The sequence below is a fragment of the Microtus oregoni genome, unplaced genomic scaffold (assembly GCF_018167655.1).
Source record: "Microtus oregoni isolate MIOR12 unplaced genomic scaffold, Mior012 000003F_ref0000135, whole genome shotgun sequence".
Taxonomy (NCBI): domain Eukaryota; kingdom Metazoa; phylum Chordata; class Mammalia; order Rodentia; family Cricetidae; genus Microtus; species Microtus oregoni.
The window spans coordinates 31,086,035-31,220,000 of NW_024543062.1; the positions used below are offsets into that span (position 1 = coordinate 31,086,035).

The 133,966-nt window shown below is 45.9% G+C and overlaps 4 protein-coding genes across 23 annotated transcripts in view; 2 read left to right on the forward strand and 2 right to left on the reverse strand.

Annotated features, from left to right (window-relative positions):
* The first annotated feature begins 27,180 nt into the window (after positions 1-27,180).
* Positions 27,181-31,804, forward strand: CUNH12orf76 (chromosome unknown C12orf76 homolog). The gene is made up of 2 exons (XM_041648619.1): positions 27,181-27,362; positions 30,584-31,804. The coding sequence occupies exons 1-2, from the start codon at positions 27,230-27,232 to the stop codon at positions 30,667-30,669; spliced, it is 219 nt and encodes a 72-aa protein (XP_041504553.1). The 5' UTR covers positions 27,181-27,229; the 3' UTR covers positions 30,670-31,804.
* Positions 31,805-33,955: 2,151 nt separating this feature from the next.
* Positions 33,956-66,789, reverse strand: Ankrd13a (ankyrin repeat domain 13A). Of its 3 annotated transcripts, XM_041648356.1 has the most exons (16): positions 66,382-66,455; positions 55,116-55,212; positions 52,856-52,988; positions 52,083-52,207; positions 49,280-49,325; positions 47,677-47,820; positions 46,705-46,894; positions 43,433-43,499; positions 42,250-42,331; positions 41,143-41,204; positions 40,187-40,320; positions 39,618-39,775; positions 39,012-39,119; positions 38,082-38,242; positions 36,431-36,498; positions 33,956-35,874 (listed from the first exon to the last, which is right to left on the reverse strand). In XM_041648356.1, the coding sequence occupies exons 2-16, from the start codon at positions 55,167-55,169 to the stop codon at positions 35,679-35,681; spliced, it is 1,728 nt and encodes a 575-aa protein (XP_041504290.1). In that variant the 5' UTR covers positions 55,170-55,212; positions 66,382-66,455; the 3' UTR covers positions 33,956-35,678. The 3 variants fall into 3 exon arrangements, with proteins under 3 accessions (XP_041504290.1, XP_041504288.1, XP_041504289.1); XM_041648354.1 differs by lacking the exon at positions 55,116-55,212 and having other exon boundaries at positions 66,382-66,789; XM_041648355.1 differs by lacking the exon at positions 55,116-55,212 and having other exon boundaries at positions 40,187-40,317; positions 66,382-66,787.
* Positions 66,790-68,301: 1,512 nt separating this feature from the next.
* Positions 68,302-119,518, forward strand: Git2 (GIT ArfGAP 2). Of its 12 annotated transcripts, XR_005973900.1 has the most exons (22): positions 68,302-68,467; positions 71,789-71,922; positions 74,311-74,423; positions 74,936-75,041; positions 76,720-76,806; positions 76,916-77,046; positions 79,941-80,035; positions 92,016-92,061; positions 92,182-92,187; positions 93,085-93,136; positions 96,007-96,079; positions 96,321-96,418; positions 97,344-97,455; positions 101,944-102,086; positions 103,697-103,846; positions 107,821-108,069; positions 109,984-110,073; positions 113,486-113,568; positions 114,055-114,243; positions 116,157-116,220; positions 116,761-117,861; positions 117,950-119,518. XR_005973900.1 is itself a non-coding variant. In XM_041647201.1 (21 exons), the coding sequence occupies exons 1-21, from the start codon at positions 68,416-68,418 to the stop codon at positions 116,971-116,973; spliced, it is 2,286 nt and encodes a 761-aa protein (XP_041503135.1). In that variant the 5' UTR covers positions 68,302-68,415; the 3' UTR covers positions 116,974-119,518. The 12 variants fall into 12 exon arrangements, 11 of the variants coding, with proteins under 11 accessions (XP_041503135.1, XP_041503143.1, XP_041503165.1 ...); XM_041647201.1 differs by having other exon boundaries at positions 116,761-119,518; XM_041647209.1 differs by having other exon boundaries at positions 93,088-93,136; positions 116,761-119,518.
* A 5,096-nt stretch (positions 119,519-124,614) lies between these two features.
* LOC121446627 (trichoplein keratin filament binding) overlaps positions 124,615-133,966 on the reverse strand; it is a 17,474-nt gene continuing 8,122 nt past the window's right edge. For all 7 annotated transcript variants that reach the window (XM_041649374.1, XM_041649371.1, XM_041649372.1 and 4 more), the window contains 8 exons: positions 132,698-132,871; positions 131,941-132,053; positions 131,739-131,805; positions 130,643-130,815; positions 129,397-129,478; positions 127,865-128,050; positions 127,101-127,244; positions 124,615-126,281 (listed from right to left, as the gene is read on the reverse strand). In XM_041649374.1, coding sequence (XP_041505308.1) covers positions 126,249-126,281; positions 127,101-127,244; positions 127,865-128,050; positions 129,397-129,478; positions 130,643-130,815; positions 131,739-131,805; positions 131,941-132,053; positions 132,698-132,871 — 972 coding nt within the window. In that variant the 3' untranslated portion in view covers positions 124,615-126,248. The remainder of the gene's footprint in view (positions 126,282-127,100; positions 127,245-127,864; positions 128,051-129,396; positions 129,479-130,642; positions 130,816-131,738; positions 131,806-131,940; positions 132,054-132,697; positions 132,872-133,966) is intronic.

Below are 133,966 nucleotides of genomic sequence, written 5' to 3' on the forward strand. Positions count from 1 at the left end.
AGCAGGGACCGGCACGCAACACAGAGAGCAGATCGCTCCACTACAATTAAATCAAAGAGGTAGGCCTTTGGTTGGTGAGGTCCCTGGCAAAGGAGGAGCTGGGTCCTATTCCTGAAGACCCTTCTGAGGGGTGAGAGGGATCTTGGTCCCTGGCAGGAGACAGGAAACAGAGTGAGGGCATTTTGTAAGAGGAGCCCCTGGCCAGCAGGGAAACCTGATCCGGTTTTAAAAGACCCATTAGATAGAATCGATAGGAGGAGATGGGCAGGCGCCAAGGCAAGAATTCACCCAATAATCTGAAAAACAGTATGAAAACACCAGAACCCAATGATCTTACAACAGAAGGACTTCAACACCCTAACACAGTAGAAGTGGAAAAAATTGATTTTATGAAAGCAATAGAGTCCCTTAAACAACATGTGAAAAATGCCCTTATAGAAATGGATGAGAAGTATAACCAAAAGTTTGAAGAAATGAGTAAATACGTACATGATACCCTGGGAAACCAAGAAAGAACGATCAAACAGGTAATGGAAACAGTTCAAGAATTGAAAACTGAAATGGAAACAAGGAAGAAAACACAAACTGAGGACCAACTGGATATGGAAAATCTAGATCAACAAGCAGAGCCTACAGAAACAAGCATAATCAATAGAATACAAGAAATAGAAGAAAAAATATCAGATTCTGAGGACACCATTGAGAAAATAAATGCACTGATCAAAGAAAACTGCAAAGCCAACAAATTCTCATCACAAAACATTCAGGAAATATGGGACACAATAAAAAGACCAAACCTAAGAATAATAGGAATAGAAGAAGGAGAAGAGTCGCAGCTCAAAGGCCCAGAAAATATTTTTAACAAAATTAAGGAAGAAAACTTTCCCAACATAAAGAAAGATATTCCTTTGAATATTCAAGAAGCATACAGAACACCAAACAGACTGGATCAAAGGAAAACATCCCCTCGCCATATAATAATCAAAACACAAAATATACAAGTTAAAGAAAGAATATTAAGAGCTGCAAAGGAAAAAGGCCAAGTAACTTATAAAGGTAAACCGATCAGACTTACACCTGACTTCTCTATGGAAACCATGAAATCCAGAAGGTCCTGGATATATGTACTGCAGAAGCTAAGAGACCATGGATGCAAACCCAAACTACTATACCCAGCCAAGCTAATGTTCACTATCAATGGAGAAAACAAGACATTCCAGGATAAGAACAAATTTAACCAATACGTAGCCACAAATCCAGCCCTACAGAAAGTAATAGAAGGAAAATCGCAACCCAAGGAATCCAACATTGCCAACACTGCCTACAATAACTCAGGCATCTAGCAACCCTTCACCAGCACATCTCAAAGAAGGGAGACACACAATCTCTACTACCAAAGACAATAAGAATAATCAGAGTAAACAACCACTGGTCATTAATATCGCTTAATATTAATGGTCTCAATTCACCTATAAAAAGGCACAGGCTAAGAGATTGGATACGAAAACAGGATCCAACATTCTGCTGTTTGCAAGAAACACATCTCAACCACAAAGACAGGCATCTACTCAGAGTAAAGGGTTGGGAAAAGGTCTTTCAAGCAAATGGTCCTAAGAAAAAAGCAGGTGTGGCCATAATAATTTCTAACAAAACTGGCTTCAAACTAAAATCAATCAGAAGAGACTGAGACGAACACTTTATACTCATGACAGGAACAATTCATCAGGATGACGTCTCAATCCTGAATATCTACGCCCCTAATATAAAAGCACCCACTTACGTAAGAGAAATATAACTAAAACTCAAGGCAGACATCAAACCACACACACTAGTAGTAGGAGACTTCAACACACCTCTCTCAGCAATGGACAGGTCAATCAGACATAAACCTAATAGAGAATTAAGAGAACTATTGGAGGTAATGAAGCAAATGGACTTAACAGACATCTATAGAACATTCCACCCAAATAGGAAAGAATATACCTTCTTCTCTGCAGCTCATGGAACCTTCTCGAAAATTGACCACATACTCGGAAACAAAGGAAACCTCCACAGATACAAAAAAATATCAGTGTCCACCTGTGTCTTATCAGATCACCACAGATTAAAGTTAGAAGGCAACAACAATGCTAACCCCAGAAAGCTGACAAACTCATGGAAACTGAACAGTAAACTACTGAACCACACCTGGGTTAAGGAAGAAATCAAGAAAGAAATTAAAGTCTTCCTTGAATTTAATGAAAATAAAGAGACAACATACTCAAACCTATGGGATACTAGGAAAGCAGTGCTAAGAGGAAAGTTCATAGCACTAAGTGCCCACTTAAAGAAAACGGAGAAAGCATACATCGGGGACTTAACAGCACACCTGAAAGCTTTAGAAAAAAAGAAGAAGCAGACGCGCCCAGGAAAAGTAGAACACTGGAAATAATCAAACTGAGGGCTGAAATCAACAAAATAGAAACAGAGAAAACAGTCCAAAGAATCAATGAAACAAAGAGTTGGTTCTTGGAGAAAATCAACAAGATTGACAAACCCCTATCCAAACTAATTAAACGACAGAGAGAGAACACGCAAATAAATAAGATCAGAAATGAAAAGGGGGACATAACCACAGACACAGAGGAAATTCAGAGACTCATTAGATCTTACTACAAAAGCCTGTATGCCACAAAACTAGAAAATACAAAAGAAATGGACATTTTTTTAGATAAGTACCATATACCAAAGCTAAACCAAGACCAGGTGAATGATCTAAATAGACCTGTTAGTTGCGAAGAACTAGAAACTGTTATCAAAGATCTCCCTTCCAAAAAAAGCCCAGGACCAGATGGTTTTAATGCAGAATTCTACCAGAACTTCCAAGAAGAGCTAATACCTATACTCCTTAATGTATTTCACAATATAGAAACAGAAGAGTCATTGCCAAATTCCTTTTATGAAGCTACAGTTACCTTGATACCAAAACCACACAAAGACCCAACCAAGAAAGAGAATTACAGGCCTATCTCACTCATGAATATCGACGCAAAAATTCTCCATAAAATACTGGCAAACCGAATCCAAGAACACATTAGAAAAATTATCCATCATGATCAAGTAGGCTTCATCTCAGAGATGCAGGGCTGGTTCAACATACGCAAATCTATCAATGTAATCCACCATATAAATAAACTGAAAGAAAAAAAACATATGATCATTTCATTAGATGCTAAAAAAGCATTAGACAAAATTCAACACCCCTTTATGATAAAAGTCTTGGAGAGAATAGGGATACAAGGGTCATACCTAAATATAATAAAAGCTATTTACAGCAAGCCGACAGCTAACATCAAATTAAACGGAGAAAAACTCAAAGCCATCCCACTTAAATCAGGAACACGACAAGGATGTCCACTCTTTCCATACTTCTTCAATATAGTGCTTGAAGTTCTAGCAATAGCAATAAGACAACATAAGGAGATCAAGGGGATTCGTATTGGAAAGGAAGAAGTTAAGCTTTCGTTATTTGCAGATGATATGATAGTATACATAAGTGACCCCAAAAACTCTACCAAAGAACTCCTACAGCTGATAAACACCTTTAGTAATGTGGCAGGATACAAGATCAACTCCAAAAAATCAGTGGCCTTCCTATACACTAAGGATAAGGAAACAGAGAGGGAAATTAGAGAAGCATCACCTTTCACGATAACCACAAATAGCATAAAATATCTTGGGGTAACTCTGACCAAGGAAGTGAAAGATCTATTTGACAAGAACTTTAAGGCTTTGAAGAAAGAAAATGAAGAGGACACCAGAAAATGGAAGGATCTCCCTTGCTCCTGGATTGGGAGGATCAACATAGTAAAAATGGCAATTCTACCAAAAGCAATCTATAGATTCAATGCAATCCCCATCAAAATCCCATCAAAATTCTTCACAGATCTGGAGAAGACAATAATCAACTTTATATGGAAAAACAAAAAACCCAGGATAGCCAAAACAATCTTATACAATAAAGGATCTTCTGGAGGCATTACCATCCCTGACTTCAAACTCTACTACAGAGCTACAGTATTGAAAACAGCTTGCTATTGGCATAAAAACAGAGAAGTTGACCAATGGAATCGAATAGAAGACCCTGACATTAACCCACAAACCTATGAACACCTGATTTTCGATAAAGGAGCTAAAAGTATACAATGGAAAAAAGAGAGCATCTTCAACAAATTGTGCTGGCAAAACTGGATGTCAATCTGTAGAAGAATGAAAATAGATTCATATCTATCACCATGCACAAAACTCAAGTCCAAATGGATTAAAGACCATAATATCAGTCGAACACACTGAACCTGATAGAAGAGAAAGTGGGAAGTACTCTACAACATATGGGCACAGGAGACCACTTCCTACGTATAACCCCAGCAGCACAGACATTAAGGACCTCATTGAATAAATGGGACCTCCTGAGACTGAGAAGCTTCTGTAAAGCAAAGGACACTGTGGCTAAGACACAAAGGCAACCCAGTGACTGGGAGAAGATCTTCACCAACCCTGCAACTGACAAAGTTCTGATCTCCAAAATATATAAAGAACTCAAGAAACTAGACCGTAAAAGGCTAATCAACCCAATTATAAAATGGGGCACTGAACTGAACAGAGAATTCTCAACAGAAGAAGTTCAAATGGCCAAGAGACACTTAAGGTCATGTTCAACTTCCTTAGCGATCAGGGAAATGCAAATCAAGACAACTTTAAGATACCATCTTGCACCTGTCAGAATGGCTAAAATAAAAAACACCAATGATAGCCTTTGCTGGAGAGGTTGTGGAGAAAGGGGTACACTCATCCATTGCTGGTGGGAATGCAAACTTGTGCAACCACTTTGGAAAGCAGTGTGGCGGTTTCTCAGGAAATTCGGGATCAACCTACCCCTGGACCCAGCAATACCACTCTTGGGAATATACCCAAGAGAGGCCTTATCATACAACAAAAGTATATGCTCTACTATGTTCATAGCAGCATTGTTTATAATAGCCAGAACCTGGAAACAACCTAGATGCCCTTCAATGGAAGAATGGATGAAGAAAGTATGGAATATATACATATTAGAGTACTACTCAGCAGTAAAAAACAAGGACTTCTTGAATTTTGCATGCAAATGGATGGAAATAGAAAACACTATCCTGAGTGAGGTAAGCCAGACCCAAAAAGAGGAGTAGGGGATGTACTCACTCATATTTGGTTTCTAGCCATAAATAAAGGACATTGAGCCTATAATTCGTGATCCTAGAGAAGCTAAATAAGGAGAACCCAAAGCATATAGGCATCCTCCTGATTATTAACCTTCATCAGGCGATGAAAGGAGACAGAGACCCACATTGGAGCACAGGACAGAAATCTCAAGGTCCAAATCAGGAGCAGAAGGAGAGAGAGCACGAGCAAGGAACTCGGGACCGCAAGTGGTGCACCCACACACTGAGACAATGGGGCTGATCTATTGGGAACTCACCAAGGCCAGCTGGCCTAGGTCTGAAAAAGCCTGGGATAAAACCGGACTCGCCGAACATAGCGGATAATGAGGACTACTGAGAACTCAAGAACAATGGCAATGGGTTTCTGATCCTACTGCATGTACTGGCTTTGTGGGAGCCTAGGCAGTTTGGATGATCACCTTACTAGACCTGGATGGAGGTGGGGGTTCCTTGGACTTCCCACAGGGCAGGGAACCCTGATTGCTCTTTGGACTGACGAGGGATGGGGACTTGATTGGGGGAGGGGGAGGGAATTGGGTGGTGGGGAAGAGACAGAAATCTTTAATAAATAAATAAATTTATAAAAAAAAGTCACTAAAGGGTTCTCTCTGACTCTGTTTAGCCCTAAGATATGTTCCATTCTCTGTCCTGATTCCTGAACCCTGTCCCAAGCCTTTAAAGCTGCTGAGGTACATATGGACAGGGTGTGGTCATCATAAAGAGCTTAGTCCTGAGGACCAGAGTAAAGTCTGTCACCTAGAATTTGATCTAGGGAAATCTCAGTTCCTTTCGCTCTTTCCTTCTGCTCTAAATTTCTTGTTTCCTCTTTAAGAAGGTATCTCCAGTGCAATTGTGGCCCACTTTCTAGGACAGCTGAGATTAACTGAGCCCAATTGTGAGGTGTGGCTTTGTTACTGAAAGCCCAGGCTTTGACCATCTCTCTAACAAAGAATGAATGTAGCCCGTAAGTCACAATTGCTTGTATAATTTCTTTTAAATCACTCATACGTACGGGCTCCCATGTATATTCCTTGATAACCTTAGGGTATTTGGAGCCAGCTACTTTTTCTGATGTTATTACTGGAAAAGCAGGTAGAACTCTGGGGAAGCCATCCCAGAGAGTTTTACGCACAGATGAAGTTAAAGTTTGCCTTCTTACCTTTTGCTCCTGGTAATCAAAGTCGATAACTTCCTCAATCTTTTCAAATCTGTTTACCATTGCCTTCTACAAGGTCTGGATCTCCTGTCCAGTATTCTGCTCTAATGCCCTCACTCAGGATTCTAAGGTATGAAGTCTGTCCATTAGAGATAATGTCTCATCCTTGGACATAATCCTCATGGCATGCATATTACCTTCTTGGAGGGACATTCTATCAGTCAATTTGTCATACCCCTTTGACAGAGTCCAGTTAATGCATTCGATGGTTCAGATCCTCTCAAATAATGTTTCAGCACACACTGTCATGGATTGGATTTTATGTGCCAAATCAGCCATTTTCTTCTCCAGAGCACTGAATCTCTCCTTAAATGAATTACTATTAGATTGTACCTTTTCCAAAATTAGCTCAGTTGGCCGAGTCGTATTAAACAAAGTCCTAGTATCCCCCTTCAGATCTGCAATCTCTTTCTTGAGGAGTTTGTTATCAGTCTGTATTGTGTGTAAAAGTACCTCAGCCGACTGAAAATTGTTAGTTAAGATGGTCATGTCTTTCCTTAGATTTCCAACTTCTTTTCTAAGAAGCCTGGATTCAGTCTGTAAAGACTGCATCATTTTCCTATTGTCAAACCATATTTTTACAAAAAAAGAAAAAGACAGAGTACAAGAGAAAAATGAATTCTAGAAATAGCAATGTAGGAGGGACATCATATGCGTCTTGTAAGACCTTCACACATGGTGTAAGTGAAAAGGCTATGGAAACCTTGGACGGTTAGATTGTCTAACATATTGCCCTTTTTAAATTCAAGATAATGAATTTTACCTGTGGTTCAATCAGGTGGAGTAGGTGCAATAACCATCGTCTGCCAGTAGGTGTCGGGGTGCACCTGAATCCACATGCTTGGTTTTAGATGGCTGAATTTAAAGGGAATACTGAAAAATACTCAAATCAAGAAGTTATTTATTTATTTTTGTATAAATCACAGACTGTGTGCTCTGTGAATGTCTTTGGCTGTTCAATAGTTTTCCACCCTGGCAGCGCAGCAGCTGTGGCTGGACCCAAAGCCTGCAGCGCAGCATGGGTTGGGGGGTAGTGCACGGTAGTGGGGCGCCAAGCACGGGGCACGGGGCACAGAGCGAGGGAAGCCTGGGGGGGGGGGGGTCTATGTCCGCAGCAGCAGGGCGCATGAGACTGTAATGTCCCCACGTTCAGGCGCCAGGTGTAGAGAATTAGGTCGGTATGATAAGTAACCAGGCCAGCTCAAGAATAACAGTTATATTTTAATGGTTAAAAGGGCAAACTCACGCTACAAGAGTGGGCTGTCTGACTTCCTATCTGTCCGGCTGTCCATCAGGCACTGCGCAGAGAGAGAGCGCGCATCTGGGTTCGCCCAGTTTTTCTCCCTGGGGTCCAGGTCGCCATGCCTTAATTAGATGTGATTGGTTGACAGAGTTTCCCCATCAACATAAGTACATGCACCAGTGAGTGTCCCTAACTCTCCTGTACATTATTAGTGTTATGACCTGCTGCTGACTTGTCCTGTCCCTTTAAGAGACAAGCCCCACCTACTGCTCTCTTCCCTTCCAGCCTGTCTGGTTTCTTCTCTTTTCTGGAAGAGGTAGCTGCTGCCTCTTCTTCTCCCCTACCCCTCATCCCCCTCTCCTCCCCCTCTTTCTCCCTCCCTCCCTCTCCTCTCCCCCCATTTCTCTTTCTCCCTCTCCCTCTCCCCTTTCCCTTCCATAACCGACTAAATAAATTATACCCAAACTCTCAAAAACAAACAAAAAACCTACATGGCAGTACTTTTTCTGACACTCTAGGCATTTGTAGATTAAAATTTTAAATTTTCAATCACCATAGAAGGACAAAACAAGATATTCCATGACAAAACTAGATTTCACCAATACCTAGCCACAAACCCAGCCCTATACAAAATACTAGAAGGAAAACTCCAACCCAAGGAACTTGGCTACACCAACAAAAACACAGAGAATTGATGGTCTCATAGCAGCAAATCCCAAACAAGGGGAAAATGCAGAAATTAACAATGAAAAATTGTTCATTTAAAACCAACAATGAAAATTAAATTAACAGGAGATAGCAACCACTGGTCATTAATATCCCTTAATGTAAATGGACTCAACTCACCTATAAAAAGGCACAGGCTAACCAGATTGGATACAAAAACAGAATCCATCCTTCTTCTGCATACAAGAAGCACATCTCAACCTCAAAGACAGACATCATCTCAGAGGAAAGGGTTGGGAAAAAATATACCAATCAAATGGACCTAAGAAACAAGCAGGTGTAGCTATCCTAATATCTAACAAAATAGACTTCAAGCTAAAATCAATCAAAAGAGACAAAGAAGATCATTTCATAATAGTTACATGAAAAATCCATCAAGAGGAAATCTCAATACTAAACATCTATGCCCCAAATACAAGGGTACCCTCATATGTAAAAGAAACACTGCTGGGCTGGAGAGATGGCTCAGAAGTTAAGAGCATTGCTTGCTCTTCCAAAGGTCCTGAGTTCAATTCCCAGCAACCACATGGTGGCTCACAACCATCTGTAATGGGTTCTGGTGTCCTCTTCTGGCCTGCAAGCATACACACAGACAGAATGTTGTATAATAAATAAATAAATATTTAAAAAATAAAAATAAAAAATAAACTTCTAAAGCTTAAATCATACATTAAACCCCACGCACTAATAGTGGGAGACTTCAACACTCCCCTCTCACCACTGGACAGGTCAGTCAGACAAAAAATAAACAGAGAAATAACAGATGTTATGACTCAAATGGACTTAACAGATATCTATAGAATATTCCATCCAAACAGAAAAGAATATACCTTCTTCTCAGAACCTCATGGAACCTTCTCAAAAAATTGACCACATACTAGGTAACAAAACAAATCTCAGCAAATACAAAAAACTGGAATAACCCTATGTATCTTATCAGATCACCATGCTTTAAAACTAGAAGTCAACAGCAACACTAATTCCAGAAAACCCACAAACACATGGAAATTAAACAATGCTTACCTGAATCATCAATAGGTTAAGGAAGAAATAAAGGGATAAATTAAAAACTTCCTAAAATTCAATGAAAATAACCACACAAGATACCCAAATTTATGGGACACATGAAAGCAGTGTTAAGAGGAAAGTTCATAGCAATAATTGCCTACATAAAGAACTTGAAAAAGTCCTACACTAATGAATTAACAGAACATTTGAAAACTTTAGAACAAAAAGAAGCAAACTCACCTAAGAGAACTAGACAGCAGGAAATAATCAAATTGAGGGCTGAAATCAACAAAATAGAAACAAAGAGACAAATGCAAAGAAACAATGAGACAAAGAGTTGGTTCTTTGGGAAAATCAACAAAATAGACAAACCCTTATTCAAACTAACCAAAAGGCAGAGAGAGAATATCCAAATTAACAAAATCAGAAATGAAAAGAGGGACATAACAACAGACATGGAGGAAATACAGAGCATCATCAGGTCATATTTCAAAAACTTGTACTCCATAAAATTGTAAAACTTAAAGGAAATGGACAACTTTCTGAATAAATATCACTTACCAAAATTAAATCAAGACCAGATAAGCAAAATAAACAGACCTATAACTGCTGAAGAAATAGAAACAGTCATCAGAAGTCTCACAACCAAAAAAGAAATAAATAAATAAAAGCCCAGGACCAGATGGTTTCAGGTCAGAATTCTACAAGATTTTCAAAGAAGAAACAACACCAATACTCCTCAAATTATTCAGAAACAGAAGGAACATTGCCAAACTCTTTTTATGAGGCTACAATTACCCTGACACCCAAACCACAGAAAGACATTACTAAGAAGGAGAATTACAGGCCAATCTCACTCTTGAACACTGCTGCAAAAATCCTAAATAAAATACTGACAAACCAAATCCAAGAACACATCAGAACCATCATCCACTGTGATCAAGTCGGCTTCATCCCAGAGATGCAGGGATGGTCTAACATACAAAAATCTGTCAACGTCATCCACCATGTAAACAAACTGAAAAATAAAAACCATATGATCATCTCATTAGATGCCGAAAAAGCTTTCAACAAAATACAACATCACTTCATGATAAAAGTCTTGGAGAGAACATGGATATAAGAAATATACCTAAACATAATAAAGACAATATACAACAAGCGTACAGCCAACATCAAACTAAATGGAGAGAAACTCCCAGCAATCCCACTAAAATCTACTCTCTCCATATCTATTCAATACAGTTCTTGAGGTCCAAGTTAGAGCAATAAGACATAAAAGGAGATCAAGAGGATACAAACTGGAAAAAAAGTCAAAACTCTCACTGTGATATGATAGTTTACATAAGTGATCCAATAATTCTATCAAGGAACTTCTACAACTCATCAACACTTTCAGTAATGTAGCATGATACAAAAGTAACTCAAAAAAAATCAGCAGTCCTCCTGTACACAGATGATAAAAGGGCTGGGGAAGAAATCAGAGAAATAATACCCTTCACAATAGGCACAAATAGCATAGAATATCTTGGAGTAACTCTAACCAAACAAGTGGAACACTTGCATGACAAGAATTTTAAATCTTTGAAGAAAGCAATTGAAGAAGATACCAGAAAGTGGAAAGATCTCCCATGAGCTTGGGTAGGCAGAATTAACAAAGTAAAAATGGCAATCTTAACAAAAGCAATCTACAGATTAAACGCAATGCCCATCAAAATCCCAGCAAAATTCTTCACAGACCTCAAAAGAATGGTACTCAACTTCATATGGAAAAGCAAAAAACCCAGGATAGCCAAAACAATCCTGTACAATAAAAGAACTTCTGGAGACATCACAATCCCTGACTTCAAACTCCACTACAGAACACTACAGAAGTCAGGGACTGTGATGTTTCCAGAAGTTTTTTTTTTTTTTTTTGAAAAAAGATGCAAAATTAAAAAGAAAAACTGTTTAATATCCAGGACGTTGAAAGAGGAGAAGCAAGATTATATTCAAATTGTTTGAAAGTGTTGAGACTGAAAGGATTCAAGAGAAGAAAACACCAGCTACCCTGTTCTCCAGCCTGGGCCCTTCCTAATACCACCCTGTGGGCTAGAGAGACAGTGTCTCAGTCACTGTCCTACTGCTGTGAAGAGATGCCATGACCAAGGTGACTTTAAGGAGACCCACACAGAAGACTGGATGGTGTGCCCCAGGAGAAACATGGCCTGCCTGGGCCTAGCGGCACTGGGCGGATGGACAATATTATGGTGAGCAAATGTATAATGTGGTATGGGAGACAGACAGACAGAACGACAGACAGGTGGACGGGATGGTTCATATCCTTTGAAGAGGTGAAAGGGGTGGCCCAAGGCGGGTGACCTGATTGCCACCCAGGGCCGTGTTGATGTCTGGGCCTGGGCTGCTGCGGGGGCCCCTTTCTGGGTTCGTGACTCTGATGCAGTGTGGTCTCTGTTGATGTCCTGATGCCCCTTAAGGCTGAGAGGAAAGGGCTGTACAGAGTTGTCCCCACCCTCCACAGATTGGGAGAACTGGTCCTGCCCCTCACCAGAGGAAGCACTCAGGAGAGAGGGCCCTGCACCCCACTGGGCTGCACAGTAGAGCTGACCCTGCTTGCTGGGGCTTTGGGTGAGCTGGCGCTGAGTGCGTGACAATGGGAAAGCAGGGCATGCCTCTCTTGTCTCCACGTGATGGCATGGGTGAGGGAAAGATGTTCTCCTCCCGTCGCCGCTCCTCACCCAATCACTTACCTGCTGTAACACTCAGGAGAACAGCCCTATGCCTCATCTGGACAACCTTATAGAGTTGACCTGTAGACGGGCATAACTGGTACAGCCTCCCTCACCTGTGATGTGGTGGCAGGGGTGAGGGAAAGATGCCCTCCCCCCACTGCCTCCAGCTGGTGAGGGTGCTGACCCTTCCCCTTTACCAGCTGCAGCACTTGGGAGGAGGTGCCCTGCGCCTCACTCGGAAAGCATACCCAGAGCTGACCTGTTGACAGGCCCCAAGAACATGAGCATGGGAGACCTAACCCTACCCTTAATCTGCCATGTGGTGGTGTGGGCGGGGAAAAGATGCCCCCCAACTCTATGCCTGAGGTGGGTGGGAGAGCTGTTCCTGGCCTTCTCCAGCTGCAGCGCTCAGGAGAGCAGGCCCCTCACCTCACCAGGACAGCACAGAAGAGCTGACTCTATTGACGGGAGTGCAGGTGACAGAGCTGAGAATGCCTGCATGGGAAATCTGGTCCCTCCCCTCATCTGCCACGTGGTGGTGTGGGTAGGGAAGAGACTCCCTTTCCCAACTCTTGCCTCTTCCCCAGTGGCAGGCATGGGAGAGCTGACCCTAAGGGCTTGAAAGCAGAACTGGCCCTGCCCCTTGCTCATCACTAGGAGGGGTGAAGTAGCCAGGGCAGTGCTGGAGAGCTCACCCTGGTGGTGAGGACTGGGGAGAGCAGGTGGGCTGACCAACCCTGCAACTACCCTGACCCAGAACCAGGGTTATGAGTTGGTCCACCCCAACATCCACCCCATTTGTGATCTGCTGGAAGACCTGAAGGAGCCAGTCCTGCAGACCCAAAGTTGCAGGATCTCCACAACACAGGGCAACAACAGGGTATCTAAGAGGAGTCCCAGTGAGGGCCCAGCACCAATAGTGTAGCAGAAACCAGACCAATGACTCTGTGCAATGAACACTTGTGTGGACGAAAGGGTTTACTGTGTGACTCTGCATCGCACTACACTGGGCAGAGGGCTGCGACCACTGCCCAGCCTCCACGACTAACTAGTAGTTTAGCTCTGCACTCTGATCTTCAAGCAAGCTTTATTTGTTTATTTGTTAGATTACAAACAAAATATCACTACATTTCCCCTTTTTGTCTAAAACAAAAAGGTCTATAACTAATATAAGAACAACTATATACTATAAGTACAATACAGGCAATAAATACATCAACAATATCTAGTCCATTTGAAAAATTCAGGAAAAAAATATTCCATTATCTATCCTATCTTGGTGAATTCAAAGTCTTGTACCTAATTTATTTTACTTTCTATCATAACTTGCATTACCATGCAAAACAATTTTTTGATGTCTCTCAACCTTATACACTTTACACCTCTTTAGTGAGTTTCTTTTCTGCATTTGGTGATAAATATAACTATCAAGTTTTCAACTCCTTTAGAGACCAGAGAAGGAAATAATATTAACTGAGTAAGCAGGAGGTGAGAGCAAGTGACTCCTAAAAAATGTGAGAAATGACAGAAACAGCTGGCTGCCTGGACAGTCACCCAGTGTTCCTCTTCAGTGTTGGGGCATCCATCTTCAGCCTACAGGCCTTCAATATTCAACAGACTTTTCTATGAAGCAGGATTTTAATTTTTATTTTATTTTGGTTTTTTGAGACAGGGTTTCTCTGTAGCTGTGAAGTCTGTCCTGGAACTTGCTCTGTAGACCAGGCTGGCCTTGAACTCTAAGAGATCAGCCTGCCTCTGCCTCCAGAGTACTGGCATTAAGAACATACAGCACCACTGCTTGGCTGATGCAGGACTTTTGAAGGACTGTCCTGTGTTGTCTTGGCAAGGTGTGGTGGTCATTTTCTATTGTGTCGTGCTTGTCCAATTTGGATAACATACCATCAGAAATCAAGGTAAGAGCACTTTCTTTCCCGGTGGCTTACTTTTGCCACAAAGAAAGTGAACTTCGTACAGAATTTCCTTGATGTTCAGCACCTTCTCCAAAGTAAATTGATGCTCCAGGAACAAACATATCTCATTGTCATAAAAAAAAGAACCTATACCCAAAAAGAGGAACATGGGATGTACTCACTCATATTTGGTTTCTAGCCATAAATAAAGGACATTGAGCTTATAATTCATGTTCCTAGAGAAGCTAAATAAGAAGGTGAATCCAAAGACAAACACATAGGCATCCTCAGGAATATTAACCTTCATCAGGCGATGAAAGGAGACAGAGACAGAGACCCACACGGGAGCACCGGACAGAAATCTCAAGGTCCAAATCAGGAGCAGAAGGAGACGGAGCACGAGCAAGGAACTCAGGACCACGAGGGGTGCACCCACACGCTAAGACAATGGGGATGTTCTATTGGGATCTCACCAAGGCCAGCTGGCCTAGGTCTGAAAAAGCATGGGATAAATCCGGACTAGCTGAACATAGCAGACAATGAGGAATACTGAGAATTCAAGAACAATTGCAGTGGGTTTTTGACCCTACTGCACGTACTGGCTTTGTGGGAGCCTAGGCAGTTTGAATGCACACCTTACGAGACCTGGATAGAGGTGGGCAGTCCTTGGGCTTCCCACAGGTCAGGGAACCCTGATTGCTCTTCGAGCAGATGAGGGAGGGGGACTTGATCGGGGGAGGGGGAGGGAAATGGGAAGCGGTTGTGGGGACGAGGCAGAAATCCTTAATAAATAAATAAATTTAAAAAAAATTGAAAAAAAAAGAACCTATGTTATTAAAACATCTTAAATGCCATATTCTATAGATCTCTGAAGTGTGTGAATATGACCTGTCTACCTAAAATATATCTTTGATTGACCTTAAAAACATACCCCATGTAGCTAAAAGATTTATTGTAATAGGTGATTAACTACTAAACAGAACTTTTATTATCCTACATAGTTGGTAATAATAACTTCCAAGGACTAGAAATTTGCATTACTTTTTGAAATGAGCTGTATAGGTACAATACCTTGCAAGAGTAGAAATGTATGTACAGAATGTTCTAACAAAATTAATCTCAAATTTGTATCAATATACAAAATTTGTATACAATATACAAAAGTCGAATCCGATGTAAAACATTTAAAACTAGTAGCTGTTGCAGGAGCTCCTTCCACTCCTTCAGCCAATAGCCACTGAGATACCAGCCCATTGAGGTGTGGTCTCTCTCCCTTTAAAAAAGCTGAGACTTCCCTCTCCTCTCTCTCTTACTTCCTGCTCCGCTTCTGGTGACTAGACTCCCTTCCTGATTGTGGAGAAGGCTGTTGTGTGGGACTGTGATCTGTAAGTTTTTTCCCCTTTAAATAAATAACCATTCTATTAATCATAATTCCAAACTGGTGTGGGATTGTTTGTGACTTACGCCTTCAAGTAGCTTCTTTTTAAAAGTAGATTCAGTAATCTACCTTTTAATCTTACCATATCTCTATCCTCCCTCTTTCTTTTCAGAGTAGAGGCAATTATCTACCCTATCATATATGTATCCCCCCCGCTTTTTTTCAAAACAAGAATCTTAAATCTAATCTCTGTTGTTTAGCTTTTTTCCATGACCATTACCAATAACAACTTGTAACCAATCCCCCTAAACAATGACAAATACACCTAACCCAATGAATGACCAAAAACTACCCACCCTACCTCTTGGGAATGTGGGCGTCATGTTCTTAAATTTGTTTCCTGTTGTCTGGGGGTGATAGCATCTTTAGGGGATCCTTAAAAAGAAAAAATAGGTTAATTGTTAAGTCCTGGGAGAGGTAGTCGTATCATTTGTTATCCAGTCTCTGTGTAATGGGAAAGTGCATAACTTGTCTCAAGTCCTGGCTAGCATTGTCTGGGAGGCTGCATCATCTCAGGTAGCAACCTCAAACTTGTTCTGAGCAGTTTGTAGTCTAAAGATGATGTTCAGGTGATGTTTCTCAGCTTAGTGATGTTATCATAGCCCTGATATAATCATCATTGTGGGATCCAATCTTTTTTTTTCTCGAGACTTCAGAGACTTCATTAGGTCAGATTATTATTTCCTTGGTAATTTTTTTCCAGATAGTTATCCTTTCTACCTTGGATTTTTTATTTTTCCAAAGGTCTTTAAATTCCTCAAAATGGTTTTTATTTTCCTGGAAAGACAAAAACAAAACCTGCCCCAACCCTACCTAACCTTGGAGAACTTCCCTTTTGGCAAATTATATCTAAATCAGATGAAAAGTATTTGTTAGTCATATAACTTAGTTTAGCTTGAATGATCACACTGGTTGACTCTTCTAATTAAGAGTCTCTCTTGTTCTGGTTTCTCCTGAAAATTTTCTTTTATTTTCTAAAGCTGTTCTATCATCCAGAGCAGTATGGTTTTTTACAATAGGTGCTGGGTTCTTTAATTGCTCTGGGAGGAGTTTCCTCCACAATGGTAGGAAATGACTGAAGCAGATTTGGCATGGGGGCCTGTGAGAGGCCCCTCACAGAGTTTCCCAAGGGATACCTTGAATGTCCCTCTTTGCCATACCTTCTGCATAATCTAGAAGGGAGGGGTGTTCTTTTTGGATTATTCTTAGAAAAATATTGTTTCTGGGAATGCCATGAACATGTGACCTTGTTTGCCACAATTGAAACACTTGACATTTGGGGTTTTCTTCAAACCTCTGGAAATCACCTTTCCTATCCAAGTATCATTATGGTCATGAGATTCAATATTAATTATATCTCGGATCCATTCATCCAAAGGTGCTGACCGTGCCTTTAAAGGCCTAATCATCCTTTTGTATTGAGAATTAGTATTTTCAAAAGCCAGAGATTCAATTATTATTTGTCTAGCTTCTGAACTTGGTATCGTTCTATTTACTACTGATGTCAATCTTTGTAAAAAAAAAAATCATGAAAGTTTCCTTCATGCCCTGTGTGACTTTAGTAAATGACTCAATCTTCTTTCCTACTTCTTCAGTTTTGTCCCAAGAATTCAAAGCTGCTGCACAGCATAAAGCCAGGTGAGGCATGAATAATAACAGCCCAGAAACAGATATAGGGGCGAAATCTGAAGATCAGAGAAGCAGAGCAGTAAGCCACTAGAGAGACCTTTTATCTCTACCAATGCTCAGGCTGAAGGGACGATCCTCAGACTTCCTAGACTGCCCTGTGTCTATACCAAACTTCAGACTCTACACTCCAGTGAGCTTCTGTCCCTTCCCCTTTTATAATCCCCTCTCTTCCCAGCCATATTGCCCCTATCTCCACCTCCCTAGTGACTCCAAAACACCACCTGAATCTGTTTCTGGATCTATTTTGTGTAGCCAAGGGTAGCCTTGAACTCACAGAGATCCATCTGCCTCTGTCTCTAGAGTCCTAGGATTAAAGGTGTGTGCCACCCCTAGCCTCTAGTGACTTAGCTTTGCACTCTGATCTTCAGGCAAGCTTTATTTATTAAAATAAAAATAAAATATCAATACATTTCCCCTTTTTTTCGAAATTTAAAAAGAAGGCTATAAATATAATATAAGAAAATTTATATCTAATAAGTACATTAGCTATATACGATATATATAGGCAATAAGTACATCAACAATGTCTAGTCCATTTGCATTTGACAAATTCAGAGAAAACACTCCATTATTTATCCTATCTTGGGTGAATCCAAATCTTGTACCTAATTCACTTTCTATCGTAATTTGCATTACCATCCAGAACTATCTTCTGATATCTCTCAATTTTTTTACCCCTCTTTAGTGAGTTTCTTATCTGTGTCTGGTAAACAAGGGAAGCTATAACCATCTAGTCTTCAACTCCCTCAGAGACCCAGGAAGGAAATAATATTAACTGAGTAAACAGAAAGTGCAAACTAACAACTTCCAAAAAATGTGAGCAATGACAGAAACCTCTGGCTGCCTGGGCAGTCACCCAAAGTTCTTCTGCAGTGTTGGGGCATCCATCTTTGGTCTATGGGCCTAGAATATTTGACAGACTTTTCTGTGAAGCAGGATATTCTGAAAGTATGTCTTTTTTGTCTTGACAATGCTTGGTGGTCACTTTGTTTTGTCAGAATACTATCAGAAGTTAAGGCAAGGGCACTTTCTTACCCAGTGTCTTACTTTTGCCACAAAAAAGGTAAACTCCATGTGGAGTTTCTTCTATGCCCATCATCTTCTCTGAAGTATATCTGTGCTGCTAGGAGCAGACATGTCTCATTGTCATAAAAAAGCCTATGTTATTTAAACATCTTAAATTCCATATTTTCCAGATCTCTGAAGTATTTGAAAATGACCTACCTATCTAAAATATATTTGTTTGACCTTGAAAATATACCTAATGTGACTAAACGTTCAATTGTAGTAGGTGATTGACTACTAACTTGCATTTTCTTATTATCCTAAACAATAGCAATGATAATTTTCAAGGGCTAGAAATTTACAGTACATTGTTAAGTGAAGTGTATAGATACAATACCTTAAACAAGAGTAGAAATGCATTTACAGTATGTTCTAACACAATTAATCTCAAAATTGTATAAATATACAGAATTTGTATACAATATACAAAAGTCCAATCCAATGTAAAACATTTAAAACTAGTAGTTGCTTTTTAAAAGTAAATTCAATAATCTATCTTTTATCTTATCATATGTATATCCTCCCTTCTTTCTTTCTTTCTTTCTTTTTTTTTTTTTTTTTTTTTTTTGGTTTATTGAGACAGGGTTTCTCTGTGGCTTTGGAGCCTGTCCTGGAACTAGCTCTTGTAGCCCAGGCTGGTCTTGAACTCACAGAGATCCGCCCACCTCTGCCTCCCAAGTGCTAGGATTAAAGGCATACATTACCACTGCCCAGCGGCTCGTTAATTCTTTAATATGCTAAGAATCTAGTTGCTCCTGTACCAGCTTTTCTAAAGTATGTAGTTTCTCTGTTGATAAAGGCCATTGCTTCACCCATGAAGGTTGGTCTGTGGACCATTTTAAAGGTAGGGATGTTGGTACCTTTGAAAGATAATCAGCTGTTGTGCCCTGTTCTTGTATAACCTGAATGGTCAATGACTGTTCTTTGTAAAACCTTCTAATAACCAAGTATCATCATGGTCATGAGATTCAATATTGACTGTGTCTTGGGTTCATTCCTCCAAAGGTGCTGATCTTGCCTATAAATGTGTAACTATCCTTTTACATTGAGAATTAGCATTTTCAAAAGCCAGATATTCAATTATTATTTGTCTAGCTTCTGAATTTGGTATCATCCCATTTACTACTGATGTCAATCTTTGTATGAAATTTATGAAAGTTTTTGGGGGCTCTGTATGACTTAGTAAATGACTCAATCTTCTTTCCTACTTCTTCAGTTCTGTCCCAAGTTTTCAAAGCTGCTACATGGCATAAAGTCAGGGTGTGGTCATCATATAAGGATTGCCTTTCTATATTAGCATAATCTCCTTCTCCAAGAAGTGAATCTTGGGAGATTTCCAAACCTCTAACCCTTCTTCATTGTTCAATGATCTTAGCCTCTTCTTTCCACCAGGTCCTCCATTTTAATTGTGGACCAGGCTCCAATAATGTATAACCAAGTCTCTCCAATCTTTAGGGATATTTCTATTACAAGTTGACCACGAGTTTAACATCTGCTTCACAACAGGTGAATCGTGCCATAGAAACTATCACTTCCTTGAATCTCCTTAAATCTAACATTGCCACAAAAATCCAGTCAGCTTTTACAGAGCCCTGAGGATATCTATCATTTGGCAATTCCTGGAACTGAATATATTAAGGTTGGTTGTTTGAAAACCTAAGGCTGTTTCTCACTAACCTGACAAATCAATGCTGAAATTGATTCTCCTTTAAATTCTTCTGTCTGGATTTGAATATCCCTATGATCTGTTTTATTAAGTTTTTACAAGGCCTGTATCTTGGCACTCATATCAAACAACTTTTTAGAGATAAACCAAGAATTATCAAAGATGATAACATTATATCATGCCCAGTTAAGTTGATATATCTTCATTTAACTGTTCCATTTTTAAATCATGTATTGTGTAATCATAAAGAGACCTAAGTCCCTTTAATGTAATTGTGTTTCCCATTTTTTATGTCTATTTATTTTCTTTTTTTATTATTTATTTATTTATTAAAGATTTCTGCCTCCTCCCCGCCACCGCCTCCCATTTCCCTCCTCCTTCCCCCCATCAACTCCCCCTCTCTTGTTAACCCTAACCCGAAGAGCAGTCAGGGTTCCCTGCCCTGTGGGGAGTCCAAGGACCTCCCACTTCCTTATAGGTCTAATAAGGCGAACATCCAAACAGCCTAGGCTCCCACAAAGCCAGTACTGTGCAGTAGGATCAAAACCCAGTGCCATTGTTCTTGACTTCTTAGCAGTCCTCATTGTCCGCTATGTTCAGCCAGTCTGGTTTTATCCCATGCTTTTTCAGACCCAGGCCAGCTGGCCTTGGTGAGTTCCCGATAGAACATCCCCATTGTCTCAGTGTGTGGGTGCACCCCTCGCGGTCCTGAGTTCCTTGCTCGTGCTCTCTCTCCATCTGCTCCTGATTTGGACCTTGGGGTTTCAGTCCGGTGCTCCAATGTGGGACTCTGTCTCTGTCTCCTTTCATTGCCTGATGAAGGTTAATATCCAGGAGGATGACTATGTGTTTTTCTTTGGGTTCACCTTCTTATTTAGCTTCTCTAGGATCACGAATTATAGACTCAATGTCCTTTATTTATGGCTGGAAACCAATTATGAGTTGTGTTTCCCATTTTTTAATGTGGGAAAAAAATCTTTTTTAAATAATTCCTCCCTTTAAGAACTCCCAGTTTTCTCACCAAATCTGCCTATGATGACCATGAAAGTGTGAGACAGACTGCTGCTGCATAGGACAGTAGAAGCCTTATCAGACTTCAAGGCAGCTGCCTGGTTTGACAGCAGCCCGAGAATGAGGTCCAGAGAAAGCCCACCAGGAGAGAAGAAAGAAAAACCTAGACTGGGGGCAGTGAATCTGGCTGTGTGTAGCTCCGGACTATGCCAGTGTCTGCAAAACCACAGGCAAACGGCTTTTTTGTAAATTTGTACTTCAAAAGTTGGCCGCCAGGTGTAGCATGAATTCTAATTGACCTTAATAATATAAACCCAGTCAGATATTAGGATTAATGCTGAAGGTCATAAAAACAGAGCCGGCCACTAGAGAGTTCTTTTACCTCTACCTAATCTGTCTGCATCCTCAGACTGCATGTGGCTCCACCAAACATCAGACTGCAGCTGAGCTCTTGTCTCCTCGGGCCTTATATTCCTCTCTCTGCCCAGGCGCATCCTTTCTTGTCTCCACCTCCTGAGTGCTGGGATTAAAGGTGTGAGCTACCACTATCTGGCCTTTGTGGCTAACTATTGGCTTAGCTCTGCACTCTGCGTTCAGGCAAGCTTTATTTGTTAGATTCCAAACAAATATCACCACATGACTTGGTGAAGGATGCATGACAAAACTTGATGGTTCAAGGAGGATAAAACCTCCCTAAGCCGCAGCATAAGGCTTAGTTATTAATGGCTTAAAAACACCTGCAGTTTGTGGCCTTTTCTCCACAAACTGGAGTAGTCAGGCCATGGGGGAACCTGGTGAGCCTGACACATTGCCGTGCCTGCTGTTGCAGCATCTGAAAACCAATCTGACTGCATCCCTTGGAGAATTTGGCTATCCTTTTCAAGACGCAGCAGAGACACATCTACCATTCTCACGAATGGGTTTATCCCCAAGGTTACTCCGGGATAACGAGATGGTACTGCTCTCTTGCTGAGGAGTCATGTATCTCGGCATCTGTGCTGAAGTAGATGGAGCATCTGCTTCTCCACCTCAGCTCACGTCCGACGACTGTGACTTCAAACCAGTGCAGTGTCTTTTTATCGGAGAGTTTCTCAGGTTTTTTGACTCCTCAAGAAATCTGCCCTGCTTGCACATCAACCGTAACTGTTCTTTGCTACTTTTTAAATGCTCTGGCTTTATTTAATGCTGCTCTAGCCTCTATTATCCCTTCATCTCTGCTAACTGTGGCTTTGGTGTCTTCCTTTACCCCTGGTACCTTGAGGTGTATTCCAACGCCTATTTAAGGTCTGTTCTCCTTCCTAATGAATTTATTGCTGCACGTTTCCTTTTTCAAACGGCCTTTGCTGCATTCTAGAAGCTCGATGGATGAAATTCCTGTTGTTTTTTGTTGTTTGTTTTGTTTTTCAAGACAGGGTTTCTCCTTGTCACAACCCTGGCTGTCCTAGAACTCACTCTGTAGACAGTCTGGCCTCAAATTCGTAGAGATCTACTTGCCTCTGCCTCCTGAATACTGGGAATTAAAGGTGTGTGCCATCACCACCCAGAGATATTCCTGCTTTCATTTATCTCAAGCTGTTACCTTTTCCTTTTGATTTCTCCTTTGTTCCAGCCCAGCCTATGGAGATAAAGAGGCCAGAGGATTGATGGGGTTTGATATAAAGGGAACAGGGCTTCATACATTTTGGAATATTTTAAGTTTCTATATAGGAAACGAGTGGGATTCTGGGAAACTCGGAATGAGATTTCAAGCCATCTCAGATATTCTGGGCGTTCAGATGCAAGTTCTAAACTAGAGCCACGAAGCTGCTTTGTGGGCATAGAGCTCAGATCAGTCACTGTCAGAGATGGCGGCTCAGGAGCGCCCCTCACTCTGTTGCACCGCCCATCACGGCCAGAAGGGGCGTTAGAGAACAGAATTTAGAAAATGCAAACTCTGACTCGCACAGGTGGGCGTGGCCTCCCGCCCTTCTGGACCTGGTTGGCCAGACAGGGCACGGGGGCGGGGCTGAGCACTTAACCTCACTCTCGGTGCTCTCTTCCGAGCTGACTTGTCATGGACTTTGGCGAAGTGAGTCTCAGCCTTAACCTGGTGAACACCAAGCAGTGTCTGTGCGGACATGGTTCCCCTCACTCTAAGGTCCTTGGTGCCAGAGTGGCTGCCTGGAAAATGTCCTGTCCTGTGTGGGGGTGGGGAGGCGGGGCGGGGTGTGGAGTTGGGGTGCACTTGGCACTCCTGGCCCAGCCCCAGAGGAATCGCTAGGACCTCTCAGGGATTTCACAGCCTCCTGCAGCCCCCAGAATTCCCCAGATGAGGAATCATTTGCTTTGGGAGTTTGTAAGAAAATTATGTTCACGTTGGGCAAATAGTGTGTGCGACCTTTCACCCGGTAAATGGGCTGATCATTTATGCAATACTGAGATCTTGGAAGGTGCAGGCATTGCTTTGTGTTTTATTGATCAATGTCAAGACAAGTGGCCACGGAAAGCAAATGTTTTGTAACTAGATTCGTTTGTGTGCGTTCTGTTAGTTTTAAAAAATCTCTACAAGCCACCAAAATAGTTGTTTAAGGGTAACAAGCAAGCAAATGTACACTCCACTTATTTGGTAGTGATCTATTTATTTGGGATAGATCGCTACGTAGGGGCTAGAAGTAAGACGGGTCATAGGGGATGGGGGGACAGTTGCATTACTTTCTAAAGGACGTGGAGTTTCTGTTTGAGATGATGAAATAGTTCTGAAAAATGAGCCACATGTGTGGATGCACCTAATACCTCTGTATTATATTTAAAAGTAGCTAAAATGATTCATTTTACAGTATTGATTGTCACCATAATAACAAAAGTGAGATTAGCAGCTGAAGTGATTTTAAGATTGTGTAAAAAGTGCTGAGAGATGGCTTGGTAGTTAAGAGCACTGGCTGCTCTTGCAGAGGACCTGGGTTCAGTTCCCAGCACCCACATGGCGGCTCACAGCTGCCTGCAACTCCCGTTCCAGAGGAACAGACACCTTCTAGCGTTCGTCAGCACCAGACACCCATGCAGTGCACACACATACATGGAAGCAAAACACACATGTACATAAAATAAAATAAACCTTGAAGATGATTGTAGAGGCACACACTTTTGATCCCAGCACTCAGGAGACAGAGGCAAGTGGGTCGCTATGAATTTTAGGCCAGCCTGGTCTAGAGTTCTGGGACAGGTCTATTTAGAGCTACCCTCATTTCAACAATAACAGCAACAAACAAGTATTCATCAAGAGCTGGGATGGCTGGAAGGAGACCTAACTCAGGTCACGCACTAAATCCTAAACTTGTCTTTGCAGCCGGAGAGAGGGAAGGTGCCTATTGACGACTGGATAGTGTGTGTGCTCCTGGAACGAGGACTCCAGAACCCCACGGGTAGGCAGAGAGAAGTGCTTCCATCTGTTCACCAACGATAACCCAAAAAGGAACAAATCCCGGACAGCCAAAACCAGCCCATGTCCACCGTCATCGTACATCTGAATTTCAAAATAGATAACAAGTGTGATAGTCCATAAGATATTTGTGATGTACTTTAACACTTTTTTTTAGTATAAAGCACAATGGTTTCGGGGCTAAAGACCTCAAGGTCTCAGCAGATCTGTCACAAGACCTGGGCACTCCAAGGGCTGCAGTATGTACAGCACCTTCTAGTGGCCGCCACAGACACTGCAGGTATATAGCATGCATTCATACATACACATACATGCGCACATATACATGCACACACACATATTTATGAATAAAATTAAGGATGCTGTATAGATGACTCGGTGGCTAAAAGCACTGGCTACTCTTAGAGGACCCAGGTTCACTTCCATCATTCAATTGGTGGCTAACAATCATCTATAGCTCCAATTCCAGAGTATCCAGCATCCCTGTGAGCACTGCAGGTAGGTGGCATTCAGAGATACATGCATGCAAAATTTCCATATACTTTAAATGAAAATAATCCAGGTATTGGTGTTGCACACACCTTTAATCCCAACTCCCGGGGGCATAGGCAGGCAGATCAGTGAGTTCAGGGTCAGCCTGGTCTACCAAGTGAGTTCTAGGACAGTCAGGGCTACACAGAGAAACCCTATTTCGAACACAAACAAATAAACAAAATATTTTTAAAAAAGTAAATCTCAAAATTTTCTTCTTAAAAACACTTTTTATTATGATACTTTACACATATATCACATACATCGTACATATTTAGTTCTCTCCACTATTAAGAATATACGTAACCAAATACTATTTCGTATCTGAAATTAAATTTTAGCTGAGTGTCCTGCAACCCCAATAGAATTTTCAGTCCAGTTACACAGACAAGATGCTCTCAGATATGCAATCTGGTGATCCACTGTCATCATTCCTGTGATCTGGCGATCCACTGTCATCATTCCTGTGATCTGGTGATCCACTGGCATCGTTCCCGTGATCTGGTGATCCACTGGCATCATTCCTGTGACCTGGTGATCCACTGGCATCGTCCCTGTGGTCTGGTGATCCACTGGCATCGTCCCTGTGGTCTGGTGATCCACTGGCATCGTTCCTATGATCCGATGATCCACTGGCATAGCTCCTGTGATCTGGTGATCCACTGGCATTGTTCCTGTGGTCTGGTGATCCATTCACATCATTTTAACTTTTTAAGAATGTGATCTAAAGTTCTGAAGAAAAGTTGTCTAATAAAGGCTGTGTGGAGGGTTCCTGTTTCATGTCAGCATGGTGACTGAGGAGTGCTACAGTGAGGTAAGACTGCAGAAGGGAGGACCTGAGAATTCAGATGTTTCCTTTCTACTTCAACTGAATGGAAAGTGTACTCAGAGGCTGCTTGTTCATTCCTAGCTGCCCAGACCCGAAATCACGCAGAAACCATATTAACTACAAGGCTGCTTGGCCAATGACTCTAGCGTATTCCTCTTATATCTTAAATTAATCCATTTCTATTCTGTGTATCGCCACAAGGTTGTGGCTTACCAGGTAAAGTTCCAGCATCTGTCTTCTTCAGCAGCTACATGGCATCTCTCATCTTTCTCCCAGCATTCAGTTTAGTTTTCCCGCCTCGCTCTGTTCTGCCCTACCACAGGCCAAAGAAGCTTCTTTACTAACCAATGACAATAAAACATGTTCACAGTATACAGAAAGGAATCCCATATCAGGAAAGGACAATGGATGCAGTCCTTCAAAAAACATCAAATGATCTAGAGCCACGAATATTTGGTGGTTATTATATTCAGTTCTGAATCCACTATATTGGAAATTTACGAATTTCTTAGTCAGGGTTGCTACAGCTGTGATGAAACATCATGATTCAAACAACTTGAGGACAGGGTTTCTTTGGCTTACACTTCCACATCGCTGTTCATCCCTAAAGGAAGTCAGGACAGGAACTCACGCAGGACAGGAGCCTGGAGGCAGGAGCTGATGCCAGAGGCCATGGAGGGTGCTGCTTACTGGCTTGCTCCTCCTGGCTTGCTCCTTGGGGGAGGGCGTGAGAAGGTGCAGCATCAATGACTCGGACACTGAAAGTCAGGTAGAAGGCATACTGAAGACTCGTTTATTTAACAACAGGAATAAACTCATATACCCTCCCAGCACCCAGGCATTCTGATGCATTGACATTGTGTGGTTACCACTCACTGACTAGGCACAATCAGAATTTCTGACAGCCCCAGGCAGACTCCAGGTTGGCTCCTCTCCGCCTTGCAGGCCTTACCTTCTTACACTCAGCCTGCCTTTTTAGAGAACCCAGTCTAGGGTTGGTACCACCCAACGTGACTGCCCCCCCCCCCCCAAAGCACTGATTAGATTAGAAATGGCAATGAAGTTAAGCAGGACGCTAGGTGGAGTGGAAATATTTGAGTGAGGGGGAGGCTGCAGTTTTAGAAAAAGGTGTTCAGAATATGGGTTCCTTGAGAGAGAATGTATGTAAAATGGGAATGCGTAGTCTGTTTCTCCAGACTATGGTGACGACTGAATACGAAAATGCACGGGTTTGTAAAGCAAAGCCTTTCAATGTTGTGAGCAGGGAACATTCTGGGCGGAACGTTAATTTTCGCGGAAATTGGCCTGGGTGCGGTATTAAGACCGGACCACATTGGCGGAACCTTGTCCCGTCTCCACCAGTCCTCTCCCAATAACCCACCCCCGCCCCCGTCTAGTTTCCACGGCAACCACGCGAGCCGACTACGCTGGCCGCGGAAAGGGCGCGTCTAGAGGCGGGGCTTGAAGCGGAAGCCGCGTCCGCACGCGCGGTGCGGAGCAGGCTGCAGAGATGTTGCTTGCGGGGTGGTTGTGGCTGTGTGCTGCGCTCTGCAGCCTCCTCCTGGGGCAGGCCGAGGCCCCGAACCCCGGGGTGCCGCCGGAGCGGAGCCGGCCCTACGCGGTGCTGCGTGGGCAGAACCTGGGTGAGCGGAGCGGGGCGGGGCGGGGCGGAGCGGGATGCGCGTTTGCTGCCAGAGCAAACAGCACCCGGGCTTGGGAGCGGGCGGCGCGCGGCGCGGGAGCTGTCCCTGACGTCTGGTGCTCACAGAGCCAGTTTTCCTGCTGTCAGCCCAAGCTTGGGAGCCAGCTCTCTTGCCCTATGTGCTGGCGGCACCTGCTGAAATTAGAAGCTGGAGACCTGGGTTTGTGCCTTCATGTCCGACTCTATGGATTCAAGCTGGGCAGTAGGGCTAAATCTGCATCCATCCCTCTTCCTGCCAGATAGGCCCTTTCTCAGCGATGGCGTTTGTAATGGACGTTTTAGCATTCCCTACACACCAGGTGCTGTGCTCAGGACTTGCATGTATTTGGGGAGCTTCATTGTAAGCCAATGAAAAAGTAGGGCTTTTCAATCCTGTTTAACAGAAAAGGAAAATGAAGCCGAAAGGTAAAGTTATGTTACTCAGGGATACCCAGGTTTGGCGTGGTGAATGCCAATACTTGAATCTGGGATTTGTGGGAGCTTGAAGCAACTTTGGGGAGTATTCATCACATAAGGCATGGCCTTGAAAGGAGCTCTGGTTCTTGACACTGGGCAAACCAGATGTGTCCGTCTCACCTCCACCCTCCCTCCCCACCTGATACCGTTCTGGGCTGTCTTTCTATGGCTTGTTTTTTCCCACGTTTTGACCACTTACTTTGTACCTATCTAGCAGTCCGCTAAGTAGTTTTCAGAAATTTTCAGCCTAATCCTTTAGACTTGGGTTTGTCAGCCTGGATACAACTGACACCTTAGATCACATGATTCCTTTTTAGCTGCGGGGCGGGGGAGAGGCTGTCCTGAGCATAGGATGTTCATGAGCCCCCATCCTTTACCCTCTGGATGCAGTCACACCCGCCACTTGCAGTCTACACAATCACAACGTTTCCAGTCCTAACCCTTTGGGTTAAGACCCCTACTGAAGAACAGCAAGCTGAGGATGCTCCCAAACTGTCTTAGCTGTAGTAGTCGTAGTAATCATCATCATCATCATCAACTACAGAAAGCGTGTTAGGAAAGTTTACACTGTGGTATTGCAACATCAAGCAGGTAATGTGTCTGCACTGGATGCCTTGAGGCAGTCTGCTTAGTAATCTTGCATATATCTAGAGTCTGGAACAAAGTAGAAAGAATTGTCCTTTACCACCTGGAGTTCATGAAATGCGGCCCTAGGCAGTTGAGGGCAGTGGGAATTTTATCGCTGATTTCATGAACAAGGACACGGAAGTTGGGGGCCTTTAGTAAGATGCATAGCCTAGGAAGCACATGGGAACCCAGGCAGTCTGACCTCAAACCCCGAACTCTTCACTGCCATGAGTGCTGCCTGTCTTGGCCATAAGGGAAGTGTTCAACTATATGCACTTACTATAGCCCAGTACTTTATTGAGCACTGCTTGAAGGTAATCCATAGTTAAGCTTAAAGAAATCCTTTTAATTGGGTTTTCATTTGTCCCACTTTATTGATGCAGAACATGATTCTCAGTGATGGGAAGTGACCATGGGATGGAGTTGTCTTTTACAGTCAGGTGGTGGTGGCGTACACCTATAGTCCCAGCACTTGGGAGGCAGAGGCAGGGGGATAACTGTGAGCCCAAGGCCAGCCTGGTCTACAGAGTGAGATCCAGGACAGCCAGGTCCATACAGAGAGACCCTATCTTGAAGAACAACAGCAACAACAAAAAGTCTTTTAAGGTTGTTTTTGAAACCTGTCTGGTTACTGATGTGCCCTGCAAGAGAGGTGGGTACAAGGATGAAGAATAGAGGGGCTTATCAAGTTCCAAATGGATATTAATTCAAATAATATTGATACCTAGCATATGGTTTTAATTAAGCTTTTTCCTTTGTTTGGATTTTTTTTTTTCGAGACAGGGTTTCTCCGTAGCTTTTTTGGTTCCTGTCCTGGAACTCTTCTAGACCAGGCTGGCCTCGAACTCACAGAGATCCGCCTGCCTCTGCCTCCCGAGTGCTGGGATTAAAGGCGTGCGCCACCACTTTGTTTGGATTTTAAGTCTGGTGTGGTGTGTGTTCATTTGTGTATCCAGTGAGGCCAGAAGTGGATATCAGATCCCTGGAGCTAGAGCTATGGGTATGTGCTGGGTCCAGTAACACAATCTTGGTCTTAAACAAGCTGAATGCCATGTCTCCAGATAGCCCAGGTCAACTAAATACCTGGCCAAATTGTCAAAAGTCTTTAATTTCCAGTTTCCTAAAGTTATGAGTACAGCTGGAATTTTTTCTCTTGCTCCATTCAAACCATTTCCGTACATTCTAGAACGGTCTTTAAAATTAAAGGGAAAGAAATCTGCTTCTTAAAATAGAAGCAAAAGAGAGATAGATGCTCGGCAGTAATTCCTGGCTGCACCGCAGGGGGCCTGAGCTTGGCTATCCAGCACCAATAAAGATCTCAGAACCACACCTGGCCTTCTAGAGTAGTGACACGCTCTCAAAACCACATCTGGACTTTTGCAGTTGTGAAATGCTCTCTTTGTCATTTTTCCTATCCTTTCTCCCCCTTACCCACCAAGAGGCTGAGAGGATGTGATGGGATAGAGGTGGGACAGGCACAGATGTTCTGAAATGACCGTCTTGAAAGTAGGCAGGTCTAGGCTTCTCAGAGGAACTGGACTGGCACCTGGCGTGGGCCCACAAACTTGGAACTAAGCATTTATAAATGTGCCTTTGCTTATCAAAGGTCACAGCGCTTTGAATGCCGCAGAAGACCGCTGCGGCTGAGCAAAGTGAGTGGCTTATATTCGTAGCTTAAAGCCCCGGGCTGCCAGGCCAAGTCCCCTTGTAGGCCCCACTCCTTCCCTGAGCACCCTGAATGTTTTAGACATGAACTGTACTCTCAAAAACAGCTGGGGGCTGGAGAGAGAGCGCAGCAGTTAAGAGCACCAGCTGCTCTTGCAGAGGTCCTGGGTTTGACTCCCAGCATCCACATGCCACTTCAAACTTCTATAACTCTAATCCCAGGGAATGTGACCCCCCGGGGGGCCCTCTCTCACTGTCCTGTACCTGTGGGGTGACTTGAAGAAGTGCCTGGCTAGTTCTGCCACCCGGCGCAGTAAGTACTCTTGGGTCAAGTAGCAATTGAAAAAGCACTGTCTTCCTAATGAAATCATGGAGCCTGGAGCTCCCACAAGGTAACCTGTTTTCCCTTTGCAGTGCTGATGGGAACCATTTTTAGCATCCTGCTGGTGACCATCATCCTTATGGCATTTTGTGTCTACAAGCCCATTCGTCGTCGGTGACAGCCACAGAAGATCACCCGGCTTCAAGTCTGGGACAGCATGAGTTGCACTGCACGTGAGCCCCTGGAGATGATGGAATCAGAACTTGTAGGAAGTGCCCACCGATCTGGGGGGCTTAGAAAAGCAACTAGCAGTAATTGTTTCCTAGCCTCAGTATTGGCTGCTGAGTCGGCATCTTGGTGCTTTTGTTTGGCTGTGCTGGCTAAAAGTAAAGGCTGAAGCTCCAAGGCTCCTCTAAAGACATGTCCTTTGCCAAGTGTCCAGAAGAGCTGCGCTGGAGAGCACTAATCACTAATGCTTGAAATAAGGAAGAGGAAGACTCAACATGTAGACATCCCCCGCTTTCAACTATTCTGTCTTGGTGTGTTACATGGGGGCCAGTAAGATAGCTCAGAAGGTAGAGGGGCTTGCAGCCAAGCCTGATAACCTGAGTTTGATTCTTGGAACTCATCTGGTGGAAGGAGAGAACTGACTCCCATGGCTTGTTCTTTGACCTCCACACACGAATAAGTAAATATAAAAACAAAGACGACGTTTCCTTTCTACGGAGGTGCCCTAGGATACCCTGGTTGAAAAGCCAGTGTTCATTGTGGAGAACTTAGGCCATCATTCCTTGCCTTCATTGGCGCTGGACTTGAATGGCCACAATTGGGCCGGAATTGTATCCTAGGTCTGTAGTCACATGCCCCCCTGGCCTGTCGGAAGAATAACTCCACCTGACTCAGACAGATTGATGTCCCTCACCCGTGGCCTAAAGCTTTTGTAACTTTCCAGATGGGATCATGAGAGACTTAGCTCTCCCTCTTCTCCTGGGTATAGAGGAGTCAGCTATATGTCCACTGTGCAGGCTGCTGTTTGCAGGACTCTCGGCGTTTCTAGTGCTGCTACTGAACTTGAGTTCTCCTACTGATACTTCTCATAGTCATAGAGGGTCGTTAGTATTTATTCTGCTAGATTTAATTTTGTCAGAATTGTTGCAATGCTTAGTCTTGTGTTCCCACAAGCACAGCACTGGTCTTTGTTTTATTGTCTAACAACCTGTGCTCAATGTGAATTCACTGAGGAGGAGCACTGTAACTGTTGGGGTCTTGTCTGTAAACTTGTAACACTGAGCCATTAAAATATCAACATTAAAGAGGAATCTTGTCCGCTGTTTTATTCATCATGTTTTCAAGTGTTTAAAATGCTGGGTGGGGCTATGTTGATGGCTCAGTGGTGAGGAGCACTTGTTGCTTCTGTAGAGAATTAGGTTTGGTTCCCTGTACACAGATGGTGGCTCACAGCTACCTGTAACTCCAGTTCCAGGGACTCTGCTGACCACAGGTAGACACGGAGCATGTGTTCCGTGAACAGACATCACAAGGCAACCTGCTCATATAATCTTTTTGAAAACTTCAGTGTAGGTGTGTGTGGTGTGCGTTTGAATCTTGGCCTCATTTATTTAAGGTAGACCTGTGTAGTGGAATTTAAACTAGCATGTGAAATAAATAGTAAGGCTGAGCCAGACTCACATTGGGCTGGGACAGCGTCCCACACTTTTGTTCAAGGCTGACTATAAGGAGCTACCCTTCTCCAGAGCCTGTTTCTTTACCAGCAGTAACACCGGCACCCTGAAGCCGGGGTGATGGAAAACACTAAAATGTAGGAGACATGGCCACACACAGTCAGGCTGCTCTCCCCAGGAGTTCCAGGTATTGCCCTGACAGATGAGAAATATGTGGGCACTGAGATTGTGTCCCAAGAGGGCATGTCCAACCCCACTTCATGAACAACCTGTTTTGATATACCACTGTAATTTTTGTTGTCATTTTAAAAGGAAAGAGTAAAATCTTACCAGACCCATAGTCCTTGCTATTGTTTTTTGTTTGGTAATAATCACGTGGACATGGATGAGTCCAGGACAAAGAACAGAGACACTTGGTTGGAAACAGAAATTGTGGGGATGGAGAGATGGTTTAGCAATTAAGAGCATGGGTTTCTTTTCCAGTGGACCCGAATTGACTCCCTGCATCTACATGAGGCAGCTCACAACCACCCCTACTGCAGTTCCAGGGAGCCCCTGGCTTCTGAGGGCGCTAGCTCTCAGAAGGCAGCAGTAGATGGGTCTCTCGCCAACCAGGGCTCCACAGATGGATCCTATCTCAGATAAACAGCTTATGAAAGGGAACACAAGGCTGCAAGGTGTGACGGGCCTCTGAACACATGAGCACTCCAAAGCACACAGGCTCATCTCCCGGTGCTGCTGGAGGTCTGGGGGCTCTGGAGCACTAGTCGCATAGCTTCTAGTTGGACTCAGTCTTTAAACCACACCTACTTCTAGACTTGGGGCTAGGCAGCACTTTGACCTCCATTACTTACTGTCCCATGGTCACTTAAAATCTCTAGTCCAGTCCATCTCCCTTGATGTCGCCATGGTCAGGAGGCGCCCAAGGCCAAGCTGCTACCTATGTGTTCCCGTCGCTATTCAACACTTCACTGTGTTGTGTAACAAGACTGGAACAGACCCTCAGAAACCTGTACTCATGGGCTGGAGAGATGGCTCAGTGGTTAAGAGCTTTGCCTGCTCTTACAAAGGTCCTGAGTTCAATTCCTGGCAACCACATGGAGGCTCACAACCATCTGTAATGAGGTGTAGTGCCCTCTTCTGGCCTGCAGACATACAGACAGAATATTGTATACATAATAACTAAAAAGAAAAAGAAAAAAGAAACCTGTACTCAGTGGGGCGGCTTCTTCCAGGAAGAAGTGACTGGAGCATGGGCCTTGGTGAGCTACTCGGTGTTAAGTCATCCATAGACTGCCTGTGGCCTGCAAAGGGGGTGTGGCTCACGTACTGCTTACTCCCCAAAGCACAGCTGCTCCTCCCATCTTCCTAGGACAACTAAATCCCCCCCAGAACCCTAAAATACTGTTATCCAGCAGTGCCCTTTGTTTTTAAGGCCCGGATTTTACTCGAATGCCTTAGAAATATCCCCCCATCACTCTGGCTTCGAGGAATGAGTCTCTTCGATCAGCGGTGTTGATGCTGGCCCATTTTCCCCTCTCCCAGGAGAAGAAGGCACCACACTCCCAGGAGGTGCATGAAGAGGACCTGAACGGCCCAACACTGGATCCTTTTCATTTATTTACACCTGGTACAAGTTGTGAGGCAATGCTGATTGCGCCCTGGGCAGGAGGCTGGTCTTTGCAAAGAGCAGGTACTGCCAACAGGAGTGTGTGTTCCTGCAGTGGTGAGAGGACGTACCGCAGAAGAGACAGAACAGACTGGCAGGGCCTGTGGGCGCCCTCTGTGGAAGCTTATTTATTTGCATTTTAAGACAGAACACATGGGGAAAGCTGCAACATGGTAATGCAGTGCTCAGTCCCTTTTTAAGTGACTTCCTAGGGGCACAAGCACAGACTTCAGAAAGCAGAGCAATGGAATGCAAACCTAGGATTCACCTTAGTGAGTAAACATGGCCCCAGTGCAGCCATTCCCACAGTGTCTACTGGCAAATGCCAAGTAAACAGCTGCCAAGCTGAGCAGAAAGCAAATGTGATGTCCACCCTCATCTTCTGTACAGGGCAGGAATTTGGTTAGACCATCACAAAAGGTAGGTGCCATGAGAAATTAAAAATCACAACTCTTTTTGACTAAGAACATTTTACTGGCAACATTGACTGTATCAAACAGACATTCTTGAGAATGGTGGACTCTCTCTTCCTATCCCAACAGAAGCATAACAGGGAACAGGCTCAGAACAGAGGAAGGTACTGTTAGCATATGATTAGCGCAGTCTGTGGGGTTAATGCCTGCACCAGGTGAGGGGTGCAAGGTGCCCTTGGCTGCATTCCCCAGGGGTCGGTCTGTTATGCAATAGGTATTTACAGGAGGGTTAGACAAAATAGTTAACTACTAAAGGTATCCAAAAAAGGCCTGAGAAAATCTGGTTAAAATGCATAACCTTGTATTGCTACTGATGGGAGTAGTCATTTTTTATATCTCTTAAAAATAATAAAAACATTCTGTTAAAAAATATATTTATCCAGAAAGATGTTGATTTGAACTCTAAAAAGCAATATGGAGTTGTCACTTTTCCCTTTTGGATGAAGAGCCTCTACTCCAGGTTAGCTCTCTCCCGGCTTCAGTGCCACCCTGCCTTCTCTAATGAAGCTAGCTCATGCAGTTGGCTCTCCCCAGGCTGGAAAACCTTCACTGGAGCAGGCACGGAATGCACAGTAGCTAGATTCTCTGCTGTTCCCATGGTTTGGTCAGCTTGCGTGCTTTGAGAGCCAGCCATGGATTCCTCTAGCTGCTCCTCCAAGGACAGGATTAGCTGCCTTCGGTTTAGCCTGGAGGATGCTGCTCCCAAAGGAACTGCCCTTATGGATTCCAATCAGGTCCTCAGTGTGTGGAGTGAGGTGGGTTAAACTATTAGTAATTTTTAAGGCTAAGGCAATATCCGTGGTCATTTGTATATCTTAATTTGATGCAAATAGTTAGCCATAATCTAAAATAGATCCTGTACATATCCTCCTAGCGGGGGGAGGTAAAGGGCATAGACAAGGTAGAGATGGGGAGGTGTAATGGCAATGTCTAGGGACCCTATAGGAAGGGAATAAAGAGGTCAGCAGAACCCGTTTCTTTGGTGAACACTCTACAAAGGCTGCTGCTCTCCTGTAGAAAAGCACCCTGACTCTGCAGTGATGTGTGTTATCACTTCTGATGAAGATGTATCTACTTAACCTGCAGGGCTTGGTGTCGCCGTCTAAAGCTGGTAGTAAAAATGTGACCTGCAGGCCAGGACAGCTAATGGAAGGTGATGATACTCTCCTCCCTCAGCCTGGAGATGGGGCCTACCAGTGCTGCCCTCCTCCACTCTGGGGAGTCCCTGGTCCTGCACCTTTGCATAAAGGAAGGGCAGCTGCTGCCTGCAGGAAGTGTAGGCCTCTGCTGTAGGGTCGCAGCTGACGAAGCACCCCCATGCAGCCCAGAGCCTCTACTCTGTGCAGCCCCTGGACAGAAATGTCTACTTCTCAGTGAGTGACAGCCGTAAGACTTGCTGGAGTTCGGCCTCTTCCTCCTGGAGCCTTAGTTCCTGTTCCGCCAGCTCTTTGGCAGATAGTTCCATGGCCAGCTGCAGGTCACTATCAAAACGGCTCGACTCACTGAGGGCACCTGGGCACGAGCCTTCCATGGTGGTTAGAAGGCTCTCCTGGATGGCCCTAGGGTAGAAAATGGAACAGAGTTATTCCCATCCTGGAGGTGGTGGCAGCAACTACGTTCTTACTGATTACTAAGAGCACACTGTACCAAGCACTCCTGATGCATGATGACGTCCACTCTGCTGAGGTGGAGGTGCGGGGCCTGTGTGAGCCAGCATGCCCCAGTTCTAAGCTATGAATGAAGTCCGGTCTGTTAGAAAGCAGTGCTCACACATGCTGCCCATAGGAAGGAGGAGGCACTACTGCAGGTTCCACCATTTCCGTAGCTCGACCCCAACTGTCTTTAGCCCTGCCTATCCTCACCCAGCTAGACCTGCAATCGCACATTCACAGAAGACCAAGCCAAAAAGAAAACATTTACCTAGGGCTTTGCTGCAAGCAGCCCTAGCCTGTGAGCCAGTCAGCACTCAGGTCAGAGCTGGTTTAATGGATAACCACAATAAAAGAAGCACAAAAGCTGACGCCTCAACTCCCTGCTGAGCACGAGCCACACAGATGCCCATGTATCAAGTGCCGTGCCAACAAAAGCCACATCATGAAAAGTCCCTTCAGTTACCTTTCATACTGGGCTTCATAGCTGTGGGTGGGGCTGATCCCTCCATTTGAAGCTGGTCCTGAAAGTTCCTGGCAAAAACAAACGACGGGTATAAATACCTCGTAGAAGTATTCCAAAATGACAAGGAAATGAACACAGTGAGAACAAAATGTACAGCATTCATAAGTTGTTGCTGACTGTGCTGTGTGGACACCAGCACTACACTTCCCCACTGTATGGTACAGAGCATCAGGCATTACCCTGGATCCAGGGCCACCACCTTCTCAGACTTGACAGAGCTCCATCTAGAACCACTGCCCTAGGATGACAGCCACATAGCCAAAGCAGGGCATGCTTTAGAGACAAGCTGAGAAGACACAGTTGGGTACTGGTGGCCCTGGTCTCCAGTTATTGTCCTCAATGGCTACCATCAGGAGAGCAAGCCAAGCTCATTTGCACAGGGAGAGCAAGAGTTGATGTTTTGTCTCAAGGCTGAATCTTCTCCAAGGAGCTTCCCAAAAGTAGATAGCCCAGCTGTCAAAAAAGTAAATAAAAATCAACCCCACCCCATCTACTCCCCACAAAAAATAGATGGCTCAGTGTTTAAGAGCACTGGCTGCTTTTCTAGAACCCAGTTTTGGTTCCCAGCACCCATGTGGCAGCTCATAACCATCTATAACTTTAGCTCCAAGAAATCTAACAGTCTTCTGGCCACCTCATGCACCAAACACAGACATATATATACATTTTAAAAAATTAATGAAAAAGAAAAAAGTACAACAAATGAATCTGGAATGGGTCTATGATGGCAGAGGGGAGTCAAGGAGGGGGTGGGACTAGGTTACTCGAGCCCTGGAAGCTTTGGTAAACACTGACAGGCTCATGGACACCATGCTCACAGTTCATAGCTCCCAAGAATTCCTAGCATGCTCTGCAAATTCCTGAGGAATGGACAGTGGAAGGAAAGAAGAAACCAATAACCAACAACTGGACAGCAAAATCCTGGGACATAAGGCCACTACAGAGCATATGAGACCTATCTTAGAGAAAAAGGCAGGAAAAGGACAAAGACAGTGCTGGCACTCCCTTGTCCTCAGCAGGTTGTCTATGGCCAAAGCTGACCTCTGCCCAAGCTAGGAGCAGTGGACAGCAGAAGGTGGAAGGGCAAGCCTCCTGGGACAGCAGCACCAGAAGCCACAGAAGCGGGGGACAAGGCATTAACCCTCCCACCTACCACCCACCCCTGCTGCAATGTGCTCTTTTCTTAGTTCTGAGATGCAGAAGGAGTTTAAAAAGACTCCTCAAAATGGAAAAACTGTCAAGAGTGAGATTCCATTTTATCACACCCTGTCTAAGAAACTGTTACACAGTGAAGTCCACATCACTGCCTTAACTAAGACTACTTCAGTTCTAGAAGATTATATAGCACACCTTGAAAACTACACAAGAGCTCTACAGGTGAGCTTGAGTTACATACAGTAAGTCTGCCTTTAATTACCAACAATGCAGCCATGGTGATGTCGGTAGGTCTCCTGAATAGCAAGCTATGGTGAAATGACCTGCACAAACATTGTGAACACACCAAACTTTTTCTTAGAGCAAGTCTGAGCTATAAAATTCAGTGAACAGGGGGTGCACGCATGGGGGGGGGGGCGGGGTTCTGACAGCGCACCTGGCTCCTGCTGGACTCCAACAGGCTCTGCTGGATGGCAAACTGCATTATCTCATAGTCCTCATCTTGGAGATGCACGTTCCTGCCGTTGTCTTGAACATGATAGGATTCAGGGATTTCAAACACAGACTGATCAACCTCGAAGTTTGTGACCTCGGAAGCTGAAACACAAAGGCAGCTGTCCAGTGTCTGCACCCACTCATTACAGATAGCTCAGACAACTTTTTTCTTCATGTTTTTGTTTTTATGAGAAAGGGTCTACCTGGCCTCAAACTCAAAACATAGCCCAGGCTGGCTCCAGACTCATAATCCTCCTGCCTCAGACTATGGTGTGTTTTCAAGTGTCTGGGGGAGGGGAGGAGTTGTTTCCTTGACTGTTCTTTCCTGATATGGGGATCTTATTGTAGTGCTCATGCTGGACGCAGATCCTCCTGCTTCTCTAAGTGCTGGGATTACAGGCGTGAGTCATTGCACTCAGCTTAAAAACATTTCAAATTAAAAAGAAACCAGTAGCAACTCAGGGGCCAGGGCGTAGCTGAGTGGTACAGAGTTTGCCCAGCACGTGAAACTCTTAGTTCAGCAATTCAGTGCTGCCAGTACTAAAATGTAAAAGATGAAAGTGTAAATCCACCCCAGAAGACAGTTTTTCCTTGTTCTTTGATTGTTCTTGGTGGAAACTAACACATAATCATAACGAAGGAGACTCGGTGGACTGTAAAGTACAAAGAGTCTCCTCCTGAATGGAGCCAACTGAGCAACCTGAAACGGTGGCCGAGATGTACCCTTCTTCCTCCAGGTTTTCCAAGTTCTTCTCGCAGTGACCAACCGACACGGCACCCATAGTTGTTTCTCTTCTGCACCACAGACTTACTTCAAAGTGTTCGGTTAATGACACAGGACTAGGATGCAGACGCGGCCCTGTAGCTGTACCTGTGCCGGCCTGGATCCCCTCCACATTGTGACTCTCTTCAGCAGTGCTACAGCCATTAACATTTCCAAATGTAATCCGTGCGTTCAAAACGTGAAACAAGGGGATTTCTGACAAAGTAAAGGCTTCTATCAGTAGACTTCACTGAAAACAATAACCACTGGCTAACATTATGATAAAGCACACTTTACAGCAGGCTTTCTTCAGTCCTCACAGCAGCGCACCCCTCCCCCCCCCACCAGCACACACACACACCCAGTCCACAGATGAGAAAACTGAGACTGAGTAAAACCCAGGTGAAGAACTTTCTCCTAGATCACAGCAGCAAGTGATCAAGACAGGAATCAAGTGTCATGAATACTCCACCATTCAAAACCCAAAATCGCCTTGTCCACACTAGTCCAAAAGCTAACCCTCAATTTAACCATACCTAGTTTTTTTTTTTTTTTTTTTTTTTTTTGAGACAGGGTTTCTCCGTAGTTTTTGGAGCCTGTCCTGGAACTAGCTCTTGTAGACCAGGCTGGCCTCGAACTCACAGAGATCCTCCTGCCTCTGCCTCCCGAGTGCTGGGATTAAAGGCGTGCACCACCACCGTCCGGCAACCATACCTATTTTGACAGGGAATCCAGGAGGAAAGTCCAATTTGATAAAATCTCTCAGTCTTGCAAAATGAGCACTGGTTCGAGCCATGAGGTCAATGATAGGAATGACCTGCTCCACAAGGGAGAGAGGGAACTCTTCGCACATCCACAGTGTAGCTTTAAACCTGCAGGGTTTGACAGTGAGTGTTGGGGGGGGGGGGCAGGTCACTGCTACTCAGCACTAGACAGAGCACCCTTCAGAAGCCCCCTCCCCCTCCCCCATTATTCCTGAACCAGGACTTGTGACGGAATGGAACCCGAGGAACTCTGAAACCTGACAGTGAAGGGAAAGGGCTTAACAGCACTTCATTTATCAACTGAGATTTACTAGCAGTGAATAAAATAGATCAATACAGAACAAAGGTGCTCCCCTGTGACAAAGGCTAAGCAGAGAGCCGGTTACTGTTGGATTTGTCAGATTAAGTAGCTTCAACATTACTTTTAAAGGAAGGGGGAAGGAATGATCAAACCCAACTCTGAAGAGCACAGTTTCAGATGGTCCCATGAGTGAACAAGGGGCCACATCTTCCACTTACTTTTGTGTTCTAATCGTCAGCTCTTTTGGCCTTCCAATGTCCCTGTCTTTCAGATCAAAGTCTTCATCAAAGTACTCATCGGGTGTGATGGCCGTGGGGTTATTTACGGTGGCACACTCTGTGGTGAGGTCCTGCTGTGCCAGAAATTATGGGTCAGAATTGCCTGACTCTAAAGTACAGCCCCACAACCGGCTGCATGTGTTCACCACACGAACAAGCAAGTCTAACAGCCTTCCCAGTTCCATCCACACCCTCTTTCCATCTTTATGTCCTAGGTATGGAAGACACAGCCATGTGAGGAGGCGTGGGTGTGGAAGCTCGTACCCAATGTACCAAATGCACAGTTAGTTGGGGATCAAAAAAACGGTTGCTGAGCAGTGTAAAGCCCTGAGCCGGTCTCAAGTGCCATGCTCAGAGAAGGTCCTTGTTTATCCCAGAGAAGAGAGCCCGATTCTAGGACCAACCCTTACTCCAAAATCTAGATTTTTTTCAAAGTCTCCTTCATCTAATTTCTCCCCAAAGAGTATGCTATGGGATAACCCTTCTGTGTGCTGTGAATATGCATCACTCTCATTAGTAGACAGGAAAGCAGGTGGGAAAGACAAACTGAAAATAGGGAAGAGTGTGGACTCGGAGAGAGACCCCAGGGAGCTGCCCAGGGAGCGAGATGCTAGAGGATGGGTAAAGCTGTGAGCCACGTGGCAAAGCACAGATTAGATAGAAATAGGTTCATCTAAATGTAAGAACCAGTTAGTAGTGAGTCTGAGCTTTTGGCCGAGCGTTCCGTAATTAATACAAGCTTTTGTGTGTTTGTTTGGGACCAGACGACAGGTACCAAAGGAAAATCCTGCCTCTATTTACAAGAGTATCCATAGTGCACCTTGGGAGCTGATGTTCCTTTCCAAGTCAAGTGACCTACTCAGGACCCAGTGGCCATCACAAACAGAAGAACTCACCCCTTGAGCACCAAACTGATGTTCCACAGTTCCCAGCAGAGACTCCAGTGGATTCCGGTCCTCTAGAAAGGAGGGAAGATCAACAGAATCAAGCCCTCCTGATCCCAGTAACAATTCCACTTATAGGCAGGGAGATAAAAGACACCCATGAGGTGAGCTTATCCCAGAATATCCTCTCATTAGGAACTTTAGCCTAGAGGAACCACTATAGGAATCCAAGCAGTATTACCATGGAAACCATTGTTATATGTGATTAACATACATCATTAGGAAAATGAAAAAAAAAAACAAGAATTCAAGTAGAGCAGTTTTAGCACTGGCTTAGGAGACAGCTAGATGGATCCCTCACCCTAGCCACTCAGTGTTGTGCTCTGGCACTAGCCTGTACACCCGGAGCACAGCTGGTGGCCAAGCTGCTACCTGCACTTTCTAGATGATCGCATATGCCACATGCCAACTCACTGAATCCTCTCAGTGACTTTAAGAGTGGCCTAGTACCACCTCCATTCTACTACAGAGGAACACGAGGCCTACAGCACAGACAACTTCACAAGGCCACGGAGCTGGCAAAGCCAGGATATAGTGACCGGAGGCCAAGGTTCATGAAAATCTCATCACTGCGGTGAGGTAAAGTCACTCATCCCAGTGATAATATCCCCCAATATCTTCTCATGCTCCATTTCTGTTGTTGCTGCTGCTAAATCCAAGTTATTTGCAATAACACACATAAACAAGCCCTTGTGAATGAATGGCTTTAATTACGACGGAAATCAACTGTGAAAAACTCCAAGAATGAGTCAGACTAAGGAAATGTTTAGGAAGAGAAGTTAGGATTTGCATATCCAAACACATTTACTCATGGGTCACAACCCCTGGAGGGGTGTCAAACGACTCTTTCACAGGGGTCACCTAAGAACACCAGAAAACACAGATATTTACATTATGATTCATAACAGTGGCAAAATTACAGTTATGAAGTAGCAATGAAAATAATGTTATGGTGGGGTCAGCACAATGTGAGAGAAGAGTCGCAGCATTGGGAAGGCCGAGAACCCCCGCTCTACGTGGTCACACGATCATCCAGAAGGAGTCAGGGGTGCTCATTACCTTTATATCTCTTCTTTTCCTCCTCCGTCAGGTGTTCTGTCCGTATTTTGGTTATCACACTCACATTGTTTACTGTGTAAACCTTGAGAGAAGTGTGCAAAAGACAACAATGACACAGGGAATCCAAGGCAACTCAAGCATAGCAAGACTAAGAATGCTGCAGCAAAGCCAAGCAAACCCAGCAAAATTAAAGTTGGGACCCAGTCAGCAACCCCAGTCTCCTCCAGATGGAAAGACGGCTCCCGCCTGGGGACCTGCACTTCCTGCTGCGGGAGCCTGGGGACCTGCACTTCCTGCTGCGGGAGCCTGGGGACCTGCACTTCCTGCTGCGAAAGGGGCTCGGCAAACAGTTCCACTGGGTTCCTCTTGCTCCTAAACCTGCCTCCTGTGATCCATGGTGCTCTTCTAACTACTGACTTAGCTGAACCCAGGTTCTCTAGACCTGGGAGATCAGAGAGCACCAGCATCCTTTCTACTGACAAAAGAAAAAAGTCTTCTTCTAACTGGCAGCCTGAGCTGTGCCCTCAGCCTGTCTGAGGGTCTGGGTTTGCTGTGTGCTGACAGCTGCAGACAACAGTGACCACAGCAGCCATCTCTAATGCAGCTTGCTGGACATGATGGAGCTTTTTTTTTTTCTCACCCAGAGGCCAGCAAAGGACCCTACAACACTTGATTTCCTCCATCCCTGCTGTACACTAAAGAAAGTCCAACAAACAGCTTGTCAGTTGATAAAATGTCAGATGATATGACAGGTATCCCTATGATTACAGTGGTATCTCAGCTTAGTGGTGCCACGTAAGTGGGCTGGGCTAGTCTTTAAAAACTGAGCCAGCATCAGCTCTAGAAATCAATTAGAATTTAAGTAATAAAGATTCACAGAAATTACTTACTACGTGGTAACTTCTTTAAAAAGATAAACTGATAAAATTTAATGTAAAAAATAAAATCAAAGGAATGACTGGCTCATTTCTCAGCAATCATTTCTCTTTAGGAAAGCCACAGACCTGCTCAGGGCATGCTATCCATTTTCTGGAAACCACTAGATAAACCTCAGCAAGAGACACATTAGGGCTGTTCCCCAGGGTCCCCTGCAGATGCATGGAAACAATCAGAACAGGCTCCTCATTTGCACAGAAGCTAAAAAGCTATAATAATCTTATTTTTTTTAAGAGTTTCCTTTTACCTTTGCTTCGTAACCATTAACAACTTCTGCTTTATCTGTCCTCCAGCCCCAGAATCCGGATTTAGTTCTGATAAAAAGTGAACACCACAAATTTCTACATGTATAATATGCCATTCAGATTTCACCCCTACAGCCTTTACAGTCCCCAGCTTAAGTTAGTCAAAGATACTTGGAAATCATGGTCCCCTTGTCCAAAAAAGGATGCTACCAATGACAGATGCCTTAAACATCTCCCACCCACCGCCCACAGTTACCAATCAGTTTGCCTCACTCCAGACAAAGACAGCTTTCACTTTTGGCTTTTAAACAGGAACTGCCAGCACAGGGGACAAAGGTGACATTTTTTGGACAGCGATCCTAAAGAAGTGAGGATGACCAGTGTTTCAAGGTCTTGCTTACTACAAGGAGGTATCTGGGTCAGAACTTTTATCTGGGTCATCTACTGCTGGCAGGGGCATAAAAGCCTCCACCTCCATCCAGGAATTCTCAGAAGTTAGGCACGGAGCTCTTCACCTATCGGAGAAGGGCAGATGGAACAGGAAAGGCAATCAACGCTTCCACAGTGACTGAGTCCTGTGTCCCTCAGCTCAGGTAGAGAGGAGGGAAGGATGTGGGAAGGGCCTTTTCAGCCCAGACACCGATTCCAATCTATAGACGACTTTTGAGGGAGCCCAGGGAGCTGTAGAAACCCAGTTCTAGGGCTGCACACTTCTGGGGGGAAATGTATTCAGGATCCAAGAACAGCTCCTAGGTTCTGATTTTTCTTTTGTGTGCTGTGCTTTAAAGACAGGATGTTGCAGCCAGCAGTGGTACACTGCCTTTAATCCCAGCACTGGGGAGGCAGAGGCAGGTGGATCTCTGTGAGTTTGAGGCCAGCCTGATCTACAGAGTGAGTTCCAGGACAGGTTCCAAAGCTACAGAGAAACCCTGTCTCAAAAACAAAAACAAACAAACAACAAGGCAGGATGCTGCTAAGTGGGCCAGGCTGGTCCCAAACCAGTGAGCCTCTTGCCTCCACCTGCAGAGTGCTGGGATTACAGACAAGCACTTCCCGCCACTCCTGGGTGTGAACTGTTTTCAGCACATCTTGCTCTGGAGGTGTTTCCCCTCAGGAGCAGTCCAGTCCTCCCTTTATCTAGAACATCACATCCTGACTTTGCCTGGCACTATGTAAAGTTGCCAAAAGTCTTCCCTTTGTGCTGTCTGACAGAGTGAAGTGGACACAGGAAGCTCAGAGAACAGGGGCAGGTTAGACAAATCACAAAAGCAGAATGCAGCTTTTACATTTTATGTTTCCAGTTTCCCATATCAAATTGGGACATAATGGGTTTATATGTCTGTTTTAACCCATCATAAAAGGAAGACCCATGGATGTTAATTTTCCTCTTGGGAGTTTACAGTTAGTACAATAAGAGCCACGTGGCAAGAGATGAAGTCCTAAAGGAATTATAGCAAATGCTGGCTGCTCTAGCTTCCATTGCACAAACAAGAACAGGGGTTTGGGACCATGCCCAATAACTATCAAGTCATAGCTCTTGCTGTCACCAATAACAAAAATCGAGATATTCTGTTTGGTTAAATCATCCCAAAGTTCCTTATTTTTGCGACATCAATGGTGTGTAAGCTGGGAAACTGCCATTTCCGACACGCAGCCTCAGGGGTGCCAATGCTTACTCCAGTCCATGCCGCGTCAGTGCTCGCTGGGCCTCCATGCTCTTCACTGCGCCCCCCCCCCCCCTCGCAGCTCCACTCTGACAGCGGCTGAGTTAGAATGCCCAGTGTCAGTGTCTACTATTTTAAACCTGGCTGCTCTGACTCCTCGTGCCTTCACTAGCTCTACATACACAGGCATCTGAAAAGAACCCAGCTTCCTCCTTCCTGTCTGTCCCACCTGAGACCAACACAGCCAAGGTCACTTAGCAGACACTGTGATTTAGTGACTATTATACAATTTAAAGGCAGCTCTGAAGTGGTAGGGATTTTTTTCCTAATATGGCACAGCATAGTCTTTTTGGGAAAAGAGTAAAATCCCGGTGCAACAAGTGCAAACCATGGGTCAAAGCTCATCAGGAAGGGTAGTGTTTGTGTCAAATTCCTAGTACAGACCAGGAAAAGGACTAAAGCACCCATTGTAACATGGCAAAGAACCACGAGAACCATACATGACTGTTCACACATCTGAGTCCCCAAACCTCACACTCAGGAATGGCTCAAAGCTCTACGTATGTCTCAGGGCACTGATCACATACGAGCACCATTAAAACAGAAGAGAGCAAACAGCTGTCTCCAGCACTCTCCCTTCAGCCCACTGGCAGCATCAGGAAAGCCAGCTCGAGCCCTCTGAAAACCCTGTAACCATGGGAAGACACAATGTACCTGCGTCCTCAGTACAAAGGAAGGCACTCTTGTTTCCCATCTGCACTCAGTTAACTAAAGCCAGTCCACACACCCTGGATAAGCAACACTTACTTCATCATAAACAATGGCTCTAACAATCCCAGTAAGCAACAGGGAATCTACGACCTTAGGGTTCCAGGTTTTCAGGAGCTTGTTTTCCTTCCAGCTAAGGAAACTGGAGAGCTGGGCCACTTGCCTAGAGCCACTGCCGTCAGTCACCCTGCTCTCTTCTCTACTGACAGGCTGTGGCAGTGACAACAGCCTCCTCCAGTCTGGAGCTTCACACAGAAGGACCTCACAGCCTGGAGAGGTGCATAATGAAAACCAGACCTCTAGCGAGATCTTTGTGGATGGTCCCAGTTGGTCCCTAACCCTCGATATCCCTAGCCAGGAGCCTGGCAAGAACACTTCCTTCTTCAAGAATCCAGTTCCTAATTCCAAAGCAGAAGCGACCCCCAGACACAACACCAGCTCCATGTCCTCTCTGTTGCAGACACCATGCTTTCATGGTTTTACTTAAACAAAAAGAAAAAGGCAATTATGTTTTAGATTTGCCTAAAGAGACCTCTCTGTTTTCTTCACCAACTGTGCAGTGGAAAGGAGAAAACAATCTGGAAGAGCGTAGTTAGCACATCCATGGAGAGAAAGGACGCTGGATCCAGAGCAGCGTCAGATTAGCTCAAGTCACACTGAGTCACCAGCAGCCGGACGGCTCTTACTTGGATGGCACTGGAGATCCCTTTTAAAATCCTCTAGCATCAACCATATTAGAAAAGAAAAGGTCCTAATCCTGTCACAATTTCCAATTACTGCAAATATGCCATTAATGAAGGCAGTCCCCAAACTAGATGGTAAACTGGGCTCTAAATCCGCACCTTTCAAAGGCGATATTTTTAGTGTCAAGGCTGGTGTTGATGACTGGGCTTGTGAGCCGCCGTTCAACCTCCCTGCTTTTTGGCTTCATGAGGTCCAGGGTGAGGCGCTCCATTTCTTGGGAAAGATCAAAGTGTTCAGTGGTGACCACTCTGTCATCGTGGTTGACTTCCATCAGCTCTGCCCAGTTGTCTGTTAACAAGAACATTAGTGTGAGGAAGACAGAGCCAGCGATGCCACCTTCACCCGTCAGCCCTCACATGCACTGCTGGCACCTACAGCACACTTGTTTGGCTTTTTCTTTTTTCTTTCTGTCCTACTCCCCACCCCCAGAAACTGGAGGCTGAATCAGCCAGCGCTCAGGGTGACAGGGAACACACCCCCACTGAGTCCTGATTACTGACTCTCCTTGCACGGTGTTTGTCTGGCCAGCGATCTACAACTCATAGGAGACCCCAGAGCATCGTGCCCAAAATGGAGATTTTAAAACTAATTTTCCTTTTCTATTAGCAGCACATTTCCCCTACAACCTTCAGAGACCACCGCTGAAGTTAGTGCTCTGCTCAGACTCTAGAGAGCAATGCTGCTCTCCACCCTAAACTAGGAACCGTGCCCGGTCAGGAAGGGACACAGAATGACACAGAAGGTGTTTACTCCAAGGCTCAGCAAAGTGACAGGTGACAGACAACCGGGGTGAAGTAATGAATGAAATGAGCAGGGAACTGGCCAGTCTCCAAAAGGAGAGGGGTGCAGTGCCAAAGAACTAATTACAACAGCCACAAAGACGAAGCTTCCAATAGATAAAGAATAAAATACAAATACATTTTGAAGGCTCAAAATTACTGGGCTGCTGGACATGGTGGTGCACACCTTTACCATCAGCATCAGGAGGCAGAGACCAGCCTGGTCTACAAGGAGAGCTCCAGCCAGCCAGGGCAACACAGTGAGCAGGGATCACTACAATGCAGACTCACCTCCTCCCTTAAATATGAAACTTCGTCTCCCTCTTATCCAGCTCATGTTTTCAAACCCCAGCAGAGTGATGTCCACGCGCAGCTTCGCACCACTCTTCCAGATGCGACAGACATCATTGGGGCATATTCTAGAAACCAAGGGCACTGGAGGAAAAAGGCATATTATTGAGAAAAACACAGGGCTACGCAGAATGTGTGAGCCAGGAACTCAGGGCAGAGTGGTTGGGTCATGACTGGCCAAACATAGTGGGACTTCTTCCTTCACGCTTGTAAAGGATTTCATCCTAAAAACCAGAAATGGAAGCTGGGCAAGGTGGGGCATGCCACTCATAGCACTCAGGAGGCTGAGGCAGGAGTCCCATTTTAAGGTTAACCTGGGCTACATAGCAAGTTTGAGGCTATCTAGACAACCTAGTAAGGCCATTTTAAACTAAAATAATTTTAAATGGCTGGAGTTATATCCCCATGATAGCTCACTTGCATACACTTAGTTCAATCCCAGCAACACAGGCAGGCAGGCAGGCAGGCAGGCAGACAGACAGACAGACAGACTGACAGACATAACCAGGAAGGCTAGTGGTGTGGTTAGTGGTTCAGGGCATGCTTAGCATGCACCAGGCCCTGGGGCTCAATTCCCAGCATTAAATAAATTAACAGGAAATAAAGAAAAATGAGTCTTTTATTCTAACTCATCAGAGAAAACAGTCAACAAATTTGGCAGCAGTCTTCTTTGCCTGGACTGAACCTCCAGGGCTGAGGAGTGGGCCCACCTGGACTTCTCACTCACACGTCCACTGCTACACGGCCACGCTGTAGCCTCCATTCACAATCTATCAAGGATCGAAACTCTGCTGTGTTTTTATCAAAGCTAGAAATACTACTGAGATGAAAAGCTATCAAAATCAAGTGTTAGTTCACTGACCCACAAGAAGGAAAAGCAGATACCTACGTAAATATATCATCTTTACAGAGCAGTCTGAGGAAATACATGCATTTTGTAGAAAATTAAAAAGAAAGAAAGAAAACTATTTCAATATTTGCCTCATTTTCCCCAGAATAACAAGTTTGGAAGAATCAAGCTAAGCAACATAAGAAAAGTAACAAATTGTAGTAAGTCATGAAAATGTTAGCATTACAAAAGGCATTTCAAACAGACGGCCAGGCGGCCAGAGGACACAAGCCTAGTCCCAGCTGAGCTCAGGGGTCCAGGGCCACAAAAAGACCCTGCTTCCTAAAGAAGCTGCAAGCTTCGGCACACACTTGTCATCCCAACACAGGAGGCCAAGGGGCAGGAGGACCGACAAGAATCTGTGGCCAGCATGGGCTACAGAGAGCAGAAAGCCAGGTAAGGCTGTAGTGACCCAACCCTACTCACCCTAAGAAGACTAAAGTGGGTGTCAGGGATACAGAATGCAAGGAGGAAACAGAGTGCCTGTATGCTATATTTATCCATGTTCAGGCTAGAGGAAACTACATGGAATGCAGGTCAGCTACCAGATTTGAATTTAACACACACCCACACAGCTTTTGTAAAGGAACATAAACCTATCAACAGGCTATGTAAATTTGAAAACAAGTAAGTCCCAAACCCATAGCCACTCACCCCAGCTGGTGAACTCCCATTTCATCTGCACATAGAAATCCGGGGCCTGAAGAGCAGACAAAGGTTTACAATAGGTGACCCTGACACAAACAACCAAACCCACACAGCAGGGTTATGTGGCTCTTCTTCTTGTTCCTTCCTTCTTTCCTTCCTTTCTTCCTTCCTTCCTTTTCTTTTTTTTCCGAGACAGGGTTTCTTTGTAGCTTTGGAGCCTGTCCTAGAACTCCTCTGTTGACCAGGATGTCCTCGAACTCACAGAGATCCTGGGATTAAAGGCCTGCGCTGCCACCACCGCAGGGTCTAATGTGGCTTCTTAAACAATTAAGGGAGGAGAGAGAGAAAGCAACTATGCACACCCTAAAACAAATAACTTCTATCTGATCTGTCACTTTGTCCAGATGAAAACACTTGCACACAGCTAAGAAAGCTAAGAGGTGCCTATGGCTCAGCGGGCAAAGGTGCCCCGCAGCCGAGACTGATGGCCCAAGTTCCTTCTCTGGGATCCACATGGTAGAAGGAGAGAACCAACTCCCCCAGACGTCCTGTGAAGCTCACAACATATATGCTGTGGTACACATGCACCCCCTCACTCCAAATAAGTAAATGCCACTTAAAAAAAAAGTTAACAGAACAGTGACTGGGTTGGGGTGTAAACTTTACCCAAGCCCATCAGGCTCCCAGCATTAGAGAATTAAGAACGGGTCAGGCAATTCACAGTTCCGGCTCTTCTCTGGGCTCTTCTTGGCTGTAAAGGCTGGATGTGCTGGGAAGTGCTTCCTATTTACTGGCCAAGAGTACACAAATGAAAATGGGAGGCTAGACATCACCTCTTCAGGAAGGGGGTTTCCCTTTGCTTAACCAATGCCCCAGTTTTCTCTTAAACTTTTAGAATCTGGCTTTCTGAAGTTATGCCACCACAACATCCTTGTCTCAGGATTGTGTGTGTGTGTGCACAGCTCTCATTAATTTCTTATAGAAGGCTCTTGAAGGGCTACTTAAGAAAGCCAACTGACTGTCCAAAAAGAGAGGTGTGCCCAGCATAGTGCTGCATGTGTTTAATCCCAGCACTTGAGAGACAGAGGTCTCTAAGTTTGAGGCCACCCTGGTCTACACACTGAGTTCCAGGATAACTGGGGCTACATAGTAGGACCCTATCTTAGGGACAGAATAGGTCAAACTATTTCCTTATTCTTCCATTACTCTTCCACCTCCAAGGCTCTGCACAGGGCTACGAAGTGAGACTGTCTTGAGGGGCAGGTTATAGACTGAATTTTCCTTATTCTCCCACCAAGGCTTTGCAATGGTTTTTGTCCCTGCATAGAGCAGAAGGCAAGGAAATCTACCCTGAGTAAAACCAAGATTTTAATATTGGGCAAAGACCACGTCCAACGACAGCTCGTAAGAAAGGAATGCTCACATATGTTCTAAGAGACATGGCTGAGACATACAATCATTAACAATAGCTTGTGGTGCCACTAGAAATTATTTAAGGACTGAAGCATGAAACACAGCAATGTAACCCACTTCTAAGGGTTAATACAGGTCTTTAAAAAAAATCCTCTACATTGAATCCTAATTCTCTCTTGTCAAACAGACAACTGGAAGACTGGTAACGTAGCCCAGTGTATACAGTACTTGCCCGCCAGGCCAGAAGCCCTGAATTCCATCCCAGCACTACATGAACTAAGCATGGTGCACGCCTGTGATCCCAGCCTTAGGAGGTGGAGGCGGGAGGATCAGAAGCTCCGTCATCCTGGATTGACCAGTCTGAGCTATACGAGCACTGCTTTGGGGAAAAATGACTTGGCTCCACTTACAGTAACTCAGATGAGAAAATGGCAGAACCACGTGACCTCTACACACCGCTAAACAGACATCGATTTTTAAAACAACATATGTAACTACTTTACACTTCATGGGAAGTTTCATCGTGGGTACATGAGAAATGAGTATCTTCACAAGATTTCTCTTAAGCTTCAGACAGCTGCTCTAAAGAGTGCTCAGACAATGGTTTATAGCCAGCTTTCCCTCTCTCCATACAGCCATGTTTCTTAAGAACGGGCCTTAACTAAGGCTGTGAAGCTGACTTAACTGGTTAATAGCTAAGTAGCTGTTCCAGGAAAGTTACTTCTTGCTTAAGCTGAGACTCCAGAACAATGAAGGGGGAGCGTCCACTGCCTTTGTCTACTGCTGCCCTGGGCAGATCACAGGTGTTTGGGAGTCGGTCCCTTCACTAGCAGAGATCACCTAATGAACAGCAGCCATCATCCCAAACTACCTGGTTGTAAAGAAAGATCTCAGAACCATAGCACTCTCTCTCACACTGAGATTCACAAGACAGATAATGTTCCCAAAGCCAGTAACTGCAAGTAAATTAAGGAAACGGATTCAAAGCTATGCTAGTGGCTACAGGTGACAAGAGTGGTGAGGTGTCGTCCCAGACCCTGGCAATGCCTACACGGCCACTGTGCCCATCACTATTCCCGTGAGATGGCCTCAGCACAGGGCTCTGCTGTTAGGAACACAGGGCACTGGGCAAATTGTGTTTGGCATCCATTATCCTTAGGCTTGAGTGTTAAAGTGGCATTGAAAAAGATAAGCATTGTACCCCAGAAACAACACTTGTAAGAAACAGACCTTGCACTGCAACAAGACAAGATAGGCAGAGATCAGCACTATCTGGCAACAAAACACCATATTCACTGTTCTTAAGACTTAGGGAAGATCACAAGGCTGTGGAGCTGTCTCCAGCCATCATGGCAGTGTTTGGCTCAGAGTGTGGTGTGGCCAGTCTTATGGCTACCTCAAGAATTTTGTGTAGCAGCTCAGGTACACCTTCGAGGGCCATGGATGTGTTGTGGTAGTCTCGGTGCTGCAGGACTGTGTACACCATCTCGGGGTCACCCGTGCTCACTGCTTCATGTAAAACTAGAAAACAAAAGGGCAAAGCTCAATCACTGAGTATCTGCATGTTCTCTGACAAATCCCAGTGCCAACATGAAAAGCCAAGTGCGCAGCTCAGCATGTGCTTCAGAGAGCGGAGGACTGAAACTGGGGTTGATGAGGAACAGCCATGGCTTCCGATCGCTAACTCATCATTTCATCAAGGAAAGCGTAGTATATTTACTGGCCTCCTCGGGTACTCACACTGCCATGACTACACGTAGCTCTGGCAGGGGGGACTTACTTCCACATACAGGTGTTCTTGCGTGGTCCCCACAAAACTATTGTTACTAACAGTAAGAGGGTATCCAAACAGCGAACACCAAGATTTCACGGCAAGAGGCTACTTCTGGCACTCATGTCTTTGATTTCACCTACACTGCTGGCCTCGATGGAGTTCCAACCACACCAGGGTAAAACTGACCTTGCTGACAGATGCTGGAATGGCCATTTCTGGAAGACAAGTCACCCTCCACCGAGGGGTCAGGAGTGTGAGGCCAGTATTCTGGCTTCATCTTGTCAGCCCTGCTATTGCCCTGAGATGGACAGAGCTGACTAAGAGAAAAATTACCACTGAGACTCATCATTTCCCAGAAACATGGAGATGAATGCATGGCTAATATGGATACTTGCCTGTCCATCCCTGGCCATTTTCTTTGGTCACATCTGCTTTATGTCGCAGCAAGACTCGAGCAGATTCCAAATGTCCCAAAGAAACCGCAAGATGCAATAACGTCCGACCCCGTGGGTCCAGGGCCTCTGCATTCTGTGAAGCAAATACTGAGGTTCATATACTGGATATAAAGAGCAGGAAAATGTACTTTTGAACTTTATGAAGTGCAGAAACACAAAACACACTATGGACACACTTTAGCAACTGTGAGCACTGCAAACATGAATATGCGTGTGAGCACTGTCAAACATGAATATGCGTGTGAGCACTGGTCAAACATGAATGTGGGATTAGAAACAAAGATTTCAGATGGCCACCAGTTAATTGGGTTTCGTTATTGTTTGAGACAGGTTTTCACAAAACCAAGACTGGCCTTGAGCTCCTCCTTATCTCCCTGCCTCTGCTCCCACACGCTAGGATTTTAGGAGTCTGCCACCACAGTGCCCAAGGTCTTTTTGCTGTAGCTAATTTTTTAAAGAATGAGTTCCCTTTTTCTATAAAGTTATGGGCCTAATAAAGAAACACTATTCAGACAGGCACTGGTGTCACACTCCCTTAATCCCAGCACTCGGGAGGCAGAGGCAGGTGGATCTCTGTGAATTCGAGGCCAGCCTGGTCTAGAGAGCGAGTTCCAGGACAGGCTCCAAAGCTACACAGAGAAACACTGTCTTGAAAAACAAACAAACAAGAAAACAAGACTCTAGGCCTCCAACATAAAGCACAAGCCTTCACCACCATTCAGGTGAAGTCTACAAGCCAGGGGCTTTCCTGGAAAACAACTGCCCTATAGAACAGATGGCGGCGACTTCTCAAGCACGCGCCAGCATTTGTGTTCAGAACAGAAAGTGCAGCCGGGAGGTGGTGGCGCACGCCTTTAATCCCAGCACTTGGGAGGCAGAGGCAGGAGGATCTCTGTGAGTTCAAGACCAGCCTGGTCTACAAGAGCTAGTTCCAGGACAGGCTCCAAAACCACAGAGAAACTCTGTCTCGAAAAAAAAAAAAAAAAAAAAGCAGAACAGGAAGTGCAAGCCCGTAACCAATACTGAAAGCACAGAGATAATTTGGGTCGGATTGAGATTACATTCCCCAGCTGGACTTGCTACAAAGTCCTTCTCTCGTGTGCTGAGCTCCAAATGCCCAGAAGGAGCACACAGCAGCAGCTGCGGGTCTCACTGACAGGAGTGGGAGCTGTCAGGACATCTGTGGACTGACATGTGGAGAAGTGGGAGAAGACACACACCACACACGGGGCCTGCAGTCTTCATTCCCATTTTGCTATCAGAGCCCTGCTTTGGAGTTCCAGAGCCAAGTGGCAGAGTCTGATGTGAGCACCAAAGCCCCAGCACTGCCTGCAAGGCACAACTCTCCCTTCCAAGCACACATTGAACTGCTGTGAACTCGTGGAGCAAGGGTCTGACTAAAAGCTGAAGGTTCCTTGGCAAAGGTGCTTTGTCTTGAGACGGTTTAGGTAAATTTTCATCCAAACGAACACATTACCGGCTGCTAAGAAAAGGAAGTAAAGCGGGACCAGGGTTAACGGCCACGTTCTGACAGTTATGCACCCCATTCTGTACAATTGTATCTCAGCTATTGCGCAATGAGGATGAGAATTGTCACTGAGGAGAAGAAGTGGGAAGCAGTGTGCTTGCTGAACGTGAGATCCCTGGGCTGATCCCAGGTGCTAAAATAGGATATCCCCCCTTTTTTCATGGGGGATAGAAACCTTGTGAGAGCCTGAAGTTAAGTAGCGTATGAACCCCATAAATACACTATGCTTTTCCTACATCATAAAATGAGGTGAAGAATTTTCACCCAGCAGGGTGGCCCATGCCTTTAACCACAGCACCCTGGAGACAGAGGCATGTGAATCTCTCTGTGTTCAAGACCAGCCTGGTCTACATGGCAATTTCCAGGCCAGCAGCGCTGCATAGTGAGACCCTGTCTAAAAACTGAATTAAGCCTTTTCATCGTTGCACTGAAAGGAGTAACTTTAGCTTCCCCTTTGACACAGCCCAGTTTCCAACATCATCTTGTACTTTGGGGTCGCTCAGTAAAAGCAGAGGTGTTTGAGCACAGAGATGGTGATGTCTCCCTGCAGAACTGATGCATGCGCACAGGGGCTGCTCAGTGGCTGCCGGACAGCAGCACGGTGTGGGCTCCATCTCACCACAGGACTGAGTGGCCACTGACATTTCATCACCCACTCAGAGCAACACGCACCGGCAAGGACGAGTTCTCTGGAATTTCCCACTTAGCTTCAGACCGGCTGGTCATGGGTGATACTCTAGTTTCACTTCTCTTGCTGTGATAAAATACCCTGACAAGAAAGCAAGTAGGAGGGGTAGGGTTATTTGACTCCCAACTCCAGGTCACCATTCAAGCTACAGGAGCTTTGACAACTGGTCACATCATACACGCAGTCAGGAGCAGGAAAAAACACATACATGCATGCTCACATGCAGTTCTCAGCTTCATTTCTTCCTTTAAAAAGATTTATTTTATTTTAATGAGTGTTTCATCTGCATGTACACCTTTATCCCAGAAGAGGACATCAGATCCCATACAGATGGCTGTGAGCCACCATGTGGTGCTGGGAATTGACCTCGGGACCTCTGGAAGCGCAGGCTGTGCTCCTAAGCACTGAGTCATCTCTCCAGCCCTCCATCATACACACACTCTGTAGTACACTTCTAAGTGAGGCAGCTCAGCACACTACCACATAGGAGGGCCTTCATGACATTATCTGCAAAGGAAGGGAACTACTTACTCCTCCACACCCAGAAACAAAGAAGCACCAACTGAGGGGCAGACAGCACTCAGCCTCCTGGGCAATTAATCTCAGACATGACATAGAAACAAAATCCGGTTCACTATGTTGAACATCCTGAGAGCCATCCCCAGCACCCAGGTCAAGGGAGATGGGCTGGAGAGATGGCTGTTGCTGCAGAGGGCTCACACAGAGGGCAGCTCACAACCACCGATAGCACAGGTTCCAGGGGATCTGATGCCCTTTTCTGGCCTTTCTGAGCACCTGCACTCACTGGCATACACTCATACTGAAAAACACAAACATATAAATAAAATGTAAAGAAATAAAAGCATCTCTACTGACATTACAGGACCATGGACACAGAAAATCCTAAGGACTACACTATTAGTGTGAGGACTACACTCACACTAAATGAATTTCACATTCATGCACTCATCAGTGTTGCAAGATAAAAGATCAAGGTATAGCCACAGTGGTGGTGCACACCTTTAACCCCAGCACTTAGGAGGTAAAGGCAGGCAAATATCTGAGTTTGAGAGTCAGTTCCAGGACACAAAGAAACCTTGTCTCAAAAATCCCAAACCAAACAAAATGAAACAAGGAGATCAAACACAGCTAATTGCATTTCTATACATTTTCAAGCAAGTAAGCAAACAAACAAAAAAAATCCTTGGGAAAAAACAATGCCCCTTATAACAGCATCAAAAACAATAAAAACATTTGAGGAAAAAATATCAAAGCTCACACTCTAAAGAGTATAAAAAACTGCTGAAAGAATTTTTAAAAGAATTAGCATGGATGATGTTCATGGTTCAGAAGACTAGCTAGAGATAACATTTGACAAACTATGGTAGACTCAATGCAATTCCCAACCAAATCCCAACAGGCTTTTGAAGAAACAGACAAATTGATTCTAAATTATATGGAAATGCACAGAACCAGAGTCATCATTACAAAAGAAAAGTCACGGGCTGCAGAGAAGGCTCAGCAGTTAGGAGCAATAGCTGCTCTTCCAGGTCACCTGGGTGTAATTCCCTGCACCCACATCAAAACTACTCATAACTCCAGTTCCAGGGGGATCCAACACTCTCTCCTGATTTCTGAGGGTGGAAGGCACACACATGGTGCACAGACACACATGGCACAGACACACATGAACAAATGGCAATCAGACACACATGCAACCAAAACACCCATACACTAAACTAATTTTTTAAAAGAGAAAAGGCAAGTTCAAACACATACTTTTTACAATTTTGAAATGTACTACACAAAAAAACAGCTATCAGGACAATGTGGTACCACCATAAAGACAAATATCTCATCACTGGGGTAAAATTTAGAACCCTGAAATAAACACTTTAAAAAAAATTTGTGTTGTTGTTTGTGACAATGTCTCCCCTGGTCTCAACCTGGTATGTAGTTAAAGATGACCTGCCTCCACGTCCTATGTCTGGACTATGGCAGGCACTATCAAACTCAGTAAAAGTTCAACAAAGGCTTCAAAACAACTCACTGAGAAAGGAATACTCCCTTTATTTTTATTTTATTTTATTTTATTTTTTTTCGAGACAGGGTTTCTCTGTGGTTTTGGAGTCTGTCCTGGAACCTAGCTCTTGTAGACCAGGCTGGTCTCGAACTCACAGAGATCCGCCTGCCTCTGCCTCCCGAGTGCTGGGATTAAAGGCGTGCGCCACCACCGCCCGGCTCGGAATACTCCCTTTAGATGAGCATGCTCTTCATATCCCAGTCCCAGCACTGAGGGCAGAGGCAGGAGGCTCTGAATTTCAAGACTACCAAAGGCTACACAGCAGGTTTCAGATGAGCCCAAACTCCACAGAGACTGTCTCAAAAAAAAGGGGGGGGGGGAGTTGGACAGTGGTAGTGCATGCCTTTCTTTGTGAGGCCAGCCTGGTCCACAGAGCAAGTTCCAGGACAGCCAGGACTATGGCACAGAGAAACCCTGTCTCAAAAAAACAAAACAAAACAAAACAAAAAAAAGTGCAATCTCAATGAAAATCAGAAATTCCTCAGAAAGTTAAACAGAGTAATCATATCATAAATGAACACGATACAGTCTATCCATGCTGAAGAATTGCATTTAGTCATAAAAATGGAGAACTGATGCATGCTGTTACAAACATCAATCTGCAAAACATCATGTTGGACACAAGAGGCCACATATCACACAAGTCTACTTATGTGCAATATCTGGACAACAGATCTACGAAGACAGAAAATATATTTGCTACCTGGGACTCAAGGGATTAGGGAGGAGTGAAAAGTAGATGCTAAGAATATATGGTTCATTTGTTATTTCTTTATTATTTTTAAAAGTAATTTAAATGATTTTTTTAAGAATTTCAAGTGTTAACAGGTTAAAAACAAAACTCAAGTTTGGATTTTGCCAGAAATAGCACATTGAAGGAGCTGGGTTGAGGCAAACAGACCAGGCCACTACTTGATGACAGACAGTGGCACAGGTGACATGTGGCATTTGGCAAGTGGGAGTGGACATACTAAAACCCATGAGCCAGGACACTTTGGATAGTGTATTAGCTGCTTTTCTGTTGCCATGAAAGAACTACCACGACCATGGCAACTGAAATGAAAGGGTTTCTTTGGCTCACAGTTCCAGAGGGTTAAGAGTCCACTATAGCAGGTAGCCATGGTGTCGTGGTGGCTGGAGCAGAAAGCTGTAACGCACATCCCAATCATAAGCACAAAGCAGAGAGTGAGCAGATGTGTGTTTGTGTACTTCCTCCAGAAAGCTGCACCACCGAAACCCCCAAACACACCACTAGCTTGGAACCAAGTGCAAAAATACAATTTGTTCAAACTACCAGAAAGATTCATAAGTATGTCAAGAAAGATGTCAGAAAAATCATGTGTGTCCATATGTGGCACACAAGACTAATCTACCATCTATAAGCTGTTTTACTGCCGGGCACGTTGCTCCCTCGTAAAGGAGAACTGTAAAGGCACCCACCTCACAGTCCTCACGGGCAAGGCCTGAGCTGACACGGTGCCTGACAACAGTGAGCACGCAGAGCCGGCTGCTCGGTGCAGCGCCCACACTGTGGAGGATCGGATCAGCCGTCACTCTTCCTCAGAGATTTGCTCGGTGTCATTAGATACACGGAGCTCGGCACTGCCAGCTAACAGTAGCTCAGAAAGGACGGGCTTTCGGAACCCAACAAACTCTGAGCCATTCCCTCAGCTGTGAGCTACATCAAATTAAAAAAAGCCCAGCCTCTCCTTTGAGTCTGGAATGAAGTCAAGGACTAAGATTCTCACATCTCCTTTGTGCTTGCTAATTCCACTTTCCTAGCACAAGAGTCTTCTTCCCCACCTGCCATCAGAGGCAGTTGAGAGACTGAGTTTTGAGAGCCAGCTGCAGATAGCCTGGGCCCCAATCCCAGTTTCCTCACCAGCCTCCGTGAATTCTTAATGCCTGTGCCACCTAGCATGTGGAAATGCTACCTTAGGCCTCCAGCAGAAGGGTGCAGCACACCAACTGCCTGGGGCCTCTGGGCCTGGGGCTCCTGCCTCAAGTCAGATAGGAAAAGGTAACTCCTATCTGAGTGGTTTTGTGAGCTTGTGCTCCTGATGACCCAGGAGGAGCTCCAGAGAGTCTGCAGGTGCTTCATCTCAGATGCCTTCAGATTGGCCTCCAGGCAAAGAGTGCTGACTAGAATATGTGCCCAGTGACCTCACCTGGCCTGCCACCGGTTTCATCAGGCTCCAGGGACTGCTGCTGTCTGGAACATTCTCTTCTCTTCCTGGCTGCTGGGCCTCCGCTGCTAGCTTCAGAAGAGTGTTCTATCTGCCACTCTCCACCCGACTTGACTCCCAGTGCTCCTATGCTCCATGTACAAACTCCCCTCTGCCTTCATCCCAGTAAGTGTTCATTCATTCTCCAGCACCAGTGGGAGGCCAGCAGAGCTCCAAAGACCTCCTGGCCAAACGACAACTGAGCACAAGTCACCAACCTCAAAGCCCCGCTGTCCATTAAGGAGCCAAAGAGGCACTGTAAGGATGTCTTCTAACGCCTGGGATACTCACAGTTGGCCATGTTATACCTGTGCTAGCTACCAGTGACACGTGAAGCTGGCAAGAACTTACTGTCTAGTCTGGATAAACTCAACTTTTTTGTGTGCTGCAATAGGTCCTGGAACAAAATACAATTCCAGTGGGGCCAGCTGCAGCCCCACTCGTGTAACAGACGAGCAGAGGAGCAGACAGCAGAAACGCAATGGCAACGACAGCAAGGCAAGCAGCACTTCATTGTTCAGCTCATGGGAATTCTTGGTTTTTAATTTTGCAGCCAACCCCCAACTCCTGTAGAAAAACCAGAATATGCATGAAACAGCTAAATCCCAGGTTCTGGAACTCAGTGGCTACTGCTCGGTAGCATTGCACCCATTCACCGTGCGCCAAAAGTTTGATCCATTGCCGTCCTTAGTTTCCCTGAAGGAGAAGCAAGCTTTCCAAATGGTGAGCAAGACAGGAAGGCAGGTTTGAGGCCAGTCTGAGTCAGTTGTTTGTAAGATTTTAATGGCTAGCCTGGTGTGGTAGAACACCCTCCAATCCCAGCACTCAGGAGGCTGAGGCAGGAAGACTGCTGAGGGCAGCAGGAATAGCATAGCAAAACCACGCATAGCAGGGCTAAGAAGGTGGCTAGGTGTGTAAAGTGCCTGCTAGGCATGCATCAGGACCTGAAGTCAGATCCCAGTGCCTATGAAAAAGCCAAGCGTGGCACACACCTGTCACCCCGCACTAAGGACACAGGAACAGGAGCATCCTGACCAGTCAGTCAGTCTAGCAGAAAGTGTGAGTTCCAGGCTCAGTGATAAAAACCTGTCTCACAAAAGTAAAAGAAATGACTGAGGAAGATATCCCAACATCAGCTTCTGACCTCCCCCACACACACATACCCTCACGGGCAGGACCACACAAACACATACAACACCAACCAGGGACAGACATACAACACACAACCGCATACAACACCAACCAGGGACAGACATACAACACACAAACACATACAACACCAACCAGGGACAGACATACAACACACAACCGCATACAACACCAACCAGGGACAGACATACAACACACAACCGCATACAACACCAACCAGGGACAGACATACAACACACAACCGCATACAACACCAACCAGGGACAGACATACAACACACAACCGCATACAACACCAACCAGGGACAGACATACAACACACAACCGCATACAACACCAACCAGGGACAGACATACAACACACAACCGCATACAACACCAACCAGGGACAGACATACAACACACAACCGCATACAACACCAACCAGGGACAGACATACAACACACAACCGCATACAACACCAACCAGGGACAGACATACAACACACAACCGCATACAACACCAACCAGGGACAGACATACAACACACAACCGCATACAACACCAACCAGGGACAGACATACAACACACAACCGCATACAACACCAACCAGGGACAGACATACAACACACAACCGCATACAACACCAACCAGGGACAGACATACAACACACAACCGCATACAACACCAACCAGGGACAGACATACAACACACAACCGCATACAACACCAACCAGGGACAGACATACAACACACAACCGCATACAGCACCAACCAGGGACAGACATACAACACACAACCGCATACAACACCAACCAGGGACAGACATACAACACACAACCGCATACAACACCAACCAGGGACAGACATACAACACACAACCGCATACAGCACCAACCAGGGACAGACATACAACACACAACCGCATACAACACCAACCAGGGACAGACATACAACACACAACCGCATACAACACCAACCAGGGACAGACATACAACACACAACCGCATACAGCACCAACCAGGGACAGACATACAACACACAACCGCATACAACACCAACCAGGGACAGACATACAACACACAACCGCATACAGCACCAACCAGGGACAGACATACAACACACAACCGCATACAACACCAACCAGGGACAGACATACAACACACAACCGCATACAACACCAACCAGGGACAGACATACAACACACAACCGCATACAACACCAACCAGGGACAGACATACAACACAGAACCGCATACAGCACCAACCAGGGACAGACATACAACACACAACCGCATACAGCACCAACCAGGGACAGACATACAACACACAACCGCATACAACACCAACCAGGGACAGACATACAACACACAACCGCATACAGCACCAACCAGGGACAGACATACAACACACAACCGCATACAGCACCAACCAGGGACAGACATACAACACACAACCGCATACAACACCAACCAGGGACAGACATACAACACACAACCGCATACAACACCAACCAGGGACAGACATACAACACACAACCGCATACAACACCAACCAGGGACAGACATACAACACACAACCGCATACAACACCAACCAGGGACAGACATACAACACACAACCGCATACAACACCAACCAGGGACAGACATACAACACACAACCGCATACAACACCAACCAGGGACAGACATACAACACACAACCGCATACAACACCAACCAGGGACAGACATACAACACACAACCGCATACAACACCAACCAGGGACAGACATACAACACACAACCGCATACAACACCAACCAGGGACAGACATACAACACACAACCGCATACAACACCAACCAGGGACAGACATACAACACACAACCGCATACAACACCAACCAGGGACAGACATACAACACACAACCGCATACAGCACAGAGGGGAAAAAAGCAAGAGTACAAAATTTGACTTTTTATTTCTCTTCTAGGTTTGTCTTTCTCTCCAGAGGGAAGAGGGGATGAGGAGAAAGGGGAAAGGGAGGACGGGAAGGAAAGAGAAGGGTTTAGAGAGATGACAACTCTCCTCTCAGGCTTCATATTATGACTCAAACACAAGCTAAGCACACAAGTGAGCTGCTCTTCAGATCTCTGGGATGGGACGCACAGTGACACCTACCTCAGAGAGCAGGCAGAACTAAATCAAAGATGCCAGGGGCCCAGTGGGTAAAGGCAACAGCCACCAAACCCGAAGAGCTGACTCTATCTCTGGGACCCACAGAGTGGAAGGAAAGAAGGGTCCCTGTGCTCCTGTGTACATGTTTGTATCTCCCTCTTACCTGAAACACACACACACACAATTTAAATACAAAAAAAATTAAGATTGCACTAAAAAATACTTTAGCGGAAGCTGGGCACAATGGCTCATGTCTTTAATTCCAGCAGTCAGTCAGGAGATGAGTGAGGCAGGAGGACTGCCTAGGCCCCACAGTTAAGTTAACCAACCAACAATCAACCAGTCACTTGGGCACAGCACTCGGCCTTCTACGTCTCACTCCCTACCTGCACAGAACATGCCGGACACATGACTTAGTCAGCATTAGTACTGACCATTAAATCCACTGCCTCCTGATCAAAAAGGAAGTTAGTTATATCATACTCAACAGGGAATCTGAATTAGCACGAAGCAACAGGTATTTCCTGCCAAGTTACTTAAGGATATTTTAGTGATAACAATTATCTCAACCCCAACCAGTTCTACAGTTTGTAGGGACTCAAACAAAATGCAAGTCTGAAGAGTTTCACAGTGGTGGCAGCAGAGCATGGGCTACATAGCCGCTCTCTTCCCGCCACTTCAATAGCAAATTTCAAGGCTGAAGTGAGACAGTCAAGATGTCCATGCCAAGGTCTCCACCCCAGAGGCAAATGCTACTTTGTGAAATGGCCCACTGTAGCAAGAGTAACATCAACCCAGAGAATCCAAAGTATGAGCATCCTTTCTCAGCCTTGAAGTCAAGGGCAGTAAAGACCTCAAGTTTTCTCTCACAAAAATCTATTACAAGATTTTAATTCCCAAGCACTGCCAAGCCTGTGATCCCAGGTTGGGGTGTGGGGTGGGTGTGAGGGGACTGGGTGGGGGGTTGTCACTGACAGGGTTTGAGGCCAGCCTGGGCTGCACAGACGACTTGCAGGCTACCTAGAGTTTACACAATGACATCCTGTCTCAAAACAAAAATAAAATATTTTAATTGCAAATGTCCTTAAGGCCTGTCATGGTCAAAGACAGAACTTTCAGAGGATACCTTTGTCCCAGTTTGCAGGAAATGCTGACTTCGCCACTGCTGAGATCATGAGCTAAGGTCACTCTGACATCAACAGACAGCTCGTCCTCGTCACGGAGTAGAAGCCCGTGGGTTGATGATGGAGAACCTCTCCATCACACGGGATCTCGAATCTGTGACTGTGTGATGCTCAACACTGCACAAGCTGAGAACTATCATCTACTGCGAAACTAGCACTGAGGACTGAGCCCAGAGTTCTACCAGGCCAGACAAGCATCTCAGCACTGAGAGCCATAAACCAACTCCTTCTCTCTCTCTCTCTCTCTCTCTCTCTCTCTCTCTCTCTCTCTCTCTGTGTGTGTGTGTGTGTGTGTGTGTGTGTGTGTATTTTTTTAACTTCTTAATCTGAGACCTGTACTGGCCTTGAACTTGTAATACTTCTGCCTCAGCTTGGTTACATGTGTGCCACTATGTCCAGTCAAAACTGGTTACTTGCTGAAAAGTCCAGGATAAGACTTGGGGAGAGACCTACAAGAGCCCAGAGAGGTCTCTGGACTGGTCTAATGGAGGATTCTATCAGCAGGTACACTGAGAGGGCGGGCTGGCAGTGAATCATTCTCTCTGGGGGCCTGTGTCATTATCTCTTTAACTCTTCAACACTCACTCTGTCATCTAATTAAGAACAATGACTCTCACAAAACCTTGTTCTGTCTGGATACCACCCCCTACGCTGAGGATGAAACCAGGGCATCCCACACAATAGACGAGTGTTGTACCGCTGGGCTTTCTTGTTTATTTTCAGACAGACTCTCATCAAATTGCCCAGGCTAGCCTCCAACTTTAGTCTTCCTGTTTCAACCACCTGGGCAGCCTGGGTTACTGGTGTTCACCACCACACCTGCCACGGAATTCTTTTTTAAATGACAAAAGTGACTTCTGACTCACTAAGGGTGTCCAGACAACTTAAAACACACAGGGCAAGCTGCACACCAACGCTTAGCACAACTGTTCAGACAGCAGGCTATGGAGTGGACCCAATGTTTGTCAACCAAAAGAACCAAAAGTCTTGACAATTACAGAATGTGAAGTCATTCAAAAGCAGGCCTTTAACAGACTGGCAAAGATGAACGAAGCCAACGGTGACAATCAAACCCGATTTCAGGAGTAATTACAAATCCTTATCTTGTTTGCTATTTGTTAGCTTGGAACTCAAGGGCACCAATACCTACAAAAAATGTTGCAGTACCATAAATGCCATAGTCTTGAGCCAGCTGATGGCTCAGCATTCAGGAGGCTACCCCCCAAGTTGGAGGCCAACCTGGGCTACAGAGTGCATTCCAGGCTAAGCAGAGGAACACAATGAAACCCTGTCTCAAAAAAAGTAAGAAAAGAAATGAAATGGAATGAAAAAAGAAAAACCAAGAAACCCAAACAACAAAATAAGAATATACATAGCCGGGTGGTAGTGGCGCACGCCTTTAATCCCAGCACTTGGGAAGCAGATGCAGGCGGATCTCTGTGAGTTCGAGGCCAGCCTGGTCTACAAGAGCTAGTTCCAGGACAGGCTCCAAAGCTACAAGAGAAACCCTGTATCAAAAAACAAGAAAAACAAACAAACAAAAAAAAGAATATACATATACAGCAAAAATTCTCAACCAAGTACTATTGACGTTTAGAGTTAGATAACTCTCCGTTGTGGGTGGGACACCATAGGACACAGCGGGGTCCCTGGTCTCCACCCAACTAGATAAGAACAGCACCTACCTCGCAAGTCTAACAACCAAAAATGTCTCTTTGCACTGCCAAATGTTCCCTACCATCTCCAAGGGAGAACCACTGAGTTTGTGAAATGACAATATATTTTTAAAAAACAAAAAACAAAAACAAGACGGCCAAAGCACTACAGACAGGGAGGGGCTCTAAGGGGTCTGAACACCAGAGATTCTCAAACTTTACATCAGCCATCCTGGGGAGCTCGTTAAATTCTGATTCCTAGGCCCATCCGCAGGACCATCAATCTAGACAAGGACTGGGTTTTCCCTCATCACTGCCAACATCCTCACCATTTCGGAAAGGTAGCGTCGGCCCCAGAACACAACGGCTTTGCCCAAGGTCACAAGGGAGTTAGAACCGGGCCTCTGAAGCCAACCAAGCTCTACCTCGGCACAAGGGTGGATGAAGTAAGGGGTGTGTGTGTGTGTGTGTGTGTGTGTGTGTGTGTGTGTTTCTCTTCCGCCTTCGAGGTCATAAAGCTTAAAGGTGCATTCTGGGGCCAGTCAACCTGAAATAAAAGATCCCGTCTTGGTACTCATTAGCCCGGTGGCCTTGCGCAAGGCAAGTAGACTAAGTAGGCTCTGGGGTCTCAGTTTCCTTCCCTGTTATGTACGCATCATTCCTAGCGATATCGGAAAGAGGACGCTAAACCAAAAGCCCTCGACATAAGGCCGGGTCTACAGGACTCGCTTGCTGCGGGTCCTTGCGGGGCCCACAAAGCTGAAGGGCTGAGCGGGGCTCGGGAAGGAGGCGAACCGACCCCAACTCCGCGCCGCGCACCTCACCTGGCCCCGCAGCTCCTTCTCCAGCTGCCGGTAGTCGTTGTTCCAGACCAAAAGGTGCAGCGGGAAGCGGCTGCTGGCGTCGCGGGCTAAGGACATGGCGAGGAGGCCGCGGCCCGGGCCTGACCGCCCGCCTGCCACCAGCCTCGACCCTACAGGGTCTCGGGGACCCGCCCGACTGGCCGGAGAGCGAGAGGAGGAGAGCGAGCGGGCGAGTGCGGGGCGCGGCGGGCGGGCGGCGCGGGCCTCCGAGGCCGGAGCGGGCGGCGCTGGAGGCCCGGGGTCGCGGGCCGGGCTGGGGACCGGCTCGGGGACCCGCTCGGCCGCGCCCACCCCGCGCCCCGCGCGCTCGCGCCCGCGCTGACAGCTCGCGAACCGACTGCCGCCGGCCGAACCGCTCCGAACAGGGAAGTGAGCGGGGCGTTCCACCGAGTGACACGGAGGGGGATGGGGCCCCGCGACCGACCCGAGCCCCGCTCCATGTTCCCCCGCCGCACCCCCACGCCGAGACACACGAAGAACACGGTTCTGTGGTACCGCAGAAACCCTCCGGAAGCCAGAGATCCCCACGTGAAAAGTTTAGGGTGCGCGCTCCCTAGCTCTGCCCCCCTGCTCCAGCCTCGTCCAGTGGTTCGTCCCACAACTGGGCTCCTTCCATTGGCTCAGAAGTCCGGGGGTGCGAGCCTGGACCAAACCATCTGGCTGGTGCCGTCCACGAAGCCATTTTGGATGTGGGCAACACGAAATAGTTTTCACGGAAGAACTGAACCCTGGAGAGGAGACACCAGATACCCTCATAACGGGGTAGCCGTGTCTCTAGGCTTCTACACTTTGGAATATTTGAGCTGGGTGGTTCTTTGCTGTGGAGGTTATGCTTTGTAGAGGAGGGCGAGCGCTGCCTATTCAATGCCATCAGCACTCTTCCCCCAAACTGTCCCCAGACAGTTGTCCCCTGGAGGAGAAAAATCGCCCAGTTGAAAACCACTATTTTATCTGAATTCCCAACTCGTCTACAATTCAAAGTACTTTCCGTGAACGTTTGTCCTGCATCAGTCTCATTAAGCTAGTCGTTCAGATTTAGAGTTGCGGCCCAAAGAACATTCAGGCTGGCCCACAATATGCACAAGTAAAATCCGTCCTCTGGATTGCGACTGCAGGCACTATATCTTCTTGACACATGAAGAGCCAAGTGTTATGTCTGCCTAGATATTTACAACTACCACGAAGTTGTCCCGCTTCCTTCTTGGTTCCGACATACATTCAGCTTTTCAGATGATTGCAACGGCCGGTCAAGAATTCTGACCAACCTAGTCCATTCTCTTCGGGTGTGAAGTCCTTGAAGAATGACTGAAGGATTAATAACTTTAAGATGGTACCTAAAAGCGTCAATGGAGGAGTGTGTGGTAACCATCAAACTTCTCATGTGAGAGATGGACATGACCCTTGCTTCTGGGAATGGCTAAATGAACTTAACTATATTATTATCTCCAGGAGATTGTATGTTTAGAGGTTTTTTTGTTTGTTGGTTGGTTTTTTGGTTTTTCGAGACAGGGTTTCTCTGTGGTTTATGGAGCCTGTCCTGGAACTAGCTCTTGTAGACCAGGCTGGTCTCGAACTCACAGAGATCTGCCTGCCTCTGCCTCCCGAGTGCTGGGATTAAAGGCATGCGCCACCACCGCCCGGCTTATGTTTAGAGTTTTTATCACAAGGTTTTACTTCTTACTCTGGTACTAATCAGTACTGGATCCAGGAATCACTTTAGTAAGGGAGAGCCCAACTGCGAGAGTATTTAGAGATAGGTAAAGGATGCTCGGGCTGACTTCTGCCCTCATTCAAGATGGCGATAAGGAAGCGTGCCCTTTCCGGTCACATGACCCGCCAGGCTCAGCAGGACGTCTCCCCGCGCGTGCGTAGTGTGCCGGGGCTGCTAGGCGCTGAGGGGAGAGGCGCCGTCAGCGCCGCCCGGGGACCCGTTAGAGCGGAAGCGCAGCCGCCGCCTCTATAGTCGCGGGGCTCCCGGCAGGTGAAGCGGGAACCATGTCGAAGCGGCTCCGGAGTAGCGACGTGTGCGCCGACTGCAGCGGCCCGGGTGAGTGACGCCGGCGGGGCCCGCTCGCCTCGCTCTCGGGGCCGGGACCCCTGGCGGGGCGGTCCCCGCGGGCGGGGGGGTGACTGCGGCCCAGCCACACCGACCCCCAGGCCGCCCGGGCGCGAGACGACCCCGAGCCTGTCAGCCTCGCCACCCGGGGGTCCCTCCCTCCCGCGGCCCGGCAGAGGGCAGAGGCGACGAGCCCGGGAGCGGACGGGACGGGATGGCAGCCCGGAAAGCCAGTGACAGGAGTCAGACGCGGGCCGCCCGAGGCTGCAGGTGTTTCCCCTTCCCGGTCCCCCGGCCTGTGAGTGTGCGCGACCGCTCGGCTGCGCTGCCCGAGGGGCCCCGAGTGGACGATTGCCCTGCGCCCGGCAGACACTCCTGGGGGACAGCCCTAGCTCGGGGTCTGAAGTTTGAGGATCTAAGTTTCCACCAGATTTCGCCTCTACATGACCTTGGACTGATGGCTTTACTTGCTCAACCTGATTTCCTCGTTTTTCCGACGGAAACTATCAATAGTACAGCGCGCAGTAGTCAGTGGATAGTCCCTAGGGATCATCTCTTTTGTATGGTGGTACTCAGTTCAAAACCCTTGTAGTTCCTTCAGCTACAGTTTGGCTTTACAGTCGTACCACACACAGCCGTAAACTCGGGGACATCGAACGACCAAACGGTTCTTACTGCAAATAGTATTTGGATTTGAAGATTGGATCTGACTTAGTAATTGGAACCCAATTGTCAGGTCTCAATTCAGATTTTTTTGTGTGTGTGCTTGTTTTGGGTCTTGGACTTGATTAACTTCAAGTTTGAAGTCACTTACATATTTGATGACTTTCCTGGTACAGTAGTGTTTAAATAATTTTAATTAAGTCATTGAACTCCAGCCGTTTGCAACTGTTTTTATCTTCATCTTGTCATTTAGAAGCAGAGGCTGGTTATAAATGGTGCTGTGATAACCCTTACTTATTTCATGGTCCTGAGTACTACAGGTTAACCGTTCAGATGGAAGATAAGGACAGGCAGGGAAAGTTTTAAAAGAAGTGCTTTATACTGTTAGCCAGGTTTATACAAACTATCATTTTCTCAGCAAATGCTGTTTGTTCCGCTTCCTTCTTTTCTTGCCCGTTTTCCGTTGATTCATGTGTGTCTAACTTAAAGCTTCCTCTTGGGATGCACGTTCTTTGCTCCTGCCGTGGAAGGTGCACAGCAAAGCAGATTGCCTCTCCTTGCCACCCTGACCGCTGCCTTGTCCATTTGTAGCATCTCAGGGCCTTTTCTGTTGTTTGATGTTATTGTCTTGAATGCTACACTCTAGCAAGACTTGAGTCACTTCCTTCCTTGAAGGCTGAATGAGCAGCTAGGAGTTTGTGCTCCCTTTGTGCACCGCGTAGGTGGAGGGTTACCTGAAGGATTAGGGCTCCTTTGAAATCTTAATGCCAAGGCCGGCTCAGAAGGTGCTCAAATACTTAACTCTTCTGGACAAAATTTGCTTAAGATGGGTGGGGGCACAGATACTTTTGAAGTCCATTTGTGGTGCTCGTGAGCCTTATTAAAAACTCTGTCTTCCAGATAAACTGGAAGGGCTTCACCCAACCTCATTCATAGAAACTTAACTTTCAGTTTATTATTATTGTTGTCAGTATCCTTTCCTTGGGATTCTGATCCATGGTGTTTAAGTGATTATTTGAGACCATTGCTTAATGCCTGTTAAGCCATTGCTCTCATTTTCCTGGCTGATTTGCCCAGGAGTACTGTGAGCCTCTGATAATGAAAAGCAAAGCCACACTTCTAGTCTTAATACTACCAGATCAATGCAGAACGCGACGTTGTGGTGCGTCTGCGCAGAGCCTTCATGCTTCCCACCGCTCCTTAGAATGGCATAGTAGCACCTATGGTTAAGCCTACTGGATTCTCTTCTGTTTTGCTTTAGAGAAGACACTTCACTATGATTATGTCTTGTTTACCTTTGTGGCGCCGGGGCCAAAGCCAGGACCTCCCAGTTCCTAGGAGAGTCACATGCCCAGTCCTGATTTGTTTGTTTTTAATGAATCTAGTTCATTTAAAATGCATCATTCCTGTGCCCCCATGACAGACACTTTACTTATTCTTATTTTTTACATTGTCTCTCCCTTCTCCCACTGTGAAGACACTCAGAGAAGTAATTTACCTCACATTATTGCACAAGAAGTGGCGGCAGAGTTGGGATTCAAACCATGGACTGTTCATCCCCGTAACCAACCCTCTAACTACTGTGTTCTGTGGCTCCCAGGATTTGTCTTTGATACCCCATAACTTTTCATTATAAGGTTTGAAAGGGTTAGAATAAACTGTTAAAAATGGTAAACATGACATATATGCATTTCAGAGATTTTTGTGGATGTTGAAGAATTTTAAAATGTAACCCTTAGGCCATGCAGCTGGAGTAAGTAGCACCTATTGTCACCCCACTGTGAGTCTGATGGGATGAGAAAGGCCTATTTTTATTTGGGATTTCTAAGGCTCAGATTACTTGCCCAGATCCATCCTGCTCACCTAGTGTAAATTATTCCACTTCTGAAAGGTTGTCTGATGAAGTTCTGTGGATTCCAAAGGAAAAAAAGTATTGTACTCAATGAGAAATCTTGTTCATTTTGGTTTACCTCTTTATATCTGTGAGGCACCTTCCTTCAAGTCAGCTGCAAGACTGGATCCAGCAGGTTGTCTAAAGCAACTGGTATTGGCATAGAGCATTGCCTTAGCAGAGCGGGCACCCCTCCTGCCCTCGGAGAAGAGCTGAGTGCTTCTGCAGGTCTCTTCTGACTTTCTGTTAGCATGTGGGACTTGACTTCCTGCACTGGGCAACAGTCACCTCACTGTTTACCTTAGATACTGTTACTCGGATAATGCACTGTCAAGATCATGTAGTCTTATTTACAAAGATGGACTCAAAATGATTCATCAAGCTGAAGATGGAACTCAGTGATAGAGCGCTAGCTCAGCATGGACGAGGCCCCAGGTTCAGCCCTACAAGGAAACAGTGGAATGATCTACCCAGCTCCTTCATTCTGCTTCCTTAACTAACATTGCACAGAGCACACGTGGTAAGCCCACACAGGAAGGCAGTGCATGTGTAAGGCTCTTAGTTCAGTAAACCTGATCTGTCTCGGTGGGGAGCATCCTCAGCTGGTCCCTCCACTTCAGATGTTGAAGAGCATGTAAAACAACAAAAACATACTCTGGTTTTTTTTTTCCCTTAAAAAACCAAACATCAGCCATCTTTTGCTATCCTGTATACAACCAATTAGCGTCCTTGCCACTGAGGTGTTGTTCTTTTTCCAGATCCTTCCTGGGCATCAGTAAATAGGGGAACTTTTATATGTGATGAGTGTTGCAGTGTTCATCGGAGTCTAGGGCGCCATATCTCCCAAGTAAGGCATCTTAAACACACACCATGGCCTCCAACACTGCTTCAGGTAAATGATAAGAAAATTTTTCATAATTGGAAATTTGTGTTTTAGGGATTGTTATTTTAGCAACTAAAAGATCTAATATATACCTTAAATCCTATAAGAATATTTGGATCATAATTGGATAAAATGTTGTGCTCTTCATTTCTGTGTATAGTATACAATATTGTCTTGTATTGACGTCATTATCTAATCTTTCCTTGCTCACCTTACATAATCTTGCTTCCCCAGAAGCAGTTATACATAGACAGATATATCAACAAAATGTATCAATAAATGTCTAAATTTCTTATTAAGTCTTCACTGCTTACTTTCTAGATTGTCACCAGAAATTGTTGTTTTGTTTGAGACAAGAGTCTCACTATGTAGCCATGGCTGGTCTTGAACTCACGGATCTCCTCTTGCCTCTGTTTCCTAAATGCTAAAATTAAAGGTATGCACCACCATGCCTAACATCAGAAATTATTTTATTGTTTAATTTTTAGTTAAGTATTTATTTTATTTATTGATTTATTTGGTTTTTCAGGACAGGGTTTCTCTGTATAACTTTGGAGCCTGTCCTGGAACTTGCTCTGTAGACCAGGCTGGCCTCAGACTCAAAGAGATCCGCCTGTCTCTATCTCCAGTGCTGGGATTAAAGGCATGTGCCACCATCCAGCTCAGAAATTATTTTACAATTAATTATTTTTAATGCATTGGTGTTTTGCCTGCAGTATGTTTGTATGAGGGTGTCAGAATCCCCTAGAACTGGAGTTACAGACAGTTGTGAACTGCATGTGAGTGCTGGAAATTGAACCTGGTTACTTTGGAAGAGCAACCAGTGCTCTTTACCACTGAGCCATTTCTCCAGCCCCCAGAAATTTTTATTTTTTAACCTTTTTTTAGATTTACTTATTTTATAAGTATCTTTCCTGCATGTATGTATGTGCCCACAGAGGCCAGAAGAGGGCATAGGATGTCCTGAAACTGGAGTTACAGATGGTTGTGAATATGTAGGTTCTGGGACTCAAACCTAGGTCTGCAAGAACCACAAGCGCTTGTTTCGAACACTGAGCCACCCCTCTAGGCCGTAGCAATTATCTTTAAAAGGTCTCTCTTTCCTGTAGACTGTGATGAATGATCCTAAAAGCCACTGCTGAGAAGGTTTTCATTAACTTGCAATCCCTGAGTACCTGCTCACATTTGTAGACCATTTTTTCCTGCTTTGATAGAAGTGTAGACTCAATTTCCTCAGAAATCGCTTCAGCATCTGAGGTATTTTTAAAGCCCTCACTGCCAGGCAGAGACTAAGTGAGCATGTTTTGATTGCACAACTAACCCTTGTTGTGGGCGGTCTTTGTCTTATTTGAGATCCGATGTCATGTTCCTTGTACTTTTATTTGAGGTACACATTCTTCAATTCTTCTGAAACTTGGGGCATGCATTGTAGACAGAGTTTTCCGCTGGGACATTTGCACAGTGTACAGAAGTAGGCTTTCCCAGCAGTGCATTTTGTGATATTTGTCTTAATTCACATCTCACTAAATCTGCAACAGCTGCACACCGTGCTCCTTAAGCTTGTATGAACCAAGGTACCAAAGCAAGTGTTTTGGGTTACTGGTAAGAGATGCCCATGAGCTGCACGAGCAGACAGACCTTCCTGGGAGTCCTGTTTAGTAATGAAGTTGAGATGTTCGTTAAGACATTCTACTTAAGCTAGGCAGTGGTGATGCATGCCTTTAATCCCAGCACTCAGGAGGTGAATTTCAAGACAGCCAGGGCTATACAGAGAAACCCTGTCTCCAAAAAAACAAAACAACCAAACAAAAAAGTTGTACTTAGAAATTCCCAAGGGGCCATTCTCACGTGAAAGGAGTGTGCTACTCCCAGGTCTGTTTTTGTTTACAGTTTTAGAGTTTACAAACGGTACAGAGGCGAGTAATTGGAGATCCTAGGGCTGACACTAAGGCATCAGATTTTGAAGGGTGGGACATGACTCACAATGGAACATGAGAGAGAAAGAACATTCAAACATTTGTTTATTGCGTTATTTAAGTATGCATAAGAAAACTAACATTATTAATAAAAATTTTAAATAGGTGTATTTAATGAGAGATATCAAGTGAATAGTGTGTATGTGGGTAAATATCATTTGTTCAGGCAGGTAAATGCCATCCTAAAGAGTCAGTCACTTCTCCTTCAGTTTGTAATGTAAGTACGTACAAACTATCTACAAGCAGAGTGGAACCCTACCTCCCTCAAGTTCCTCAGTCTCACTCCACAATCAGAAACAGGAATGAGCGCTACATAAACGTGGTAGTGTTTTTAACAGAGCATTATTTTTCCATTTTTTCCACTGATTCTTTTGGAATATTTGAGGAAATAAAATAAATATCTCATACTGCTTGGTTTCAGATGGTTGAGACTTTGTATAACAATGGTGCTAATTCTATATGGGAGCATTCTTTGCTGGACCCCGCGTCTATTATGAGTGGAAGACGGAAAGCTAATCCACAGGATAAAGTGCAGTGAGTGCAATGTTTCTGACTATTTCTATGTCTTCACAACAAGTGGCCCTGCTGGAAGAATGTGACTATTTTGATCAGCCTTGTGCCTGGGGCGTTTGCTGTTAGAAAGGCAGAGTGAGGAACGGGGCCATTGCTTGCCTAGTTACCCAGCTGAACATAATGATTTCTCCAGTCGGAGACCAGGGCTTGGTGACTAGTTGTGATCAGAACTAGTGGCATTCAGACCAGAAATCTGGCTCCCTGCAGCCGTGTTCTGCCCAGTGCCTCACCTATTAACACAGGACTAACTGCTGCTTCCTCCTGAGGCTCTGTCCGTCGTGAAGGAAGTTAGAAAGGGAAGAAAGACGCTACAAAAAGTGGCATTCTGTAACATGTTTTCAGATCAGGTCTTCAGCACTGCTGAAATGTATTCTCAAGTGGGGGGTTTGGTCACTTCCTCTTCTTACAGTACAAAGGGTGAGAAATGTGTCTGAACTGCAAGTGAACTGTTTTCTTTTTTGTTTTCAAACCAGCCCCAATAAAGCAGAATTCATCAGAGCCAAATATCAGATGTTAGCATTTGTCCACCGATTGCCCTGCCGTGACGATGACAGTGTGACTGCCAAAGATCTTAGTAAGGTAGGTGCCATCTTTCCAGTCCCTGGGGAGCCCACTGAGACAGTGGCTGCCTTACTTGTGGTAGCAGTAGGAGGGAGAGACCAGTCTCTTTATACAGTTCAAAGTTCTGGCGGCTTTCTAATGCAGTCTTCTTTTCTCTCTGAAGCGCAGTTAGTCCTCCTCCTAGACGTTCTAGACAAAAGAAAGTAAATGTCTCAGAAGCAGCAGTTTTCATCTTTTTGTAAGGTTTTTAATTAAGTAATTAATTTGTGTTTTTCAGTACAGTTTTCACATATATATTTTGTAAATTCCCTACTTGGAAATAATAGCCATTTCAAAGGAGTGAATAGCCATTTCTAGAAGGGCCTAGGATGTTTTCAGGATGCTTGTTTCTAAAAGATTAGAATGGCAGGGAGAGGAGGTAGAGCTTGAGAAGTGAGTAGAGCTGCTGCCTGCAGGGCTGTTGGCTGGCGAACGGGCGCTTTCCCTGGGCCTTGGTGGTTCTGAGATGCTGTAGAAATGTTCATCTTGAGTTTCAGAGCAGTGCTTTGAGCTAGATGCTCACTCAACAACATTGTGCAATCCACAGTACTAATTTTTACATAGACATAGATATAATTTTCCTACTCATTAATAAGTTTTAAAGAGTTTCTCTCCTTTTTTACCAAATAAAAAATATAGCCAAGTCTGGTGGCATGTACCTTTACTCCCTGGCTTTTGGGAGGCAGAGGCTGGGAGATAACTGGGAATTCAAGGCTGACCTGGTCTATATAGTGAGTTCGAGGCCAGCCAGAACTACATAGTAAGACCTTGTATGAAAGTGTGTGATGACGACAACAACCCATTATCAGATGACTCACAACCACCTGTAGCTCTAACTCCAGGGTATCTGACACCCTCTTCTGGCATCTGTGGGTACCTGCACTCAATGTGCATTTACACACACACACACACACACACACACACACACACACAAACATACATACGTATGTATATACATACAATTAAAGAATTAAAAAAAACTGACTACATTGGTTTCTCTGTTACTGTGGTACCTATTACTACATTTGAAACAGTTCTAGATTAAACTTGAAAGAAAGCGGCTTGTTCTCTACTTGTTTAAAAGCCTTTCTGTGGTGATAAGGAATTAACATAGCACAGTGTATTTCCCACCAAGAACAGCCTCGTGGGAGCACTGTATGGAGAGGTGGGCAATGCACATTGACAGTGGGTGGTGTAAGGCAGCTGGGATCAGCAGCTAATAATCACTAGTGTAGCCGTGTCTGAGTTTTTACTGATTCCTCACAATAACCCCATTGGCAGATGGCACCAAGATACCCAGGTTCTGCTGCCCAGAGTTCTCCTCAGATCACACAGCTGGAAGGCAGTAGGCCTTGAAATCCATTCCACTCAATCGCAGAGCCTCCTTTTCAAGTGCTTCCCACTTGGGTTATAGTTGGGCCCTACCTGGCAAGCCCCACATCTGGGCAGACTGGGCTTCGCAGTTCTAGTTCCTTGTGGGAAAATGGGCAAGACTCACCTGCAGCCTACAGCCATTGTGAACAGCAGAGACTCCCTGTTTTCCTGAGTCAAATAAAGATCTGTTACTAATAGAGAGTGCATTAAAATGGGTCGCCAGCTGCTCCAGCACATCACTCCTAACACTTTTACAACTACTCTTTCTGTGTTTGTTTTTCAGCAACTCCATTCAAGTGTGAGAACAGGGAACCTTGAGACCTGTCTGAGACTGCTATCTCTAGGAGCCCAAGCCAACTTCTTTCATCCTGTACGGAAACGTCAATTGGTTCAGATAATAGATTGAAACTGAGTTGTATTTGAATAGGCTGTTTACTTAGTTTTCTTTTTTTGTGTTTACTTTTATTAATAATTCTTAGGAAAAAGGCAGCACTCCACTCCATGTCGCCTCCAAAGCAGGACAGATTTTACAGGCTGAATTATTGGCAGTATATGGAGCTGACCCAGGCACACAAGATTCTAGTGGAAAGACTCCTGTTGATTATGCAAGGTGAGGGGCTGCAGGTGTTGGACCACCTGTGTGCTGAGTGTGATTCCTTGCTGAGTGACTGAATTGTATCTGACTTGTGTTCAGCGCCCTTAGAGGTTTATATTCTATTATTTTATAGAAGAAGACATTTCAGCATCAGCTGAGACAGACAAGACGAGGCAATCTAGAATCATAAACTGGTGTACTTAACTTCCAATCTTTGTAACAAAGTAGTGTTCAAGCCATAGCATACAAATCAGGTATCAAGAATTGAGAGTCGGGCTGGCTGGAGAGTTTACTCAGTGGTTGAGATCAACGGCTACTCTTGCAGAGGACTAGGGTTCAAGGTTCAGATTCCAGCACCACATAGTCCCGCATCCATAACTCCAGTTCTGTGGATTCCAACACCCTCTTCTGGCCTCCAAGGTTACCAGGCACACATGAAATGCACTTACATGCACATAAAAATAAATAAATCTTAATGTTAAAAATTAAATAAAAGAATTAGAGTGAAGACGGGAGAAATGGCTCACTGAGTGACATGCTTGCCTGTAAGCACGAGAAACGAAATAGGGCTAGAAACATGGCACAAGGCTGGAGCGCTGGAATTGGGGTCAAATACAAAACCCACTCTTCAAGTTTTAAATGCGTCTTTAAATTTTTCCTGTTGTGGTTTTGTTTTGAAGCAGATACTCGCTATGTTGCCCGGGCAGATCTTGAACTTCTGAACTTAGACAAACTTCTTACTATGTGCCTCTAGTATCTGGGACTACAGACATGCCACCATGCCCTGCTACAACTGAAATGCAGGGGCATGAAGGAACTTCCTGGGGTTCAATGAGTCAATTTTAAACCTGCAGGTCTAGGTGATAGAAGATGGATGTCTTTCCTTCTTTTTCCACATTTACTATGAAACACCATGTTCACAAAGAAGTAAACAGGGGAAATGACAAAAATCTGTCCCAGAAACCTAACTTTACATTTCCAGAAAAGATGATTAGTAAATGCTGAAGGAATTAGGCAAAATTACATATGAATTGTCGACAAAATGGACAATTAGCCCCGTTTTGTTTTGTTTTGTTCTACTTTTTGAGACAGGGTCTGACTCTTTAACCCAGGCTGGCCTTAAATTCACAGATAAAAGTATTTCTGCCTATGCTATGATTACGGGTATTAACTACCATTTACTGCTGACAGTTGGTCTTAAAAAGTGCACATGGCTTGACGTTTGACAGGTAAAAGCCCTGTCTCACAGTCCTGAAAATCTGAGTGTAGTCTCCAAAACGCACATGAAAAGCCGGGCGTAGTGTTCACATGTCTGTAATCCCAGCAACCACAGCAAGATGGGAGGCAGAGAGAGGAGTCATAAAGCTTGTAAGCCAGCTGTCCTGATGTGTGCAGCATGACAAAAGCCAGAGAGACCCTGCCTTAATAAGATGGAAGGCTAGAACCCACTACCAAAAGTTGTCCCCTGAGCCACACACACCCCATGAAATAGGTAATAAAGTTTAAAAAGCATATGTAAGGAACTGTGGAGAGGGCCACCAATTAAAGCTCTTGCTGTGCAAGCGTGAAGGCCAGAGTTCATACCCTCAGTACTCACCCAGATGCCTCGTGAGTGTGCTGGCTGAGCATGGCAGCCCTCTTGTATTCCAGCAGTAGAAGGCAGATGGGGTCCCTGTGGCTAGCTGACTGGCAAGACTTGCTGTATCATCAAGTTCTGGGTTCAGTCAAGACTCTGCCTCAATGGTGAGGTGGAAAGCAATCAAGGAAGATTCTTGATATAGACTTCAAACCTCCATGTATATGTGCTTCCACACATATGGGCCCACACATGGGCAAACATACATTTCACATACACACCACACTGACCCATACAGAAAATGAGCATATGTAAAATTTCTTCATTGTGGCCCCAGTGATTAGGAAATTTCTTCAGTGGTCTTTTGAGGAGTAGGTGGGATATGGACCTATAAAGGAGGAAATAAAGCATCCTTGAGAGAAGAAAGGCAGTCAAGAGTAGGAGGTGGGGATGGACAGAATATGTTCATCACCATGGAGATGGGATGGAGAAGCCAAGCATCAGGAGTGGTGAGAGGCACGCAGTGTTTCCTCAGCTCTGAGGCTGGACCTTGCTGCTTCATTTCAGCCAGCACTGAAAAGCTCCGCCAGGTGCTCCGCCCAGACCAGCACCATGTCACCTACTGAGAAAACAGGGCATCTGTTAGGTTCAGATGTGTGTAGTAGGTCAGGAAGTATGTGGAGAGAGAAACTGGCTGGAGCTAGATTTCATCTTTGATGATAACAGAATCCACAGTAAACATTTTTTCACTTTGGAGTCTCTCATGAGCTTTGTGTGTAATAGTCTCAGTTTAACAGTTACTTACATGCTAAAAGGATTCCAGGCAGGTTAAACGTTTTAGGAATAAAAGCAGACAAACACTGTTTCCTGTTGCAGAAATAGCAGATACAAAGGCAGAAGTAGCTGCAGGGGTGGGTTCTGCATCAGGTTAGTCTGCCTTGGAACTCTTGAAGTGATTTTTAACTTCTAGGCTCTGATCCGGCAGCTGACAACAGGCATCAAGATTGTATGGAGGAAGGACCTTCTTCAGAACATCAGCCTGGGGCCATCCCCCAAGGCTGGGTGTTTCTGGGAACACTCTAGTTGACTTTTGGAAACCTATTTATTAAGTTGATTTTCTCACCTCATTAAATGAAATTATCCCTCTCATGTGTCTTTACATTGTAAAGGGAAAAGGGTCTCCTGGTGGGGCTCTGGCTCTGGGAGGAGGCACTGAAAGTGATCAGATAGTTGTGTTTGATAAGCTGCTCAGGTATCTCAGAACAGTCCTGTGCTCTTCTGACTCAACGCCAGTGAACTGAGCTGTGTCAATGGTACTTTGTTCTCTTGGTAGGCAAGGAGGGCACCATGAGCTGGCTGAGCGCCTCGTGGAAATACAGTACGAGCTGACTGACAGACTGGCCTTCTACCTCTGCGGCAGGAAACCAGGTGAGAGAGAGGACAGCCTTGCTGCACCTCTACTCTGGAAAAACAGGTCAGGACAACATTTTTATGACTTGCTCTGGAGCTAGTTCCAGGACAGGCCCCAAAGCTACAGAGAAACCCTGTCTCGAAAACAAAAAAAAAAGTCCTCAGGAAGATTGCCATAAGGGTTTCTATTTGAAAGGATAACATAGCTGCAGAATTTTTATTTTTGATTTCTTTTGCTTTTTAGATAGGGTCTCACAATGTATCCCATGTGACCTGGGACTTTGCTGTATACCTTCAACTGGTCTTAAACTATTTTTAAATAATTTTTTGACATTATTACATCATCTCCCCCTTCCCTTTCTTCCCTCCAGATGCTCCCATATATCCCCCACCTTGCTCTCCTTTGAATTCATGGCCTTTTTTTTCTTTAATTGTTGTTGTATGCGTGTGGTGTGTGTGTGTGTGTGTGTGTGTGTGTGTGTGTGTGTACACATATATCTGTATATTCCTAAGTACATGGCTATAACCTTCCCAGTTTGTATTATGTTACTTGTATGTATATTTTCCTGGTTGGCCATTTAGCATTGGTTATCATTGGCGTGCTTCCGTGAGGAAGACTGTTTCTTCTGCTCTCAGCAGTCTAGTCTCTTATCAGTCTCTGTGAGGGACTGAGCCTCCTAAGCTTTCTCTTCCATCTTAGCGGGTTTGTTTGTGCCGTCCTTGTTGGGTCACATTCAGGCAGCCATGTTGGTGAGACTCTATGGGTGTAGCTTCTGACATTTCTAGGAGACATAGTCTGATAGCAAACTCCTAGGTCCTCAGATTCTGATCACATTTCTTCTCCCTCTTCCATAATGATCCCTCAGCCTTAGATGCAAAAGTTGTGATGTAGAGTATCTGTTGGGGCTCTACAACTGTGTCTGTGATTGACTGTGTTTTTCTGCAGTCGTCTCTATTTGTTTCAGAGAGAAGTTTCCTTGAGGGATGAGGACTACACTTATCTGTGGGTACAAAGACAAATATTGAGAACATAGTTAGGGTTTATGCTGGTTTAGTAAAGTGATGGCTGTAGGTTCTACAAGATCCATGACTTCACAATCTCTGGGTAGGTGACGAAGTTTTCCCTCTTGTTGAGAAGATCCTAAGTCCAACTAGAGAACTGTTGGTTACAGCTGTTGGTATGCCTGCCACTTCTGCACCCTTAGGGTTGTAGTGCCATACTGGTAGTTATGGTTCATAGGCATCATAGCTGGGTAGGCTTATTGGTTGTTTTCCTCCTTTGGAATTCTGTTTAGTGGTCTCTATCCTTTTGCCTCTGCCTCCTGAATGCTAGGATTACAGGTGTGTGCCACCATTCCTGCTTGAGATAGCTGCAGTTATGAATAAAAATACAAAGTTGGTCAACTCTTGAATTTGTAGTTTTAAATTTTTTACATTTACTGTGTGTGTGTTTACGTGTGTGTTAGCATGTCAGAGGACACCTTGCATGATCCAGTTCTTTGCATCCACCTTGTGGGTTCTCTAGATAGAACTCAGGTCGTCAGCAGCAAATGGCCTTACTCACAGAACCATCTTGTCAACCGGGGATTTTAGTTTTTAAAACTATTTTCACTCTAGAGAAATATCTGTTTCAAGAATCCCAGAGCAGCCGGGCGGTGGTGGCGCACGCCTTTAATCCCAGCACTCGGGAGGCAGAGGCAGGCAGATATCTGTGAGTTCGAGGCCAGCCTGGTCTACAAGAGCTAGTTCCAGGACAGGAACCAAAAGCTATGGAGAAACCCTGTCTCGAAAATAAAAAAAAAAAAAAATAAAAAAAAAAAAAAAAAAAAGAATCTCAGAGCATAACTGAACCAGAGTTGAACATGCATCATAGTTCTTGAGCGCCGTGGAACTCACAATAGAGGATCAAAGCTAGAGCCCTTAGTTACTAGAAGGATTCAAGGATAGAAACAGTCGTTGACCTTTTAGAACCTCTTCCCTCTGCCGTTTATTCATTCTATTTTCACTCTCATAAGTCTTAAAATCCTTAAGAATCCCACACTGTAAAGAGGGTCGTTCAGGTGAGATCCCCAACTTACAAAGAGCGACTGAAAGTGCCTAAATGTCTGACCATCTGCGTGGGGGAACATGGATTTCTTTTCTTTCCTTTTCTTTTCTTTCTTCTTATATTTTTTGTTTTTTTGTTTTTTGAGACAGGGTTTCTCTGTGTAACAACCCTAGGTGTCCTGGAACTAGCTTTGTAGACATGGTTGCCTCGAACGTACAGAGATTCACCTACCACTGTCTCCCAAGTTCTGAGATTAAAGGCATGCGCCACCACCGCCTGGCTGGATTGCTTTTCTTATGCTGCCTGCTCAGCAGGCAGAGCCCAACCTGCTCTGTTGCCTGGTAAAACCCAAATAACACTTTCCATAGACTTCGAAGAAGGCCCAGAGTCTTATAATACAGTGTTTAGAATATCCTTGATTCCACATAGTGACTCTGTGTATGAAGAGCCAGGAAAACCTCAGGTGATACAAGGAGAAAGCAGATGCTAGGCCTAGGGGCAGCTGGTGGCCAATAGGTAAAGTGGATGAGCTGTCCAGTGACCTGAGTGACCCTGTAACTCACATGACACAGAAGGAGAGAATCAGCTCCCACGAGATGTCCTGTTGGAATTCTCAGAAACATTTTAAAGCTGCCAATAACACTATGCTCTGAAAAGCAGTGGACATTCTTAAAGACACATACACAGAGAAGAACCTAGAAGGAATATTAGAATTGAATTATAGTTGCTAAAAATTTCAAATCCAGATTAGTAGGTTTAATAGCAGGCTGAAAATACTAGAAAAACTATATTAAAAATAGCTAGGTAGTGATATAGCTCAGTAGTAAAGGGATTACTGGCATGCCAAAGGCTCTGGGCTCAGTTCCCAGCACAAGAAAAGGAGAACCAACAGCAGCCTGCCTCAGGGACCTGTGGGTAATACTGAAGAATGGAGGTGGGCACTACATTGATACAGCGCTTGCTTTGCAAGCATCAAGACCTGGGCTTGGTCCTAGGAAGTGTATAAACCAGGCATGTGGTACATGACTATAAGGCCCACCACTGGGCAAGCAGAGGAAGTAGGATCATGGGGGCTTTCTGGTCAGCTGGTCTGACCAGTCAGTGAGTTCCAGGTTTTAGTAAGAGACCCTATCTCAAAAAATAAGGGTGGTGTAGTCATATACATGTATGTATATACATAAGCATGTATGCATGTAAAATAATGATTAAAAAAAAGTCCATGAATTTGAAAGAGCAGAGAGGGCTGTATGAAAGGGCTTAGAGGGAAGAAAGGGAAGGGTAAATGATGTAATTATAATCTTAAAAATAAATAATTTTTAAAAGGAGTAGAAGTGGGGTTTTATACCTTTAAATCTCAGCAGTTGGAGACAGAGGCAGACAGATCTCTGAGTTCAAGGCCAGCCTGGTGTACAGACTGAAGTTGGGACAGCCAGGGTAGAGGGGCTAGAGAGATGGCTCCGAAGTTAGGAGCACTGGATACTCTTGCAGAAGATCTGGATTTGCTTCCTAGTACCCACATGGTGACTCACAACCACCTATAACTCAGGTTCTAGGGGTACAAAGCACTCTTCTGCCCTCTGCAGGCACCAGGAACAAATTGGGACATGTATATACATGCAGGCAAAACACACATATACATACAATAGAATAAATATTAAAGAAGTAAGAATAATAGGTTAGAAAGGCAATTGAAGAAGAGGCAATTGTCAGCCTCTGGACTCTACATGTAGGTGCAGGAAATACTACCAAAATCTAAGTCTGAAAAGATGTAAAGATTCCCGAGACTCATGCCGGGCAGTGGTGCATGCTTTTAATCTTAGAACTCAGGAGGCAGAGCAAGTGGGTCTCTGAGTTTGAAGCCAGCCTGATCTACAAAGCAAGTTTCAGGACAATCTGGACTGGACTGTTACACAGAGAAACCCTGCCTTAAAAGACAAAAAAAAAAAAAGATTCATGAAACTCCAACTTCAAAGAAGGTGAATGCAAAAGAAACCTGGGAAAAAGTACTTCAAAAACATCCAGAACAGTATTTCACACAGCAAAGTTGAATATCCTTTATCTGAAATGCCTAGTACCAGAAATGGTATAGATTTCAGATTTTTCTTAAAAATCTATTTTGGAATATTTTGGTGTAGATTTCTGATGTAGAAATCTGAAGTGCCAAACTTTCTGAGCATCCTATTGTTGCCCTGATGCTCCTCAGAAGTCATGGAGATGAAAGGAAATTAAACGCTATTGTTAAAGTGACAAAAGAGTTGTCTGCCTGGGGGCCTATAGCTAGTAAAGCCTTAACTTTTGCATGCATGAAGACAAGTTAAACACATTGCAAGATGAAGAAAAATCAGATACTCCATTTCTCTAACAGTGGCGCTGGAAAAGGGTCTTGAGGCCATCAGCCTGAACATCAGGATAAGGAGTGCATCAGGAAGTGGACAGTAGCAGAGGAACCCAGCTGCAGATATGCGTGGCAGCTGGCAGTCATGACTATCATGCAGTGTACATCGCTCTGTGTGTGTGTATTGGGCAGTCGCAGCAGGAATGAGAAAGGGTGAAAGAAATACAGTAGCATTCCTACATTTTGTCTGAAGTGGGAAAGGAACATTTCTAAGTACATTGAGAAGTATGGGTAGTGTAGTCCTTAGCACAGCCACACCAAGAAAAAGACAAAGTGGTGTGATCAAAAAGCCTAGAGATAGAGGCTGGAGAGACGGTTCAGAGGTTAAGAACATTGGCTGTTCTTCCAAAAGACCCAGGTTCAATTCCCAGCACCCACAGTTGACTTGCAACCCTCTCCAGTTGCATGGAATCCAGTGCCCTCTTCTGGCCTTTGCAGGTGGTGCTCACACATGGTACAACAGACATACATGCCAGCAAAACACTCATGTATAAAATAAAAATAAGTAAATCTGCCAGGCGGTGGTGGCGCACACCTTTAATCCCAGCACTCGGGAGGCAGAGGCAGGTGGATCTCTGTAAGTTCGAGGCCAGCCTGGTCTACAAGAGCTAGTGCCAGGACAGGCTCCAAAGCTACAGAGAAACCCTGTCTCGGAAAAAACTAAAAAAAAAAAAAAAAAAAAAAAAAAAAAAAAAAAAAAAAGTAAATATTTTTAAAAGATCCTAGAGATAAATTAAAAAATATCAAGCAATACTCAAATAATTGAAAGATCTTGGGCTGGAGAGATGGCTCAGAGGTTAAGAGCACTGATTGCTCTTCCAGAGGTCCTGAGTTCAATTCCCAGCAACCACATGGTGGCTCACAACCATCTATAATGAGATCTGGTGCCCTCTTCTGGCATACAAACATACATGGAAGGAATGTTGTATACATAATAAATAAATAAATCCTTTAAAAAAAAGAAAGAAAGAAAAGGAGCGTGCTAGCTGACCGTGTCGGGATGCTACTGTTAAAAAAAAAAAAAAGATCTTTATTGAAAATATTCAAAAAAAGAAAAGAAAAATGGGGGGGGGGGGACGAAGCTCAAAAATAGAATAAGTGATAAAATGACATAAATCTGGACACGACCTTACTGTTAATGACCAACAGAGCATTTAAAAGCAGTAGTGTACTGTCAGGAAAGGGTTACAGAACGAAAGTTGAGTTGCACACTATATACAAGAAACCAGTTCAATACCATGACTAGGTCAACACCAAAAGGTATATAGAACAGTTGTCCATACAGACTTTGGACCTGTGCCGACATCAGGCTGTCTGTGGGCTTCCCACCCTGAATGAAGCAGATGTGATCTGAGTGGGTCAGAGTAGACCTCAGAACAAAGAAAAATAGCAAAGATCGAGGGGACATGAGACAATGACAGAAGGGCGCACTTCTGCCAAGAAGATACAGCGCTCCAAGTCACATACATGTCAGTAGAACTGAGAGAGAGCCATAGTTGCGGGCTTAGCAGGCAGAGGCACTGGACAGCATGAGTTCCAGCCCCCAGACCCATCTGGCAGAAGGAGAGAACTAATCCTAGAAATTGTCCTCTGACTTTTACATGCATGTCCACATGTACAATGCAAGCAGAGTATTGAACCGGTGGACCTGAGAGGAAGGGCCTTACTGTAGACTCCACACACTGCTTTTGAAGTTATGTATATGGAGTTGGATAGTTGTTTTAAAACAGTAGCATGCTGTAGCCCAGGTTAACCTCACACTCACCACAGTCCTGTCCCAAGTGCTGGAATCACAGGTGTATACTGCCATGCCTGACTCAAAAGTACTTCCAACTAAATAAAAATAAAAATGCAGTGTCAGAATTTGTAGGATTGGATGGACCTGGTGGTGCATGCTGTTAATCCCTGCACATGGGGCACCTGTAAATCCAAAGCCAGCCAGAACTGCATAGTAAGACCCTGTCTCACAATTAGAAAGTGAGAGGGTGGGGTGGGGGAAGACATTCATGGATATATTTAAACAGAGTTTATAGGAGGCTTTATTGCATTAAATACTTGGATTTGAGAAGGTAGCTCTAAAGTTAGTCTTCTCACAGAGGAGCTAGAGATGAACATGTGCACGGCTAACCCAGCACAGGACAGATACAGAAAACAGGGGAAACCAAACATTACCATGGCGGATATGCTTCATAGAAATCAAGAAAGTGGATAGAGGCCTATTAAAAAAAAGGATCTTAATAACACCATTAGTTAATGGCTAATGAAAAGTAGGCGCCAAGGCTGTGGCTTGGCATAGTTCTAGGTACAAAGCTCTGGGCTTGATTGCCAAGCACTAGAAAGCAACAGTAGAAAGATAGTACAACTTTGCAGAAAAATATGACAGCTTAGATAAAATATACTCATTCTTTAAAAGCCACAGACTACCAAAATCCATCTGAGAAAAAGAATATAAATATCTATTCTTAAATGTATATTCGTATACACACATTTCCTCCCTAATCCCTTTTTGCAGTGCTGAGGACCAAACCCAGGGCATCAGGTTTCATGCATGCTAGGCAAACATTCTAATACTTGACTGAGTTTCCAACCCTGAAAATCTGGATTGTTCAAGAATTTGAATTTATACCTCAACATATACCCCAGGTTCAAAAGATAGGAAAAGGGCTGGAGAGATGGCTCAGCAGTTAAGCTCACAAGTTAAGAGCACTGGCCACTCTTCCAGAGGACGGGGGTTCTTTCCCAGCACCCATTTGGCAGCTCACAACCAAGTGGTATTTTGTTTTGTTTAATAATGTATTTAACTTTGTTTTATGTGCATTGGTATTAGATACCCTAGAACTGGAGTTACAGACAGTTGTCAACTGCCATGTGGGTGCTGGGAATTAAACCCCAGTCCTCTGGAAAAATAGCCAGTTCTCTTAACCACCAAGCCAAGCCTTCTTTCCATCCTCTTACCATGTGTAATTCCAGTTCCGAAGGAGTCCACATCCTCTTCTGGCTTCCATGGGCCCCAGGCACAGAAGTGGTATAGATGTATTCAGGCAAAAGACTCACACATAAAAAAGAATAAAACTCTTCAGGAAAGAGAGGAAGAAGAGCAAGACTCCTTCTCAGTACATGTTAGTGGATTAGTGAGACACCAAACCTAGCAAAAGGAAAGAATGGGGTATGGGAGGATCCCAATGAACAGAGACAAGAATCCTTGGCAAATTTTAGCACAGTAAATCTAGAAATGTGTGAAAAGAAAAAAATACAACATAGCCACTGGAACATAACTTACCGGAAGACAGTTAATGTAACTGAAAAGATGGCTCAGTGGTTAAGGGGACCCAGATTCAGGTCCCAGCACCCTCAAGTTGCTTGCATCCTTCAGTGATTCCATTTTCACGGCAATTTGACACTGTCTTCTGACCTTGGGCACACAGGTACCCACATGGTACCCATACACACTCATAGACAAAGCACTCATACACTCAAAAATCTTTTTAAAAGAGAAAATCAGGGCATTAATAGACTACAAGGCAAAACTTATGCAGTAGTCAGTGGCATTTGGCCAAATTCAACATCCATTCATAATTTAGAAAAAAAAATTTGCCGGGCGATGGTGGCGCACGCCTTTAATCCCAGCACTCGGGAGGCAGAGGTAGGCGGATCTCTGTGAGTTCGAGACCAGCCTGGTCTACAGAGCTAGTTCCAGGACAGGCTCCAAAGCCACAGAGAAACCCTGTCTCGAAAAACCAAAAAAAGAAAAAAAATTAGCAAACCAGAAACAGATGGAGCTTGTTTAACTGGTCATGATTGCCCAGAGAACCAACTGCTCTCCTGAGGCCAGTGTCTGTTCTCACCACGCCTACTCAGTGAAAGTCCAGACACCCTACCTCCCATAGAAACTGAAAAAGGAAGAAATAAAACTTTGCCCACTCAAATGAGATAATATCTATGTGGAAAATCCCAAAGAACCTACAAGAAAATTTCTAAAACTAAGAGTATAGGAAGATTACAGAACAAAATCAGCAGCTCCAAATCATATCTCCTTTATTCTTTAGTGTGAGTGCATGTGGTATTGCCTATAGAAGCAACTGCGCTCGGTGTGCACCAAGCTTCACAGCAGTAGAATCTAGGCTGGAGATCCAGGTAAAGGACCTAAAGCTGTAGGCTAAGGAGGGTCTCGTGATCCTGGTTCAAAGTTCCTAGATTTTTGTTTTGTTCGATTAATAATTTGGGTTTTGTCAGAAGCACTCACCTCGCTCGCTTGCTCACTTGGTTTTTTGAGCTTATCTAAGTCCAGTACTAGACTGACATCAGAGTCACATAGGCCTCTTCGTCTTTGCTTGGCTCCTCTAGTTCTGGATTAAGGTATACACCAGCACACCTGGTCTCAAAACCAAAAGAACTAAGAGTGAAAAGTTAAGCAGATATTGAAAGGAAGTATTTGGAGATCACATTTTCTTTCCCTTTTTTCTTTTTTCTTTTCTTTCTTTCTTTTTTTTTCTTTTTTTCTTTTTGGGTTTTTCAAGACAGGGTTTTTCCGTGTAGCCCTGGCTATTCTGGAACTCACTCTGTAGACCAGGATGGCCTGGAACTCTTAGAGATCCGCCTGTCTCCGCCTCCTGAATGCTGGGATTAAAGGTGTAGAACCAACACTGCTGGGTTTGGAAATCATATTTTCACTAAGAATGTGCATCAAGGACACTTAAAAACTAAAGGTCACCTGAGCAGTGCGAGGCTGAGGAAGGATCAGTTCTTTTCCTTTTTTTCTCTTTCATACAGTCCATCCTTGTAGCAGACTTTCTTAGACCGCCAGCCAGCTCCCAAATCATGACATGGAGATATTATTAATTATGAATGCTCAGCCTTATCTTATGCTTGTCTTACTGACTCTTAGAACGTAAATCAGCCTGTTTCTCTTCATCTGCATTTTGTTTCAGGGCTTTTCACCTTTCATTCTGTGTGTCGTTCTGCAGCGCTGGCCCCAGGCCTCTCCCTCCATTTCTTTGCTTTCTCTCTTTCCCCATCCTAGAGTCCTTCTCCTACTTATTCTCTCTGCTCACCAGCCCTCCCTATCCCTCTACTGCCTAGCTCTTGACCATTCAGCTTTTTATTAGACCAATCAGGTGCTTTAGGCAGACAAAGCAATACATCTTTACATAGTTAAAGTAATATTCTGCAACATAAACATAATTCTATTCCACAAAACATCCTGACTGCAGTTTCCCCTCTGTCCACTCTTCCCAGCGCTCCCCCCCTCCAGCCTGTCCTCTCCCGCGAATCCACTCCTCCTCTGTTTCCCTCAGAAAGGAACAGGCCTCCCAGGATATCAAGTCAACGTGGGATAACAAGATACATACAATAAGTCTAGGCACAAATCCTCCTATCAGGGCTAGGTGGGGCAACCCAATAGGAGGAAAAAGTTTAAGAGCAGGCAAAAGAGTCTGAGACACCCCCACTTTTAGGAATTCCACAGAACACCAAGCTAGCAACCATAACACATGCAGAGAACGTAGCGCAGATCAGTACAGGCTCCATGATCCTCACTTTGGTCTCTGTGAGCCCATATGCGCCCTGCTTAGTTGATTCTGTGAGCCATGTTTTCCCCGGTGTCCTTAACCCCTCTGGCTTCTACAGTTCTCCCCTTCTTCTGAGGGATTCCCCAAGCTCCAAGGGGAAGGACCCAATGGAGATCTCCAGTTTGGGCGCTCTCTCTGCCTATTGTTTGGCTGTGGGTCTCTGCATCTGCTCCCATCAGCTGCTGGTGGAAGTTTCTCTGATGACAACTGGGCTAGGCAAGGATAGGTTCTTGCCATACTCTTCACACATACTCCTGCTTTAAGGAATCTGCACGCCTGACTGCACGCAAGAGGAGCCAGCAGTGCTGGTTAAGAATGAGTCAAAGAATGTAGTCATCTTTTCTTAGAAGAATCATTTATTTTTATTATACTTTTGGAAGCAAGTTCTCGAGTAGTCCGTGTGGTGGTGCACACCTTTAATCTCAGCATGTGGGAGACCAAAGCAGGAGGGTCTCATGAGTTCCAGGCGAGCCAGGACTACACTATTTTCTGTCTGAAAGCAGGCCAGGGTGGGAGTGATGAATATTTGCTACTCTTGCAGAGGGCCTGGGTTCCATCCCCAGCACCCATGTGTCGGCTCATAACTGCTTACAACTCCAATTCCAGGAAACCTGTTGACCTTTTGAGCTCTGTGGCCACAAGCCACCCTTGTGGTATGCCAGGAAAACATGGATACACAATAAAAATAAAATTTAAAAAAAAAAAGAAGAAGAAATTAACCAATTTCATTAAATTAGGCAGGTCTCTAATTTGCTGTGTGTTCAAGGATGACCTTGAACTCTGATCATCCTCCTAAGGGCTGGGATTATAGACAAGCAGTACCATGCCCATGTATGTGCAAGAGTATGTGTACACCTGGGCCAGCGTTCTGAAGTCAGTTCTCCCCTCTTTGTTGAGCTTGAGGCTTTCTTGTCTGTGCACTGTACTCCAGCTAGCTGGCTCAGGCGCTTTGAGGCAGTCTCCTGTCTCCATCTCCCACCTCCCTGCATCTGTGCATGCATGTGTGTGTGTGTTTGCCACCACAGCTGAGGCTTGAGTTGTCAGACTTCTACAGCTAGAGGTTTTACCTGCTGAGCAATCTCCCTGGGCTGTGGGCCATTTCCTGCGCCCTGGTGATCAAGACCATCTCAAAGAGATGAAAAAGAGAAAAACAAAACCTGAAGACAGTGTATAAATGGCTAAACACAAACACAAAACAAACAAACAAACAAAAAACCAAGCGCATGAAGATTAGCATCATTAGCCATTACAGAAATGCAAATTAAAACCACAGTGTGATGCTGCCCCAGAACTAGTAGTATAATTTGGGGAAAAATATGTAGCAACTGTAAGTTTCGCACATTGCTGAGGGCAACACTGAGAGAGTGTTTGTCTTTAGGAGACACGGTCTTGCTGTGTAGCTCAGGTGGGTCCCTCTGCCGTAGCTACTGCTGTGCTGTAATTGCAGACATGTGCTTGCTGTTCAGAATATAAAACAGCAGGGCTACTAAATGAATAGCAGCTTCCTCCCAAGTAAGACGCACATTTACCGTGTGCCCCATGCCCAGGCACAAAAACCGCTGAAGTGCTTGCCGTGGTTTGTTCACTGGAATGTGAATCCTTCTTCTAGAAATCTAGGTTAGGGCAGAGCCGCTAGGCAGATAGCAAGGTGGAGTCGCTCTGGGTCTGCATGCAAAGCACCTCTGCCCTCGCCCTGAACTCTCCCAGGCTTAGTGCAGCTCTGCCATCTGCCACCAGGAGCTAGTGGAGCCTCCCTCAGCATTCTTCTGTCGGTTTTTCTGGGGTGAGCTGATCAGCACAGGTTTTCTGCCTAATGATGTCTGGAACTGGTCAGGTTTCAGGGAACTTGTAGCCAATCTCAGAACTTCTCTGTTTTCCCATGATTATGAAAAATGACTAATTGGAAAATTTAAACTGAAAATAAAAAATGGTAGCATTCCTTTATATATCTCAATATTGACATGAGCAAAACTTTGATTTCTGTTTCAGATCACAAAAATGGACAGCACTTTATAATCCCTCAAATGGCAGACAGGTAAGAACCAGTTTATCTGCCCAGCATTGCCTTGGTTTGCAGTATGGAAGTATATTATATTTTGTGTTTAACAGAGCCCATACATTTTTCTCTTTTATGGCTATACACTTTGGAAATAAGACGGCTGTAAGTAAACCACCATGTGAAACTTAACTTGGAAAGAGCACAGATCCCAGAAACACTAATAAGGAGTTGGAGCCAGTAATGCTGTTGCCACTATTTGGCCAGTTGTCCTGGTGTTTGTGTTGATAGGTCATATTCACAGGTATTTCTGTGTCAGAAGAGAAGAGCTGATATTGTTGGCCTATAATAGGGGTTGGCAAACAATTTTGTCAAGGACCAGGAAATATGTTAAGCTGTGTCAGCTGTGAACCCTGTCACAGCTGTCAGCTTCGCCTCTAGAAAGTGTCAGTGAGCTCTTAAGATAACAGGCTGGCTACTGAAACTCGAATTTTTAGATCTTGAGAAATGAATGTTCTTTTTTCCTTCTCTATCCAAAATGTTTAAAAATATAAAAACCATCCTTAGTTCATTAGCTGAGCAAAAAAAGCCCTAGCTTGCTGCCCCCGACCGTCCCAGCCACAGCAGAGGGCCCTGCAGCGCTGGGCCAGTACTGCCAGGGTGATGAACGGACAGACCCTGCTCTTCCAGCCGTGCTCTTGTCTTTCTGGCTTTTCAGTTTCCTTCTCTGTTTTCCTTTTTATTTTGCCTTTATTTTTCCTTTGTGCTGTGGATGGAACTCAGCAGCTCACACATTCTACAAATGTTTTACCACTAAGCCACACCCCAAGGCCTAAAAATCATTCAGTTGTGGGCCAGTGCCTTTCCTTTTAACATTACCTGCCTGCTGGGTTTCAAGGAGTCACTGGCCAAATTGTTCCAGTCTCTTCAATGACTCTTTGGCTACAGAATGCTTGGCTCTGATGCTTCCATGAACCATAATATTTCATCCCTTGGGCATCTTAATCTTATAGAGTTCACAGCTTCTCTTTACTTGCTTAATGGTTTTGTGCATTTCCTTAGCAGCCTGGATGTGTCTGAGTTGGCAAAAGCTGCCAAGAAGAAGCTTCAGTCTGTGAGTATCTCTTCCTGGTGAACCCCAGCATGGAAACACCCTGCTGGTCCCTATTGTCAGTCTGAGTTAGCTCTTGCATCAGATCATTGTTGAATCAGAAGGAGCCTGTCAGGTCTATATGTAGCAATGAAGACCAAAAGCTCTTGAGTATGTCCAAGTCCGCTGACTACTTCAGACGATCTGTGTTCTTCTCTCTTGTATTAAAAATGCACCCCTGCCTGTGGTAGTCGGATATTCAGGGAACTGGAGTGAGTGAGGCGGCCTTCCATGGCATTTCTTCCATTAGTCACGTGGGACAGGAATAGCAGTAGCTGATACTGCCAGGGCAGTGACTTGGTGCATTCATCCACTGGAGTAGCATGGACTCTCTTCCCCGTTGTATGCTATTCCTTAGAGCTTTTTAAATTTACACTTCTGAAAGTTGATGGTCTGGACCTAGGCCTGTCAATCTCATAATCTTTGTATTTGAAGATGCCCTGGAAGAGTGATTTCCTTTTGTCAAGCTCACCAGGTTACCTCTTCTCAGTGCTCCCTGGATCAGAACCAAGATCCCTTGCAGTTTTGGGTTTTTTTGTTTTGTTTTTCGTTTTGTTGTTGTTGTTGGGTTTTTTAATTTTTTTCATTACCTTTAAGGGCCCTTCAGCACAGTGTCACTTCCTGTCTGGCTAGGTATGCATGCACTGTTGGGGTGGCTCTGTGAATCAGCTCTCTGAAACCCCCACTCCAGGACTCTGTTCCTGCTCGTTGTCCTTGCCTAGTTCCCATTCCTCTTAGCCCTTGCCGAGCCTAAGCACCTCTGAGGTGTAGGTACAGTCCAGCCTCCCTGATTCGTGATTTCCCCTCCTTTCCCATTCACAAGAGACCCTTTAGAACCTCATACAGTATCATTAAGTATCACATAAAGAAAATTTATTCTTAATAGTATTAACTGTATCGTGAAATAAATGTGTTTTATGCAATTTGTTTGGTGTCTCTGTGTTCTGTATCTGCAGTTTGTGTGTTTGTGTATTTCAATACCTTTCTTAAGTTCAGGAGGCCATATAGTAAGATGAATGAGATGTCGAGCTTTTTAGGCCACACAGGAGTGTGTGCTTTCCTTTAATTACTAGTCGTCTGTAAGCAAATTTCTGTTATACATAGCAGACAGACAGACAGTCTCCTTCTGACTGTCAGCTAGGCTGGATGCCACAGGAAACCTGAGCTTGACTAACATGGGACAGGCATTAAATAAATACCTCAGACAGAGTTTAATATGCTCTAAAGACCTTAGACTGGGTGTCAGGCTCAACAGCCGAGCTCACCCTCAGCCCTGCAAGCACAGAACCTCCCCTCCAGCAGGGATGCTGGGAAAGAGGGCATCCCAGGGGCTGCTTCTCACAGGTGGCTGCTCTTACCAGTGCCGGGGTAGCATTCACCACCACCACCACCACCTTTCTCGTCTATATGCCCTTCTCTCTCCTTTCATTTCTTCTTCCCCAACTGTGTCTGTCTCATACTCTCACTCTCCTCCCTAGTAAAAAACTGAGGGAAATGGAACAAAAAAATCAATATATTCTTGAATTAGTAAATGTTAACACTTTAAAGTCTTAAGGCCAGTAATGTCTATTGCTCATTTTTTTTTTGTCTATAAAATGGGACAATAGTAAATGCTATCTTCACTGATGGTATTAAACAGGGTGGTATTTGCACCATGTCTAAGAGGCAGGCCCTCAGCGGTGTGGGTTGGTCGTGATGCCATTAGTGATAACAGAACAGCTTGTAGTCCAGTCCTTGGAGGTAGAAACTCGATGATTCTCAAGCATGTTCAGATTCTATTCCTGGCGAGACTGCAGGGTTTGTTTCGAACAGTGAGTGTAATGTGGATTCAGTGGAGAAGCTAAGAGGAGATGGACTCCTCGTCCTCAGTCACCTCGCTGTCTGAACTCAGGCTCAGCATTTTGGTATATTTCCTTCAGTTTTTATTTCCAATTTGTACCTATTTGTATCTCTTTTTTTTTCCTTCTAGAAATTATATGCCAGAATTTCATGCCCTGTTTTTGTTTTTTTTAAACCCGATAGGGTGTTCTAGGCGTTTCCTGTGTTCCTCTGAGGACCCTGTAACCAGTGGTTTTGTTTTGTTTTGTTTTTTTAAAAATGTCGAATTAAAGACCTCTAGGTTCATCTAAGTGACATCCCTGCAAATGTCAGGCACAGCACAGAGTGGCAGTGTGACAAGTTAGCATCTGCCATCAGAGCACAAAGCAATCAGCAGAGAGACCACAGCTTCTGAATGTCAGACTGAGGTGGAAGAGCTGGAGCCTGACTAGGCTTCTCCTGAGCTTCTCCTTTCTCAGCTGGAAAACCTTGGTAGTCTTCCCAGTTCCTGCTGCTCTGTGATTGTATTGTGAGCTGTGCCCCTCGGTGCCCTGATGAACCACAGCATTAATAAGGAAGCTCAGCTCTTGTGTTGTAGTCAGCCAGGAAAGCGAGCTGAGCGCGCTGTGCAGCAGGCGCTCGCCCACTGCTGACAGTGTGGCTGTCTAACCACTGCGCTCAGCAGTCATCCCCACCGGAGGGTTCACTTCTTTATCCCACCAGGGATTTAGGACCCATTCCTTTTGGGAGAGCAGACAAAAGTTTTCAGGACAGCAAAGACTAGGGTGCTGGCTAGCACAGTCAGAGCAGAGTGGGAGCCTGTCTTGCCTCTTTGCCTCTGTTGTAGAATAGGGCCTACGAGAGGCAGCTGCTGCTAACAGGGAAATGGTAACGGCAGGCATTCCCTAGGCACTGGCGTTGAATAAGACACTGAAATAAAGGGTGACTGCATGCGTCACAGGAATCCTCCTGGTGTTAATTGTTGTCCCTTGTGTTCCTGATATTTTTACTTTCAGCTAAGTAATCATTTGTTTGAAGAACTTGCCATGGATGTGTACGATGAAGTTGACAGGCGAGAGACTGATGCAGGTGACTTAACATGCAGCTTTACTAAGCTTCTGTTCTCAGTGGGAGGTGGCAAGCTGCCAGCCTGTGTTTTACTTGCCCAGTTGCTACTGTCCTCATAACCCATGTGTTGACATGTACTTTTGTGTGTGTTGGCTTCGGAGTGTGCTTCCCCGAGTCTCCCTTATAGTGTGTGAGCCATGCCTCCCAGTGGAGCTCTACAGGTGTGATAAGATTCTGTCTCTGGCTCTTTTCCTCCGGCTAGTTTGGCTTGCCACGCAAAACCACAGCACCCTGGTAACCGAGACAACAGTCGTCCCCTTTCTTCCGGTCAATCCTGAGTACTCCTCAACACGAAACCAGGCAAGTGGCTTAGTGTGAAAAGTTAATATTATTTGGGAAATGACGGATGTGGTATTTATAGTATCCTGTATACACTTAAATAGACAACTTGAGAATGAATAAGAAAAGCATATATGAACAGGAAAATACAAATAACTCACAAACATGAATGGAAGTGATAAAGATAGTAAAGGACACTCTAGGACTCTGACAAGATTGTGAGCGACTGCGGATAAGACAGGCAGCTTGTTGGCTCCTTGTGTGATCTCAGTGCTTAGGAAGCTGGGACAAGAGGACCTCAAGCTTGACGCCAGCCTGGGCAACATAGCAAGACTGTGAAAGATGGGGGAGAGGAGTGGAGAGAAGAAGGGAGGAAAATTGTTTACTAGTTAATCAGAAGCCTTAAATTTATGTAAATCTTTGTACCAAGGAATTTTCATTTAAGAATATTTCCCCCCAAAAGCAGTTTTATATGTGTGTGTTGTGTATAACAATAGAACATTAAAAGGAGCCTATTTCAGACAGAGGAGTGAGAAAATGAGGTTCTAGTTCCAGCTAACCACTGTCTGAAGGAATGAAACCCACATCCAGGCTATAAGCTTATCTTTAAATGTGGAAATTTCCCTTCGGATTCACTTTTCACTCAGCTCAAAATTAAATCATTCATAACAAAACTACGTTTTTATATTCTGATAGTGCTGGAAATTGAACCCAGGACCTCATGTGCTAGTCAAGTGTTCCAGCAGTGAGCTACACATCTGCCAGAACCATTTTATTTTAATTCATAATAGCAAATACTGATGTCTGTTGGAGAATGATGGTGACTGAGTTAATGTGATGGAGCTAGAAAACCCTTGCATAAATCTAACAGTCTTGGACATCTGCTGTCACTATTGATGCTTATATTTTTACATTGGAGACTTTCCCATTATTTTCTCCCCCTTAGGGCAGACAGAAATTAGCTCGGTTTAATGCCCATGAATTTGCTACGCTGGTCATCGACATCCTCAGTGACGCCAAGAGGAGACAGCAGAGCAGTCCTCTGTCCAGGTCAAAAGGCAAGTGTCCATTTCTGAGTGTGTACCTGGGCCTTGTGAGGCACAGTGTTCAGTCCAGAGCTGGGGTGATAGGCAGTCACAATACAGCTCAGGGTTCAGTCTAAAGCTGAAGATGCTCATAAGTGTTACCTAGCCATTCTGAGAGTTTGTTGCTATTATGACAGAAAGGTACCTGTTGGAGCCCTGGTGAATAGAGTACTTCAAAGTTATCAAGTATTCCAGGTGATACAGCATATCAGAGTACCTCTGTGTTACAATTTCCTCAGATTTCCACATCCCAAACAGCTTCAAGATTGCTGACTGAGATGGTCCAACCTCACAGACTACCCCAGTGAGAACTTGATCATTATTCTGATTTTCTCATGGTCCCACAAAGAAACTAGTGCCCCTAGACAACAGGAATCAATCTAAAGAATGATGCCCACATTCGCAAGAGGTGAACTGTGGATAGATTTGCATTGTTTGGTGGGCTATAGGTGTTGCCATCATTGGGGGGGGGTTGTTAAAATTTTTATTAATCATGGTCAGGAAAAAAAGCTAAACAAAGGAGCTAGATTCAAAGATCTCTTTCTAAAAGGAAGAGGGGGATACAGTATAAAATGATGAGATAAAAGGGTGGTTTGCCAAGTCTACTTTTGAAAAGCTATTAACCGGGCTGGAGAGATGGCTCAGTGGTTAAGAGCATTGCCTGCTCTTCCCAAGGTCCTGAGTTCAATTCCCAGCAACCACATGGTGGCTCACAACCATCTGTAATGAGGTCTGGTGCCCTCTTCTGGCCTGCAGGCATACGTGCAGACAGAACATTGTGCAGACAGAACATTGTATACATAATAAAGAAAGAAAGAAAGAAAGGAAAGAAAGAAAGAAAGACAGACTATACTTTTAAAAAAAGAAAGAAAAGCTATTAACCTCAAATATTTTACATTGATACAGTTTTTTTGATAGAAAAGTTAGTTTGTGATACTACTTGTATGTTTCTACTCTTGTTTAGGGTAGCGTATGTATGAAACTCATTCAAAAATGTGATGTATAATTAAATGCAGGTTAGTAAGTCATCTAAAGGAATCAAACTTGTCATATTAGATATGTTTTTAAGGATCAATGGGTATATTTAGACAGATGGACGGTCTTATAACACTTCAAAAATCAATAAGATAATGAAATTTAAAATGTTTTACTAACATAATGCTTTTCATGGCACTGAGATACATATGCTCATGACAGCACCAGTCTACTTGAAAAAAGGATGATGGGCATTGATGGACCTCCATATGGAGTTTGCTTTCTTTGTAGCAAAAACTAGCCAAATACAAATAGACTAGATATTGTAACTGTAGTACTTACTTGATAACTGTTTTGTTGCATATAGTGTTACTATGTTAAAGTTAAAACCTTTTTATTTACACAAAAGGGGGCAAATTGTGGAACAGTCTTTCTGTATGACACTGAAGATGTGTTGCTTTTATTGGCTTAATAACAAGCTAAATGGCAGGGAGAGGTTAGGCAGGACTTGTGGAAGAGGGAGAGAGCTCGCTGTGATAAAGGGTGCAGTCACCAGGAAAAGCAGGGAAAGACAATATGCATATGCCATGCTGAAAAAAGTTACCACCACATAGTACAGCATAAATAAAATAAAAAAAGGGTTAGTTTAAGTTTTAAGAACTTCTTAGAGACAATCCTAAGCTAACCATTTCTAGTTACTAATCAGTCTCTGTGTGGTTATTCAGAAGCTTGCCCACAGGACAAACATGTCTGCCTACAATATAGAGTATGTTTTGATAAATATAAAATAATATGATTCATGAGGTTTTATGAAACAACCTTGCTGTTATTTTGTTCCTCTTCCCTCTTCAAGTTCTGTATTTTTCTCTTACTAATAAAACTTTTATCAAAAAATTATCAAATATTATTCAGACTTATATGTGATTTTTTCATGATCACTTATTTCCCCATAAAATTGGCACCTTGAAAGTAACACAAAAGTCTAACTTAAATTTTTCAAAGGACATAAATAAGAAAGGTTCTTGATTACAGTTATATTTCCCCTGCTGTCACTTTTCAAGCCCCTCTGCGCTACATAATTAGAGTTTGCAGCTGTAAACTTTGCATTTCTGTGGCCAGGAGCACTGTGATGAGATGCAGAGCACGCTGAGCATCCGTCTCACAATGATTCCTCCACGTCCTGTCTGCAGACACTGGAGCCCACTTCCTCTGCAGCCAGCCCAAAACTCTAGGCTCGATTTTTCTATGTACAGAAAATTTGAGTCACTTAAACAAGATATTTATGCTGTAAAAATTAAGGTTCCATTCAATATCACATTCCCCAAAGGCAGGCAATAAACTGACAATAATTTGTGCTCCTTCTTGGTTGTTCAAGAATTTGGTTCTATCAGTTCAACCAAGAATAAAGACTCTGGGAAGGTGTGTTAGATCGGTGAAGGCACAGTCTGGAGAGTACAGGAATCTGGGAAGGTGCGTTAGATCGGTGAAGGCGCAGTCTGGAGAGTACAGGAATCTGGGAAGGTGCGTTAGATTGGTGAAGGCGCAGACTGGAGTGTCTGCAGGAACCAGAAACCTCAGAATAAGCCTACTCTTAAAGAGAACTGGTGAGATGTTTCATGTATGTTGTATATAAAAACATTAGAAACAGCTAAATAATAAATCCTACAGAAACAACCATATGAGAAGTACACAAACACTTTCCAGAAATACTTAGCAGTGTGAAGTGAAACAATACCTTCTTTAAGGTTTGGTGTAGTCTCGATCTTGTAAGGGAAGTGTATTTGTATAGATGGCTGTGCCCAAAGCACATCCATGCAGAGGTTGAGCCTTATACCTTCCTGCTTCTGTGTTTCCCTTCTCATACTGTGTAAGTGCCTTTCACAGTGCCATGCTTGTCCACTTTCTCATACTTTTTGTTGAAAAAAATGACTCCAAGCACAGTGGGGAAGGTGTTGAGTGATGCCCTGAGTGTGAAGAGGCGGAAAAGGGGCAGAGGGGAAGGTGTGTGTTTGATGAGCGTCTTCCTCACATGACTTGAAGTATGCTCCTGGCCTCAAACTGTGGTCATGAATCTGCTGTGTGTTTGACAGAAGTATGTAAAACAAGGCTGTGTGTTGACTGGCTCATGAAAATGCTGTGGCCAGTGGCTCTCTGGAACTGTAGACCTCTGTCTCCTCTAAGAACCTCAGTGACAAATTTTTAGAATATATTCACTGAGAATAACAAGACTGTGGTGTACATACATACATAGATGACTAGAGAGAAGCGGGCCAGCTTATCACAGAGACTGCTGTTATCCCCTCCGTCACTCATAGTGTCTCCATCCCTATAGTCAGATTCATCTTAAAAATTAAAATGGCAGCTGTTCCTCTTAAGCCAGAATTCACCTCCAGATGAATCTGCCTATAAGACAGCATTAGAAATTAGAGCGTATATTGAATTGCCCCAAATAAAGCACAAACTTAGGTGGTTTGTGAGCTTTTATTCTAAATGTGTCAGAGCCTGTGAGTCACTGTTCCTCCCCTGTGAAAAAGACATGACTGATGTGTCCACGCATGTCCGCTAGGTCCACTCTTGTCTGTTGGATTCAGATGACATAACGCTACTGTTCCTGTTTTTTGGGCACCTGATTTCCAGGCTGTGTGCTTTCAAGGTTTTTGTTTGTTTTCGAGGCCTGGTCTCTCTGTGTAACTTTGGCGGTCCTGGAACTCTCTGTGTAGATGAGGCTGACCTCTAACCTACAGAAATCACCTGCCCCTGCTTCACTGGTGCTGCGATTAAAAGCAAGCGTCAGCACGCCTGGCTCCTTTCTGTTTAACTTGCCATTCCTTATACAAGTGTCACAAGTATCGTCCAGTTGCATCACTTCATCTTGGCTTTAGCTGTGAAGCTGTGCTCCATGTATGCAAACCTGAGGCTTATCGCCTCAGTCTGGCTGCCCCAGAGTTTGTCCAGCCACGCAGCTGAATCAGGGACTCATTATTGTTATTATTATCTCATACATTATATCCCAACCACAGTTTCTCTCCCTCACCTCAGTTTCTTCCCTACCCGTCCCCTTTCCTTCAGATCCAACCTCATTCTGTCTCCCCTCAGAAAAGAGCAAGCTTCCCAGGGGCATTAACCAAACATGGCATAACAAACCACAAAAAGACCTGGCACATACCATCTCATCAAAGCTGAATGAGGCAGCCCAGTAGGAAGAAAAGGGTCCCACAAGCAGGCAAAAGAGTCAGAAACATCCCCCACTCCCACTGTTAGGAGTCCCACAAGAACACCAGACCTAGATCAGACCCTACCGGCTTAGATCAGGGACTCTTGACCTTCTCTGTGTAGCTGTCCGTTGAGCTTCTTACTTCCTGTTACCCCTCTGTGGGTGAGAATATAACCTATTATTTGTGCCATTTTCTTCCAATCCTAAAAGTTTTTTTAGAAGGAAAAAATATATTTTAAGTCTAAAATAGTTTTCTTCTTCTGTACCTCCAGATAATGTGGAACTCATATTGAGAACTGTTAGTAACCAGCACAGCACTGAGAGCCAGGACAATGACCAGCCAGACTATGACAGTGTGGCATCGGACGAAGACACAGACATGGAAACCAGAGCAAGCAAGGCAAACCGGCAGAAGGTGAGAGGGCAGACACATAGGACAGACGTGTGTCTCTTAAACATGTTCTCCCACTGGGGCTAGCGCTGAATGGCACAGTGCTTGCCGAATATGAGCAAGGCCCTGCATTCAATTCCCAGCACCACCAGAAAAAGCCACATACACATGCAAAAAAAAAAAAAAAAAAAAAAAAAACCTTGCCTGCAAAGTTGTGAGGGTTAGCCCCTTCGAAGGCACTATGGATGGAACTGGGTTTCCTGCTACCTCAGGCCAAGCAGATAAAAATGTTTTTTGTCCCTGAGCAAATGAAGAGTCAGTCTGTTGGTGTCATGGCTATTCGTGGGACATGAACAGAGGCTTTTATACACTCAGATTTTAGAGTGGCTTCTCTGTGTGCTCTTCTCCCATTGAGGGTCATCTCCTGTCCCCAGAAGATGTCACTGATGGGGAAGTGGGACGGTGACAGTAAAGTTCACACCAGCAGGTGGTGTTCCTCATAAAGAGATAGCGAGAGAGCCTCTAGACAGTTCAGGAAGGGAAGTCTGGGCAGACAGAAGGGACAGCCAGGGCCTCAGGAGAAGGCTAGTCATGAGTAGAAACAACCTAAAAGTCACACACAGCGTAGAGGTATGATGCCACATTGGAGGACTGAGGCCTAGAGGGCAGGCAAAGCCCAGGAGTTTGAAGTTGGAGGGCTGCTGAAAATATGCAAAGGGCTGACCACAGAGCTGCCTAAGGGCCTGGGCCAGAAGACCCAGAGGGAGAGACTGAGGCACTGCACTGTGAACATGAGAGAAGGCCTCTCCCAACTACAGGCTGCCCCAGGACTGACCCACAGAGGCACTCCCCAGACCCTAGAAAATAAGACAGAGCTCCGGAGGCATTAAGCAGGGAGATGGACTTAGAGATGTGTCTAGCATCTGCTTCCCCGTGCTAGCAGAAGGGGCACCAGTTCGCTCAATGAAAGCTAAGATTACCACACCCTCAGGGCTAGACCCTCCATTGAATGATTAGGTTCCCACCTCTCCTTCCAAACATCTGCTCCCCAAATGAGCTCCACTGCTGGTTGGAAGCTTCTCCAGACATTCTCACTGATGCCCTCCGCTCCTCAAACACTACTTACAGCTCACCCCAGCTCCTTAATGTGTAGTCCAGTCCAGCTTTTGCACCCTCCCCTGCTCCACTGTATCTGTTTCCACAGCACTAATCACCTGCAGTGCTACTATGTACTAGATGCTAGTTATCCCCGCTATGCTGCTGGAACATAAACACCATGGAAGCAGCAGTCTTTGCTTATTTTCTGTACTGATATATCCCATTCACTGGTAATTGCTTGATGCTCAATAAATAGTATGGAATGAATGAATTCTTGAAAAAATAATTTTTTAAATTAGTATGGAAAATGTATGCAAGTCAGGACAAGCATTAGGCAGTCAGTGTCATATAGGTTTGCAGCTCCCTGCCTGCTCCTTTAGGAAACTCTGGCTTTAAAATTTCAGAAGTACTGTAGTGCCCCTGCTTCTCATTTGGTTTGCAATTCAGCTGGCATGGCCAGAGATTGAAATTCTTTAGCTGTTAGTCTTTAACATTATCATCTGAGATTGTGAACATTTTCCCCAATTTATTTTTAGAGCCTAGATTCAGATTTATCAGATGGACCAGTCACTGTGCAGGAGTTTATGGAGGTCAAAAGCGCCCTAGTGGCTTCTGAGGCCAAGATACAGCAGCTAATGAAGGTGAATAACAACTTGAGTGACGAGCTGAGAATTATGCAGAAAAAGGTAACATGTCAATAAATGCCAGGATGGTTGACTCGCTGATCCCAGAGCAGAAGGGAGAATCCTAGTCACCATGATTGTGGTCAGAGGGAAGAAAACCATTTACTGTTACAGACCTAGAAATACTGGGGCCAAGCTGTCTTTTTGAAAGCAGGATGTGTATGGCTATTTGAAATGAAATACTTCTGATTAGAAATGTATCCAGAGTAGGACCAGGGTTTGTAGCTCAGTGGTAGAGCGTCTGCCTAGCATGCATAAGGCCCTGGGTTCAATTTTCATGTTTGGCGGTGTGTGCTTCTATATGCATTGTTTGCATCTGAAAAAATGCATTCAGAGATCTACTTAAAAGACCTAACAAGCCGGGCGATGGTGGCGCACGCCTTTAATCCCAGCACTCGGGAGGCAGAGGCAGGCGGATCTCTGTGAGTTCGAGGCCAGCCTGGTCTACAAGAGCTAGTTCCAGGACAGGCTCCAAAGCCACAGAGAAACCCTGTCTCGAAAAACCAAAAAAAAAAAAAAAAAAAAAAAAAGACCTAACAAATGTATAAGTCGGCGTAGCTTTGCCCTGTCCTGGGCTTCCTGAGAATCTGGAAGCTACTTCCTGGATGTGATTCCCTGCTGCCCTCCCAACCCCATTACTGATTCTAAAGATTAATCACACCGTTCAGACAAAGAAGGCCAAAGAATGTGCTTATCAGCATGGAGGTGGCCCCAGCCTGTACTGCCAAGGATAGGAATGTCTACAGGTCACTCAGCCCCCATGACCATCTAGGTAGCACACAGCAAGACCAACAGTCCAAGAGCCCTTTGCTGAAACATGCAAGACCTGTATTTCCTCCACTTTTTGAAAACATAAAGATGTAGTTTAATGCAGTCATCACAAATCATTTTCTTGGAGTGATTTTTTCCCCCTGCACCTTGCCTTTGTAGGTCACTCTGCCAAACATCACCTTTTTTCTGTAGCTCTCCTTTCAGTGTCCACAGAGTTTTCAGATGGTGCCGGGAGATGACTCAGTGGGTAAAACATTGCCAAGGTGAAGACAGAAGTTCAGACTCCCAGAACCCATGTGAAAAACCAGGGCACAGTGGTCCACCTTCAGTGGCCAAGCAACAAAAGCAGGGTTTGGTTCTTCAGAGCAAGCTGCTAGCCAGACTAGACAGAACAGTGAGCTCCATGTTCAGTGAGAAACCTTTTCTCCATATATAAGAGAGAGTGCGACTGAGGAAGGTACCCACACATATGCACACACGTGTGCAAAGAAATTGCCAAGGAAAACTAAAGTTGGCTGGCAAGATGGCTCAGCAGGTAAAGGAACTTACTGCAGCAGCCTGACACCTGCATACCAGTCCCAGTACCCTCTAAAGGCTGGAGAGAACTCCACCAAACTGTCCTCTGACCACACGACTCACATGCCACACACATGCACACACGATGATTGCTTTAACTTCTAGAGGTGACCCATGTCTCTCAAAGCAGATGTCTTAAGTTTCTTTAGGAAGTGGAGAGCAAAGACTAGAGAGATGGCTTATCGGGTAAGGAAGGCACTTGCCACCACGCCTGATGTCCTGAGTTCAGTCCCCCAAACACACATGGTGGAAGGAAAAGCCCAACTTCCCAACCTCTATATGTGTGTTATGTTGTGCACTCACCTGGACACATACACGTACACACAAAGAAATAAATAGAAATTTTTAAATGGAAATGTTGAACAGGGCCATTGTTCATTGATTATTTCTTCAATTTTTACAAATGCTTTTGGTTTCTAAAACTATTGAATTATTTATAACTTTTTATTTCCTGCCATATTTTTCCCAGAGTCCTGCCATTTTTTTCCCAGAGTGTAGCCTGATTTTTTTGTTTTTTTTTTGTTCTTGTTTCTCGGGACAGGATTTCACTGTGTTGTATATCCCTGGCTGTCCTGGATCTCACTCTTTAGACCAGGCTGATCTGTGGATTCACAGAGGTCCACCTGCGTCTACCTCCCAAGCGCTGGGATTAAAGGCGTGTCCCACCACTGCCTGGCTGCCTGCTTCTTATAAAGATAAACATGGATAAAGTTTATCTAAGGGCATCTTCTCTGTAAAAATGAGGTGTTTTTTTTTTTTAATTTGACACAGCCTTGTAATCTGTCCACTTCAGACTTTGAAGCTGAAGAATAACAAGTTCAAAGACTCTTTGGGTTAAGAACTAGGTCAAGGCCAGCCTGAGAAACCTGGACTCTGTCTCAGTGTGCCAGGGCTGCGGCTCTGCTCGAGGCCCTGGATTAAATTCCCTGTGTGAGGGGCTGGGTGATTGAAACCAGGGACTTGTGCTCATCTCAGAAGACAATTGAGCAGAATCCAGACTGAATGTTTCAGAGGGAGCCACAGTGTTGAGAGAGTTTCTAATTTCATAGTCTAGTCTGAGAAGCTACGCTGGGCTTTTAACTTAGGCAGACACATGAGCCCTGCACTCAGGGACCTAATCACTTACACTCCTCACTTTTTGGACCATGGCCACTTCACTGAGGCCACCCAATTCCCTATCCATAATCCTGACAGGCCATTCACACTTGTCTGTGTTCCAGAAGGCAAGAATTTCTAGGGGCTCTTTCTTTTAAGAGGAGCTTGCGAGCATAGGCGAGGAAGCTGTGCCTCTGTGGAAGAGTGGTTCTGCTGACACAAAGATGTGGGTTGGTTTACATAGCAGATGTATTGATTGTATCTCAGAGCTAGATAAAGTTTTTAATAGAATTGGCAAAGTAGTGTGATTTATGTCTGATCTTTCACATTTAACAGTTGCTTGGAAACGATGCTAATTAATGAAGAGGAGCGGCTACTATTGGTGTATTTTCCACAGTTCCGTGCTTTCTTAAAAAAAAAAAAAATGAACGTTAACTCCTAACACTGCATGAACTTGCTATTGGAAAGTAAGGATCTCCTGGTGCAGACACAGTTGGTTATGGACTTAAACCTTGGCAAAGGAGGGCAGTTGGTCAGAGCGTACGTTCTGTCAAAGAGTAGGCAGTTGATACGGTGACATGGACGGTGCCGTACAGCGGGGAAGGACCGGGCCAGCATGGATACGTTTACTTGTATTTAAATTGCCAGCCCCACACTTTCTTGCTGATCTCTTAACCTTGAAGCAGCATTCATGTGAGAAGTGGAAAGAGTACTCAGGGCCTCCAAGTGACTACCAGATAGGCTAGCCCATTAAAGCCAGCATCACCGACAAAGCCAATTGAGAGAAAGGCCAGACACACCAATCCTGACAGAAAAAGGACTGATCACCAAAGAGAAGCAAGTGTGCCTCGTGGAACGCCCCTTCATGTGAAGATGCTAACACAGTCCAATAGGTTGCCAGTTTTCTGTGATACATTAATTTAGCAAACTTGCCATGGATTGGTTCCCTCCTATTTTTTAAAGATATGCTTGAAAGTACTTGGAATATCAAGAGTGCTATGCAATAAAAAATTTTATCCTGATTTTTCTTGTTGGCTCTTTGGAAAGCATTAGGCACTGGGCTTTCTCAGCTGAGCTCACACGGTGTCTCGCTCTTGGGAGAGCATTAGGTGCTGGGACTTTTCTCGAGCTGAGCTCACTCTGTCTTGCTTTGCACCGCAACTCTAGTCTCTTTGTGCTGCTTCCGTGGCGTCTCCTGTCACTTTCCCCATTTGCAGACTGCTCAGGGATCATGTGAAAAGAGCCCTAGTTAACACTCTGAGCCTCTTCCTTGAAGCAGAGTACAGCTTGTCCGCAGATGTTTGGGCCATACGATAGTCCAGAGTACAGCTTGTCCGCAGATGGTAGACTTCAGTTTCTCATGAGCCTGTGCGATGCAAACAGTGGGTTACTCCAGAGGGAAGAGGTGTCACTTCACTTGCAGCCCAGCTAGCTTTACTGTTCGCATGAAGTTGGTATTGTGTTCATGTACTTGGTGTTTGCTTTGTCTGCTTACTGTGCAAAAACACAGGCCCACTGCCTAACATTTCTTTCAGCTTCAAACACTCCAGAGTGAGAATTCAAGCCTCAGGAAGCAGGCCACAACCAATGCCTGTCAGGTGCAGACTGGCCCTGACTACCCAGACACTTCCAGCCACTCGTCCTTAAAGCGCCGGCCGTCTGCCCGGGGCAGTAGGCCCATGTCCATGTATGAGACTGGATCAGGTCAGAAACCATACCTCCCAATGGGGGAAGCCAATCGCCCTGAGGAGAACAGGACAAGGCTTCAACCCTTTCCTGCTCACGTAAGTAATGCCACTATGTGTCTGTCCCTACTATGTGCTCTGACTGTGTGTTCGTCTTCTGACCATGCAGCTCTCAGGCTCTGAGAGGTGCCCTTGTGTTTGCTGCGTGGACATGTCTGCAACTGCTCCCAATGTGACCATGAACATGTGTGGACTGAAGGGTCTGGGCCAAACTGGACATTCTGGTGCTTGCTCAACCCTTCAGTTCCTCTCTTCCCATGATGGACTTCCCAGACAGCCTGCCTCTGTTGGCATTTTTTTTGTGTGTGTGTGTAAAGCTTCCTTCCTGAGTTCCACAAACAAAAGCCAATTGTAAAGGTCACTGGCAGAAATGTCTTTGTCTTCAAAATAGGCAGAGGTTGGGGTTGGAGGCATGGCTCAATGATTAGAGCACTGACTGCTCTTAAAGAGGACCTGGGTTCATTTCCAAGCACCCACATGGCAACTCACAACCAGCTATAACTCCAGTTTCAGGAGATTTGACACCTTCTTCCAGCCTCCAGTGGCACTGCATGCACCTGATACACGTACATGCTGGCAGAACACTCCTACATAGAACAAACACATCAGAGGAGTCAGAGGCATGCCCTTCTATGAACTGTAATGCTTAGGACCAAAGATGCTCTTTTGGGCCCTGCGACCTGATACATGGAGCTGAGAGACTCTGGGCTTCAGCATAGGCTGTTAGCATGGCTTGGTCATTTCATAGAGATGCAGTGTAAGCAGCAATTATAGCAGCACTCAGCAAGCCGAAGCAGGGGGATTACCGGACTGTATGAAGAGATCTTCTCTCCAATCAGACTTTAAAGAATACAGGCTGTAGATAATAGAAACTGTGCCAATTCCGGAGACTGCCCTGTGGCAGGTTCTCATGGTCTGCGGAGCTCGCAGGTTGGGGTGCAGTTTTCAGACATTAAAATGCTGTTTTCCAGATTGGTTTATTATGAAGATGTCTGTTTTCACAGGATACCACAAACATACACTGCCTTATGTGGTTATTTTTTCAGAGTGTCATATTTATCCTTATAAGTGTCAAAGTTAATTCTTCAAATTACATAGAGAATTTCAATAAAATCCTTAGGGTAATGAAAAGCAAATGATAAAATCTTAATAAATTAGCCAGGTGGTGGTGGCAGCGCACACCTTTAATCCCAGCACTTGGGAGGCAGAGGCAGACGGATCTTAGTGAGTTCGAGGTAGCTTGGTCTACCAAGTGAGTTCCAGGACAACCAGGATGATTACACAGAGAAACCGTGCCTCAAAAAAAACAAAAACAAAAACAAAAAAAATCTAATAAACTGATATCCATTTTGTCAACTTCAGAGTGGTAAAACTGAAGTATTGTATGTAACCAGGAGTCCGTTTCTCAACTTCTCTTTGTTTGTTTTAATGCTTGAAGACAATGTATTTGCATTTAAACTAAGTGAAAAAGAATCTTATTTTTTATATAGCTGAAAACAAAACTTAGGAAAACCCACTTAGTAACTTGCAAAGTGTACTAGATTTTAGAGGGAATTAGGGTGTGCGGCTGTTGTTCTTTATCTGTAGCAGTGGAGGCTGGAGTGATGGTGTGCACGAATTCAGTCCTCCACGGGCCTAACATCTTATTGTCCCTCTTGACTGGAGAACAAGCATCATTGTAGACTATGCATTAAGAACAAGTGCTGCCAACTTTGACAGCTACACCAAGCATAGCTATGATAGCTGTGGTATCCTTTCCCTTAAGGAGAAGTAGCCTCTTAAATGGAGAGTGGTTTCCAGCAGGCACTAGCGTCACCGAGGATTAAGCCTCTCAGGAGCTGTGTCACAGCTGTCACCAAGCTCATGGGACTCTTGTCTGATGAGCTGTAGGGTGGGAGATGGGTGTTTGTTTGTTTTGTATTTTCCCAAGCTTGTTTCTTTCTCCACTTCCAGATTGGGAGGAGTGCACTTGTGACCTCCTCTTCGTCTCTGCCTTCCTTCCCCTCTACACTTTCCTGGTCCAGGGACGAAAGCGCCCGAAGGGTTAAGTACACTCTGAATGGTCTGCCCTGGAGGAGGGGCAATGCTCCTGGGCGCTTTGTGCTTGGGCGCTGGCCCTACTGTCCCTTCCCCTTGCTAACTCCCCTCTGTCCTGCATGAAACAGCGCTTGGCTCCTGGTTTCTCACAGCAGCAGGCACCTGCACCCATGCACTTCTGTTCCTGGAAAGACTCAGCCTCCCTCCGTGTAACTCCACATTTTTCCTTTTCACCATTTAACCAATTTCACAAACCAACCTACAGCATTCATTCTAAGCATACTGTCTTGTTAAACAAACAGAACATTTAGCCGGCTGCTGGTTAAATATAACAGGGCAAATCTGTCCAGTTTTGAGCAACAGTTACTAAAAGTATTGGATTGCATTTGGGTTAGCACGAAAGTGTCATGCCTTTGATGTTGTTGTTGCTTTTAAACTACTGACTTACTCTATGTTAGCACCATCTTAGCTGACAAACCCAACCCTCAGTTTGTGCTCTTGTGCCTGCTAGCAGTATAGAGGTGAGGTAGCTGCAGACTTAAAGCTGTCTGCTTGTACTAGTTGGCCAGACCCCTCTGCTGGTGTGTACCTCACACTCTGAAGTACATGGTCAAGCTCCTCTAGAGGGGTCCCTTCCCCCATTCACACTCTTAGAAAAGGAAGCTAAAAGGTGCTATGGGTTTAAGTTCCTGTTCCCAAAGGACCATCATGCAGAAAGGAAAATGCTTTCCCCTGCACAGAGAGCATAGCATGATGGCTTCCTCTTGAGCCTGAGTGCTGGAGACCTGCCCTTCAGATTCCAGCTCAGTGTGTCTATAGCAAGGGCAAGAAGAGGAAAGAGGACTGAGAGCAGCAAAGCCAGCCTTTGTGGACCCTCCATCCCTCAGAGTGATCTCTCGAGTTTCCTCGGCCCTTTCGAAGCAAGGAAGTCAAGTGAATTCTTGCTCTTTGATACTTGCAGTCCTGAAAGTGTACTTAGTGGTTTTGTTTCAACAACCCAGTTAAAGAACAGCAAAAATAACAATGAAATCCCCCCATTTTGTTAATAATTTTGGTAATGAGAGTCAAGTAGGCCCTTCTTTCCCACCATAAAATTTTGTAGTTCTTAAAATTTATGGAGTTTGGGAGCCTTGAAAAGGACCAGTTGCTGAATGACTTTGTGCACAGTGATGAGTGGGGTCATTAGCTCATCCGAGCTCCTGGCAGTTTTGTCGTGGGCTTAGGTTTCTGTGGTCTGTCTGTGCAGAGAAAATAGCAAGTTGTTAAAGAACCGAAGCAACACCAGCTATAAGGTGACTTTTCTATTAACAGCTCTGAGAGCAGCACTTAACAGCCCTGGCTCTGCATGTTCACAATAATTTTCATAAACTTAAATGCTGGCTACATTGAAATCCTGTATGCTTTTTTGACGACGGAGGAGGACTTAGTGCGTAAGTAATTGACCCTGGGTGACTGTCCTCTGCACTTGAAGAGCGTTTCCTGAGCACTGGCAGTGGGTGTGTGGCTCACTCTTCTGAAATTTTAAACAGAGCGTGGCACTTTTGATCGTTATGGGTAATGTATTCAGTTTCTGACTATCACCTTGACATCAGGGAAAGCAAAATCATCTGTTAGATATTGGATTCCAGGAGGTAAGAGGATTGCAGGTTTAAAGCAGACCTGGGCTACATAGCAGGTCTCTGTCTCAAAATCCAAAATAGAAGGCCCAGAGGATATTAATCCTGTCTTCTAGATTTTTCTCCCATGGGAGCAACTCTGAATGAACTGTCCAACATAATTATGGAGTTTGTGTGTGTGTGTGTATATATGTTTGTGTGTGTACATATGTATTTGGTGTGTGCATATGTTTGTGTGCATATATGTTTGAAAATTTTTAAAAAAATAAAGATTAGTCAGACATTTCCTGTAAAAGGTAGCAAAGATCTTAGGGAGTTAGAGTTCTGAGATCAGGCCCACAAGATTAGTCTTTCACTTCCCTGTCCTAAATGTGGTACCCCCTCTGTCCGCCATCCAGACTTCTAGTGTTGGTAAGACACTGACTTGAGCCAGATTAAAATCTGCAGCAGTGAACAGGAGCTTAAAAATTTAGCTTTAATATCACAAGGTCCCAAGCCAACACTTAGTCATTTACCAGATGAATTGGAGTGGACAAGAAAGTTCATATTAAGAAGCCAACCCTAAACTGGGCAGTAGTAGCACATGCCTTTAATCCTAGCATGCGAGAGGCAAAGGCAGGCAGATCTCTGTGAGTTTGAGCCAGCCTGGTCTACAGAGCTAGTTGCAGAACAGCCAGGGCTATACAGAGAAACCTTGTCTCAAAAAACAAACAAAAAAAAAAAAACAATAAAAAAAAAAGAAGTCAACCTTAGTGTCTTCTGGTGCAGGAGTGGGGACATCCAAGAGGAAATATAAAGGACCTCAGCAGACAGACAGACAGAGAAGGCAGAGTGTGACAGGACTGAGGAGCACCCCACCTTGGAGCTGTCCAAACCACAGACCTTAGGCAGACTTCCTCAAACCAGCTTCCTCTAGCAGCCATTTTTTTCTGGATGAGACTACACTGTCTCGTGTGTCTAAGCCTTTACAGCTGTAGCCTTTGCCACATGCTCCCGCACCAGTTCAGCCCCCTGGCTGTGCATGGCTGGAAGCAGGCAATCAGTAATTGGTGTAGATTTTACAATGGTTTATGCTCATTTCTACATAAGGGATTGTCACATGTGGGAAGATGGCACCGAGAGATGGTCTCTCCTCCAGGAGATGTGGTCCTTGCCACACCTTGTTGCACTGAGAGGCCCTGCCTTTAATGGTACTGCCATTCTCTTGCAATGTTTTTAGGGATTCCTGCTTTGAATCTACAGCCCATTTTGAACCTTCAGTTATACTGAATCTCTGCATCTTCAGAGGTAAATGTTTTGGGAAACAAGTAACAGTCTGGCTAGCTTTCTTAAGGGCTCATAAAAGCATCCCTGAAGGCAGTTCTTAGCAGCAGTCATCCAGATTTCCCGAACCTGTAGTAATGTGGGGATCTACAGAAGGCTTGAGAACTCCTGCAGACAGACTCTGCCTGAGGCTGAACAGCTAGCTCTGCTCCTCAGTTAATTCTAGCTCTGAGGTGTGTCTTCAGACAAGTGCTGGTGTGTTCGTTATTAATTGCATCTCATTCTATTGGGTTGAGAACTAAATGAGAGGTTGCGTGTGTGCCTCTGTCAGCGTGTGTGTCTGTTCAGGGAGCCTTTGGTGAGCTAAGGAGAAATGGACCCAGTATTCACTTATCTCTTAATACCTTTCCACTAAAGGGCTGGCTGCTGTCCCAACTGGGTTCTGGGTATGAAGGTAACACCCTGTCAGGAATGCTTCCATGAGAAGACTGAGGAAGGATCTAATGCTCAAAACTAATGGGGTCTCCTTTCTCTTGTAGACATCCAGACTGGAGAAGCAGAACAGCACGCCGGAGAGTGACTATGACAACACTCCCTTTGACACTGAGCCAGAAGACACAGTGTATGTGTGAGAGAGCACAGGGAGGGGCTGTTAGCACAGACACAGCAGCCTTAGCCACCTTCAGACCATTAAGGTCTTAGCTGCTTTAGTTTCTTGGTGTCATAATTGTGTGTCTTCTGTACTCATATTGCCGCCTCAGCACATGTGCCCTGTGCCAGCGTGCTGTACCTTCCTGTGGGTCGCAGTATCTGCTATGCATGTGCCCTGTGCCAGCGTGCTGTGCCTTCCCGTGGGTCGCAGTATCTGCTGCACTGCACCAGTGCTGTACCACCATGCTGATGTCAGCTACAGTCTGAAGCTGTTGTTGCCTGGGGATGGCTGTTTAGCAGCCCCGATTCCAGCCCAGGACAAAAGGAAAGGCCTTCAAGTGGCTGTAGGTGCTGGTGATAAGCAGGGCTTGCCGTGACTCCTGGTAAACAGGAGGAAGGAAACCCAGAAAGAGCTGATGAGCACTTGTCCTGCTTAGTTATTCTTACCTGTCCACAGGTCAAACCGAAAGGGACGGCAAAGGAGTATGGTGTGGCAGGGGGATGGCTCATTGCCAGACATAGCAGAACCCCACTTAGTCCCCAGCCCCACACTCCCCAGCACAGAAGATGTCATCCGGAAGACTGAACAGATCACCAAAAACATCCAGGAGCTCCTGAGAGCAGCGCAGGAGAACAAACACGACAGGTATGAGCTGCGGCTGAACTGAATGTGCCCCTGTGCCAGCAGGGGCTGCGTGAGCTCCATTCTGACTTCAGGGTGGATGGAAATTTAAGTACAATGTGGATGTCTTGAGTTAGGGGTTTTTAGGATGGTGTTTTTATTTTCATCACGTCACAAAGTAATCTGAAAACAAACCATCTAGAAATAAAACTGCAGTGTACTGGGACAGGAGAGGAAACCACCTCACAACTTGAAGGTGATGCTTCCGGCCACTGCTGCTGCTAGGATTTCCCTTGGAAACTAAGTTTCCAGACAGAAGGCATCCTGAGGGAGGCCGCTCTGGAGCAGTCTGGCTCCCCTGTGCACACACAGATGTACATGTTAACTTTGCAAGAGGAGGCTGTGCCTTTTTCCCCGCATAGAGCAGGGGTGCCCACAGCTTCCCACAGCTTTGCCTGACAGAGATAAGGGATCTCACATGAGAACCGCTCCTGGAGGGAGTGCTTCCGTTCCATGGGGTGCTCTGTGTGTGATCCTTACACAGTTAATATACGGCTGGGGTTTCAGGCTGCCTTGCACTCACGCCTCTCTGGTGGTTGTCAGAAATAGGTGCCCTGAGCGTGTACTTCAAAGATCACAGTATGCTGTTTGCTTCAGTTCAGGAAGGGTTGTTACGGAGATGTGCATTCAGCAGCTTTTATGGTTTGCCCTCCTCTCCTTTGAAGACCAGAGAGAAAATGATGGTTTCAAAATCATTGACTTAGGCTTCTGACTTAAAGCTAGAGTGGCTTGGGGATTTACCTTTTCTTAATTATTTGGTGTTCTGTGCTCTGAGTACTTGGTGCTGCGCTGATGACAGCCTCACCTTTATCCCTCAAGTTTACCTAGGGGGGCTGCACCTCCACACCTCCATCTTGCTTCTAGTGACCTGAAGCAAGTTCCCCTTACCTCCTCCCCCACCCCCAGCTCTTCTTCAGCTTCACTTGCTTGTGGTCATGTTTCTGTACACACACTCACTAATATAAAATTAGAAATAGAGACAGCTTTTGATAGTCTTTAGTCAGAAGTCAGTTTTATGGTTTTGAAAACGCAAGGAAAGAATGTTACTTGAGGCCTTGAGTCTGTGGTGGTTACAGTGGTTACAAACAGCTTTGTCAGGCCAAACCTACAGCAGTCGTGGCTGTGTTTCTTTGCAGAAAATGCCTCCAAATGTACTTTCTTAGTGCCCATGTCCCTCCAAGACAGTGGGGAAGTTAGGCACACATAGCCAAGGCTTGGTGGCAATGTTGCATTAAGAACCGTCACTCAGTACCCCATCAGTTTGTGTTTGTCCCTCTACACCTGGTAGCACATAGCCTCGGGTACACTACAGTGAGTCGCCCCATGTACTCCTTCCTGCATAAAGCCGGGGCTTGCTTCTTCCCTTCCTCTTCACAAGTCAGACCACCATTCCTGTTTATGAATGCGAATGTGACGCATCACCTCCTTGCTGCTGAGCATCCTAAAGAGAGGAACTGTGCGCGTTCATGGCCAAACAGATAGCACGGAGATAGTGAAGCGCAGACACTAGTCAGAATTTAAGGATTCTTTTCATTCCTTTATTCTTCACCTCTGTGGGCCTTGGCATGGGACCATTGTTCCTCTCTCTAGAAATCTGGAAGAAAGCTGTGAGAAGTAAGGGAGCAGGCTGGGCATGTGTGCTTGTCTTATCTCTGTTGCCCAGAACACACAGTGCAGATTTCAGGCCTGGGGACTGTTACCAGGGTAGATGTGTGTTCCTGAAAGGAGAGGGACCTGCTTTGTAGCAGCGTGCGCGCCTGCTGTTCGGGTGCACACAGCCAGCCACAGCTTAAGTCCTTCACTGATGAGTGGAAATGGAACCCACCTGACCCTGAGCACTGTGCACCTCTAATCATGACCTCTTCACTGTCTTACAGCTACATTCCCTGCTCAGAGAGAATACATGTTGCTGTTACCGAGATGGCAGCCTTGTTCCCCAAAGTAAGTCACTTCCTACTCGTTCCCTTCCAGTCAGTTTCTCAGAATAGCTTCCTGACCTTATATTGTCTTTGTGAGGAGCAGGGTGCAGGGATAAGACCCAGGACCCTGTGCATACTAGGCAAACTCTCTCCTATAGAGCTGTACGGCAGCCCGTCATCTTTTTCTTACATTTTGTAGCACATGGTTTTTAAATACATCTTCTTGTAGGGCTTTGAGATGCTTTTACTATCGGTTTTAGTAAGATGTGTATATGTAAGTCAGGTGCCGTGAGGCAAAGCAGTAGAAGAAAGTTTAGAATAAACAATAAAGATTATTTTTTTACATACCTTAAAATAGCACATACTACTAAAATTCTTCTCAAATGTAAGCATTTGCTTACTCCTTAGGCCATGATTTGCAAAGCTGGTAATGTTTAAAATACCCAACTGGAAAACGTTGGACTTTACAGTAAACTGCAGTTGCTCTCAGGAGCAGGCGTACCCCTCACTGCTGGGTGGCCACCCTGCGGCCCACAGCAAACAGCTTTACTCTTCGTTTTAGAAACCCAAGTCTGACACGGTGAGGACTTCCCTCCGGTTACTGACGTCCAGTGCCTACCGGCTTCAGTCGGAGTGCAGAAAGGCCCTCCCAGGAGACTCGAGCTTGCCCGCGGATGTGCAGTTGGTCACACAGCAGGTCATCCAGTGTGCCTATGACATCGCCAAGGCGGCCAAACAGCTGGTCACAATCACCACCAAAGAGAACAACAGCTGAACTGCAGGGCGCTGTCCTACTTTCTAGCTCCTGAGAGTCCGGCTTCGCTTAGACATGAACTCTTCAGATTTTTACAAAACCATTTAATGATGATTTGAAACTTTTTAAAAAAAAATCTCAGTATTATTTTTGCATGTTTTCTAACAGATTTTTGACTGTAATTTAACCATTGCCTTATGTGTGCTTGTATGCAGCTTAGCTCCTGTCCTGTTGTGTTGTCACCAAGTGCTTAGGTCATGATCCGATGTGTTTAAACGCCATTGTTCCGAGTTTGCGACAACTTCCCAGCCCCTAAAACTCTCTACCCATGACAAAATCTATAATTGATATTTTTAGTAAACATTTTCTTAAGAGAGTTGGATTTAAAAAAAAAAAAACAATGTTATCTGTTTCTTCCAAGCATTGTGCAATAAGTAGATTTTTACATCCTGCCGCAGACTCAGAACTTGGGGTATCTCTAGGCATGAGAGAGCGGGTCCTTGCCCCTTCCTAAGGGAAGTGTGTCTCTTGGGGGGGGGACAAGGAAATGACCCATTTCTAACTTTTGTATCATGTTAAGTGTTGTGTTATTTAATATTTTTATCTTGATTTTCTATCTATAAAGATGTTACCGTCATGCTGAAGTCTTCATAATGTCCAAATAGTAGTTAAAAATTCCCCTCTACATCAGGTTCCAGTTGGCCACATTCAGAGCAAGAGCACCCCTTGTCAGGGACCTACCTTTCCCCCAAACCAGACAATTCACTCAGAACTTAGGGCAGGCAGAAAGAACCTGGGTCTGTTCTCGCGGACGGGTGCTGGCATTCCTGCAAGGGGCAGACATCGCAGTGCCCTTCATCCTTTGACCCTCACAGCTTCATGTGTCTCCTCCTGAGGATTTCTTCCCAGGTAAGACATAGTGGCTCAGTGTCTTCCCTTCCCCTACGGCACCTCAGGGCTAGTCCTCCGCGCTCTGCTAACTGCAGCTCTCCCATAGGTCCGTAAGCGCAGAACTTGACGTCTAGGCCGTGGCAGCACTGGTGTTTACATTACTTCAGGCTCTTCCTTGTTGTGGATGTTGCAGTCCATCCCCTTCCCAGTTTACCACATCTCTTTGGCAGTCATGGCTATGAAGCCAGCCAGGAATACACCAGGACACAGCAGGGCATAGGGCAGCTGGGGAGCCCTGCCCAGCCTGCAAGGACAGCAACCTGTATTGCTAACGCTTTGGTTTTTCAGGATAACAGGAATTTGGGTTATTTTATGCCATTTTTCTAGTTGAAATGTGGACAGTCAATCCAGACATGCCCACTGAACAAGCAGAAGTGAGCTGTGGCCTCTAGGCTACCTCTTCATAGCCTCTGCTGTGGTCTGTAAACTGCAACATGAGGGCTGGCTTTGCTGGCCACCAGCATAGCCTCTGAGCCAACCCTGGAAGGCAGTGATGACCCACTATGAGGTCACTGTCAGTCTCCTCCCCTGTGTGTTCTATGAGAGTGCCACCATGGTCAGGTTCTACAGGTCACGTGTGCATTGCATGCATGGAAAGGGCCGGCACACCAGAAGCTGTCCGTAGAACCCCAAATGCCACATCACTGCTGGATGCCCAGGAGTGCCTTTCAGAAAGGGGCCTGCCAGCTTGAGCTCGGGCGCTGCCTTGGACAAACTTGTCTGCATGCTGCAAGGACTCTACTGCCCTTCCTGGCAGGCTCTCAGAGCTGGTTCCCATCCTGAGCTGGTTCCCATGATCCCCAGGGAGGATAGGCCTCTGTTGGAAGCTTCTCAGAAGAGAATTGTTAGAGTCAAGGACCTGCCACAGAGGACACTCTGTAGAAAATGAAGGAACGTGGGGCCAGTCCAGCATTGCCAGCTGCTGTCAAGAGCACCAGAATCCACAGACAATTCTGAGTCCTCCTCAGGTTGAAGCTCCCAAGTGGAGGCCAAGGAGCCAGCAGGAGGTGCCCTGCCTGGAGCCCCCGAGACCTGGGGTCAGAAGATTCTACTCCCATAGGCAAATGCATCTTGTCTCAACGCTTGTCCTGGCTGGGTTTTGCTTGTGGGCCCCATTGCCTTGCACAGGTCAGCTCTGCATCCAATCCTGCTGTGCTGTTCCTTGTTCCCTTTTCTGCCTTCCTTCCTAGGTATCCCACTTCCCGAGACAGAGAGGACGAAGGACCTGTTGATGAGCAGACCCTGCCCCACGCTCCATTTGGAGAAGACACCATGACGGTTCTTACTTGCCAAAGACTTGAGTCCAGTGTTGCACTCAGCTGGGACTATAATCGCACAATGTGAGGGTGCCACCCTGACCCCGGTGACTCGGTCACAGAACCCAGATTGAGAAGAGCACAGTTTTACCCTCCCCATCTGGCAGTCCAGTTTCCTTTCCTTCCTGTCCTTACAAAGCAAAATGCTGCGGAGACAAAATGAGACACATTTCACACCAGTGTTTACCTGCGTCGCTCGTGCGCCCGCACTTGTTTCTTGTTGTCATTAAACATCCTGTCCCTGAAGTGTAAAGTCGTGCTGGAGTTTGTGCCTGCCAGTTATGCAATAAATAGTCTCTTAAATGTCTGTGGTCATTTTGCTTCCCTCCGGCTGGTGAGTGTTTCCAGCCACTGGGTAGGGGTGGCAAGTTTCCTTGTAACTGGGTCTTTAAGAAGAGGTGGTCGTTTAAGCCTCCCTACCTTGGGGCACCCAGATTAGTCCTTTTTTTCCCTGTGCCTAGCATGTAGCATTTTGTTTTGTGTTTGAGGCAGGGTCTCAACACGTAGCTCAAGAGTGCCTTGAACTGTCATCCTCCTGCCTCTGCTTTCTGAACACTGGAACTACAGGCATGTGCCATCATACCTATCCTGGTACACTTACCCCTTCCATGTTTAGGTCATCCCAAGCCAGCCCAACTCAGATGCTCTCACTCCTTCCCAGTAGGCAGGCAGGTAATAGAATTAGTTTGTGCCGAAGGCCGGCAGTCTGTCTTCACTTTCAGTGTGCATAGGGGCTGTGCACTTGGCTTTGACAGGGCCACCTTGTCTTCTGGAGAAGTGGCATGGTAGTTCCAGGTGGAAGGAGGCGGGGATACTTGACTATCTCTGGGCCTCTCAGGGTGAAGCCTTAAGAAAGGTGGGATGTTACTTCCAGCTTGCTAGGCAGGACAGCTTAGGAGAGCCCACAACCCATAGGTCGGACCCAACAGCACACACCCAGAGTGCTTCCTGAGCCAGGCTCCCAAGAGGGCCTACAGACCCTGCGAGGCTGGCTCAGTTGTGTGGGTGCCTCCGGGGCTGCTGCTGCAGGTCTGTACCACATTGGAAGACACTGCTGTAGACAGTCAAGTCTGTGCGCCACACAGCAACTTCTCCAGCTCTTGCTGTTGACTGTGTCGGGCACTGCTCGGTTCTTTGAGGCACTGGTGAGATAGGCAGCAAAGGCACTTGCCTCTAAGCCTGAGAACCTGAGTTTGAACCCAGAACCCACACGGTAGAGAACATAGCTTCTGTGAGTAGCCCTCTAACCCCGTGAATGCATGGGCCATGTACACACCCACAGACATGCTCAACAGATGAGGGAAGATTTATTTCCTTTGACAGAAGAAAGCAGCACCCAAGGAGGCGGACTCCCCCGCCTGGGAAAGGTGAGGGATCAGATGGTTCGTAAGACTGAGGCATCTTTGAGAAGATGGCAAAGAAGCCAGTGATAGGAGCTCGACGCCTCAAAGCCCAACTCACAGGGTACCCCTGAGACTGCTTAAACAAATGGCTCTCAGCTGTCAGCTTGTGCTCCAAAGCCTGGGCTCCCCGCAGCGGGGTTTGCCTGAGTTCCTCAGGCCCTCACACCTGGACTATCCGGTCACCGAGGCCAACAGAAAGGCCTGCTAAGGTTTGGTCATGACTCAGAACTGTGAATATGTCCTCCGTCTGTAAGGCCAAGCACAGGCCCCTCACAGAGGGGACCCAACCCTGCTACCCAGCAGGTCAGGCAGGAGTGTGAGGTTGTTCAGGAACAAGTCCTGGAAGGTACCTGCCTCTGCAATCTGACCATGGCTTTGTCCTGTTTCAGCCCAACTACAAGCCCTTCCATCAGCTGTGAAACCGGTCTCTGAAAGAGCAGACATGACCTCATCTTTGCACACCTGGATCCTGCTCCCCATCCCACACACCCCACAGCTTCCTCTCTTCTCAGGTTCCCAAACTGTTCATACTCAGAACCTAGTCTCATTTGTCACAAATGGGGCATCTCTCCAGGGACTCCAGAGCCTATGCCTACAAAAAGCCTACCAGCACCTTGGTCAGCCTCTCCTTCAAAAGCCCAGGCAGACACTCACCTAGCCTTGACTTCTCTTTGCTAGCCTTGGCTTCTTTGCTAGCCTTGGCTTCTTCTCTTTACCTCCTCTGTAAACTCCATCTCATGCCCTAAGAGATAGGCACATTTTGAAATTGCAGTCCATACACGGCATCTTCCTCCAGCCCCTTTCCAGAGCCCCACTTTGGTACTACTACCCCAGTACCATCTGAAGCCCCCCACTCCTACTTTCCCAGGGTGTTTATATTAAACACCCAGGAACTAGGAATAGAAACCTCCCCGTTCTGCAGATGAGAAGCCTGAGGGCAGCTCAGAGTACAAGGCCTGTGCTCTGAACCCTGGGTCTCTAGCCAGGCGAGTGAACGTCCAGTATAAAGACAGCAGGCCAGGGGGTGGGGGCTGGAGAGATGGCTCAGTGGTTAAGAGCATTGCTTGCTCTTCCAAAGGTCCTGAGTTCAATTCCCAGCAACCACATGGTGGCTCACAACCATCTGTAATGAGGTCTGGTGCCCTCTTTTCTGGCCTGCAGGCAGACATACAGGCAGAGTATTGTATACATAATAAGTAAATTAATATTTAAAAAAAGAATGAGCTATGAGTGGGAGGATTAATTAAAATGGGGAGGATTTTGCCCACACCCCTGGCAGAGATACAGAAGGCATCCCCTGGAAGGCTAGGTCTTCTGAGTTCCCTGCTTTCCAGAAACTTTTTAACTTACCCAGGCCTGACTGGTCTCTAGAACTTGGTTTGTAAGTTTGGTGCTGTCTTGGTGACTATGTAGCACCCCAGACTCCAGCAGCCTATGTTGGGCACCTTAGTGAGTGAGCCGTGTCTTTGTCCCAGGCTGTTTCCTGGGCCAGGATGTAGGAGGCATGTTCCAGGAGGGCTTCTGGGAGGCCCCTGCAGGCCAGTGACTTCCACTCCAGGTGTGTGTCTGTGTAAGGCCCAACAGCAGTGTGAGAAGACAGGTGGGGTGGAGGAAGTCCATCTGAAACAATGCTGAGGTGGGAGGCTCGGGGACCCCAGGTTGCTGTCAACTGTGTACTTAGCTAAGTCTCTGATGACTGTTGAGCAGGGACCAAGGCACCTTGTAACTCCTTGGTGGAGAATGTAGGAGTTGGAAGTGGGAAGTGTGATCCCACAAGGTCCTGATATGGAAGCTACTGTAAACCAGGTCTGCCTCATGTCATCCTGAAAGGCCTGGGAGGTGTCAAGGCTTGGCCCTTCGGGACTGCACTCCTGAGGTGACAACTGGAAGAGGCTAGTGTCACTGTAGGTGTGCTCAGAGATGCTCACCTCCTGCCTTCCGTGTGTGTGTGTGTGTGTGTGTGTGTGTGTGTGTGTGTGCGTGTACGCACATACACGTGCACTAGCTGCAGGTGTCCGTTCTCTCCTTCCACCGTATGGTTCTTGAAGGCTGAAATCAGCAATTTCTATCCACAGCCCAGAAAGGTTCAGAAGCAACTATGTGAGCTGGAAGCCAGAAGCAGTGCCACGGCCAGTCAGATCTCAATGCTCAATTCTGCCTCGGGAGTCCCCAGTCAAGTGGTATGAATGACAGACAGTATGGCCCAGAGTGGGGACTCTCACAGATGCCTGCCTACCGTGACTAGGGAAAGAAACACAAGAGAGCTGCAGACATGGGCCTGGAGACGTGGAGCTGCAGACGTGGGGCTGCAGACGTGGGCCTGGAGACGTGGAGCCTGGAGACATGGGGCTGCAGACGTGGGGCTTGCAGACGTGGGGCTGCAGACGTGGGGCTTGCAGACGTGGAGCTGCAGACGTGGGGCTGCAGACGTGGGGCTGCAGACGTGGGGCTTGCAGACGTGGGGCTTGCAGACGTGGGGCTTGCAGACGTGGGGCTGCAGACGTGGGGCTTGCAGACGTGGGGCTGCAGACGTGGGGCTTGCAGACGTGGGGCTGCAGACGTGGGGCCTGCAGATGTGGGGCCTACAGATGTGGGGCTGATCATCCAGAGTCATGCAAGCAGCTTTAGAAAACCCAATTTCAATAGAAAAAGATGGAGCCAAAGGAAAATGAGTAAAGAAACAACAGTGTGCCGGGCAGTGGTGGTGCATGCCTTTAATCCCATCACTCAGGAGGCAGAGGCAGGCGGATCTCTGAGTTTGAGGCCAGCCTGGTCTACAGAGCTAGTGCCAGGACAGGTTCCAAAGCTACACAAAAACCCTCTCTCCAAAAACAGTGTATCTGTGTGCTCAGCTATGTGGACTGAAAACAAAAGTGCTGTAGCTAGTGTTCAGAGAAGCATGTGACTGTGTCCTGGTGATCATAAAAATAATGTCCCCTTCCTGAAAGACAATGATGTCAGACTCCACATGGCTGAACTCCATGCCATGGAGAACTGTAAGGGCCAGTGTTTTTCAAAAGCATCACAATAGGCCTGCAAGTGATGCTTATGTCATGAACTGAAAGCTACCTAAAACCTAGATGGCAGGAAAACACTTTCTGTCCATAAACCGGGCTGTGGCCAGGCAGTGGTGTCACACCCTACACACCTTTAATCCCAGACAGGTGAGGCAGAGGCAGGTGGCTCTCTGTCTACAGAGTTCCAGGACAGCCAAGACTACACAGAAACCTGGTCTCAATACACCAAAAGAAAACAAAGAGGATGGCTGTGTCGCCTTCTTGTGGCACCATGGTCTGTCTCATGCACTGCTATCCATGTGTCTGTGGCTAACCCCACTGTCTGAGTCCTGCCAGGGTTCTTCCATAGGGAGCTGCGGCTGGGAGCAGCACAGAAGACAGGCTGTATAGTACCCATCCCTCTGTGGCCACAGTGGCTGCAACCCATCTCTACTACAGAATGGGAGAGGAACCTACTGAAGGAATCTTGCCCCATTTTAAGTCAAACAGGGCCACGTGCTTGCTACACAATGACATGTCAGTAACAGACGTGGAGGACTGTACTAGGGGCCAGTGTTGGCTTGCAGAAGTCCATCTGCACAAGGATTAAGTCTCACACTTCTCACAGGACACTGCTGCCCTCAGTGTGACTGTACACACCTACAAACACACTGGCAGTTAGAGGCATGAGCTGTCAGCAAACACAAGACAGCTCTGAATTCAGAAAAAGCAGCTCAAATCCATTTGTAGGGGAAATGTTTAAAACATTTAAAAACAGGGGCCAGTGAGGCATCTCAGCAGTTAAAGGCACTTGCCACACAAGCCTGATGGCCCCAGTTGAATCCCGGGACCTTCATAAAGGGTAGGAGAGAGGTGACTGCACACAGGTGTCCTCTAGCCCCACCTGCACACCATCACACAAAAGTACATATACATATACATGTACGCATGCGTGCACAAACAAATGATCATACAACATAGAGAACTAGTGGGACATCATTTTAATGCTAGTAAAAACAATGTTTGTCCGATAAACCTTCAATCACCCGTGTGCAGTGTCTGGCCACTTGGGGTCTAGCCTGGAGCAGTAGACAACCATTAGTGATGTTCTGTGGTTCCCATAGAAATATGAGGGAAAAGCCAGGCACAGTGGCGCACTCCTGTAATCCCATGACTTCAGAAGCAGAGGCAGGCAGATCTCTGTGAGTTCAAGGCCAGCCTGGTCTATATAAAGTTAAGTCCCAGGACAGCCAAGGCTACACAGAAAAATGATGTCTCAAAAACAAAAAAAATAAAGGGCGAGAATATCACTTTCACAAGAAAAGTGAATGGAACCTATGAAATGTGACCAGGGGAAGACCCGTGATGCGGCTGTCTGCACTGGCCTCCTGAGCACCCTCCTACAGCGGCTGTCTGCACTGGCCTCCTGAGTACCCTCCTACAGCGGTGACAGCCTGTGCTTTAGTTCACAATTAGTGAGCGTTTGGAAAGGTAGGTAACTCACAAGTGCCTAATGAAAATGTTGCTCAGGGGCCACATCCGAGAACCACAGTGAGAAATGAGGAGACAGGACGGGGTTGCACAGTGGGAGGGAGGAAAGCCACGCAGCCCTCGGACCTGGGCTGTTTCTGTAACCACAGACAATGCCCTATAATCAGCTAGAGTGTACTGAGATATGGAATCTTGAATACAATAATAAAAACTGAATCTCAGAGGAAGGGCATGGAAAAGTACAAGTCATAAAGATACCACCGATGCTACCAAGATCACAGCTTGTCTGCAGAAGTGAGTTGGGAACTGCAGCAGGGGATGGGCTGATCTGTGGTTCTCCAGGGTCACAGGCTCCTCTGGGCACATAATTCCCACAGGGCTACACACAGGCCTTCCCCAGACTCTGGAGGACATAGTGTCGCCCCTGCCTTTACCAGGCTCGCCCACCAGGTAACCTTGAGGACTCTTTTCGGGGTGGCATGTGTTCTAATGTTCTGTGGGGTTCGTTTCTTTCTGCTGGAACTGGGGCTGGACTGAGGACCATAGGCTGCCAGGGAAGCCTTCCACACCCCAGCCCCACGGGAATTCTCACAGCACTTCCAGAACAAGGAGCTTCTTTGTCGCTGTTTTTTCCTGACGCCCAGGCTGCCAGGCTCTACAAACACACATGATCCTTTGGGGCTCCGCAACTAATAACTGAAATAACTGCACCCAGACCTCCAAGTCTCCCTTCAACAGAACAACCTATTAAATGGCAACTTTAAAACCTGACAGGCTCCCTCCTCTCTCTGGCTGGTCCTCCCTAGTGCTGACATGTGCAGGCGTGACAAGGGGAACCTACACATCCCGTCCTGGGAATACCACTTGTTCTTAGTGGCTCTAAAATCTATTTAAAAAGCACTATCCAACCTCTGGACAGCGCTGTAAACATGAGTCTGTAAGACCTGTCTGGGTGAGGAGAGCAGGGAGGGTGCTTTTGGGTACTGCACAGGTAAGGCATCTTGACATCTAGCTGGACCACGATGTGCTGAACAGGCCTGGCCAAACTACCTAGCAGCACCCTGAGCGCTGGCCAGAACAAGCACTGTACAAATGTCTGGAGCTTTCTATCAAGTTGGCATGCTTCCGTGTGCTTAACGTCAGTCCCAGGCAATTTTGGGGTGTCCATAAGGCTGAAAAAGAAAGCATACAATTTATCAGATCAACAGTCTGCAACTCTGGGAACTGACCTCTTGCTCTATTATGAGCACATGACTGAGCTTTCACTTCCGGCTAAGAAAGCCCTGACTCTGAGCCACAAGTGAGGCACTCCTGCCCTGTGAAGCCCTGGCCCTGGCCGGCTGGAAATGCTCCTCCCTGTGCTCGGAGCCCTCTGCTGGTCCCTGTGCTCGGAGCCCTCTGCTGGAGGAACTCAAGTCCTACAACAAACACGAGTCTTAATCCACCCCAGCCACTCCCTCTCTGGCAGGAAAGCAGTCAGCCCTCTTCCTCTGCAGCGCACACCCCTCAGAACGCCAGAGGCCAGGTGGCCAAGTCCCTCCATCGGCTCCAGAGAGCCTGGTCAGCAGGTCCCTCACAACAGGCACAGCTGCCTCCGAGGTGCCCTGCTCAGGGCTCACACAAGTCACTCGGGAACAACACATAAAATGCATAGAAAGAGAGGACGCAGAGGGAAAGGGGAGGCAGCTAAATTGGTGTCTCAGTCTCCTGGCTTCAACTGGGCAACTGGGACCTGGTCCTGTTGTCACCTCTCATCAGCTATGGCCATCATTCCACTAGATCATACTTTGTCCAACAGGGTGGACAGGTACAAGACCAGCGATCAGGCCCTCTGTCTTTGCAAAGGAAGAAGCAGCAGGAACCAGAGCAAAACCACTCGGACCATTTGAGGCCTTTATACTGAGTCTATAAGCAGTGGGAAGACAGACACAGGGAGGGACAGGAGAGCCCAGGATGGGGCTGTGGTGGCCAGTCACCTGGCGGGCGCCTACCTTGGGCCGGTAGCCCTCCTCAGCCATGGTCTTGGCCTCCTGTTGTAGCAGAGCATCGGAGAGCTGTTCCGCCCTCCTGACCTCCTCCTCTTCCTCCTCCACCTGCTGTGCTGCTTCCCAAGCCTGGAGCTGGTGCTCTGCGACCTGGACACCAAGAACAGAGTCACTATAGACAAGGCCCATGGGGCAGAGCCCTGCCTCTGAGCAAGGAGGCAGATGGCAAGTGCCAGCAGTCAGGATGGGCACTTGAGGCCATGGAGCCGGTGCTGTGGGCCTTGGGAAAACTCTGTATGCAGCCGTGTGTTTGGAAAGCAACGGGGTAGGAAAAAGTAACCGTGACATCAGCATGGTCCCCACAGAGACTAGGGAACCAGAATAGAGCCTGTGCCACAGAGACACGGCTCAGCAGTTAGAACAGACTGTCCTTACAGATGAGCCGAGTTCACTTCCTAGCAAGCTCAGGTGAGTGGCTCTCACCTGCCTGTGACTTTAGCTTCAAGAGATCCAGTGCCTTCTACTGGCCTCCTTGGGCAATCACACAAGTACACAAACCCACATTCAAACACATAAGTCTTTTAAAATGCCAGGGCTGCTATAGACACCAAAAGGGATTTGGATGTGAGTGAGCAAAGAACTGAGTCATGGAACTTCGAGCTCTGTCCTGCAGTGTCCTGAGAACCTCGTGGGGCCTGCTGCCCGCCCCCGCTCCCCCCCTACCTCCTGTGTCCTGACCTGCGGAGACTGCCCTCACCCTCAGCACCCACCTGGGCTTCCAGCTCTTGCTTCCTGGCTGACTTCAGCTCTTCCCTCTCCTCCTTTGCACGCTGAGCCGACTGCCTTGCCTCCTCCAGACTCTGGATGAGTTTTTCCCTGTGTTTTAGGGTCTCTTCTTGTGCCCGCCGGTTCTGCTCCATCTTTTCTTGTATCTGCTGCTGCCTCCCCATCAGAACCTGGCCAAGGGGAAACGAAGGTTTGCATTTCAGGTGAAGACGGGTCCAAGCTTCACACTGGCTGCAGCCGCATCTGTACCAATCCAGCCTCGTCTTTACACACAGGCAGCAGACCTGAGCCACAGGCCCGGTGTGGGCCCCTGCTCTTTCCCAGACATCCCAACTATCCTGGTTACCTTTGTTTGTTTCCAACTCTCCAAAAGCTACAGTCATCTGGGAAGAGGAGTATCAGTCGAGAAAATGCCACCACAGGTTGGCCTACAGGCCAGTCAGCAGGGCATTTCCTGGTTTAAGAATATGAAGCACCACTGTGGGTGGTGTGACCCTTGGGCAGATGGTCCTAAACTGTACAGGACAGCAAGCTAAGCCAGTCAGGAGGAGCAAGCCAGTAAGCAGCACCTTCCATGGCCTCCGCATCAGCTCCTGCCCCAGGATCCTCTCTGACTGCCCTCCGTGATGCACTGTGACCCAAGAGGCTTAAACTTCAATAACCCTTTTTTGTCCAAACTGGTTTAAGTCATGCATTTTTACCATAGCAATAGAAACCCTAGCCAAGACAGCAACCCGGTGCAGGGCACAGCAGTGTGAAGGGGGACACTGGGGGCCCTCTCCACAGGTACATGAGCCTCCGGCCACCAGTGGCAAACCCAGCCGACGGGTGCAGCCATGCCATCTTCTGCGGCTACAAGTAGCAAACGCCTGCTACTGTTTGGAACCTGGACCTTGCTCCAGAGTAGTGGGATGTAGCAGCCCCGGCCCAGGAACCAAGAAGCCACAAAACACACCTGACACCTGCACTGTCCAAGGAGGGGGCACATACTGTGGCCACAACCAGGGAAAACTGCAGTGAGGAAGACGGGGAGCCACAGGGTACACGCGACACACCGAGCACACGGAACTCAGAGTTCCAGCCCACTTCAGCGCAGCGTCAGGGCAGGGCCGACAAAGGCTCCCAGCCAGGTTCCCTGCGCGCCTTGCACACTGCTGCTTGCTGGCCCCAGGGAACATGGACTCCTACATGAAGGTGCCCAGCAAGTGCCTCAGAGAATATCCACCCAAGGAGGGAGGAAGGGCTGTAGCTGCAGCTGCGCAGTGTTGGCTGATGCATGCTGAGAGGTGTGCTGGTGAAAATGCATGAACTCAAACTGCACTGTGGGAATGACCCATGGAGTTAAGAAGCCATGTGCGAGCCACAGGAGACAGAAGAGGGCTCTAAGGATAGCCCACTTGTTCTTGCTCTACGTCTGAGCATTGCCTACACAGAGACTTAGATGCTACTTAAGATGACCAGAGCAGAGTTGGTCAGTGGGGACCAATAGCTGTCCAAGTCCCTCAGGCGGAATTACCTCATTCATCAGTCTGTCCCGTGCACTTTGCTCGCGAGCCCACTCTGCTTCTCTCTTTTCCCACATCTCCTTGGCCTCCTCCCTAGACAGACACAGAAGGGACAACAGAAGTTCTACACCACCAACAAAGGCAGGAACGGATGACAGCTCACACCACTGCTCAGCTGCAGGCAAACACACCCACACCAAGAACAACACTTCCGTGGTAGTTTAGGTCATATTTAATACTTCATCTCCTTAAATTAAAAAAAAGTACCACAGCCATTTAGAACTGAGGTAAATAAAACCATAGGACCAGAGACAGGAGGGGGAAGACACTCCCTGTGTCCAAGCCCAAACACCACCCTCCGAGAATGGCTACTGGGGCACCTGGCAGCAGCTAGCAACCTCCTGGGGTCTCCAAGGGCTGTGTACCCACCACTTGGCTGAATGTCAGGGCCAATAAGACTATCTGGATATCTGGTGTGGGACAATGGTCTGTATTCTGTCATTATATTTTAAATAAATGCTGATTGGCCAGTGGCCAGGCAGGAAGTATAGGCAGGACAACCAGACAGGAAGTAGAGGCGGGCAATGAGAACAGGAGAATTCTAGGAAGAAGAAAGCCCATTCCTCTGCAGTCCCAACCCAGCCACAGAAGATGTGACTGCCTCACTGAATAAGGTACTGAGCCACGTGGCTAGCACAGACAAGAATAATGGGCTAATACAAGTTATAAGAGTTAATAAGAAGCCTGAGCTGATGGGCCAATCAGTTTATAACTAATGTAGACCTCTGTGTGATTTCTCTGGGACTTAATGACTGCGGAAACCGGGAAGGATAGAAACCCCTGCAACAGATATCCATGCATATCGCCTGTTATTTGGCTATTTCCATCTGTGAGGTAGACTTTTAGGTCCCAAAACTGGGCACATAGGCCAGAGTCCCAGTCCTGTGCCCCATGGAGAGCGGCCAAGGTAACATGGTGGGGCTGTCTTCATTAGGATCCAGGCTGATGTTACAGACCTTAGAAGCATAAACACGTCTATGCAGACGCAATCTCCTCAAGTGGTTTTGAGACTTTAGATAAGCACCTCACTACTCTGAGCCATAGTGGCTTCCACCCTGAATAACATCATCTACTAGCAAAGACATGTTCCCTGGGGATGACAGAGCTACACAGGGAGATGTGTGAGAACACAAGTGGTCACCCAGTGACCTGAGGGCATCTCACAGAGGACAGTAGAGGCCAGCAGCTTCCCCTCACCTCAGCAGTAGCTGCAGCTCTGCCTCCCGAGCTTTCTCCAGCTGCAGTTGCTCCTCGATGACCTGCTTCATCCAGGCTGCGTCGGCCAGGGCCTGTTCCCGCCGGGCCAGTTGGACTCGCTGCAGCTCGTCTTCCTTCTCCAGGAGTGCCTGCAGGATCCGCCCATCTGCCTCCTGGAGGAAGGGGTGTGACCCACGGATGGTGGGGCCAAGTGAGTTCTGTGCTGTGCTCAGCCCCTTCTGAATGTCCCACAGATGCAGCCATGCAGGGCTTGATGCACTCTCAGGACAGAAGGGAAGGGGCTGGATTGCTTCTGGTAACCACGAGGTCGGCTTCAGGAACTGCACTGGCCCAGAAGCTTCCCACTAAGGTGACGCCTACCACCTGTGCCACCACAGGCACATGCCCCTGGACATGCAGAACACATTTTAGAACGCCATTTGGCCTCAGTTTCTTGAAGAGGGTACGGCAGTGCATGGACACAAATACATGCACAACTGCTAACGGCAGCTCTACTGAAAATGGGAAAACCAGAAACCAAATGCCCACTGGCAGGAAGTCTACATAACTCAACACTAGAATAAAAAGGTGAGAGGAATTCAGGGGTGGGGGCAGAACAGTGGCACCAGAGCTAACGGTCTGACCGGAGGAGGCAGACAGCCAGGAGATCTGAGTGTGCTCACCCACAAGCTCATTCAAGTACATGACCAATAAGAAGCCTAACCAGTGTTCACTAAAACAGCTGTGCTAAGCAACGCAGCTAAAAGGACACTGGGACTTGAACACTGGAGGAACCACCTCTCTATGGGTGTGAACGAACAGAACAGCCAGCTCTGGAGATGGGCAATACCCTCGCTCAGCGCCTCACTGATTCAGAATCAGGCACTTTGTTCCATGTGCCCACACTGTGAAATGACTGCTGGTTAAGCCAATTAACATCTGCATTGCCTCCTGCGGTTCTCCCTCTAAGAACACCTAAGGACCAGGCCAGTGAGATGGCCCATCTGTGCTTTAATTCTCCCGAGGATGCGCTCAGGTCCTGAGCAGTGAAACAGTTTCCAAAGGATGAAGGCTGCCAGGGTGTCGGTTCACTCACCAGCTCCTCCTGGATCTGCTGGGTCCGCCTATGGAGCTGTGCGTTGTACTGATGTCTCAAGAAGCGCCTAGAGGTGGTAATCAAGCAGCTTCAGTACTGCATGACCACCAGGCCACACCCCCTCTGGTTCTGGGGAGACCGCATGGAAGTTTGAGAAGGCAAGAGACCCACCCTCTGGGAAGAGCCCAGGCTTCCCACACACCCCAGCTCAGCCTTGCACCGGAGGGCCGCCATCTGCCTTCTGTCTTCCTCCAGCCTCTGCAGCTCCCAGTGTTGCTTCAGCAGGTTCTCTTGCTCCTTCTTCAGCTTGGTTGCCTGTGGTTACAATAGTAAACCCAAGGAAGATGGGTTATCACGGGTCATCACCATCTCTGGTCCCCTCCATGGAATTTCGAGTCCTACCTTAACTAAACTACCCTACAAGCCTGGCCCAGTCCGAGAGACTCTGTATACTGGTTCACACTTACTCTAACTTCTGTTTCCTCAGCGGACACAGCAGCCTTGCTCAGGCCCTGTCTCTAGGATCTAGAATTAGTGATGGGCAATCTCTAGTTACTAAAACACCGGGGCTAAGGAAAGGGAAACAGAGACCAAAGAGGTGAGGCCTCCCTCTGTCTGAACAGCAGACTCAGGAAACCAGTGTTGTCAAAGACAGCCTCCTGGACCAGAATCCCTGATGGCTCCCATCCTGAGACCCAGACCTGCTACCAGGAAACAGTGTGCTAGAGCATGCGCCACTGGAAAACCCCGATCCAGTGGACAGGTGTGCCTCTAAGCTGTTAATGTCCCAATGTCTGGGCGCGCCATGGAGGGTCACAGCAGAGCCGCGAAGGAGCGCACACGAGAGGAGAGCATCCAGCTCTAGAGTGGGGACCATGCACAGAACCCCACCCCTGCTGCCATCTCAGAACGGCTTTTAAACGTGCCCATCCCACTCGGGCCTGGGCGGCTCCCCTCACCTCCATCTCCTTCTGCTTCAGCTCCTCCATCTGCTGACGCAATGCTTCAGCCTGCAGCTTCCCCTCCAGCTGCCTCCTCTCCTCCTCTGCTTTCATCCGTTCCATGGCTTCCCTGCGAGCTGCTTCATACTCATTTTCAAACCGCTTCCTCTCCTGCTCCTCAGCAGCTTCTTGCTACCAGAGGGCAACACTGTCAACATGCAGCCAGCAGAGACTCAGCTCCCAGCTGCCCTCCAACTGCTGTAGGACCCAGGTAAGCTCAGTCTGGAACATGCTGTGGACTCACCCCCAGAGGAGCAATAAGCCAGGGCTGTTTGCCTGGGATGTGGGTGTATGATGCTGTGGCCAGAGAGATGGCTCCGCAGTTAAGGGCTCCTCTGCTCTTCCAGAGGATGAACAGAGTTCAGTTCCCAGCACCCACATCAGGCTCCCACAGTCACCAGGAGCTCCACCTCCTGGTGATCTGATGTCCTCGCCTGGCCTCTCAGATACCATTACACATGTGGTACACACTCAAACACATTATAAAAAAAGAAAAAGTAAGTAAGAATTAGAATCTTGGCGCTGGAGAGATGGCTTCAATTCCCAGAACCTATATGAAAGCTCACGCAGTCCGTAACTCCAGTTCCAGAGGATCCAACACCCTATTGTGGCCTCCACAGGCACCAGACACAGCAGGCAAAATGCCCATACACTGAAGAATAACTTTTCAAAAGATTTTAATTAAAGAAAGTTGGTCAAAGCCGGGTGGTAGTGGCACACGCCTTTAATCCCAGCATTCGGGAGGCAGAGGCAGGTGGATCTCTGTGAGTTTGAGGCCAGTCTGGTCTACAAGAGCTAGTTCCAGGGCAGGTTCCAAAGCTCTAGAGAAACCCTGTCTCGAAAAAACAAAAAAACAAATGAACAAAAAACAAAAAGCTGGTCAAAGTGGCACATGCTTATAGTCTCAGTCCCAGGAAAGTGGAAACTGGTGAGTCCCTGTAGGTCCTCGGTAGTCCACTGGGAAAGCTACAGAACACTGAGAGACCTTATCTCAAAAAATGTAGCTGGCTCCTGGGGACCATCACCTGAGGTTCTCCACTGACTGCCACATGCACAAACCTGCACACACACACATGTGCGCAGGCACACACCTGCATACACACCCACAGATGCATATTCATACACCTGCATACACACCCACACATGCATGCATATACCTAAATACATGCCTACACAGGCATGCACACACCTGCATACACACCCACAGATGCATATTCACACAACTGC

Coding starts and splice junctions, on each gene's coding strand:
- CUNH12orf76 (XM_041648619.1), top strand. CDS start 27,230: ATGTTGCTTGCGGGGTGGTTGTGGCTGTGTGCTGCGCTCTGCAGCCTC. Junction 27,363..30,583: donor GCTGCGTGGGCAGAACCTGG/GTGAGCGGAGCG, acceptor TTCCCTTTGCAG/TGCTGATGGGAACCATTTTT.
- Ankrd13a (XM_041648354.1), bottom strand. CDS start 66,477: ATGTCCTTAGCCCGCGACGCCAGCAGCCGCTTCCCGCTGCACCTTTTG. Junction 52,989..66,381: donor AGAAGGAGCTGCGGGGCCAG/GTGAGGTGCGCG, acceptor TTTGCTTCACAG/AATGCAGAGGCCCTGGACCC. Junction 46,895..47,676: donor TTTCATATTTAAGGGAGGAG/GTGAGTCTGCAT, acceptor TCTTGTTAACAG/ACAACTGGGCAGAGCTGATG.
- Git2 (XM_041647201.1), top strand. CDS start 68,416: ATGTCGAAGCGGCTCCGGAGTAGCGACGTGTGCGCCGACTGCAGCGGC. Junction 71,923..74,310: donor GGCCTCCAACACTGCTTCAG/GTAAATGATAAG, acceptor GCTTGGTTTCAG/ATGGTTGAGACTTTGTATAA. Junction 103,847..107,820: donor TGAGAATTATGCAGAAAAAG/GTAACATGTCAA, acceptor CATTTCTTTCAG/CTTCAAACACTCCAGAGTGA.